We start from the raw sequence: 144179 nt of genomic DNA, 5'->3' as shown, positions 1-144179 counted from the left end.
ATTTCTTCCAGTCACTGCCTCCAACCATGCCTAATCCATTCTTCATTTCTTGTCACTTAATACCATCTGGGATAGATCCCATAAATTTCCAGTCACTTTGAGCCACTAAAACCCATTAGACTTACTTTGAAGCATTAATCTCAATTTTGATTTTAATCCTTCCCGTCCCTTGGGATCTATCTCTCTTGTGTGGTCTACATACAAGTCTCCCGGTGGCTTCTGTAGGACCCTCTACTCTGTGGCTGTCTGTCCAGGAGACCCAGCTGTTAACTATACTGCTTTTGCTTCTTTCATAATCATATTCTAGTGACACAAACCAATAGCTTTGTATTACCAGAATTTTCTGTTTGGAGCAATCATGGCCATAGGCAGGACAAAAGATCTGGATGCTGCCTTCTTTTCACCATACGGACTTGGCCTTGAGCCAGCTCCCTTGTCTTTGCCACGAGTGACAGTAGGGTTGATCTCTCTCTATCCCATTTTCCGTCATCTCCTCTCCCATCCCCATCTCTCTTTTATGGTATTGATTTCACACACCTGTAGGTAAGGGCTCTATCACTGAAATATATTCCCAGCCTTCTCTATCTATCTATCTATCTATCTATCTATCTATCTATCTATCTATCTATCTATCTATCTATATAGACAGGTGACCCTAAGCTGCCTAGGTTAGCTTGAAATGCACTGTGCACTACTCTAGGTAGACCTTGAACTTGTGACTTTCGGCCTCAGCCTCCTGAGAAGCTTGGATTACAGGCCTGTATCTCAGGTCTAGCCTTGTTGACTCTCTTTGGCTGGTTTCTCCCCAACCCAGACATAACATGTGCAAGTCAGGTAATGGGGCTTACACTGGCACCCAGGTAGGGAACCCATCTTCCTTGAGAGTAAGAGTCTGCAGGTCCCCTTCCCAGGCTCTGAGCAGTTCCTCTGCACCTTCTTGGTATTTGTCTTGGTGGAGGAGTACCTTCCTCTCTCTGAATAAAAGAAACGAATCATTTCTGATGGGAAACCTTACAGTTTTCTCAATGATAGGGAGTTCACTGAGCCTCACCCTTTCCTCTCCTCAGTACTCTTGGTTCATACAGACTAGAACACGGGGCGGCTTCAGTCCTTCAGCTTTTCTGTACATCCAGAGACTGATCTGATCCTTGACTGCTCTCTTCTAAGTGCCAGGTCTGAGAAGGCATCGCCAAATATCCTCAAGTGCTCTGCTTGAGTTTGGTGAATCAGCTGGAGGACTTCTCATTAGGAGGAACAGAGAATCCAACCAAAATGGTTCTTCCAGTGAAGAAGAATGTTGCCTTACCTACCTTACAAGGTAAGCAATAAACCTTGCTTCATGTCCCACTGTTTCCTAGCTCTCCAGACCCCGTACGTCCACTCTTCCTCTAGATGAAAAGAGAGTTGATCAGAGTCACAGGGTTTTTGTGGGAGCCCCAAAAGACTCATACCATCCAAGACAAGCTATCCTACTGTTCATATAAATATCTTGGAATTTAACCTGGCTTTTGGACATGTCCCTGAACACAGTGCTGTACTCCATAATAAATTTTGCTATTCCATAAGTGATTTGAAGTTTGGAAATAGCTTTCTTTCATTTCTCCTCTACTTCCCATGACATCCATCAAAGGAGGTCATATGTTTTGCGCATCCAGCCATGCCCAAACATATTTTACTAGATACATACAAATCTAAGTTGTGAACTTGTCGGTATCATCAAACTGCTGCTGACAGTGGGTGTTGAGCATATAGGAACAAGGAATAAGGGTAATAAGACTGAATATATAGGAATATGAGCAATTTATTCCTTGGAATAAGGTTGACCTAGATCTAAATCCTTGCTTAGAGCAACGAACCCCTGGCAAGTACTTTAGTTTCTTAGAGACTCGGTTTTCCCAGTATTCTTATGCAATGTCTAGCATAACAAGGCACTAAGTATTACCATTTCAATGGATATAAACACTCTAAATATGAAGGAAGCTCTTCTACTTCATGGAAATGGCCACTTTGATAGCGTTATCCTACACAATAAGCTTGTTTTCTTACCATTTCTTGTTTCTCTTTTTAGACAGCAAATGGAAGATAATGTAAGGGCTGGAAGGTGGAGGAGACCTAGACATATGCGTTGTCTTAAGTAATGTTATTTGTGTGTGTTCCTATGTAGATATATATTTTCATATATGACTTCTTGTCCTTCTGTGTTCATGTTGGTCATTAAGACACTCAAATTAGGACCAAGACAGTAGGTATTCATAATTTCCAAGAGCAATACGTGATGCTTTGGTGGCTCCACAATTGTGAGATGCCTATGAATTTAACACCATTTCAATACACAAAAGGAGCCACTCAGCACCCATTTGTTTTGTAAGGTAATACAGTATTTGGCCAAATTTTTTATTTTAGCAAGTTATAATATTGGTAAGAATGTCAATTCTTTTTCTAAAATGCATTTTTAAACACTTATTTTTCATTTTCTAGGTCTCATAGCAGAAGCAAGCTGGCCTGGAACTCACTATGTAGTCAAAACTGAGTTCAAATTTCTAGTTTTCCTGCCTCAGCCACTCTGCTGTTGTTATTCCAGTTATGCACCATCACGGTCTGCTTCACATTTCCTTTAAAATGAGATAATGGCATATCTAAATTTCAATTTTAGTGATCCGAAATGTTGCGTTGAAGGAGACAGTACTAGCAAAGCTAATTTTCTTAAGTAACATGTGTGAGCATTGAACACTTTGCATTACTACCTAAACACAGTAACAACACATTATTTCGGATTAGTCTTCTGAGGATAAGATACCACTAGCTCCCTCTTGTGGAGCTGACTATTTTAACTGCTGGAGAAGAAAATGTATAAAACTGTATTACAGCCATCTCTTTTCCCAGACACTTGATGGCTTTGAATTAATTGTATAGTTTTTTTCATATACACAATATAGAAAAGAGAATTAGCATAGCAGAATGAATGCATATACAGATTTGCACTCTAAGGGATTTTTTTTTTTTGGTTTTAGCTGGTATAATTCGACTGTCCTAATTTGAACTAGACCTTATTTAATTAAGTATATTTATATTTCATCACAAAATATTGACCAGATTAAGTTCATTGCAATGGCAGTGAAATGCCCTATGAATCCTGTGGTATAAATCCTATGGGGTCTTCGTCTGTTGTTCTCCTGCAGCACCTGGCCTGTCAAAGACTATTGTGGAAACCGTTTCCTAGGGGAAGGAAACGGTTCCCACCCAGGTCGGAAGGAGTTCTCAACAAACAGGCAATCCTCCAGGGATATCAGCAACCACATCTTCCTCCAGCTTCTGGGCATATAAAAAAATAGTTCTACTTGCTCAGAACTGAAAGAAATTCTCAGACTGTAGAATTGACAGGCATTCAAGAGACTTGATTGGAGAGTGGTCAGATGCTCAATCGGCACTTGGGAGAGCATATTCAAGTTCCGCCAGTTATTTGGATCCGATAATCTTCTCTGTTTCAGTTTATTCCTGCGCTCTGCTATCCAACCCAGCAAGTAGCCTCTGAGTGAGCAGATTATTTCCATTGCTGGTTTTTAGTCCTAACATGGTTAAGATGTTTCTGCACCTTTCTCTAAAATTATACTTTTAAGAAAAACCCTTGGAATCTTGAAAGGGGTAGGTCCAGTGTACACTGACAGCTGGTGGACTATGGTAGTGCTGCAAGACCCTTTCATCATGATTTTGTAAGTGGCCGTATATAATTGGGGACTATATCGTCTATTTCTAGCAGCAAGTTTTCAGGTAGGACAAAGGGTGGCAGTCAATGCGGACTGAGCAAAGGGCGATACAGAAGGCAGAAGTACCCACATCCTAGGGTATCACGAACCCCCCGGGGGCCAAGGGTTGGTGTGGCACTTGCACAAACGGACCTTTGCTCTGTGTTTTGCTAGATAAAAGGCCCTGAGTGTTTGTGTCTCCTTTCAGTTATAAAGTAAAAGTGATTACCTCACCAGGCTTTTGTGAAAATTAAATATTACTAAATATTGGCTGCACAGAGCATGGAGCCTGATTTAAAAATGACTTGTTCTCAGAAAGGGGAGGAGCAATATAAAAAGTGGGGTCATGGCAGGAAGTCCTGATGTTTAAGACGTTAATAAGCAAGGATGGCAGGTGACACACTAAATAAAAATTTCTTGGGTATGATCATACTATGTCCATTCATTTTCTCTGATAGTATATTACCTTGTGAATCAAGGAGTGATATCTCAATATTCCACATTATTTTGAAAAATTCAGATCTTGGCTTACTGTTTGGAGCATTCACTTCTCATATTTGGATTGGCTCTGTGGAAAATCCTTAACTGACCTGGAATTTAAATCTGTATAGAAGAATGATGTGCCATGTATCCCTTTCCTTTGTTCTGGGGGCAGTTTTGAACAAACTTAGCAAAACCTTTCAGGAAAACTCAGCTCCCAGTCATCATGGAGTGGGGAGGACTTTAAGTAATCTTGATAGTTAAGAGTTAACTACTAAATAGACTTATGGAGTTGGTCAGGCCTACAAATGGATGCTCACAGTTTATGCTGGAGATTCATGTATGAAGATGAAGATCTAGTAGCATTCAAAAGAGGCAGAACTAAAGTCAAATTTTGGAGGCTGGAATTTGTAATTGTTAGTTGAAGTGGCGCCATCATGTGGTGAGAGTAGAAACATCATGCCTTTGGCAAGCCAGTACTGCAAACAGCAATTTCTTTTCAGTTTTTAATATATTGCTTTCGATAACTTGGTTAATTCATAACTCAAGTAAATTAATTCTTGTTTTACTTTAAAATTTTATTTTTTTAAAAGAAAACAAACTATCTTCTTTTCATTTTACACCCAGTTCCCACTTTCTCCCCTCCTCCCATTCCCCCCGGCCCCCACCCCATCCACTTCTCAGAGGGAATAAGGCACATTGCTTTGGCGAAAGTCCAAGGACCTCCCTACTATATCTAGGCTGAGCAAGGTATCCTTCCAAAGAGAATGGTTTCCCAAAAAGCCAGTACAGCAGTAGGGATAAATCTTGGTGTCACTGCCAGTGGCCCCACAGTCTGCCCCTGCCATACAACTGTCATCCACATTCAGAGGGACTAGTCTGGACCTATGCTGGCTCCTTCCCTGTCCAGCTGGAGTTGGTGAGCTCCCATTAGCTCAGGTAAACTGTTTCAGTGGGTGTCCCCATCATGGTCTTGACCTCTTTGCTCATATTCTCACTCCTCCTGCTCTTCAACTGGACTTTGGGAGCTCAGCCCAGTGCTCCTCTGCGGGTCTCTGCCTCTGTTTCCATAGGTTGCTGGATGAAGGTTCTATGGTGACATTTAAGATATTCATCAGTCTGACTACAAGGCAAGTCTAGTTCAGGCACCCTCTCCACTATAGCTTAGGGTCTTAGCTGGGGTCATCCTTGTGGATCCCTGGGAATTCTATAGTATCAGATTTCTTGCTAGCCTCATATCAAAATATCCCTTTCGTTGTTCTCCATCTCTGTCCTTCCCACATCTCATCCATTCAGTTCTCTCTAGTTCTTCTTCTTCTTCCCCTTTCTACCCTCCTATCTGCTTCTTCTCCCGCCCAAGATGTTTCTTCTGTTGCTACCACTCTGTTAAAGGGAAGCCCTCCCTCCCCCCTGCAAAAATGCAGCGATCTCCTCTAGCTCCAGCGAAAAGTTGTTACTTTTTACTGCCTGGACTTGCTTAGCTCCCTTAAGGAGCATAGGAGCAAGGTTCTGTTCTGCTGGGCCTTGCTGAGGCCCCCTAGGGAGCATCTCAGCAAGGGTTTTCAGCTCAGTCCCTTAAGGGACATCCCAGCCAGGTTCTTCTGGTTTGCGCAGGTAGAATGAACGTCATCACCCAAGATTCTTTTGAGAAAGAAATTTGGGAAGGAGGAGTCTAAAAGAGTAGCTGCCTCTGCCAGGGAGGGAATAATGGCAGCTTCTAACTGAAGGGGCAGAAAGGCTTCTATGGGGCTCCTTAGGGGTGGAGTTTTTCCAAAGAGAAGGGGGATTGGTTAGTTTTTCCCTGCTCAGGGATTGGTCAGTTTAACTTTGGTTGGAGTTACCCCAAGATATTTTATGTTATTTGTAGCTATTGTAAAGCGTGATGTTTCTCTGATTTCTTTCTCAGCCTTTTTTATCATTTGTATATATGAGGGCTACTGATTTTTTTTTGAGTTGATGTTGTATCCTGCCACATTATGAAGGTGTATATCAACTGTAGGAGTTCTCTCTTAGAATACGGGGGGTACTTATATGTACTATCAAATCATCTGAAAATACTGAAAGTTTGACCTCCTCCTTTCCAATTTGTATCCCCTTACCTCCTTTTGTTGCCTTATTGCTCTAACTAGGTCTTCCAGTGCTGTGTTGAGTAGATAAGGAGAGAGCAGACAACCTTGTCTTGTTCCTGATTTTAGTGAGATAGCTTTGAGTTTCTCCCCATTTAATTTGATGTTGGCTGTTGGCTTGCTGTATATTGCTTTTATTATGTTTAGATACGTTTCTTGTATCCCTGATCTCTCCAAGACCTTTATCATAAAGGCATGCTGGATTTTCTTGAATGCCTTTTCAGCATCCAATAAGATGATATTATGTTTTTTTTTCTTTCAGTTTATTTATATGGTACATTACGTTGACAGGCTTTTATATGTTGAACCAACCCTGCATCTCTGGGATGAAGCCAACTTGACCATGGTGAATGATTTTTTTTTTAAATGTGTTCTTGGATTCTCTTTGCCAGTATTTTATTGAGTATTCTTGCATCAATGTTCATGAGAGAGATTAGTCTGCATTTCTCTTCTTTAGTTGAGGTTCTGTGTGATTAGGGTATCAGGGTAACTGTAGCCTCATAAAAAGAGTTTGTTTAAATTGTTTTATCTGGTCTTAATATAATTTTGATATGTGGTACCTATCCTGTGGCTTACTTAGGTGGTTGCTCTTCCTCCAGGTGTTTGCTCTTCCTCCAGGTGAAGCTCCTCTGGTGGGCAGCGCCAAGGCTCAGGTGGTTGCAGTGGGGTCCAGAAGGGACCCAGACACTCACCTCTCTAGGTGTATTCAGGACCAAGAATCTGGTGGTCACAGATGCCGTGGGGGGTGGTTGTGGTTGTGGGAAGGCTGCTCCCAGGTCTCTGGGACTTCACTGGTTTGTGGTACAGCAAAGGATATGTCTCTAGGGTCTAGGGCCTAAAGGGTAGGGCCTTCCCGCTGGGGACCCAGACACTCATCTCTCCAGTGGGTGGGACAAAGGCTCTGGTCATTGCAACTGTCTTGGATAGGGGTTGGGAGTATGGGGAGTCTACTCTCAGCTTTCTGGGGTTTCTCTGGGTGGCAGTGGGGTGCGAGATTTGCCTCCAAGGGCTAGAGTCTAGAGAGTAGGGCCCTCCAGCCAGGGACCCAGATACTCACCTTTCCATAGCAAAATCTTAGGGATGAAAATTTAAGTGCTTGAAATGAAAAATAAGCTGGATTATATCAATCATAAGTTAGGTATTAAAGAAGAAAATTTTAGTGAACTTGAAGAATAATGAATGGTGAAAGATGAAGGAAGAAAGGAAGGAAGGAAGGAGGAAAGGAAACTAGAAAACCAGTGAACAGAGTAACAGTGAGCATGGGGACAGCTTTAAGTATAAATAATATTTTTATATAATTATAATCCACACAGGAGAAGAGAAATTGTTTAAAAAAATAATAGGATGACTCAACTCTTCTAAATGTGACCAAAACTTCAAACCCACTTCTAATGAAGTCCAGTGAACCCCAGGAGTAAGAACAAAGGAAAAGCTACTCCAAAACATGATATGCCTGAGGGGAATCCTTTAGAAAAGTATCTAGGAGGGGATGAAGCATATGCAGATACATAGAGAGGATTGAAGGAAGCTTGTGAGGGAATTAATGGAAAAATCACACTGGAGCAACCTTTCTAAAGCACCTAATGTCATTAATGAGAGACTATCTAGTTGCTGGAAATGGTTTTTGTCAATTACATCAAGTAAATTGCTAATCCAGATAGTATGCCCACCGATTTTTGCTTGCTGGTTGACTAATTGTAGATCTAGCTTTCTTTCTGCTGCTGTGATGAACCATTCTGACCCAAAACTCCTTAGGGGAGAAGAGGCTTTTTTGGCTTACACTTCCAGGTTACAGTTCACTACTGAGGGACATCAGGGTGAGAACTCAAGCAGAAACCATGAAGGAATGCCACTTTTCTGGCATGTTTGTTGGCTTTCTTCAAGGCTTCTGCTTGCCTAGCTTTCTTATATAGTCCAGGACTGCCTCCCAAAGGAATGACGCCATCCACAGACCAACCTGATCTAGATAGTCCCTCTATGCACCTTCTGTGCAGCTTCTCCTCCCTGATGATTGAAGACTGTGTCAAGTTCACAGTTACAGCTAACTTAAACAATTGCAGACAGATATATGTAAAATACACAACTAGTATATTGAATTTGGCTTTGGTTTGAGGATATTGGTGTTCGTTTTATGCAATTTGAGACCATTTTAATATGGCATATACTAATTTAGCTTTGGTATACCTTCCAAAATTGAATTGACTCTCTTATTACATAATTTCGCTGTTTATTTAATATTTCTTATAATCCAATAGCTCTTATTCTTTGTGGTCACTGTCACACCAACTTTCTTGGACAGTACTTACACCATGTGCGTCTTTCTATCTTTTTATTCTCCATCTGCCTGCTGTTTCCCAAGCTTGATTTCCTTGCATCAGAACTAGAAAATATCCTCAAGAAGAAGGTTGTTTCGTGACATGTTTTTCTTCTCTAAAGGACCATAACATTTGCTCGCTGGTATATAAAGGCATTTGTTTAGTGTGTCTTTCCTGATTTTATGATCTGCGCATGTGAGAGAAAGAGAGAAAGCTTGAAACCAACTTACCCACCATGATCGGAAACTTCTCTACCTGCTGCCTACCATTCAAACTTCCCCCATGGTCTCTCCTCAAGGCCTCAATTCCCCTGGCTTCCTGCCATTTCTTTCTTTGTTTGAACTTTATGCTGTTGTTTATTTCACGATAGGTTTTCAGAAGGAGAACAGGCAAATGCCTGTGCCCAGGCCGCCATTAGATATAGAGAGTTCTGGTTCCATTAGAGACCCTAGAGTAAATTGTGCTGCAGTTCTGCATGAAATTAGACCTATGTGCCATGCTTGCCTTCTTCTCTCTTCCCAATCCTCTCTTCCATATTCTTACCAATGCTTCCTAGAAAAATTTCCTCACTAAACCACTTATACACAAGCTCCAAGTTCAGGTTATACATCTGGAAAATCAGGTTTAAGATAGTTTGGTATCCTGTATATTTGCCCATTAAGTTAAAATATGTTTCATTCTATAAGGAGTGCACTCATGCTCATTAAATTTGTTTGTATATTTGAGTAGTTTTGATATTGTAATGGTCTGTGTTTCATTTTTAAAAATTATGATACTTTGTTTCCTGTATGGGTAAAGTTTGTTATGAAGAAAGTATCTCCATGTACACTAACTATATAGTTCCAAAATTATTCTATATTTACCTTTATATTTGGACAATAAGTCGTTATGTAAGAAGTTCTGGTTAAGTTCCTCTTGCAAAGCATTTTAGTGATATTATTTCCTGTCTGCTAATGCTAAATGTTGCTGAGAAGAAATCACAAGTGAGGTCAATTTTCTTTCTTTGTATATATAGCTTCACTTATTCTTGCTGGATATTAGAAGGATGTTTATCATAAAAATTCAATACATGCCAGGCACAGTGGCTCACTCTAGGAATCCTAGCACTTGAAAGGTAGAGGCAGAGGATCTCTATGAGTTTGAGGCCAGTCTGCTGCATATAGAGAGTTTCAGGCCAGTCAGAGCTCTATAACAAAACTCTGTCTCAAAGAAAAAAATAAACACAAATATGAAAGGTTGTCATTATACATTAGAATACTTCCATATTTTATTAGAACACACAGTGTCCTTAGAATACCATATAAGTTCTTCCTTTACTTGGCAAAGTCACCTTTTATTACAACTTCCAGGGCATGTCAGGTCCCATTTACTGTTTTTCAAAGACATCGATAATCTTTATATTCTGTGATGTAAACATCTATTCTGCATTTATTATTATTTAGTATTCTTTGTTTAATCTAACCCCCCCCCATGTATCCTTCTTACTTGGAATTCAATACATAGCCACAAACAACATGGGGTTGCTTAATCTTAAATTGATTGAAAATTTAAGGCCATTAAAGTTCAACTCCTTGCCTGCATTTATGCACATTTCCACCAGGCAGTAGATGCCTGTGGCTGTGCCAAGAGCCACAGAGGTGGAACACCCCAATTATTTCACTTGTGGAGACAAAATCTAGAGCAGTGCAGATTTCACCCTACGGGGTGTCGAGGTCGAATGACCTTTTCATAGGGGTTGCTTAAGACCATTGGAAAACACAGAAGTTTATATTATAATTCATAACAATAGCAAAATTAAAGTTATGGACCAGCAATGAAATAATTTTTATGGTTGGGGATCACTACAACATGAGTAACTGTATTAAAGGGTCACAGCATTACAAAAGTTGAGAACCACTGGTCTAGAACAATAAATGACTAAAGCGATATGTCATTTGTATTTTAATAAGTAAAGTTTGCCTGAAGTTCAGAGAGTAAAACAGCTGCACTGATCAGTCTTTAAGACCAGGCAGTGGTGACACACATTCAATCCCAGTAGCCACACTAGCTTGCCTTAGAAAATGGGCGGTAGTGGTGCACACCTTTTATCCCAGCACTTGCCATCTTTTTGGGATGACTTCTGCTGCAATTCTAGCCACAGCAGGTTCACACGTTCCAGGGTAGAGGCTTGAGGATTAGAAATGTTAGGTAGGAGGAACAGAGATAAGAAAGAAACACAGAGACAAGGAATAGTAACAGGAAGGCAATTCAGGGCCTCCTGCACACTGAGTTCTGAGTGCTGAGTTCACCCATGTTTAATTTTCCATACATTTTTATACTCCAATACAGAAAAGGGGATGGCAAAAGGCTACTTTAACATTATATAAAGGACAACCAGAACAATTACTTGCCCCAGTACTTTGAGACATCAAGTCTTATTTCTTGAGAAAAGAATTCACTTGTTTAGTCAGTGAACCCATTCTAGACCAAGTATCCTGAAAGCAGCCACTCCCTAGGCCAAATCTCCTATTTCAAAAGACGGAGAAGTGCGATTGAATTCTCTGACCTTTGGTCAGGATGGAGTGGAGCTATCTCCAGGGGCCACCTTAACGTCCAAAACACCAAGCAACCACACCCTAGGTCAGGGTGTGTTTGCCTGAAGTAGTCTTCAAGGACTTTGCATAAGCTCAAACTCTCTGACCTTCAGACAAGGTGGAATAGGCTCACAGTTTTGGGCCTCCACTTACTAGAGAGGGGTATAAGACGGGAGGAGACAGCTGTTACACACAGTCTCATTCTAGATTTCTGGAAACAGGATCACTATTTCAGACTGAGCCATTAGTTGGCTGTTTTGCTTTTCTGACCTTCAGATTGAACCCCAATTTCTGTCTCTGGGTGTTTATTAATCATGCTACAGTTGACTCTGATTCTTACCGTGGTTTTCTTATTTAATGTTTGTTTCTCAAATAGTATCAGTATTTCCTTTAGAATTTCATTTCTACTTTGTGGTTCTGCATTATTCTTACCTGTAAATCTTTACATTTATGTATTCGTGTGTATGTGCGGGTGTGTGTGAGCTCACGTGAGCTGTAAGCAGTAAGTGAAGACCAGAGGACAACCTGCATTCGTCAGTTCTCTGCTTCTATGGGGTCTGCGAACCAGCGAAAGTCGTCAGGCTCAGCGATAAGAATTTTAGTCACTGAGCCATCCCATCACCGTGCTTTTGTCTTATTCCTGACGTATTCTTAACATAAGTTTGAGTTCTTGTTACACAGCAACAATGTGTACTAGTAATGGTGGAAAGTATTAAACAATTTTATTTGGACAGGGAATGCAGTTACCTCTGTATTCAAAGATCGTTAGAAACTCTAGTGAATTTAAGTCCCTCCCCCAAGAACCTCTAACTGCCAGGTTCTACCCACAAAATACTCTAACTGCAGGACCCTGACCCCACCCAAGATACTCTATCCTGGTTGCTTCTGTTTCTGTTTCTCAGCTGAGCCAAGGGAGCCACCTTCCTGTTTCTCTCCTCCCAATAAATCTGTGGGAGGTGTGTTATGCAGAGTGACTTTGGAGAGCTCCTTGGTTCTCAGCTGCCAGGATATCTCTCCATCCTCACTGTAATGCTTACAATGTCCTGTCAGACATTTCTGAGAAATCTTATTTTTGGAAAAGGAAATGCACACTTTGAAAATCCTTTCCCAAGATCAAGTTATCTTTATGAAATCTTCACAGAGCCCATTGTGAAGAACATAAATATGCCTACATTTCTAGAATCATAGAATTTAGCCTTTTAAAAAAATTTGGAAATAAAATAGAAGTGTCTTTATCTGAACTCATGTTCTTATTTTTAACTAAATGCCATTTCTATAGTACAGGGAGAAAATGGTGGTTCTAGATATTATTTATAATAAATTCTAACTTAAGCAAATAATAATCATGCTACTAAAGAGGTTTTGCTGTTTTTAATTAATTTATTATACTCCATTCTGATCACCCACTTATGCAATTAATGGGTTTTTAATTAAGATATCATCAAGTCTTTGGCATAACATGAAAATATCCTGGTGTTAGTCTTGCTTTAAATCCAGAGCTTAGAGATAGGGCTGTATGCCTTTTATTCATTTGGAAATGAAGGAAAAAATAAATACAAACTCAAAGTATAAGAGGCCAAAGAAACATGAAAAGTCATCTCACTAATAACTCAGAAATGAAACAGCAAGATTCTCAACATTAAACAGCGACAAACCAGTTTTTATTCTAGCTCTTAAAAGATTTATTTAAATTTTATTTTTCAGGCCTGTGGATTGTGGTTTTAAGCCAAACTACATCCCCAGCCCTAAGAATCTTGTAAAATAAGAGGCATCAATATGAAAACTATAGAGAAACTTAATGATTTTTAATTACATACTTCAATTTTTGGCTATTTTCATTAATGTTTTCAAAATAAATGATAGTATTTTGATGTCAGGAACACTTTAGAGTGTAATCATGGTCTCACAATCGGCTTTTATATATTTAAATGGATTAAAACTTTAACACGCTTTGTTTTTACAATTAATTTATTATGGAGCTATTTATTTTAGTCACATTCTTTAATGAAATCTTTCCCAAAGAAGGGTTTTTTGTCGTTAATATTTTATTTTTTTTTAATGTGCGTGGGTGTTTTTCCAGCATGTCTGAGCACCCCCTGTGCACCTGGAATCTTGTGAGCCAGAAGACAGCATCAGATCCCCCTGAACTAGCATTCCGGGGGGTTGAAAGCTTCCACGTGGATACTGGGAGTTAAACCTGGGTCCTCTGGAAGAGTAGCCAGTGCCTTTAACCTCTGACTCAGTTCTGAGGCTACCCGAGAAAGTTTTTAGTAAGGGTTCTTCTTGGGTAATTTTCGAGCCCCTTCCCACCAAGAATAATAGGGTCTGGCCTATATGTGTTCCAGTTCGGTAGCATAATCACATTAAACCATGATTTATTTTTTAGCCTTTTGTAGATATTGCCGTCATTGGACGCCACTCAGGATCCTTGGGTGACTGTCATAGTTTTCTTGTTTTTCCAACACGATGTGGGCATAAACCTTCAACCTTAGTGTTTCACAACTTTACCAAACTATATGTTGATGTAAACCATAAATCTTATTCTGCCTCCAGTATTTCTTTTCCTTCATCGAACTGTAAACACCCACCTTACCAACTACTTTCCTCTTGGGAATTTATTACCCAATTTTATACTACTATTGCTTGACACAGAAACATGAAATGCCCCTTCCTACCATATTTTTTTACTATTTTGGCAAGTTTATTTGGGACAAGAATCTCCTCGGTGAGACTTCTCACAGCAAGTGACTCTGACACACCCCTTTCCACTGTCATCAAGATTTTTTTCCCCTAGAATTACACTTGGAACACAGTTACCGTTTAACCTTGACGAGTGTTTAGTCTTCTCTCAGGACTGCGTGCCCAGCCAGGGCCACTGAAATCCACGTACCCCTGTGACAGCTATGGCAGAGGCTTGCGACTAGGAAGTCTGGATCGAGTCGCTGACTCAAAAACTTCTGAGCGCCCAGAACACTGAAGTGTCAGTCAGGTATGGTCCCCAGGCTGGGAGAAGAACCCGAATCCCACCCTGGATGGAGATGGAGGGTCGCAGAGGAGAAGGAATGGAGATGGAAGGCCGCAATGCGGGAATACCAGCTGACCTGCAGATAAGAGACACAAAGGCAAAGGGAACTGCAGCAGAGAACTTTTGTGAAATCAGGAAGGGGAGGGGGCGGGGCGGGGCGGGGCGGGGCGGAGTGTGCGCACGCACTGGTCCGGAGCTAGAGGAGCATCTGACTGCGCATGCGCCTTGAGTCAGCCGGCGTGCCTCTGAGGTCGTAAACCAGCTCTCTGTCATGCAGCGGGATGATTCCACGGTGCCAGGTAAGCGTTTTCTGCGTGCGAGAGCTAGTCTGGGCTCGGGGCTCCACCACAGTCCCGGCCCTGCTCGGGAGGCCCTGCCTCCCCACTCCGTCCCTGCTCCGGGCCTTGTGCCTGCAGCTCACCGAAAATCAAGTTCCGTTCCCGGACTCTGGTGTCCAGGTCCTGGCCTGCAGGACCGATTCCCTGCTGAAGGCACCTAGACTTTGTTTTCCTGTCATTCCTCATGGATTCATTTCGATAGAGAAAATTGCTTTTTTTTTTTTTAAATAAAACGCGAGGAAATGTGCGACCTACCTCTTTTGGATTGACAGGCATTGGATAATTCGCAGACTCCATAATTGCGTAGAGACTTAAGTGGTATTGAGTGACAAGTGAGCTGTTTTGCATGGTCAGGTTCCTTAGTTCCCAGGCTGACTGCACAGGTTTGGCCTAGGCAGTACCTGTTTATCCTGTAATTCAAGACCATTTGCTTTGCTGGATGCCAAGTTTTGTGTGTTGTGTAACTTAACCGAAATGTCGACCCGAATCAAAGGTCATTTGACCACCGTGAAATCAAAGCTGGACCTTTGCTGATTGAGTTATTTAGTTTACTTATGTAATTCACCCCTTGCTCCAGTGAACCTGCGTTCACTGCTTTATGATTTATGGAAGAATCAATGCTATGTCAGTTGAAGTCACACTTAACCATGTTTTCTAAGGAAAGAAACTAAGATTTAATGGTGCCACACAAGCTTGTGACAGGTTTAAAAAGTATGAAGAAATCAGAGCTGGGTTTAAAGCGTTTGCCTCGAATATGAATCTGTGGATATGTTGAAGTTTTACGAGCAGCTACATTGGGAAACTTCCCAGTGCGAGCCATTTAAAGCATCTCTTCCTGTTTCAGATTGAAGTGTTGTATTTTGCAAAAAGTGCTGAAATAACTGGAGTTCGTTCGGAGACCATTTCTGTGCCGCAGGAAATCAAAGCGTCGCAGCTGTGGAAGGAGATAGAGACTCTGCATCCTGGGTAGTTAAAGTTGTAGAATTCATAGAATGGACCCTTTGATGTTTATGAAATGTGTAAATTATGTGTGTGTATATGTGAGTGTGTGTGTTGTAACATAAGAATACTAGTTTTATTTTTCTTGAACTCTTAAAACTCCCATATTTAGAAATGTTTAACAACATTACAGGTAATTTTCTAAAATAACGACACAGTAAAGTGGATGCCCCTAGACTTGTTTATATAATTTACCACCATCTTTATAGCTTCTAGGGCAGAAAATGTAAGTTGTGCCTTTTGTAACCTAAGGTGAGAATTTTAAAGATGCTTTTAAAAGATGTTCATTGTAAGTGTTTCTGTCCTTTTCTTTAAAATATTTAAATTTTTCTGAGTTTTTTTTAAAGAAATATAACAAACACTACATGCTGCTGAGCTTGGCGTTTTATGAAATTTGAGAACTGTCTTCCTGGCATTTGAAAGTCTGAATGTAACTGCCATCATCTTCACCTCGAGCCCTTCTCTGATGAGATGTAGAGGGAATTTATTTGACAATGTCCCAGGAATGCCAGGAGTGCTGCTTCTGCTCTGTAGACAGGCTTGACCCAGAACTCAGTGCTGGGTACAGAAGACAACTGCCCTCCCTGTGTGCTCAGCAGGCAATACTTCCCCTGGAGTCTTTCAGATTGCTTTTACTTTCAGTGAAAATTTGGCCAAACCTTTGTGCTCTTTTACCTACTTTCAGGGACACAACTGTCCTCGTGGGAGACGTCTCAGCTAGACTATCGCTGTCTACACTTAGGCCTGAGAAAACACCATGTTCTGATTAGGAAGTTATTTTCTTTCTCGCTTTCTCTAAAGGTTTGAATATTGGCCTCGTCTAGTTTGGGGGTATTTGTTTATTTTCCTCCACCAAACACTTGACTTTTCAGCAAATAGTAACCTACCACATCTTTGTCATCAAATATGTTCTTCGAGGGCTATGCCCTCTACAGAATGAGAGTTAGATTAATACCTTTGTGAGCGATGAGTTCCTCAGTGCAGCCGAGGAGATGTGAGGCGGAGCTCACTTTGCCCCTTCTAACAGACTGTTTCTCTTTCAGACTGGCCGATGTTAGAAATCAGGTGATCCTTGCTGTTCGTCAAGAGTATGTCGAGCTTGGAGATCAGCAACTCCTGCTTCAGCCCGGAGATGAAATTGCCATTATCCCCCCAATTAGCGGAGGATAGGGCATTGGAGCCAGCTAGGTGTGTGGTGTCTCTTTTTCCTAGCTAGTCTTGTGCTGCAGGACCCTATGCATGATAGCTTGTATTTGGTTTGCTGTGTCCTTTACTGATGCAACATCAATGGGGCAGCTTCACTGATGGTAGGTAGGGTTGTACACTGTCTCCCATCTCCCATCACCTCAGTAGTGAGCGGTTTAATGTCAGGAGGATGCGTTCATTATATTTATTTTACATTTGCTTACTGAGATCTTACTATGCTTGTATTTTGACGTTGGGAAAACAATTTCAGAGAAGTTAAAAAAGAAACTCATCTTTGGGGGCTGGGGAGGTGACGCTGTCTGTAAAGCTCTCGTTTGAGTGATTTCTCAGCTGATTTTAGAACCTGCATGCTAACTTTGGGTAGTCTTGTACAATCAGAGGGAAGGGGACTCTGTATGGTGGGAAGCACACAGGTGACCTGTTGGGATTCTGTGTTATCAGAATCCAAAAGGGTGTAAAGTAGTGATTCTCAACCTGTGGGTCATGACCCCTTTGGGGGCCAAATGACCTTTTTACAGGGATCATGTATCAGATGCCCTGCATATCAGATGTTTGCATCACAGTTCATAACAGAAGTAAAATTGTCACCCCAGCACGGGGACGTGTAGTCAAGGGCCGCAGCATTGGAAAGGCTGTGAAGCTCTGGTGGAAAGGGGCCGGGCACCCCAGATGGCATGTAGAGAACGCAAGAAATCCCAGGAGTCAGGTGCCTTCTTTATTTTCTTAAAGTTGGGTAATAGGGAAACACCACTGGATTAAGACTTCATGAATTCTCAGTACTTCAGATACATCTTTAATGACTTCTCCGAGCCTTCTTTCACTTTTCTAATCAGTGAACTGGCACGGGACTTCCAATCACACTTCTTGTGCCTATAGGGTAAGGTCCTCATCCCTGGCCTCCTCAGGTTAGCGTCTCTCTTTGCTCCTGTGCTGCCAGGCATATCAAGCTCTTATTGTTCCAGAGTCTTGACATTTGCCACTCCCTTTAGCACCTACACCCTGTTCCCATTTCTTCACGGCGCCTGCCTCTTATCTCTCAGGTCTGAATTTGCAACATGATCTCCTTAGAGAGACCTTTGTGATCCCTGAGACCTGTTTCAGAAATCCATTTATTTCTAGTAAGTTATCAGTGTGGTAGGTTTGCATTCCTCGTGTGTGTGTGTGTGTGTGTGTGTTTCTGTGTGTCTGTGTCTATGTGTGAATGTACACATGCCACAGGGTGCATGTGGAGGTCAGAGTTCAACTTGTAGGAGTTGATTCTTTCCTTCCCTCGTGTATGTTCTGAGCTTGAAACTTGGTAGTTAGGCTTGAGGAGCTGCTGAGCCATCTTCCTGGACCCGTGCTTCTTTATTGGTTTTCTTGTTCTACTCATATATGAGCTCTCTGAGTCCAGGAGCCTGTGCTTTTGTTCCCTGCAGACCAGTGCCTAGGGTAGTCTCTGTCTTAGCATTTCTGTTCTTATGATAAAACACCATGACCAAAAGCAAGCTGGGAACAGAAAAGTTTATATCTGCTTAGAACTATCAGGTTGTACTCAGTGCTGAGAGAAGCCAGGACAGGAACTCAAGGCTGGAACTGAAACAGAAGCCATGGAGAACTGGGTTGCTCCTCATGTCTTGCTCATCATGCCTTGCTTTGTCCACTCTCTTAGACTTAGGATCACTAGCCTAAGGGTTCTGCCCCACCACAGTGAGCTGGGTCCTCTCACATCAATCATCAATCAAGAAAATGCCCCCAAGGCTTACCTACAGCCCATCTGGTATGGAAAGATTGAAGTTACCTCTTTACACATAACTCTAGTTTGTGTAAAGTTGACATAAAACTACCCAGCGTAGTATAAAATATGGCATTGCATATTACTGTTTGGTGAATAAATGAGATACCAAAAAAGACTTTATACAATATCTAGATTGTAGGTCACAGTCGTTACCTTCTTTCCTCCATGACTACTGGGCTTGAGCCAGACTGTGAAGGGCTCCTTGTTCCTATGGAATCATTGTCTCCTCTCTCTTCCCATGTCTTGCTTGAATAAACGAAAAGGACATTCTAGGTGTGGAGCTTGGGTTCACGGCGGTTAGTGTTGTTCTAGGTGGTGTGGACTTGGTCATATGGTGGTTGGTGGTGATCTAAGTGTAGGGCATGGGCACATAGTGGTTACAAGGAAGGCTGCTTGTTTGTCCCGGTCACCTAGAACTGAAATAATCACACAGAAACCATATACATTAAAACATTGTTTGGCCCATTAGCTCTAGCTTCTTATTGGCTACCTCTTATATTAATTTAACCCATTTCTATTAATTTGTATATCGCCATGTGGCAGTGGTTTACCAGCAAAGATTCTAACCTGTGTCTGTCTCAGGCGGAGGATCCATGCCGTCTCCCTGACTCTGCTTTCTTCCTCCCAGAATTCAGTTCCATCTCCCTGCCTAACTAAGTTCTGCCCTATCACCAGGCCCAAAGCAGTTTCTTTATTAACCAATGAAAGCAACACAAAGATCAAAGGACCTCCTACACCACATAGTGGTTAGTGATGTTCTAGGTGGTATGGGGCTTGGTTACTTGGTGGTTGGCGATATTCTAGTTGTGGGACTCTGTTATATAGTGGTTAGTGATGTTCTAGGTGGTGTGTGACTTGGCCACATAGTGGTTAGTGACTTTCTAAGTCATGTGGGACTTGGTCACATGGTGGTTGGTAATGTTCTAGGTGTGGGACTCTTTTACATAGTAGTTAGTGATGTTCTAGGTGTGGGGCTCATTTACATAGTGGTCTTCTAGGTGGTGTGAGGATTGGTTACTTGGTGGTTAGCGGTATTCTAGGTGTGGGACTTGGTTACATAGTGGTTAGTGATGTTTTGGTCTTGGGGCTCGCTTACATAGTAGTTAGTGATGACATACATACAGATGAAAGTGGTGATACCTCAATTGTATCGTATGAGAGAGAAGAACAATAATTACATTCTTAGTGTATATTGGCACATGATATGGACATGTCTAGATGATTAGGACCATGTAGAATTCCTGTAGACTAATGAGGGATAGTAATAGTTGTATTAATTTGATAGAACTTTGAACTTATCATTCAGATCAAATCCTCCTCTTCCTACCTGATAAAGAAGAAAATGGGACATGGAAACAACATGTAAGTCTTATGTGTTACTTCTGACACTCTCGCTGAAGGCTGTTGACATCTTATTTCTAGGAAAGATGTGGTTGAGGTTGAAGAGAAACCTAAAGACATAATACTGTTGACTGCAGAGAAGCTCTCAGTGGATGAAGTCTCTCAGTTGGTGATCTCCCCGCAGTGTGGTGCGGTGTCTCTCTTTGTAGGTGAGTTTGTGATTTCCTCTGCAACAGAGTAGGAACTAGTGACACTAACTTCTGTGTTAGTGTCAACAGTCAAAGGGCACAGGGTACTGAGTGGCAAACCAGGATTGCCCTTGGAATTGGACAGAAACTTTTTAATATGTATGTAGTGTATGTATGTATGTATGTATGTATGTATGTGTTTGGTTTTTTGAGACAGGGTTTTGCTGTAGCTTTGGAACCTGTCCTAGAACTAGCTCTTGTAGACCAGGCTGACCTTGAACTCACAGAGATCCATTTGCCTCTGTCTCCCAAGTGCTGGGATTAAAGGCATGCACCACCACCACTTGGCTCAGTTCTGGTTTTATCTTAGTTACTTTTTGATTAACAAGCTGTATTAAATTACAGGGATAATAAAGGCATGATAAAAAGTCAATGCTAAGAGAAAAACTTGCATTTTCCAAATATTGAGGTAAAAATGTATTTTTTGATAATACTGGGAACGCAGATATTTTTCTTTTAAGTATGAAACACTATTGGTAAGAAGAGGAACACAGTCTGTTTTGGAATAAATGCTTTCAGGGAGCTTGCTTAATTATTATTATTTCTTGACCATCTTGGAGATGGTTATTGTTCATTTTCCTAATCAGGTTTTTCCTGTAGAAAATTTAAAGTAGGTTTTAGACAAATGTACAATACTTGTTTGCAAGTTAGAAACAATCCTTTTTTAAAAAAAATATTCTGTAAATGAAGTATTTCTAGTATAGGAAAAATGTTATTTTCATTGTGTGGTTTTGTTTGTTTTGTTTTTTTAGGGACTACAAGAAATAACTTTGAAGGCAAAAAAGTCACTAGTTTAGAATATGAAGCTTATCTACCGATGGCAGAAAATGAAATCAGAAAAATTTGTCTTGACATCAGGCAGAAATGGCCAGTCAGACACATCGCGGTGTTCCATCGACTTGGGTAGGGTTTCCTTGCCTTTTGAATGTTGAATTTGGTTGCTTTTTGTCTGTCTGTTGATACTGACTGTCTCTTACTGAGAATGGAAGGCTTGTGTTTTTTCCCCTGGAGGACAGCGGAGAGGTCTCCCAGCATCTTCCTGGACTGCTTATTGGACGGCAGTTTGGGTGCCCTCGATCCCTCTTTTGCTCTAAGGAAGACCTTCAGGTCCAGGCCCGAGTGCCTGCGGGCATGCCTGCTTAAATCCTCAAGGACTTAGACAGTTGTTCTGGGCCCTGGGCTTGGCGTTATGTTGAAAGTTGGCTGTAGATCTGAAGCTGTTAAAAACAGTTTATTTTTCATACTACCAAGAATAATGGCCTTCCAGGATTTTAAAAGAAGCCAGCAGTTAAGACATCTGTCATTATTTTGTTATTAGCTATAATTTTATTACTAACTGCTAATGCTACTGGGTGTTGCCAGTTATGTTACTTAAGATTAATTGGTATGTATTATTTGTAATTATATGTTAAGTGTGTGTGGTCACTTTGGTCTTTAGATACCATCTTACCCTGTACCTTGTTTGAATTAGATGTCTGTTGAATTAGAGCAGTGGATCTCAACCTATGGGTCTAAATGACCCTTCCACAGGAGTTGCTGAAGACCATTGGAAAACAGATATTTACATTGCAATTCATGGCAGTAGCAAAGTTACAGTTATGAAGTAACAATGAAAATAATTTTATGGTTGGCAGTTACTGCAACATGAGGAACTGTATTAAAGGGTCACAGCCTTAGGAAGGTTGAGAATCACTGAATTAGAGAGAGGACTTTTTCTTCTTAGTCCCCATAAAGAAGTTTTATGGCTATATGCTAATTTCCACTGACTCTGACATGAGTGACCATTTTCTAATTAAACTAAATATTTAAATAAAAGAGAATTACAGTATAATTATAATTTATAAGCAGATTTTCCCACCCTTTCAGTGGTTTCTCTACTGTGTGAATTAGGAGATAATGGTAATTGTTTTCATCATCTTGTTAAAGTTTGGTTCCGGTGTCAGAAGCAAGCACAATCATTGCTGTGTCCTCGGCTCACAGAGCCGCGTCCCTGGAAGCCATGAGCTATGCCATCGATTCTTTGAAAGCCAAGGTGCCCATATGGAAAAAGGTAAGTGATAGAAATAGCTCATTTGTGAAGTAAGAGGACGTTCAGAATTTGGTTTCATATGCCTTGCATGCCTGCAGAATCTGGTTTTCCTTATCTGAAATGGTGCATTTATGATCTTTCTGTTTTCCAAGTTTAAGCATAAAAAATATATGCCCCAAGGAATGCGTGGTGTGGAAAAGGCCTCATGAGTGCTGGCAGATAGAATTTCTAGTCCACACTATTCCTGCAGTTCATATGGTAATCTCCTTTCAGTAAGGACTCTGTTCTACTAGAGGAAAGTGAGAATGATGTCGGCTACTTAGTCTTTGCCTAAAACAGAAATCCCTTAAGGCAGAAGAGCCTTTATCTAGTGGTTCTGTCTTAGGGTGGATAGTATGTCTGAGAAAATGTTACCGGGTGGATTAGAAGACTAATAGTGACCAGACATGGTATACATCTATATTTTCGGCACTGATAGGGACATCACAAGCTTTATTCTCTCCTAGGCTACCTAGACCTCATCCCCAATATATGCATATGTGTGTATGCAAAATAGAAGCAGTGATAGGACATTCTGTCATTTTTTCTGCCAATAAGTCAAGCTAAACAAGAATGAGGAATTCTCTGGTGAAATAGAGCATTCTGAAGGAACAGCCCTCACCGCCAAGCCAACTGCAGCAACATTGAACAGACAGTTCTGTACTTGTAAATCTTGGAAATATGTACTTACGCATCCGAGTCTAGAATTCCCTTAGCAGTGTGGCTGTTCCCAAAACCAAGGAACTAATGCCAGCTCAAAGGATCAGAAGAGCTGTACAGGGCCAGGACTATCCTCAAAAGAGTGGCTGGCCTCAGCCATTGGGAAAGATGATCAGGTGGGACCCTGAACCAGGGTCTGGGAAATTTAGTGAATGTATTTTCTGGGTAAAATGTGATCCTCTCTGTGGGCTAAAGAGTTTAGGAACTGCTCTGGGATTACAAGGCAGGGTATGTGTAAAGATCACGTGATTCTGAGAGAATAGGATAGGAGGCAAGCCTGTGCTTGGGAGAGGAGTGGAGAGCGTTCCAAATGAGGTTCAAGCCAGATGGCAAGGCTGCTTTCTTCACTGGAGCGGAGCAGACAGACATTCAAGACAGCTGATGGGGGCAGGGGCTAGCCCTGCAACTGAGCAAGAAGCAGCAGTGGGCAAGGCCCTTGGTTTATTCTTCAAGGAATAGTTGGACTTTCTATTTGCTGGTCTGTAGAGAAATGGGAACGTGGAGGTGCTCAGAGGCAATGAAGGGGAGCAGGGGCCGCAGACCTTATCCAGGAACGGACAAGGCATTAGTGGCTTGCCATGGCTTGCAGTGCACATCTTTCAGGCCAAGCATTTAAAATAGCTGCTGTGAGGAAACTGAGAGAACCCGGAAAAGGCAATTTAACAAGGTAGTGGAAATGGGGAGGGTGAGAGAAAGAGAGGACCAGAAGAGGGGAGGGGGAAGAGGAGACGTGAGAATAACAGAGATGAATTTCAGGGCAGTTGGAAGTTGAATCTGGAGTTCTCTCTCTGTAGAAGTGAAATTTGGCCAGTGTGGGAAGAGGCTATAACCTATCTTTTCCTGTTGGGTTGTCTGCGTTCCAGTCTGATTCTTTGCCTAGTTCACACTTGAAGATCACCTGAGACACAGGCAAGGGGGCCACAGGCAGGTAGAGAGCACTGCACAGAGGTCACAGCGGGCAGCGGCACTGGCCTGTGGAAAACACTTGCCAGCTTCCCACGTAACGTCAGAGCTGGTGGAAACCCAGCCCACCCCCAATCTTAGGAATGTCCAGGTCGGTGAGTTTGGAAAGAAAAAAGGATTTGAAGCTAAAGGCCTTCCGTTTTCTCATTCCTAATCTAACCGCTAGTAGATAAAAGGAGAGCAGGCACCTCGGTGGAGTTGCTTACTCTTTTCTCTAGTTGCATCGTGTGACAGCTTCTGCCTGTCATCTATGCTTGTGCTCGTGGAAGTGTCGCTTCGATTGTTAAAAGTGGTGGGTGGTGGAAGTAGACGTCCTGGTCTCTTGTCTGAATTGTCTGAGTGCATTTTATTCTCTCTTGTTAGTCCATATTGAAGACCTGTTGTGGTTCTGTTTTCTTAGGAAATATATGAAGAACCAGCATCATCTTGGAAAAGAAACAAAGAGTGCTTCTGGGCTGCTGGAGATTAGTCGCTGGATGTTTGGTGGTGCCCTAAATCTTAAATGTGGCAAACAATCTCTTAGGTGATACGAACGGAAAAATAGCAGAATGCGTGAGCGTGTGGGATGAGGGGCTGCAGGAACTAAAGGCTTGACTAAAATATGAGATAAGGTCTGCTGGACCATCCTGTGACTAATTCCCGGTTGTAGCCAGCTCTCAAGGACTGTGACCTTCCTTTTACGGTCATCTGTCCCAGGAAGACCTCCCTGTCCCATGGGCTATTGACAGCATCATTATCAGGCATGTTTTACAAAAGATCGGCAGGATCAGAAAGTCATTGTTAGTTTTGATATTATATATTTTTACATAACTTAAACGTAAAACCAAATAAATCATGATTTTAAATAGCCTAAAGTAGATTCTATTTGTTTATATTCAGTGATAATATCTAAGAAATTTTATATTATAGATTCCACTATGACTTCAGAATCTATAACTACACAGTAAACCTTTTTATATTTCATTAGTTACCAGGATCTTTATGACTGTAAAAATTAGCATAAAATTGTTGCAAAACTAACTAGCATTAAAATGGTTTGTGTTAAAATGGTATCTGATGTTTGAAAGTTGGCCCACAACTCCTTAGGGAAATTATGTGATTATTTATTAAAATAGTTTGGATAGTTTTCATAATGTTTATATGACATTAGCTTGTGTGAAGTTATTACTAAACAAATTAAATTTTCTGAAAGATTTTTATATCAGACATCCTGTTTTTGATTGGTCAAGCTGTCATTGCAGGCCGAGTACAAAAGTCCCATACAATTTGTTGTGAAAATCTTTTCAGCTTTATTGACCTATATTTGATAAGTAAAATGTATTTAAGTTCTATAATGTGGTGTTTAGATGCTTGTGTTGTGATCATCACGACCCAGATGAATAACACATCTGTCATTTCTGTAGCTTCAGTAGGGGGCGACTTCAGATGCCTTCTGAGCTCCTAAATAATTAAAATCCCAGCATAGTTGGTTGATAGACGTCATCATAGAATTAGCAGCATTTATAATAAAAATAAAGACTACCATTAAACACTAGATTGAAGCATTTTTCTTTGTTTCTTTTTTGGCTTGAGTAGCTTAGTAATTCTATTCATTATATCCAGGAAAACCACATTTTACCTAGTTAGCTCATATATTCAACAATGTTTTATAAAGCCGATCATATGACAGACTCCCACCCCTGTCCTGCATCTTTGTTATCATGAGAAGATTGTCTTTCTTGATGGCTGTGAGCAACACGATAGCCATGCATCCTCAGGGATTTCTTGGTTACTTGGTCTCTGTTCCTTAGTCCACCACTAATTATTGGGTCAGAAGGACACTTGGAAGAGAGAAAAATCTCCATCCTGCTGTGGGATGGTCTTTCTGTGAATATGTGTTGCTTCCTATAGCCAGAAAAAATAATACTAGGTGGGAAAGCCAGGTGGAGATACAGGCAGAAGGAGGATGAAGTAGAGAGAGACGCCAGCAGCCTCCCAAGAAACAACATGCCAGCTAACGGGCAAACGCCATGGCAACATGGCAATCATAAATTAATCAGGGCTATTTTAAATGTAAGAGCTAGTTAATAATAAGCTTGAGCCATTGGCCAAAGATTTATAACTAATGTAAGCCTCTGAGTGATTATTTGGAAGCAGCTGTGGGACTGAATGGTGTGATGTTAAGTTGGGAGCGTCACCCCAGGCCCTGGCATCCATCCCAGCCCCCTGGCCTAGGAGTTGCGTTGGTCTGGACTCCAAATCCCAGCATGCCAGGTCCTGATCCCTCCCCGAGGGAGGGTCAGGACCACTCCCACAGGGTATTTAAGTGGGAGCCCCCCCCAGGAGAAACGTGTGGTTATGGGTTTCGCATGTGCTCCCCATGCTCTCGGCCACCTGAGAGTGCTGCAATTATTAAAACATGGGAATTTTAATTTGATTTAATTTGGCTTGATTGGATTTCTGTGTGCCTGTGTAGAGGCTTTTTCTTAACAGGTGGGACAGAGAGACTCCGTTTACACCATAAACTTCCACTAGTGATTTGGGGTAGTCTGTCTATCTCAACCTTCTCTCACTTTAGAACCTTCCTTTCTTCCACAGGTTTTAGTCTGCATCTCAAGAACTTGGTGTTGGAGTCAGTTACCCTAACCCTGAAAACACATTAGGTTACTGGGCCACTGTGTATCTGCCTAGGATTTCACACTCCTGATGTTAGCATTAATGTGAAATACTTTCCATTTCTAAGGTATCTCTACTAGAGCTTAGAGTGATGGTGCACACCTTTAATTTCAGCACTAGAGAGGGGCTTGGCTATGTGAGGTTGAGACTAACCTGGTCTACATCGTGAGTTCCAGGACACCAGGCTTACACAGAAAAATTCTGTCTCTAAAAACCAAAACCAAAACCAACCAAAAACAACAAAAAAGATTTACCATTCAAATGCTCTTAAAAAGGCCCTTATTGAAGGTAATTATGTTACCTTCAATATTGAAGGTAAAGAGCATAGAGCAGACATTAAAAATGGTTTTAAAGAATCATGTCTTCATTAAGTAGGCTTGATGCTGTGTGTGACCTGGATTACTGTGCTTTTAAGTCTCCAGCATGAAAATGTAGGGCTAGATTTGGGAGGCGCTGCAAGACCCAGAATGGAGCATCCTTGAAAGTTTATAGTGCACGGCACTGGAATTCAAAGGAATCTTCCTTAGTCCCCGACTTCTCAGGAGGGGCACAGTTAATTGGTGGTTGGAGATGAAAGGCTGATGTCACCGTCGCATGTAGCCATTGCCAGCTGGCTGTTAAAGTAAAGAGTAGCCTTGAAAACAAACCGCAGCCTTAGCACATCGCGTGCCCTGGACTCTAACTGGGCCTGAGTGAGTTCCCCCAAGAAGCTCAATAATCGTGAGCTGAAAATTTCCAAACAAAACACAAAAGTAATAGCAGATGTTTAGTCACTGATGTAGCCTCTAGATTTGTATCTTTTGGATATGATCTGTAAAGTCACACTACGTCTTCAGCACGTTTCGAGGCTGGTTAAGAAGCAGTCGTTCGGATTTTGGTTTTGACTTCCTGAGTATGAACGTCTTGGCTAATAGGATTCCTGGGTGAGTTTTGAACCCAGTTTCCTTACTTCCCCTTCATGGTCCAGGCCTTGTGGACTCAACCATCACCTAACAGTGATTCTGCCTCTCTGCCGTTTCCAGCCTCACTCATCTATGTTTCTATAAGGGCCTTCATATGGGTGCTGGGACCTCCCAGACTCCTGCGTTCTCACTTCTGCTATCCAACATAGTAGCCTTCCTCCCCACCTCCCATCCTGTTCCAGCCATTGCTGTGACTAGTGTGGGCAAGCCACTCTCGCCTCTTCTAGATTGTTCTTCCTTGTGAGATTTATGTACCCTGCTTCTTGTCTTTGTTCCAGACTCTGAGTGTTATTTGCACACAGAACTTCCACAGACTACCCTGCTTAAAAGTGGACTCCTGTGCATTTCCTCAGCCTCATTTTTTGTTACAGTGTCTGATGCCACCTGAAGTATGACACCCAGCCATTTATCACCATCATTAGCTTCAACTCCGTGAGATCAAGGGCTTTCTCACCGAACTGCATGAGCTTATAGCATTCGGCTAAATGTTTGTGGTGGTGTTAAATACTGGTGCTGTTGGTTTCACATACTGTCTCTCAAATTAAACACACCTGACATGTAAGTCGTACCACATACAGATGTGAAAAAGCATCTGGTTAAACAAACCAGGAGGCAAAGATAGCTATTCTAGTCCATGGTGCGTTGTAATTAGTTGAATCATCCAGCAGAGGGCAGTAGATCCAGGCCTATAATTGCAAGTGACTTACCAAATTTAATACTGACCAGAACCAAAAGGTTTGTTTGTAGTTTTTAGTACTAATACGGAATAGTAATTATTATACAATTACCTGTACGGGACAAGATGAGGGCTTCCATACAGGTTTTAAAAAGCCATTGATAAGAAGAAAGCCCTGCTCTGACCAATAAACGATTTCCAATTATCTCCGCTGGGAAATGGAAAATTAATAGAGTGTCATTTGGTACATCAACCACACTCCAGGGCAGACCCTGTGCCCAGGAGTAGTTGGCCAACACAAAGAGAGTTCCATGCTTTTCTGTGTTTTATTTATTTATTTATTTATTTATTTATTTATTTATTTTGAGGGGGAGGAGAGAGAGAAGAGAAACAAAACCAAAGTTGGTTGAGTAGGGAGGTGGGAGAGTCTAGGAAGAGTTGAGTGTGGGGAAAGAGTGTGGTTGAAATACATTGTTGAAAAATTTTTGAATAAAGAAATAATATGGATCTTTCTGTAAAGAAAAATAAAACAAAAAATAAAAACAACAATAACAATTTTTTTCTTGCTTGTATTTTAAGCACATGTACTCATTTTTCTATAGAAAGTTATACATTTTGGGGGTGGGAATTCCCATGAAGGAAGGCCTGATACCAGAGTGGGAGGTGTTTTAGCATTGGCGTAGATGGCAGCTCGGTCACATTCTCCCTGCCGTGCACATAGTGACGGCAGTCTGCGTGCTTCGGTCTGTCGGCTTCCGTTCTTCAGTGTGTGAGACACTGTGATTTGCACATTGCGGCACATCGGTTGCTTTGATTGTCTGTCAGGCCACAAACTTAGGCTACTGACAGCCCGCGTCTCCTTAAATGGAATCTTGAATGTGTTCTGAAGCAAAAGGACTCCCTAAGACATATTGAAATGTGTAACTTTGCAATGAAAACCCAAGTAGAGGAGCTTACTTTAAAAACATTTTTAATGATATTTAACAACAGGTTATGAAAAGAATGATTTACAATTAAATAAGAACTTTCTGTCCGACTCTCATGCTTTGATATCGGGAAAGTTCTTATTTATGTCAATTACTATAATTTGATTGTTTCTAAGAAACCAGATAAATTCACCAAATTGGGGTACAAACAAACACATTCATCTTATTCACTTTTGGGGAGAGTAAAATGGCAAAGCACATTTAGTCCAAACCTGCAAACATTACATCTCAGCAAGACTACTAATCCTGTGTGGAGGAAATGAGACACTCTCCTCTTTAAAAATAGACAAATCTACTCCTTGTGCAATATATACATTTACATTTTGGCTTCATTTGCCAAAACCAAGTACATACAATACAATCTATATATTTACACATTGACTACATCTTTCTACTTGAAAATTCAAAGTAGTAAATATTTTACTCCCAAAGTTGCCCCTGTGTTTATCTTTTAACTCTGGGTGTTTATTCTTTCGTGTTAATGAAAAGGAACCTTTCCGAATGTACATAAAGGCCATAATGCTCGGGGATTGTGTATAGAATTGTGTGTGTGTGTAAAGAGAAGGGTGAGGAAGCTCTGCTAAGAATCCTGCCTTCTCTTTAATGTATCAAGATAGATGCAGCATAACACTATACTTTATAATTTAGAATTATAATCACGAGTGTGACTATCATAAATTGGCTTCAGTTTTCTTTATTCTTCACAGTTAAAGGCAAGGTTCACTGTCTTATAAAGATAACACTGCTAGCTAGAAGAACATCTGACCAGTTAGGCATTCATAGTTTGCTGTTAAAATGAGTGCTGCATAGTTTTAAATGAGCCCAGTCCCTTTATTGCACTATTTTACCTTGCTGCTCTTTATAGAGCTGTGTGCTGGGCACGCAGGAGGCAACTCAAGTGTTTAAGATCACATTTTTTTTTGTGATCCACCATTTATGAAATGGAAAATTTAACCTGACATCTTTTGAGTCCTATACTTACTATTAAAGCAAAAGATAGGGTTGAATGGACCACATAACTTCCTTCTCAACGCTGCCTACCTGCCCCCAATAATTTCTTGAGAACATTCGGCTTTGCTAAAAATTTCTTGAAAGATACAGGAGTCACTTAGTAAAGACTGGGTGTGGGGGACATGCGTTGGTGTCAGGACCCCGGGGGTGGGGGGAGAGATGCAATCTTTCCTTGAGTAGGTAGAAGCCAAGGATGCTGCTGAAAACCCTGGGAGGAGCAAGACTCCTCCCCTCATGAAACTGCCTGCTCCAGAATTACAGCATTGCTGACGTCACAACCCCTGGGCTAGCGTGAGAAATGGTTTAGAGACTGGGTCTAAGTGTGGTCGTAAGCCAGCCTTACCCCTTAAAAACTAATCAAAGCTGATGACCTAAGCCAAGGCTCGTCAAAGGTCTCAAGCTCTGTGTGTATAGTAGTAGATGACCCTGGTTTACTGCCTATAGAAGGAGAGGGAGGCAGTAAAATAAAGGAACTGTGTGATATGAGTACTCCTAAAGTGTACTAGAAAACGTGCGTGCGTGCGTGCGTGCGTGTGTGTGTGTGTGTGTGTGTGTGTGTGTGTAGTAGGTTTGTGAAGGATTCTCTGTCAACCTGGTTTCTCTACTCCAAACTAAAAATTTGGTTAGAATGCCACAGTGCCTCCACGCAGCTGTTAAAAGACTTGGACCCCGGATCACGTAACTAAGAGAGTACCAACCTGGTTTTTCTGTGCCTCCCTGACATTTGCAGCTAATATTTTTTCCCTTCTGTTTGGCTTTAGACAAGGATGAAGTAAGCCAATAACTGGTCCAATTGGCTCTGGCCCTCCACACATGGGCCTGGCCATGGGGACAGTCAGGGCCATCCATGCACACCCGGGCAAGCTGCTTTTCCTCTGACCTCCCTAGGTCCCATTCCTGGAGGTTGTATAGTAGGAAATCCTTATGTTTAACTTTTAAGATTGAGTCACTGCTGAGCCCCAACCCTGACTTCCCCTTTCGTAATGAGAACAATGGAGTCCCACGAGGTTAAGGACTGGGCCAAAGCTCTATGCATATAGTGTGTAACAGTGGCTTCTACTGTTGTTCCCTGGACCCGTCTTCCCGGTGCTCTTCTGGAGAATGTATAGGCTCCGAAATAAGGTGCCAAGGGTGGGAAAGGGTGTGCAACTCCCTGGAGCACAGTCTGTTTACATCACAACGCCTGGGTGCTTGTCAAAATTCAGGCCATTGGGTTTTCTATCAGCTCGAGCTAGTCAGAGTTTCTAGAGTAGGGGCTGAAGACTTTTGCCTGCCCGAGTCAAGCCTAGAGGGTCTGCTGCTCATCCAACCTGCGAATCCCTGAGCTGTTCCGTTTACCTTCTGGATAACTGCGACAGCTGCAGTCCAGGCGTAGTCTTCTTACTGTGTAGCAGCAAATGAAATAGCTCCCTAAAGTTGAGGGATGTATGAGTAGCCACACAGGTGTGCTAAAGGGGACTTTCTCATCCCCACACTGTGGTGGTGTGTGGGGGCAGGTTGGGACTCGTGGTGCGGGAGCTGTGGCTGGCTGGTAAAGGAGAGTGGGTAACTACTGGGGGGACAGGCATGCCGCCGGGGCCTTCTGTCGTTAAGGGCGACAGGGAAGGGGAGAGGCAGGCGAGGCAGTTAGCAAAAGAAATTGTTCATCTCTGGCAAATCCACTGGCTCCCTTCCAGCTAGCTAATCAAGTAAAAGAGAAATCTTGCTAGTCCTAAAAGGAACGCCCCTCCCCCTTTCCTTTGTCAGGATGGCCCCAGCAGACAGTTATACTATAAACTTGTTATAGTATAGGGTGTTAGTAAATTTGGGTGCCTTGGCTTTTAAACTGACCCTCCCACGGCATGATGCTTGTGATGCTTGTGGTGTTTTTTTTTTTTTGTTTTTTTTTTGTAATTGGTATATTTACCTGCAAGTATTCTATATATGTATATATACATATATATTAAATGTATTGCATGTATGTGCACATATATGTATTGTATACATATAAAATACTTTATATATATATTCTGTATTTCTCTTGGCTATTCAAGCATGTTTATAGTAAAGATAGTACTCAGAAGAGGCAGTCAGGACATGAAAGGAAGCAACAAGTTTTATGTATTTTTTAAAGAGTCTGCTAAGCAAGCACTCTGTGATTAAGCTGATCCCAGCGGCATTTCACCTTTTGCTTGTAGACAAGGTCTCCTTAAGTTGTCCAGGATAGCCTTGAACTCGCTGTACAACTCAGGGACACCCCAGACTCGGACTCCTGTCTCAGCTTCCTGAGTAGCTGAAATTACTGTCCTGCAATAGCAAGACTCTTTTTTTCTTAAAAAAAAACTAGTTATAAATAATATTATCATTTAAAAGTAACCTCTGTCGCAACCTTGGATGAACAGCATAAACTGAAAAAAAAAAACCAATCTATGCTGGTTTTCTCTCTTTTCAACAAACATTCATATATATTATATTAATATATATGTGGAAGCATTCAGTATAATATATTATTTACAATATAATTTATGTCACAGTTATATATGTAATACATACTTATATGCTATATTAATAATATAACATATATAATATGCATTATGTATTATATGCATACCAGGTACTTTTCACTTCTATTGTTACTTTTAGTAAAATTAAAAAGAGCACCCCCATGCACTTTCCCACCCCCCATCTGAAAAATGTTACAATTTTCTTGAAGGCTTGTCATGCATAGACTCATTCTGTCTTCTTGACATAATAAACATTAACATGTAAACACTAGACTAGCCAGTTTAAAAATTACTTTTTTTTTCTTTCTATATATAATGTCTTTGGTTTTTTTAGCCCTAACCTCCACCCACAATGTTTTCATTCCCAACTGACCAGCAGTTTACTCTAAAATGATCAGGCTAGTTTGCCTATTAAATTATTTAAAACTGGACTGTCACATAGTGAACCGTAGCTGGGATGTCGCCAGCCGCCATGCCGTGATGTCCGCTGGGAGTTTAGCTGTTGAGTTCTGTGGTCTCGTCCATCTCATCTGGATTTGGGCTCATTTTTTTATATTGTCTTTTGAAGAAGCCAAGCTGAAAGGTGATGATGACATAGCTGGTTACCGCCCTGTGACTACAGTTACCTTGATTTGGTCATTAGCCAACAAACACACGTATCCACACCACACCGTGCCCAGAAAATACCAACAGTGAAAAGAATGACATCACCACCCATGGCTGGCTCATGCTTTGTTGCCCAGTTCTCTCTATCCTCTCTAGACTGCCTGGACATTTGGGGGGACTGGCGCATAGACTGCAGACTGTCTTAGCATTCATATATCGAGAAACTTTAAGTTTCATTGTGTGAAACTAAATATCTGTCATATCTATTTGAGACAAAATTTTCAGGGTACTGGGTGATAGGGAGGGTAAAACCAAATTAAGTGCTTGTTAGTTTTTTAAAGACTTGTGTAAGAAAGCACAAACAACCTTGCATTTCTTTTCTCAATGGCAAGCGATACCATGCCATCCAAAACAAGGGCCTTTGGGAGTACCATTTTCTAGCCGTGAAGTTTTCTTACCTTCCACAAACCTGCAACCAGAGCCAAGAGCAAGAGGATTCCAGCAATTATGCTTCCTATTATAACCCCTGTTGGTACTTCCTCTTTCTCGGTGGGTTTCATTATCATAAGGGGAATCTGTGAATGAATACATGCTCACAATTGAGTTATCCATTTAGCAGAAAAGTAATATGGTCTAACACAGTTCAATAATTTAGAAATATGACCCACAGTTCTGGAGGGGGCTGTGACTTGCCATGGCATTCGTCCCTCAGGCATCATGAAAAACACATTGAAGAGACAATCTGAAAGCTCAGGCAATGCACAACCTTTCTACTTTTTTTCCTTCTGCTGTGTTACTGTCTTATGGCTGTGCTGAACAGATGGCATCAGTGCTTTCTTTGTTTAAAGTAGACACTCCAGCTTCTGGTGCACATTTTAGTTCTCTTTCTTTTCTTTTCCTTTCCTTTCTTTCCTTTCCTTTCCTTTCCTTTCTTTTCTTTTCTTTTCTTTCTTTTCTTTTCTTTTCTTTTCTTTTCTTTTCTTTTCTAATAAGACCAAAGCATCCTAGGAACGGGCAAGCATAGCCTCATCCAACCATCCAACCCCTCATTCAATAATTTTGTATCAGCTTTTAAAATATGATTTCAGTCTCATTCAACTTTGATACAAAACACTGGAAAAGCAGAACAGATGGGGTTTTGCCAGGGTGAGGTTGACCTCAGTGACGACACTGTCCTTGGGCATAGTCATGGCTTTATGCCCCTGTCCTATGGTGATCTTTGTGGCGTGGAGTGGAATGGCATCCTTAGGGCTTGAACAGTGACACTTCATACTCTTTTTCTTGGTTCATAAAAGGGGTCTCCACAAAAAAATATTCTTAGAGTTACACAGCAAAAGGGAACAATAATTTATTTACTTGCTACCATGTTAAACTATAGAAGAGCTGTCTTTTTTGTTTGTTTGTTTTTGTTTCTTGGGTTTTTTGTGTTTACTTTGTTTTTGGAGACAGGGTTTCTCTGTGTAACCATGGCCATCCTGGAACTCGCTCTGTTGACCAGGCTGGCCTCGAGCTTGGAACTCAGAGACTGGCCTGCTTCTGCTTCCCTAGTGTTGGAATTACGGGCATGTGCCACCGCTGCCACCTGGGTAGCTGCGTTTTATGGTGGGATAAATAGGAACCAAGCTCTGAGTCTGTTTCTCCTCGTTTGTATTGAAAAGCTAAAATGTTCTGAATGAAATTACCATGAATTCATGCGGTTCACTGCTGTGTAGTAGTGCAGTACCAAGACTGTGGTCTGGAGCCCACACATCTGACGCTTGGATCACCCTGTACCCTTGAGCACAATACTTCATTGAAGTGGGCCTTTATATCGGTGGGTTCCAAGTACTCCTTGAAAAGGTTATCCAGATTATTGTTTGGATTACAGAATAATTTCACAGACACAAGTAGAAGCCAGTCTCTGCTATTAATTAGTACTGCTCATAGAAAAAAAAAAAAACAAGAAAACTGGTGGATTCGTGAAAATGAAACTTTGAATTTTCAGTTACTATCTTCAAGGGCTGCTTTCACAAAAGACAGATTCTAGCAGCGTTTACAGACCCCCCCCCCCCCAAATGTTGCACCTTTATGGCAGGCTTTGAGAGCAGTCTATACTGCTCTCACCGTCACTAGGTTCACAGTGATTCGAGTTTGGAGCCTGCACTTCCTTCCTTTGGCTCCACTTCTGGGTTTCCATGCCCAGCCTCAGCAGAGAGGGTGTGGTGTGGGCTTTCACCGAGGTTCCCAAACCAAAGAGAGAAAAGCAGCCTCCATTGTGTGGAATGATTTTTCCGGGGACAAGAGTGGGGCAGCAGTGTTGGGAACTCAACACAGGCATTGAGAGAGGCCCAGAGTTCATGGGGCCCTTGGCTTTCTACCCGATGTGTATGTAGTCTGGAGCACTGGACAGAGGCCAACTGTCCAGCTGGCCTCGGGGGCAGAGTTGGGAATTGACTTCCAGCTCTTAGACAAAAGCTTGGGGAGGAAAATGCTCGGGGCTCTGCCAGCAGATTAGCTGGGCATGGAAATCCTGCTGTATCTAAAAATGGCACATGCTAACCAGAGGCTCACTGCTAAGGAAAGTTGCCTCTGCCAGCCCCAAGAACAGAGCTCCTTTGTCTTCTGTGAAGGGACAATTCTCAATAGTCCTCTCCCTTTTAAACGAGGGTTACATTTGTAGTTCTTTGGAATGTAGGGCCATGAATGGACATGTCACAGTGTCTGGTTATAAGAAGAACTTGTATAAAAAGTTTACTAAATGCCTTATTTACATACTCATTTATAATGCTCTCGATCTAATTCATGAAGTAAGGTAGTATATCTTAGGTCTTATGCCTCAGATCCTAACAGTTTCTCACAGCACACGAAGAGATGCTGCTGCTTGAGGCATGAACTGTCACCATGGTGCCCCAAATATCACAGAGCCCCTTTGTACATTTTTGGTGGATCGGTCACTTCTAGAAAGCACTTCGCAGCCTGGGGAGGGGGGCAGACTAAGACACTGGACTTTCTGAGTTGCAGCCATCCTGGTCACATCTGTCTAACCAAGCCCAGGCCTTCAGGTTTTCAGCTAGTCTTCTGGATGCACAGAGATGAGAACGGCCGTTTTGTGCTTTACACAGTAGAATGCCTGTCATAAGGAGACACACAGCACACTCACCGTGACGGAGTTGTCCTCAATCACGTACAGCTGCGGGTTGTGTGTATCAATCTCTGCGGCTGCTGTCAGTTGCAGAGTCTGGAAAGTCGACTGGAACACAGAATAAAAACATTTCACCCTTGCAGCAGTAAACACAGAAAAGCCAGCCTGTTTAAGGTTGTTTAGTTCCTGGTGGAAAGTCACAAGGAGAAAACCTGGTGCGGAAGATTCATCCTTTGCATGCTTGGACTTGCTGTGAGGACTAAGCCTGCCGCAAGGTTGCCGGGCAGCCTTTGAAATGTGCACTTATTGAAGCCAACTGCTGCAAATTAAACCAAAGCCCAGGGTGGCACCCAGACATGAGCCTTGGAAACACCCTCTTACATTATTCAAATTTGAAAATGATTCAAATAGAAGGCTTACAAGGCCTTTTTAAAAGGAAAAGCTTGTCACTGTGAGTTTTTTTAATTTAATGAAACTTGATATGTGAAAGAAAATTACACATAATACTCTTTTACCAATACCTGAACAAGTCTCATAATGGAGCAGGACACCAGCATTTGAGTTTCTTCTTCTATTGTATAAATTATTACTATCTGAAAGTGTACCTGAACTTGGCGATGCATGCTGACTGCTGAAACCTTGAGCCTTCTTACATGTAATATCACATTAGGAATGATTTTACATGTCCTAATCTAAGTGTCTCTATGAGATGATACTGTTTGGGATGTATGTATAAGGACATATGTGTATGATGATGCCATAAGTAAGGATATAAGTAAGCTTAGGTGTCATCAATTTGTTTATGGAAAAAGAGTCTGTTCATTGGGAACATGATGATGCCAATGTCATCAATGTTTGCTATACACTTATAATTACAGGCCTTATAATTATGTGTGAGAGAAGTAACATTCAGATTTTAGAGCTATTTTAATGGGCTCTAGCTATTAGGCCTCCCTTGTTATTGTTGCTAGGGCATATGATTGAACATCTTAATGAAGCAATTCGCTAGACCATATCCAGGAGCCAGCAAGAGAGAATATATTTCCAAAAAGTGAGCCATTTGTTTCCTTTCTGCTGGCCCAGTCTCTGGTTACTCTTAATTTTCTCAAGATGGAAGATTGCATCATATGTTAACCCTAAACACTGATCTTTTAAACATATGTTATAGATGAAGCATTGAGAGTAGTTACGTGGTGCGTGTGTGTGTGTGTGTGTGTGTGTAGAAAAGGCTCACTGGTTAAGAGCCCTCACTGCTCTTACAGAGGACTTCAGCTCAGTTCCCACCTATACCTCCCATTACAGAAGATCCAATTCCCTTTCCTGACCTCCAAGAGCCCCTGCATGCATGTGGCACACACACACACACACACACACACACACACACACACACATTCTTATGTTTTTCTAGTACTGATAGTAGAAATGTAAACAAAAAGTGGCCGTCAGTGAATATAGGCAATAGCACCTGTAGCCTGTATGATGAAATCATTGTTCTTAAAATGCTCATATACCTGCCCACAGAGCTGGCTGTTCTAACAGATGCCCATTATCCTACAGTATTAACTACACCCAGGGGAGCAGAATGGCACACTTGCTAGTGTCCACCCAGGCTTTCCTTACAAAAGGCAGCCAGTGCTATTGGGCAGCCCCAGCAATCAGTGTGTCATGAGACACTTGAGATGTTAGGCTGACATCCTTGCATCAGAAAAAGGAGTAGCAGGAGGCACCACCTAGTGAGCACCATGAAGGAAATGAGACCCGAATCTCAAACCGGAGTGTCTACTTGGCTGTTAAAGAGGATGAAAGTAAGGCAAGGGTAAATAGTTGGCCTCGTATGGAGGAGAAAGACGTACTGGGCTTGACAACCAGTAACTCTGGAGGGTGTAACCGTTGTGAAAAAGGATAAATTCTCCACTACTTAAGAACTTGGCTCCCACAAAGGAAAGGCTACCTCTGAGCCCATTGAGAGTCACTTTCATAAAGGACAATGGTAAAAATATTGTAGCTCCAAGAAAACTCAAAGACTTTTCACAGAGCTGGAGCAACATTATTTTGATGTGCAGAAGTCAGTTTTCCTTACAACTGGGCAGAGTTTGTTACAAACATGTTTGCTCTTCAGATCTAAGGAGCCAGGAACCCACTGAGTCCCAAGATTGAGTACTATGATTGAGTCCCAAGACTGAGTACCAGGTTCAGCAGCTGGGAGAACAGTGGCCCTGATGGAGGAAGGTCATTGGTTAAAAAAATAAAGAAACTGCTTGGCTGGCCCTCATAGGTTAAAACATAGGTGGGAGGAGTAAACAGAACAGAATGCTGGGAGGAAGAGGAAGTGAGCTCAGACTCCACAGCTCTCCTCTCGGGGGCAGACGCCTCAGAGAGACGCCATGCTCCCGGCTCCTGGGCAGACACACGCGATGAAGCTCTGACCCAGGATGGACGTAGGCTAGAATCTTCCCAGTAAGCGCACCTAGCTGTGCTACATAGAATATTAGAAATGGGCTAGTCCAGGTGCGAGAGTTAGCCTAGAAGAGGCTAGAAAGAAATGGGCCAAGCAGTGTTTAAATTAATACAGTTTGTGTGTTGTTATTTCGGGGCATAAGCTAGCCGGTGGCGGGAGCTGGGTGGCAGAATGCAGCCCCACAGCTCCCACTACAAAATGGCGCCCAGAAGTGTGGACAACTGAATCCTCAGAAAGCCTGACAAAGCTTGGGAAAGAGTAAAGCATGTTTTCTTGATAGCAGCGATTTCTCGGGTCTGCTCTGCTTGCTAGAGGCAAGCAAGCGCTCTCATCTAAGAGAGGCTTCCTGACTCAGCTTTAGCTGCTAAACCCTGCAGCTCATTAAGAGGTCCTGCCACGAAACACTTAAATGGTGTTGATGAAAAGCTGAACACATGCTTTTCGGTTTTCAGTCATAGCAGGAAAAAAGCTGCGCCGTTTAAAAATGCCAGCTTTCTGGGCTGTCCTGCCAGGACAAACTCTGACTCTTTTACGTAAGCCGGTGGTCCGTGCGGTTTGCAAGCACAGGCTGCTGAATCTGGCTTGCTGGCAGGGACCTTGAAATGCCATAGAGTTGTGGCAGTAAACATGGCTACAGCCAGTACCTCAGCCATGAGGCTGGAAAGCTAAGGAATGGACTGGATCTAGCTGGCAAAGCCACGGCTTTAGTCCTACTGATATCGCTTGGTAAATTAAAGACTCATGTGTTCAGAAAAAGAGAGATATACAGTAAAGAGAGATTCAAAGACAAAGAAAATTTCTAAATGGTTTACAGTGTGTTAAAAATATATGCAAGCTAAAAGTTGAAGTTCTTAAAGTAAAAAAAAAAAGGAAGAGAGTTGTTGTGTGTGGTAGTACACACCTTTAATCCCAACACTTGGAAGGCAGAGGGAGATTGACCTCTGTGACTTCAAGGTGTGGTAGCACAGGCCTTTAATCCCAGTGCCTAGAAGGCAGAGACAAACAGATCTCTGTGAGCTCAAGGTGTAGTAGTGGACGCCTTTAATCCCAATACCTGGGAGGCAGAGACAGGTGGATCTCTGAGAGTTCAAGGACAGCCTGGTATACAGAGTTATTCCAGGTCAAAGATACAGAGAACCTGTCTCATAAAGCAAAAAGTTAAAATAAACGAAATAGAGGTTAAAACAAAGCTGCACAAAGATGGAAAATAAACAGAGAATTTTGAAACTGTATGCTATTATGCTCTCTTTGAATTATTTGAATGCTGAGGAAAGAGCAACAACTGCTAAAAGATATTTGTTTATAAATGCTGCTGAACTAATCCAACATAGATATTTTGAAAATGCCTTGACTTTGAAATTTGGATCTAAGGACATGATGCTTTGGAAAGGAGTTTCTTATTTTGTTTTCACAGAGGATGAGACCCTCTATTCTTCTATTCCGATATGGTATGATGGACCACGCCCTCCTGAAGGGTTGCTGTGACCATCTTCAGAAAATTGCTTCGCTCAACTGCCAACTGAGATGAAACTAGCACACAGATTATACCATGAAAGACCTAATTAATGATGCCCCCATTCAGCAGGAAGCAGTTTGGAGAGAAATAACTGCGCCCATATTCCCAAAAATTGTTTATAAATGTTCTTTTACATTTAAAGGGGGATATGATATAGATATGAATAATTTGCATTGGTATGGATTTTACAGTCAATTTTGTTATATGTATATGTATTTCTGATCTTGATTAAGATATCGTGATTGTGTAATTCATTAAAAAATGTAATGTATAATTAAGAAATATAGGTTAATGGATAATCATCAGTAATAGTCAAGCTTGTAGTCATGTTAGTTTAGATTTTCTAGATATATATACATTTCAGTTAGATAGACATTCTTCATATCTTTCAAAGACTGCAGAATATGGCATTTAATGTTTTAATAACTTAGGACTTTTCATGACAATGAGACACTCTGCTCCTGGCAGCACCAATCTACTTCAAGAAGAAGATGGGCATCGAAGAGGATCCTTATGGAGTTTGATAGCCATTTGGGCAAGAAACTGCTCTTGCCTGGACTATTGCATAAACTGGAAACAGAGAACCCGCAGAGAGAGGACTACTGAATTTGCCTAAAGGTGAGAAGATCTTTCGGGGTTCCTGATTCATGAAGGAGTCTGTAAGACATTCTGCAGGACATAACAGATAGTGACTGAACTGACATTGAATTTTCCTGCTTCATGGAAATGTCTGCTGGACACTATGGGCCTGAAGGCTGAAGATTGATGCCCCAACGGTACAGAGGAACTTTGGGTGACTGGCCAGGCAGCGAGATGTCTCTGTGATTTCTAGAGTTTTGTATGTTGCTTATTTCTCATTTACTTAGGTCTTTGATGGAATTGAAAAATAGATATAGTTATAGTTATAGTTTTCCATTGTTATGATAAAAGACAAAGTAGATATAAATATTCTAACTGTAATTCTTGCTTAATAACTGTTTTGTTATATGTAATTTTGCTATGTTAAAGTTAAAGCCTTTCCTTTTTGTTTAAACAGAAAAAGAGGAAAGGATGGAGGAAGGTCATTGGTTAAAAAAATAAAGAAACTGCTTGGCTGGCCCTCATAGGTTAAAACATAGGTGGGAGGAGTAAACAGAACAGAATGCTGGGAGGAAGAGGAAGTGAGCTCAGACTTCACAGCTCTCCTCTCGGGGGCAGACGCCTCAGAGACATGCCATGCTCCTGGCTCCTGGGCAGACACACGCAATGAAGCTCCGACCCAGGATGGACGTAGGCTAGAATCTTCCCAGTAAGTGCACCTAGCTGTGCTACATAGAATATTAGAAATGGGCTAGTCCAGGTGCGAGAGTTAGCCTAGAAGAGGCTAGATAGAAATGGGCCAAGCAGTGTTTAAATGAATACAGTTTGTGTGTTGTTATTTCGGGCATGAGCTAGCAGGCGGCTGGGGTGTTGGGGACGCAGCCCTGCCGCTCGTACCACTACATGGCCCATCCATCAGCATGCATCACATTTTAGGACTTAGAACTGTCCCAGAGGTTGTGAAGCCAATACAGCTAACAGGCAAATGAAAGAGGACTGCATTTTCAAAAGAAATCCCAACCCCTCAGTCTTCCCACTCCCCCAGCTCTGTAATCTTTCCCTAAACTCCCACCACTATTTTCATATTACGTCTTTACACAATTTTACTGCTTATGTTTTGACTCCAGGGCCAAGGCATAAGGGTGATCTTTAATCTAACACAGAACTCCAACTCAGAGAATGGGGGTCAATGCTGGTTGTGAAATGGTGAAAATCGAAGGGCCAGAGTTCAGTGAGATCCAGAGAGAGCCATACAGATCCCCGAGAAATCCAGACGAAGGTAGTTTGTCGGCGCCCAGAGCCAGCATCAGAAAAGGGCATAGCTAGCCATTCTGGCGGTCAGGATCAAGACATTAAGGCTTGCTGTATTTCCATTGTTCTTGCCAGACTAATGTCCTGGCTACCTAATCCCTGTGGAAATAGTGCTATGATAGACTCTGGCCTGCCGTGTAGGGAAACAACACTGACTATTGTTTGGGGGGGGGGGTTTCCTTTTTCATGAAGGTGGAAGTAGCCTAAGACTTATATACTTTTCTGGGTTTACTCGTCAAACTGAAGCTAACCCAGGAAAGCAGGGCATCTGCCTCTTTATTAATCGAAGGAGATGGACCCTCACGCTGGATTCATCTTTGCATAATTAGATCAATGACACACCTGACTGGGAACTCAAGGAGAAAGATGGCATGAACATCCCGATTCAGGTGTGACTACAAAAATAGAACTATGGGCATACCATGAGGGAGACCAAGAAGACGCTGTTTCTGGCAAGGACAGCAAAGGCATCCTTGGCACTAGTCATATAGATGCTATGGGCTGGTGTGAGCTTCTAAAAGGCAGACCTCTTGATGAGTTCTCCAGACGATTCTGAGGCAAAGCCAGACAGGGTGAACACTGGAAAGGGGTGTGAACTTACTACCTTGAGTACAGTTGCTCAGGCTTGTTTGGGCATTTCTGCCTGTCGGCAGGGTGCTATTTCATCAAAAAAAAGTGGGGGGGGGGAGTATTTTTGACAATGAAGCCACATGCTTCTTTGCTCACCCTTGACGGGCCCAGTAGGTAGAGCTGAGACTTACAGCAGCAAAGGTCCTGTTCCAGACTCTGGTTGTCACATTGATAAAGTACTCCGATTTCATGTGAAGGTCTTTCAGCCAGCAGGTGATGTCACTGCAGGAGATGGTTCTGCAGTCCTTTCAGATCAGAGTCAATGAGGAGGGGAGAGAGACAGAGAAAACAGGTGTTACAAATGCTAAAACTTTAGGAAAAGATAAAGCAGTGCTAGGCAGGACACGTGGAAACAGGCACTATCAGGGGCTTTTAGTGTTTATAGTTACTATTATTTATACTAATTTATATTAGTATTTGGGTCTATTAATATTTATAGCTATATATTATTAGTATTTATACTAGTTTATATCTTCAAGGGCCTTTTAATAATGAGTTTCAGAATATAAAGAGAGTTGAGATAGGTTTTTTCCAGCCATTTCCTGTCTGTATTGATAACCTCAGAGATAAGAGAAATATGTGAAAAGAAGGGTGTTGCAGAATATTTGTTCAAGCATGCAAAGATGTGTTGCGTTTGTTTAACTATATAAAGATGTGTTGCATATATTTTATGTTGCGGAATATTTGTTTAACCATGGACTGATGCGTTGCATTTGTTTAATTATGTAAAGATGTGTTGCTCTTTTACCTTCCCTGCCTCAGGAACTCAATTTATCTAATAACAATCTTAACAACCAATAGTGAGGGAGGAGGTGTAGGCTAAACTTCTGGGCAGGGAGAGTAAGTAGGAGGAGGAATTTGGGCTCGAGAGCAAAAGAAAAAAGAGACACCAGGAAGACGCCAGGGGCCAGCTGTACAGACAAAAGGAAGCAAGAAAGTAGGACATACAGAATGAAAGAAAGGTTAAAAAGCCCTGAGGTAAAACGTAGATGAAGAGAAACAGGTTAAATTAAGTTAAAAGAACTGGTGGGACAAGCCTAAGCTAAGGTTGAGCATTCATGATTAATAATAAGTTCTCCATGTCTTTATTTGGGAGCTGGTTGGTGGCCCCCAAATTTCCAACTACAAACAGGCACAACCTGCTCTTTATTCCATTTATTTTGACTATATACAACCTGTTCAAATATACTATTTATGACCATAAAAACGCAACAGTAACTAATTCATGTTATCTGCAATGTGCTAGGCAAGTAAATTATTGAACAGAAACAACATGTCGTATAATTTAACCATTAAACTTAAGGATAATAATTAACTTCCTAGATCAGAGCTTGTCTGTAAGAGAATCTGTAGTTGTCAGGGGTTGGGGAAAGAGGGAGTTGTGCACACAGAGCACAGTAGGGCTTTAGGGTACTAAGCCACTCAATGTGCTGCCATAATTAATGGAATCAGGCAAGTACACATTTTCAACTCCATAGTGTGAATATTTGAAATCCAACCGTGAGCCCTAATGTAAACTCTGGCATCAGTGATGTGATCTGTTAGTGTAGACCTGTCACGACAAATGCAGCACTGTAATCATGGGGTTTCGATAGTGGAGGAAGCCGTGAAGATGTGAGAACAGGAGGTGTATGGGGGATTCCTCTACAGTCACACGCCTTTGTTATGAACTGCCATAGAAAGTAAAGCCCTTTCAAAACAGCTGTGAGGCCTAGAGAGATAGCACAGTGGATTAGAGTACTTGCAAGCAATAGGACCCGAGTTCAAGTCCTCAACATCCACATGAAAAGCCCGACCTGGCTGTGTGTGCCTTGCAGCCCCAGTGTTGGGGGAGGCAGTACAGACACAAGCGGATCCTGAAAGTTCTTTGGCGATCTAGCCTCGCCAAAATGGTGACCATCCAATGTAGTGAGAGACCTGTCTCAAGGTAATATGAGAGCAGTCGAGGAGTGCTCAGGCCTCATACTCCTGTGCATGTACCATACAGCCACAGAGAGACAGACAGATAAGACACACACACACACACACACACACACACACACACACACACACAACACCATGTGCATATGCACAAATACTGCACACCACACACAGGTGTACAACGCTGTACTATACATACAAACGTACACATTGTCCACATAAACTCACACCATGCTCCCCCAACATACATTGGGGGACACTCTTCCTGTCTCTCCCACGCATGCACACAGACACACAGAATCAAAAATCAACAAACAACAAGACAAAACAAAACCCTGAAAACCCAAAAGCACAGTCTATAACATCGGCTTATGTATGGCCAAAAAATACAACATGGCTTATTTGTGTAATATATGTCTACATATTAATACATATAGAAAAAAGTTCTGTTTCAGCCTTTTCTGTTTAGGCCATCCATCACAATATAAAGAAAGCCAGGACAGCTTCAGTATCTGATTGCACAGCTTGCTTGGGGTTTCTTGTTTACTTGCCCGGTGACAGTCTGTGCCAAGAGCCATGCCGTGCTAGCTGCTATACTAACCCTCTTCTTTCAAGAACAGGGCACAGTTGGGGAACAGACAGCAAGCACATGGAGTTCCTTTTTAAAAGTTAGCAGAGGAAGTGGGCTCCATGTGCCATTTTCAAACCCGATTGCCTCTGTTGACTCTCTTTCCCTACTCACCATCCCGACCCTCCACACCCTCCACCTCCAATAGCCCCCTTTTCACTTCCAGATCCCATCACACATGTCCTGTCGATGCTGCGAACTGTCAGCCTAAGCTTAAAAACATGTTTGCCATATCCTAATCCATGCTCGACATCAAAGGCAAAAGAACACTCGAGAGTGTTCGCTGCTGACATAAAACAAGAGACCTGGTTTCAGGTGGAGCAAACAGCAGATTACTTAAGGCAGGTTCAAGAGGAACATTGACCACGCCTCACCAGTTCTTTCGTATGCCGGAAGTTCTCACTCTTGACAGTGACAGGAGAGGATGCTTGTCCCAGCTTTAGTGGATTTATATCTGCTGCACAGCTGATGTCACCAGCCTACAAGGAAGAAGACCATGTCAGACTTGGAAAGCAAAATGGTGGACACCATTCCTTCCAGCCTGCCAGAAAATCCTGCCATCATGTGGCATATGGGAGGGGCCCTAGGCCCCTTTCTCAGGGGCTCAGTGGCCAAATGCTTTTGTGCTCTGGTAAAGCCTGAAGCATTTAAGTCAGCTGATGTGACCTGATGAGGCAGGCCAGCTTCTCATAGCCTGTCACGATTTCAGTGTGGTTTGTTCCTCAAAGTTCACACCTTGAAAGTGTGGTCTTCAAGTTGGCAGTGTGGAGAGAACAGGGGACTTTTAGAGTTGGGTTCCAGTAGAACAGCTACAGGCCAATGGGAAGGATGTCCTAAAAGAGGGAGTTCAGAATTGTAGGCCCCCTCTAGTTTCCTACTTGGCAATGTACTTCCATTAACCCCTTCTCTTTCTTATACCGGCTATCATGAGACCCTCACCAGAGATGAAATGATGCGGGTATCATATCACCAAATTACAAGGGCTGGGGGTTAAATAAGCCTTTTTATCTGTAAAGTTAACCTAACCTCAGGCATTTTTTTGTAGCAATGCGCGGCTTGCTATGACATGAGGTCAAGGGGCCGGTCCTACAGATCCAAAGCTGCAGGATCTCCACGACGTGGGGCAACAGCAGGATATCCGAGAGGAGTCCCAGTGAGGGCCCAGCATTGGTAGTGTAGCAGAAACCAGAGGCCTTGAACCAGACCAGTGACTGCAATGAATGCTTCCACATAAAGATATGTGGACAAAAGTGTTCACGTGTGACTCACTGTGTCACTCTACAGCTTCCATGATGAGATTTTTCCTTTTTTCATCTTATTATTATTATTTTTTTCTTTTTGGTGGGGGATTACAAGGGCAAGAGGTTGGACACAAAGGGACGGGGAAATGAAAGGGATCAAGATGCGTGCGTGATGTGAAAGACACAAAGAATAATTTTAAAAAATGGTTCTTTTGTTCTCTTAAAGAATATTGTAAAACAAATACACTGTAAGTGATTCAATTCAAGGCTTTTCCTAGGGAATATTTTAGGAGTTTAATTTCTTGAAATCTGCTATGTATATTACAGAAATATTACTGTAAGACTAGCTAAGTGCTCACTATAGGAGAGCCGAAGTTAAGACATTTGGTTATGGCAGGCACCACCTCTTGGGCCAGGCAGCATAGAAGAACACGGGTCTGCAGCTTTCAAAGGGAAATGCCAGCATTCTAGCCTTATCTTCAGATTCTGATTTCACTGCCTTGATGTTTCTCCTTAAAAGGTAACTGGGGACTAAAGTGAATAGCCAGGGCTGAGTCCTACTGGGTGAAAGTCCCAGCCAGCTGCTTGAGGACCAGCAGATCTCTAGACCTACTGTGTGCCCACAGTAGATGGAACCTCTTCCTTCCCAGTACTCTCTACTAACAGGGCTCTGACCAAGTCAACTCCTCTTCTACACAGAACAGGGATACTTAGAATAATTTCAGCCACGAGGATGCTCATTTTCTTTGGACAGTGATCTGCTTATACCCTGAAGTCTGATGCTGGTTTGTTTGGATCTGGGATGCATAGTGTTCCCTTTCGCTTTTCAGCTTTTAAGTGCAGACACAACCACCCTTTATTCATGGCTTGTTTCTGTCCGTGTGGCCAGCTGTATTCTCCTTACCTCATCTGTTTGCACTCCGGTCAGATACAGGAGCGGGTTCTTCGCCTTGGTGTACTGGGGAATGTGAATGGTGACTGAGGCCATGCTTACTGGAGAGCTTCCCGTCGTTACCTGTGTGGAGAATAACATGTGAAGCAGATGCTGCCAGGAAAACCACCCCGATGCTAGTCCAGGGGGATGCAGAGTAGCAGCGTGGCGTGGGCAAGGAACGGACCCTCTCTAAAGATAAAGTTTACCTAAAAATTAAAGAGCATCAAAATGTCAGTGACCATGTGCTCCCCTGCTATCTGTTCTCACTGATGGGGGCTATGTTGTTAGAGGTAACATGTGTTACAATGGCTGATACCTGCACTCTTAATATTGTTGTTGTTACTATGAATTGTTTAAAAATCCTATAAAGCATGTGGTTACTATCCTCATTTTCTGAAACTCAAAATCTGGATAACAAATCGAGATTCTCTTGTCATTAAAGACGCGAGACTAAACTGTAGAGCAGGGGTGTGCATGATGGACAATTGGAAATGCGTGGAGCCCGAATGGCTTTGGCTCCAGGAGGCAGGTGCATCCCTATTGACTTTCCAAAGTCTCCATGGCATTCTTTTCTAAGTTAGCTATTCTTTTATAACTTACTTTCTCTCTCTCTCTCTCTCTCTCTCTCTCTCTCTCTCTCTCTCCCTCAGTCATACTCTGGGGCCCAGCTTGGCCTTAAACTGACAGCATTCTCACCTCAGCTTCCCAGGTTTGGGATTAGAGGTGTCTTTCTTTGAATTTCTCTATATAACTGATGCCAATCTTTAGAATAATAGCTACTTATTCATAGATACTTACAGTTATATTGCACTGAATTGGATCAGAGCGTTTTAGATACTCTTAGCATTACTGTCCAAAAGCCCTGTTTGTACCACGTACAAATGATGAGCTTTTCAAACAGGACTGGTCTCCAAGCATAAAGTAGTGTAACGGACACTCACCCACAGTAATGCCATTCTAGCCATGCCTTGCTGGTTAATCCTGAATATTTGCTTTGAAAATATATTATTTCTTCTTTACCAAGGACACACACCTAAACATGAGTCCTTCTGCTTATCTGTCATCTACCACAATGTTCTCAAAGTGTGACACCCACACCAGCGGCAGCTGCAGCATTGCCTGTGGGCTTGTTGGAGCTGCACACTGCCAAGCTCACTGCAGACCTTCTGAGTCAGCAGCTTGGGGATGAAGCTTAGCTGTGTGTGCTGTAACACGCTCTCCTGTTGTTACTGCACACTCAAGATTGGCAGCCACGGGTGCATTGGAATTTTGGTTACTTCCTTTTCATTATATAGTCTTTATTTCATCCCTCCTCCTACTGGATTGTCATCTTTATGACAAGCTTACCAACCTTGAGGGAGAAGATGAATTTGGGACCAATATCTTCAACACTGTTTATGACAGAAGGAGCATTCTCATCCGAAGAGATCTCATAAAAATTTATATTGGTGGATCTGTTGGGTGACATTGGTAAAACCAATTATTTTTGTTTTGCTGTTGCTCTTGAAGCATTATATTTACTTTACTTAAGGATCTTCTACCTGGAATATCATCAAAATGGTTAACTTTTACTTACTTATTCTACGTTTTAAGCTTCCACTTTGAATTTGAGAATCTGTCTTTCTGCTTGACTGGTGTCTGGGGAGTGTAGTAATGGCAATGCTCCCTACCACTGATGTTCTTTGTATGCACATACATATGCACACATGCACACACACATGTACACGCACAGACACGTATATAAATCTTAAGACCCATAAATATTTGGACTTTTTAATTATTATAATCATAATACAAAAGTTAAAAAAGTACCACATGTGAATGAATGTTAGATTCCACAGTCCAATGTACTTTTCTGTGATGAAAACAACTCCTCTTCAAATCATACCCCTTCACTATCTTTCTGAGCAGAGCCTATGGGTTTATCAGTTGTCAAGTTTTTAACATAGGCATAAAAGTATCGCTTTAGAATTGACAGTTGCATTGGCCTCCAGACCTCTGTTACATTGGCAAGGGTGTTGGAAAGGTGGACACTCCAGCTTTGGTGGTTGGATTGGCTCGGTAAGTCAAGGTTTTTTTTCCACTTGCTGTGTGTAGTGCAATGATGGGAACCAGCTATTAGCTCCTGCAGTATTCATTAATCATGCCTCTCCAACAGGGCGTGCATTTGTTTTACTAATCTTTCTCTAGTGTTCGACCAACTCAAATAGTTGGCAGTGAATTTGGAGTGGATTTAATTTGTTTCCATCATTGCAAAACCACTCTTAAAATCCAAAGATTTAATTTGAGATCTTGGCCATAAGATTTAGGATTCATAACTAATGCCTGTAAGTATATAGTGTCCAGCCAGAGGATTCCCCAGGAAACTCTGTGGATGTGGGTGAAACTGGAGGCCTTCCATTTTTTCACTTATTCCTGGTGCCTTGAGGCTACAGTCCAACCAGGGCAGCTTCTGTTCACTGTGTGGAGTGAGAAGGACCTGAAAGCTAGGGTAGGATTCTGAGAAGTGTGACGCTTGTCTCTCTATACATACCAGGGGAGAGTTTATCCAAATTATAGGATGTTCAGTTCATTTACCACAAGAATGGACTAGACATTTTCTAAGACAGAATGTTTTCTATCCTCAGGGCACCCTGTCTCTTTCTGTCTTATCTCTTTGTACCTCTCTCTCTCCTTCTCTTCCTATCTCTCTCTCTCTTTGTCTGCCCCTGTCTCTCTCAGTCTTTTAAGAAAGTTCTTCCAAAATTTCAAAAGGAAAATCTGCTGAATATATGTGGTAGTTGTCAAGGTTTTATGTGTATGAGGGGAAACAATGGTGTGTCAGCCTTGTATGGAAAATGGGAAAACTGACTAGGAATTGAAATAGAAAACTCAGCTACGTGTGCATGAGTTATCCTCATTGCCTTCCAGATGTTTATGTAAGCCCCTAAACACAGCCAACTCCTAAATTGATTGATAGGGTCTGCTTTTTGTATTTTAACGAGATCTGTCACTTTTCTACTTTCTTACATAAGTTTCCTCTAGAGTACTTAAGGGTTACAGCAGCAGCAATCTACATCCAGGAGGATCCTGTTAAAAAATAATTCTATTTACATTTATTACACACATAGAACTTGATGGCATAGTATACAATATTAAAGTGGCTATCAAGGGACATGATGAGTAAGTGGGGACTTTTCTCAAAAGTTTACAGAATGTTAAAGCCTTTCTTCAGTATAGTTTTTGATGGTTACACAAGCAAAAATGTGAAACAACTTAGTATCTCATGACTGCTGGGATGGCTGCATGAATTATGATTCATCCAGAAACAGAATAAATTAGATATGTATATCCTACTATATAAACCACATTAATATATGAAAGAATTTTTTAGTATTTTTCCTTTAGTAGGTAAATTGTTGGTGTGTGTGTGTGTGTGTGTGTGTGTGTGTGTGTGTATGTGTGTGTGTATGTGTAACTTTGTACATAAAATAACTGTTTGGACTGAAGATATTCCAAAACAGTCTTCTTAGTCATTTGTGGGGACTGTCATCAAAGTGTTAAAGAAAGAAAATCTCACTTTTCATTTTGTGTCTTATTATGATGTTTGCATTTTCCAAATACATTCATGTAATTCTTTAAAAAAGAGAATCATGTGGGGGAACCACCTGATTGTAGGATCAGGAGTCATGTCTTTAAAATTTTTACCATATACCTTAATATTTTAAGACATAGACTCTAATACTAGAATTCATTAGAATAAAAATTACAATCACATAAAATACATGGCTAAGATGTTAGTAAAAGTAAAGTCCTGTTTTAATCCTATATTTATTCCATGTGAACATTCCAGAAAAAAAAATAGACTCTCACTAAATGGGTCTGAGAAAATGCAGACTTCTTTGCATTAGAAGAAGAACGTTCAGGTGATGTGGCAATAAACATCACCGTAGCTTTGCCACCAATTACTTATTTTATCCAAGAGAGATGTTTTTTGGAAACTCGAGCTACTGATACACTTATCAGGTTGGATAACTTGGGCTATGCATCGTTTCTGTGGGTGCCTTTGAGACTCACTGGATACACACGTGTTCTTTTTCTCTTTGCTTATGTGTCTCAAGCTTCAAACAGGGTAGCATGAGTTCCTAGTCAATTTTATTTTGTGATTTCATGAACAGCTGTGTGCTCTATACTTTCATGGACAAGGCTGGCAAGGCAGGAGTTAGAGTATGTGGTTGCCCATATACTTACTAGGAAATGTTTTCAGGGGTCTTAGTTCAGAAAGTGAGTTTATCCTATAACACCTGTAGGGTTTGTGTGTTACCCATTTCCCAAGAGACCTGACTTTTGGGACAATTCAAGCTAACTGGTGTTGGCTGGTAACATTTTAACCACTGTCCTCAGCTTGACCTGCCTTGGAAGGCAGAAAAGGAAATAGGAAAGAAAAAGGAATAAAGCCTGGCTTCATGGATGACTTCTTTTGGAAAATCCCTCATTTCCTCCTGATTGGAAGAAAACCATCAGCAGTCACGTCTGGGGTTTTCCATAAAGAAGCTAGTCTTGGTGTAGTTTCCATATCAGCTTATTGAGTACGAGACTCCATTTCTTACTTGTTGTGCCCCTTCAATGTCTAAAGCATAATGCTGGGGACTTCCATGGCCAAGAACAGGTACCTTATTGACATTCAGTACCATACAATGAAGAGAGCAGTGAGAAGTGTTGGTAACTCTCAAGGCCTCCAAGAGTCTGTTTCAGCATCTTGGAACAGATTTCAGGTACCTTCCCACCTTCCGGGCATTGACCCATGACATTGGATAGAAACATTTTTCCTCTGGTGCTGTTCTGAGTCAATAAACCTAAAAAGTTCATGTGCTCCTGGGCATCAGTTTGTCTGTATATTTCTAATCTAGTTGACAAGTAGGCACTAAATTTTTGCGCTAAGACTGAGCCAATTGTGGACTGTAGTCATGAGCTCAATGATCTATGTACCAGGGTGTAAAAAGCTACCCGCCCGTCTAGCAGACTTTACATACCGGGTTAAGTGAAGTTCGGCATCATACAGAAGAGGGATCTTGAGACTGACCAAATTGTCTGCTTCATTTGCTTCTTGGCTCTCACTATCAAAACAAGTATTAGAAATTACTTAAAAAGAAATTTTATAAAATTTCCTGGGCATAAGTTTATGATTGCCCTGTGTCTTACCTGAAGGCCTGGAAATGGATGGTTGCCTGATTCTGGAGGTTTTGAAAGTTGAAGTCGAAGTTGATGGTAAAAGTCACCTAAATATGACATTAAAATTCATCATCTGTGATGTTTTAGACCAGGACAAAAGTTCCCCAGCCAAGTGTGACTCTGAATTTCATGTGTTAAAATTTTAAGTTTGTAGACCGCTTGTGTCCCCCTTGCTCAGAGAGCAGAGGTCGACTCCTATCAGATGTTCAGGCCATCCGGCTATAGTTGTCGGATGGTCAGGCTTTGTGGTGATCTGATATTCACTTACAGCACTGCGACCAATGTTGGCCAACACAGTCACACCAAAGAGCATTGCATATTGCATGTGCGCTTGGAAGGAGGTGCATGAAGAAATGCTACTTTGGCAAATGATTTAAAGAGAATAACCCCAGTGAGGGAACCCCTTCCATATGTGGCTGGTTGCTGAGTGATGTTTGTTAAATGATGAGGCCCGGTAAAGACAGAGAGTACCCTCAGGTGTGGAGAGCCAGGGTTAGACGAGGCAAGCTGTACCTGCTCATCACTCTTTAAGGCAGGATATCCCACATCACAGGTAACAGATTTCTGCGATGAGCCCACCTGGCATGTTACTTCTGTTCCGTCGACCTGAAGAGGACCAAAGAAGTGGAAATTAACTAAGTGTGTGTGTGTGTGTGTATACCCACATTGAAAAGTAGACAAGGACATCTTAGCAGTGATATTGGTTTCTATTGGAATAGAAACCAATTGCTCTCAAAGACTTGAATATCTTGTATTAGCCAAGTGGTTAAACATGTTGTTATTATTGCCAACTCTAAAGAGACACTCAAGAAGGTAAAGGATTAGGGAAATGTGCACTAAGATGCAAATCAATGTTTGTATTTCAGAAGCATATATATCTTTAATATAACATTCAGAAACCTTATATTTAGTAATACTTTTTTCATAATGTTTTTGAAATGCATATTTTTAAAAGAAAAAAATACACATTTGTGTTTTACATAACTAGCAGATTTTGCCACTTTTCCTCAACTCATTTTGTCTTTAATGTAAGGGCTGCTGTCTGGCGCAGGACATTTAAACATGAAGTCAGCACAGGCTTGGAACTTTAAATCTATAAAGTTCACAGTAACTTGGAATATACAGAAACTTTTTCATATCCTTTAATCAAGCAACCCAGTTGAAAAATAGCTTTTCCCTTTTCTTCTTATTCTCGTGTCATGGCCGGAGAGCAGAGGAATCAGCAAGGGGCTCTCCTGGTTAAGTGTATTCCTGCTTTAGTGATCAGGTCAGCTCGATAGAATGCTTTTGCAGGAATGCACCATCCTGGCACCAGAAGTCGCAGCATTGCAAAGCCAGGACTACGCGGTGGGACTGGATGCCACTGAGCAAGTGCATCACATCTGTCCAGCACAGGACAGGCGGCCTCCTCACAGCATAGAAGGCTGGAGAAGTTGTGAGCTGCCACTGCCAAGGCCTGGGGTAAAGGAAAAAGTGACCCTCGCTGCAAACAGAGTCGCCCTAGATTCGGAGCCAGACTGCATTCTCAGGAGGCTTCACTAACTGGAAGCCACAAGGTAGGACTGAGCATGCCCAGGCCGTGTCTGAGTTTTTCAGACAGTTTGAAGGACCCAGAGGTTGGAGTATCAGAGACAGCGAGTGGCAGAGAGGAAGGGGCGAAATGCTGTGTGGGGTGGTTAGTGGGAGTGTGGGGAGGCTGGGGGGCAGCAGAGATGAGTATGTGTTTGTGTTGGGGAGGGGTGGGTTCCTTACATACCGGCATGGAAAAAGAAGCAAAAAACAAGTTCTCGGTAAACTCAGCCTTGACAGCAGTATTGTAGGCACTTTCTCCTCTGTTCCTCAGTGTCACTGAAACCGTTAACCTTTTGTTCTGGTTGCTGACAATAAAGGGTTGGTTTCTGTTCAAAAACAAAAAGAGAGACAGATAAAACCACTGAAGCTGAAACTACCCCACCGTCCAAAACCTTTCTTGATTCAAGAAATTCCTTGCATTTACTTGATGATTATTTAATAACAAAAGACTTTCTTCATAGTAAAATGATGCTGGCAAGTAAGCAAATGATGCTGGACTTCATCCTTGGTAGCTTTTAATTATTGCAGGAAAGGGAAATGCTTAAAGCCAGCAGTTGGTATTTCTCATTTCTTTACTCTTAGGAGAATGATAGAAGTTGCAATTCAGTTTTAAAATGTCTTAACTATACTCTGAAAACCTCCTCTGTAGAAAAACAAACCCCAAATTTTGTCTTTAATTAAGCACTGAAATGCGCCCTGCACACAAAGAAAGAGGGAACATACTGAGTGGTTGGCAGCTGCTGGACATCCAGGAGCAGGTCAGAGATGCAAAGTCCGTCGCTGCCACATTCTTTATAGAAAGGGATCTACAACAAACAAAGGCATCATCCTCTTTGGATACTCTTGGGTTGAAAACGAAATATAAAAGAATGTATACAATGTCATCCTGTTTGCCTAAAGGCCAAAACCATGGGAAACCAACGTTTTAGAAGCTTGTGTATAGTTAGCAAATTTTTAAAGAAACAAATAATGGCACAATACAAGATTCAAGATGATAGTTTGTCTGTTTGTATATTTGTTTTTATTTTGAGCCAGGGTTTTTCTGTGTAGCTCTGGCTATCCTGCAATGTGCTCTATGGATCAGAATGGCCTTGAACCCAGAGATCTGCCTGCCTCTGCCTCCTGAGTGCTGGGACTAAAGACCTGTGCCACCATGTGTAACTTGTAATGGCTTGTTAATGGGGAGTTAAGTTAAAATAGATATAATGGAGAGAGACAAACAACTTCACAGGCATCTGAATTTTTAAGTGAGTGTTGAGCACAAGCAGTTTGGCCCGTTTTATTCTTTATTTCTTCAAGAAGCATTTGTTGAATGCCCGTGGTGGCTTGACACCTCTTTTGGGGCCAGAAACAGAGTGTGGAAGAAGAAATCTCTACTTTGTGGAACTGAAATGCCAGAGAACTGTGGGCATTATTACATTTAGACTGCACCCTTAGCACCTTTATCCCCACAGCAACTATGGAAGCCGTTAGCCAACCTCGACTTGGGAAGGGCAAGGCACACTCACGCTGAAGACTTTGACAGTGTCAGAATAGGCTTCAAGGGCAGGGCTAGTGCCAGGGTTTTCCAAACTGATGTCGACTCGCAGATCCAAAGGGTTGACCACGTCAGAGGGCTTCTAAAGATGGGAGGAGGGCGATGATAGATTACTTAGTCAGAGGAACTTAAAAACAAAGTCTGCAAATGTGATTATAATTTAAAGTGCCATCAGTTACAGAGAAGAGGTTTGTTCTGATGACCAAGACTTCCTCTTTGGTTCCAATTCAGAAACCGAAGGTGACTCAATTACAGTAAAAACCTGAAGCAGCAGTTCTTCCTGGGATGGTAAATAATCTCATTATTCACACATGAGTAATTATAAGTATTTGGATGATACATCCTATGTCAGTGCCTAGCACTTGGGTGGTCTTGCTTCTCATTCCTAGTGTCTTCTTTCTTCTTTCCATGAACACTGTAATTACATGGGTAACTTGATCCCATATTAGACAAGGTCAGGAAAGAATGGAAGCCAAGTTTCTTCCCTGTTCCTTCTCCTCCCTCCTTCCTGTCTGGTCTCCTCACCTACCTCTCAACCTTTTGTTCTCCCCCACTCCTAGCTCCTTCTCTTCCCATGTGTGTGTGTATCCCTGTGTGTTTGTGTATACACCCATGTGCAGGTGTCTTCTTCTGTTACTTTTAAGATATTATTACAGAGTTGCTGGGGGAAATACTTCATATAGCTTATAAATACGTTTCTGGGGGCTGGAGAGATGGCTCAGTGATTAAGAGCACTGACTGCTCTTCTAGAGGACTCGGGTTCAATTCCCAGCACCCACATGGCAGCTCACAACTGTCTAAAGATCCAGTTGCAGGGGATCGGATACCTTCATGCACATAAAATAAAGTTAAATAAACCATAAAAATTAAAAAAAATAAGTTTCTGATTGGAAAGTTACTCCTAAGAAGCATGTTTCCTACAGGAAAGATTTCCCACATCAATGTGAACTCTAACAATTATGACCTAATAGAACAGGCCATCTTTACCACATACTCCACCATCATTTACCTAGTGCAGTGGTTCTTGATCCGTGGTTCATGACCCCTTTGTGGGGGGTCACTTAACAGATATTTGCATAACAATTTATGATAGTAGCAAAATTATAGTTGCAAAGTAGTCATGGAATAATTTTAGGGCTGGGGTCAGCACAGCATGAGGAACTGTATTAAAGGGTTGCAGCATTAAGAAGGTTGAGAACCACTGACCCAGGGTAAAGCTGTATTAGAAACCACTTTTGAGATTTTCAGTTTTATGAGCTTAAAATGACTACACAACTTTTACTTGATGGGTAATGGAGAGATCACCTGATTAGTCATTTAAGAAAACACTGTCTTTCAATTTTTTTTAAAAAAACATTTATTTAATGAATCTATTTATTTTCTTTATTCAATGTGTGTGTGGAGGGGTGCCATGTGCCCATGTACATGTATGTGTGGTATATCTGTATATAAGTGTGAAGGCCAGAGGATGACATCAGATCTTCTCCTTCATCATTGTCTCTAGATTACCCCAGAGTTAGGCTGGCAGCCAGCAAGCCCTGGACACTGTCTTGGCTCTGATGCTCCCAGCCCCAGGGTTACAGACACTCATAGAGCCAAACGTGGCATTTTTACATAAGTGCTGGAGTCTTTAATTCAGGTCCCGGTGCTTATGCAGCAAGTGTCCTTACCAGCTCAGCCATCTCTCTAGTCCCCAGTGCTTGCTTACCAGCTCAGCCATCTCTCTAGTCCCCAGTGCTTGCTTACCAGCTCAGCCATCTCTCTGGTCCCCAGTGCTTGCTTACCAGCTCAGCCATCTCTCTAGTCCCCAGTGCTTGCTTACCAGCTCAGCCATCTCTCTAGTCCCCAGTGCTTGCTTACCAGCTCAGCCATCTCTCTAGTCCCCAGTGCTTGCTTTCTTTAACAATCTTTTAGCCCATTTAGTTGCACACCCTAATAAAACGTAATGTCCCTAACACATATAAAGTCAGAATGTGACCATAAGTATTAGCATAACAGAAATGTGTTTCTTGTCCAAAGAGCTAGACAAGAAATGCAGCCATCTTCTAACATATAACTCCCATTTTAAACTTCCTGGATTCATGAGTTGCTTGGAAGAAAGTGGTGGAGAGAGGTAACCCTGAGGTCTCACCTGTATGCTAATGTCATATTCAGAACAGCTCTGTGTTTGGGATACAACCATATTCTTCTGCAGGAATCGTTCACTGTTTTCTCTAAATACCCCCCTGGAGGTCACTCTGGATGAATATCCGTCTGCATCAAGTGTCATGTTATACAGGATGGCTATGATAAAATCACAAAGAAATGCGGCAAGTGAGCGCTGAAGACAAAAACAGCCTTGCTTTAATGGACAAAGCCTGATATCGAAAAATTGCAGAGACGGCAAGTCATTTGTCGTCTCGTGATTCGGTCTACGTGAACACAGACCAAAAACAAAAATGAGCCGAGAAATACAGCTTGCAGCAATGGAAAACAACAACAGTTACACTTGCCTCAGGAAATCTATTGAATAAACCAGGAAAACGGATCCCTTTCCTGTGTTTTGGCTTCATCTACCATAGCATGGGGCACACACAGGGAAGAGCTGTCGTTATAGAATGCCTCCAGTTGAACACACCCTCATATGCTACCCACTCTCCAATAAACCCGGACACTGCTGCTACTGTTGAGAGAGCAAGCTCAATGAAATGAGGCAGAATAATTGGCATGGGTTCACCCAACTGAGACAAGTCAGAGCTAAGATCTGAGTAATTTTGAAATGGAAGTTCATGTTCTTCTATTCCCACGCCATTACGGGGACTAACTGTTATTATAAGAGGTAACTGTGATCAGATAAAAGAGCGGATACAGTGTCTGATGTGTTCTAGAAGCTTGCATGGAGAAAGACACGCAACATGGCTGCTCCAAGGTTTGAGCCAGATATTCTTAGGCTGATCAGTAATCCTACAGTGCATGGCCTCATTTACTTTGAGCACTTTGTCTACCCTCTTTGGTTTGCTGTTTCTCTGGCAATTAGAAATTATTAATATCAACTCAGGAAACTGGAAATGGAAAACAGCTGTGTGATGAAAAATGATGACCTTAACCAAAGTCTAAATAGTCAGACCAGAGTCCTTTAAGAAAGTCCACAGGCCACACGCCAGAATTTCAGCTGCTTACAGAAGCCGACTTATTTGGAATTACTTTATCAGACTTATTCAATATTTTAAAGTTGAGTGTACCTCCTAAGACAATATATATCTATGTTACCTTTAATATCCCCATTAAAGAACCTTGAGGAATTTTTGTGCTTCAATGACTTAAAGAGATAAATAATGATATTGAAATATGAAAGAATTGAATGGGCAGACTAAAAGTAAATGATAAAAAGTATGGAAAGGAAAACCTAATAACAGGGTCTAGGTAACTGTCAAAAGGACAAAATTAGCACACTTTGTGTACTTTTTCTTTAAAAAGTAGCTTGATAAAAATAAATATGTAGTTTCATAGGTCATGCAGTTTTAAAGATGGGATTTTGTTCTTTTGCACGGTTATTGTCAAACAACAGCCTGAAAAATTATGACCAGCTTGTCAGTGTAGACCTGAACACAGCAAGATAAAAGAGCCAAAGGTAAGAGTTCCCAATGACAAGGAAAGGCCCAAACCCTCACCAGCCAATCAGTGGGAAGGGACTTCTCTACAGGTACAGGTTTTTCAGTATGTGCCAAGAGAATGTATGAAGAACATTCAAAATGTGGAAGACGCATAAGGCATATACGTGCTTTAGGGCCAAGGTAGCTGGGCAGCCAGCCATGTGTGTCAAAGAACACATTTTCCATTTTAATCTTTTGAGCAGCCTAAAAATGTTTATATGGTGGCAGTTTTCAGCTTAACTATGATGGCTACTCAGATGGATGTGTGCTCCAAGGCAGGCCTATGAGGTATGCCATTCAAAGGTGGGTCAGTGTTTGAACACCTGAGAGTCAGGGAGTCCGGAAGCTATGCCAGTTATGAATCTTACTTTGGCTTCTCTCCTTGCTCACGTATTTCTTGATACTAATTATGACAAACTACTGACCTGACTGTTGTCAGCCTTGAAGTTAATTTACTTGTAGTTTCATTAAGTGCCACTGGGAACTAAGAGTTCCGAAATAAAGAGCCGGGGTCTGATGGAGGAGGGATTAGAATCCATAGATTAGCAAGGGAAAACAGGCAGCTTTTCATGAAGTGTTATTTTGCTTGCTGTCTCTGGAGGATGCTGAGATAACAGAGGTAGTTGTTTGGTTAGGAATGGAGTCAAAGAGGATGCAACAGCTCACCCAGGTCCTGCGAGATGACGTGTCTCTGTAGGAGAGACAGGATGAGAGTTCCTGCTGACATTTGCCCACTGTCCTGCCCGTTCTTTCTCCCTCCCAATGAGACACACTGCAGACTCATACTATGGAAACGGTAAAGCTATGGGTACAAGTTGAATATTCCTTTCTCTTTTTCCTCTTCCCAGATAAAGGGATAATACTCAGTGCTCTTACTAAACACACCTATGTAGGCAACGGCATAGGCAGTAGGTGACTCACTCATTTAGAACTTGCCATAGCTCAATGAAATTCATGTGTGCTGAAGATCTCCGGAAGGGACCCGTGTGTTGGAGAGACTCAGGCAGAGCCCATGATTATGCCATAGTGATTACAGTCTTCTGCAGCAAAATGCCATCAGCTGGAGCTGTGCAAGGATGCTCCAAACAAACTTTCCACACCTAATGAGCTACTCTTAGGTACCGAACGCATGGTAGTTTAAGCACATCCAGTAAAGATCCTAATTCCTTCTAGTCTGCAGGCCAAGACCTCTAGCTAACGATGCAGAGGCAAAGCCATCCCCATCGGGCTATTTTAGGATCACTCACCCACTCGATAGTTTTGCCCAGTAGGTTTAAACGTTGCGCTGAAGCAGAGTTTGAGGGTTATCTTAGCATCCTTGTTGAGCAAAGTGATTTTGTCCGGAGTGAATAAGGCTTCTATAGCCACATCAGCAATGCTTTGGGACCTGAAAGACATAAGTGGAAACACATGCACCTCTCTGCATACGCATGAACTTCTCATAGGGGACCGAGGTCCAGTATTGTTGAATTTTTCTCTCCACTATCTTAGACTTTGAGTAGCTTTTCCTATTTGAAAGCAGAAGATAGCAGCAGGGGTCAATGGATTTTTGTTGGTAACTGGAGCCTGCAGAACATATATTTAAATAACACTTGAACCCACCCAGAATAGAAACCAGAAACTTGTTTGCAAATGAAATGTTAAGTCAGGGCCCCTCTGTCTTCCCCCTGAGGTCGGTACCACTCTCGTTTCTTGAGATGGCAGGAGAGAGACAAGGTAGGAAGATGGAAGGGCCAGAGCTGATGAATATTGCCATGTCCTGTGCCTTGCTGCCTCTGTGGTTAACATCACCTGTCCATGATGGTGGCTACTACCACGAGGGCAGAATATGACTGACGAGTCCATCACTGATGCCAGAGTTTTCTGTCCTGATGTTCCCTTTGTATACCCGAGACAGTCTTATTTGCTCCTGCAACACTGGTGTGAAGTCGAACAAATTCTAGTTCCATTTTATTAACGAAAATGGCTGAGAAACAGATACCTGAAGGCTGACTACTTCACTGGGCACTTCTCAGTGAGGAAACGGAATCTACAGTCTGATCCCTCCCTTACTGGATTTTGAGCTTCACCATAATGATTTCTGTGTACACTTTCCACTATTTATAGGGCAGCAAGCGGTGATTAGACATATCACCCTTTGGAAAAGTACCACAAAGAGACCCAGACAACATTTGTTTTGATTTTCAGGTATCACCAGAAGACCGTTTCAAAAGTTACTATGTATCCATGATGTCTCTTAATATGCAGCCATGATGCATCTATTAAGAAAATGTAGCATGGCTAATGCTTAATTCAATTTTAGCACAGCTATTTGAGGGACCGAACATTCATCCTAATACAGATGACATTGATTTACATGTTTTTACAAATTTACTGGACATTATTCCTAGAGTTATCCAGAAAAAGCAGTTCAGCACTTCGTAGGAATGTGACCACAGAATGTTAGCTTAGCTTGACTAGTCAGCTCAGCACATTTACTTGAGTCCGTGTGTGTTGACTTTTCTGAAGAATCAGATACACCTTTTAAAACAGAAGCTTGGTTGCATCACTGACTCAACAATGCCACAGTATAAGTAGATACAAAGGCACCACATGGGAAAGCCTGCCTTGAGGCTTACACAGTGTCCCTGGCTGCCAGGTATGTGCTTTGATACATTATTTTAAATGAAGCCACATAACCTCTGTAACATTCCTAGCATGCCATTCTTTAATTATTTTAACTAACTTTATTCAGTAAATGCATTTTCTAGTTTCTCAGTCTTAAAGCTATTATTGGCTTTCCATATAACAGTTTCACTTTTCAAAAAAATAGCATTAGCCGGGCGGTGGTGGCGCACGCCTTTAATCCCAGCACTCGGGAGGCAGAGGCAGGCGGATCTCTGTGAGTTCGAGACCAGCCTGGTCTACAAGAGCTAGTTCCAGGAGAGGCTCCAAAACCACAGAGAAACCCTGTCTCGAAAAACCAAAAAAAAAAAAAAAATAGCATTTTACTCTTGAAAAGCACAATTCACAGGTCTACAGAGTAGCATCAGACTCAGAAATCATATAATGTCCATGGACTGTTTCTATTCCCAGTATGTCTGGACAGTAAAGCATATATTTTCAACAGAGAAAAATGAATGTATGAGTATTCTTGACTGAATAATCAATTTCTTTTCAATTCCACTATCTCACCAGATCATAGACCTAAGTTTTGTGTGTATGTGTCTAGTTCTCTCTCTCTCTCTCTCTCTCTCTCTCTCTCTCTCTCTCTCTCTCTCTCTGTGTGTGTGTGTGTGTGTGTGTGTGTGTGTGTGTATAGGTACATGTATGTATGGGCATGTGCATCTGGATGCCAGTGGTCAATGTTGGATGTTATTCTTCAGGTACCCTATTGATTGAGACATGGTCTCTCTGCCCCAGAACTTGACAGTTAGTCAAGGCTAGCTGGCCAGTGAGCTCCGGGCATTTTCTCTGCCTCATCATCACGCACATGACACTATGACTGCCTGTTTGTTTGTTTGTTTAGGCTTTTTGAGACAGGGTTTCTCTGTGTAGCTTTGGAGCCTGTCCTGGAACTTGCTCTGTAGACCAGGCTGGCCTTGAACTCAGAGATCCACTTGCCTCTGCCTCCCTAGTGCTGGAGTTAAAGGCGTGCGCCACCACCATGTCATTATATGGCTATGGCTGGCCTGGAACACTCTATGTAAACCAAGCTGGCCTCAAACTCACAGAGACCCACCCACATCAGCCTCCCAAGTGCTGGGATAAAAGACATGAACTACCTCACCTAGCTATGTCTGGCTTTTAGACATAGGTTCTTGGGATTGAACTCAGGTCTTCATGCTTGAATAGCAGGTTCTTCAACCAAGTGAGCCTGCCCTTCATATACCTAATTTTTAAAACCCTGAATCATATATTCTTTGAATCCTTTCTTGTTCCTTCAACTTTACACCCATGCAGGCAATGAAGACATCAGCTAAGTCAAAATAATGGATCTTGTTTATGACTAATGATTTTAAAATATGCCTTTAAGCACATAAGAATTTTCACTTTATTTGTGTCCTGTAAGATTTTTCTCATGAGGTTTCCTGATTGGAAGCTGAAAGGAGGCTGTATGTAAGAAAATAATGTTTAGAAACATGTATGACATGTATGATATCATTTCAAGGACTGTCTTTTCTTTACACTGACTCTTTTCACATAAGAAGAAAAGCATAAATCTAATGATAAAGAAACCCCTCTCTCTCTCTCTATATATATATGTATTGCACATATGCATCTATATGTGTTTATGCCAAAGATACATGCCTGTCAGCAAATTATATATATATATATAATTTATATTATATATATATAATATATATACACACATACATGTACATGCACACACACACACACTCACACGCACATATGTATTCCCCCAACTCTCAGGAAAACCATGCATATTCTTTCCTTTATGCAAACCATGATAAACACATTTCCTACAGTCTTATACAACACATTGGGCACTACACACATCATACAACACAGCAGGTCATTTTAATTAGCGAGTCTGAATCTTGCACTTAGTGACTCACCAGAGTTGCACCACTTGTCCCAAAGCACCAATGGATACATCAGTGATGGAATCTCCATTTAAATCTCCATAGCCATCCAGGGACCTTCCAAAAAACTGGAGTTGGCTCCTGAAGGCTCCATCGGATCCAAGGATTTTCTGGAAGAGCAGATTTCACTTGAAGTTGTAGTACACACAGTGGACTCAGAATGACAGCCTCTATCCTGCCCCTTACATTCTCTAGGTGGTCATTGTTCAGGTTATTCTATTGATTTCTTTCTCCATATTTAATCTGATCTCTGTCTTTTACAAGGATTCTTTTATCAAGGAAGCAGTGTGGATCTTTCATGTGTAATCACAAGGCAGTACAAAATAGCGAGAAGTCAGTGGTCTAGGAATGAGATAAGTTCAGGTCTTCATTCCTATCCTAGCAAGCTTTCCTTGGGACTTCACAAAATTGCCTGTTAGTGAGGCGTTCTTCACCATCCTTTGGTCATCGGATACCCCTCTCAATACTTGAATAATACATAACACTTGAAAATTTCCCTCTGAATTAAGTTCTATGTTTGATCCCTGGCATTTGCTATTATCTATAACATTGCAACTTCTTCTTTTACTCATATTTCTTCTTTTAGAATATAAGATCAACAAAAAGCAGAATTTTGTCTGTCTTGTTATGTACAGCATTCTCAGAACTAGAATAGTGTTCAACATACAGTAAAACTTTACTGTTTTTTCAATGGAAAGAACACAGATTTAAGGTAAGAGGCATGGACAGGATGACACTTTCTAGCGCTAGAATTTATGAACCTAGTCATCACGTTGTTCATGATTACCTGGGAATACTTGGTGCGAATTGTACCCTGGTGACCATTGTAAATGTACACCGCTCCAGAGTTCTCATTCTCTACAGGAGAACCTACGATCACATCATTAAAGCCATCCATGTTGATGTCTGAAAGGGCTGCAATCGCTGAACCGAAGCGAGCATTTCCAGTGCCTTCAGGTCCTTCAAGGAACTGGTGCTGATTCAAGATGCCCTTGCAAAGAAAGAAGGCACTGTTACACAAAACTCTCAACTGTCAGGTGGTGGTGGCATACAGCGTTAATCTCAGCCCTCGGGAGGCAGAGGCAGGTAAATTTCTGTGAGTTTGAGGCCAGTCTGGTCTACAGAGTGAGTTCCAGGACAGTCAGTCCCACAGAGAAACCCTGTCTCAAACAAACCCAAAATAATAATAATAATAATAATAATAATAATAATAATAATAATAATAGATTTAAAGCAACTATGCACAAGATTTCAAAACATAAAAATGGATCGGGTTTTAATCTTAGAATTGATGATGATTGTGTGATGAGATTTACAAATAAAATTTTAATTAAAATTAAAAAATTTAATTAAAATTAAAAAATTAATATCCAGGTCACAAGAGACCAGCCCCTAAGCCAAGATTAAAGGAGGTAATAATTCTCTTTTCTGTACCCAAAAAAACCTACATTAGATTTTTGGTCCTCTGTCTCTACTTTTTCTCATTTTTGGGACTGTCACGTCTTTCCAAATCTTTGATTTAAAAACTTCTGGTGAAAGGCTAATATCGTGAACGCAACTAAAGTAGGTACAAAGCACAAGGGAGCCCGTTAATTTAGATCTTACTCATGCTGAACAGTGACATAATTATAATTATATTATATAAATATAATTTTAATTTCCTCTTCCTAGTGGAAAATGAAGTCGCTGTCATTCCACGACAAGACAGGCAACACTAAATGATTCTGTGCAAAGGGAAAAGACATTTCTGAATAAAAGCTTTTCCTTTCGATTGTGTGCTCCACTATGGAAATATTTAATGGCTTTGCAAGGTAGCAAAGTGCCTCAACCAAGAAACTGGGTCAGTGTGATTCTCTCTAGTTTATAGTAGTTTCATAGAGACTCATTTCTCAACTGGGTTAGATAAAGCATTAAGAGATAGTGTTGCTGGGCCCAAAGGGGCGCTCAGTGATTAAGAACACTTTTTGCTCAGTGAACCAGGGTTCATTTTTCAACACTCACATTATTTCCCAGCACCCTATTATTTTCACTGTTTCTATTAAAGGGTCAGTTTTTGCATTAATGTACAGTAAGTATCAATGACTAAGCAGAGCTCTCCCTGCCCCCTATACCTATCTGGTTTCCTATGCCAACCACTGCCTTTCATTTGCTTTTCTTCCCGTCCTTGTGGAGCTCCAGATTCCTGCTGAAATGGATTTAGAGCTCTGTCTACAAGTTGGAAAAATGATGCCTTCTCTCTTTGAGTCAGCTCGGTTTTATGGCAGGGATCTGAAATTCCAAGACTTGGACGTGCACCTAAGTGTGACACTAAGCATTGGAATTTTCTGACAAGCTAATGTAGAAAGCATTCTAGGTCATCTGGAGGTTGCTGGAGTGGCTAGGACAAGTGGCTGAGATGGAGAGGTCAGCACGCCCAGTGGTTGCTATCATTTCAAAGAAATGTCACAAGATGCTTTAAAATGAATCAACATTTATAAGTATGTGTATGCCAAAAATTATTTGTACTTATAATGACTTTATGTGAATAGGAACACATACCCACAGACCTCTCATGGAAAATAGAATACACTATATATTAAACTTCATGCCTTTTAACGCATTTTAAAAAGTTGTAGTAATGATGATACCTTGAATTTGATTAAATACATGCCACACAATGCATGAAAATTAGCAATTATTTCCAAATAATAACCTTCCTTCAAATTTCAGATTAACTTATTTATCAGTGCTAGAGTCAATTAAGCTGTCTGTTTAATGCTTATTTTTACCTTTGTGATCGTGAACAGGTAGACTTTCCCCTCTTCCTTCTTGAGGTCATTCATGTACATGGGAGCACCGACCAAGAGCACGTCTGTAATGGTGTCTCTGTCCACATCAACCGAACACAGCACACTACCAAAATAGGAGCCAATCTGGAGTAGCAAAGCATATTAATCTCAGGAGTCATATAATCACATATGTATTCTAGCACATGTAACTCTGAGTATTTCTGAGGCCAGTGAGCCAGAGGCCACATTCAGAAGAGGAACCCTTAATAGCTACAGGAGCTGTGATTTAGACAAAGACAGGTGGGATAGGGCTAGCCAAGGGCCACAAATAACCATGTTCCCATGAAAAACAACACAAAGCAGAAACTGTTGTAATAAAGATACCTTATCAGAACATAGGGAGGGGGATGGAGAGGTCAGAGAGGGGAGGATCATTTGAGTAGAAACTTAAGGACAAAGGGAGTTTTCTAGATATAGGGAAACACGAACAACGTAATGCCAGTGGCACAGTCCAGCGCAGGTGATGTTCTCAGGACGGAAAGATGGGAGAAAGAGGTGGAGATGAGGTAAAATTAGAAGGGGGGCATGTGAATGCCATCCTATCCATCGATATTCAGTGAGTGCCTGTGCAAACATTTATTAAGGATTTAAAAATTAATCAGTGATTTCTTCTGCAACACTGTCACTGTTTTTTTTTTCTCCTCAAAATAGAAAGAATCTTCTTTAAACCACTAAAGAGGAAGCAAAAGCAGGATCTAGTAGCTACATTGTGACCAGTTTGCGGTTCTCTTACACCTATAAAATCAATGGCAATAGCAGGATCGGATTTAACCCAGTGAACCTTCTGTTGTTGGGACTGAGCGTAGACATGAGTAAATTCAGATGACATTCCCAGAGGAGCCACTCAGTAGGCACCAGTTTCCGCTTCACCTACTCAACTGCCCACCTGCCCCAGTTATCCATGAAATGAATTTCACTCCACTCGGTGGTGATATTTACCTGGTCCCCTCTGTGAGACTGAATCACTGTGACATTGCCATCCTTGTTAACACTGTACAGCACTATCTGGCCAGTATAATTTGCCCGCGGAGCACCAGCCACAAAGTAAACACCCTTTTCAGTAGAAATTGCAGCCACAGAGTAACCTAGGAGAGAAGGAATTCTAGGTTAAGCACCACTAATTGTGCCAGCCAGAGAGGGCTTTCAAGGAAGCAGAGATGCTCAGAAGTCTTGGTGTTAGATGTGACGTCCTGACCTTTCTTTGTAGCTCTGATTAACATAGACAGGACCTCTATGTATGAAGCTATCCCTTGATCCTGGGTTGTTCTCAACTACCTACAGTCCTGGCTAATAGCTAATATCAATTGTCAACTTGATACCATCTACTTCTACTGGAGAAGAGCTGTCTAGATTAAGTGTTCCCCTGGGCCTATCTAGGGGGAATTAGCCTGCTTCAAGTTCCTGCTGCCTTGATTTCCCCACAATGATGGACTGTACCCTGTGAGCCAAATAAATTCTTTCTTTAAATTTCCTTTGTTAATGTATCTTATCATAGCAACAAGAAACAAAGCAAAGACACTGGCCTTTAACAAATGTTCATTGAATGAATAAATGAATTTAAATGATAACGCTTCTTCGTGGGAAGAACGCAGGTCCTGGAATTACAGAGTTCTAGGTTTGAATTCTGGATTTATCATTTGCTAAGCTGTTGAAATTGATAGAAGTTATTAAGGTCACAGGCTCTCAAAGGATTTTGGAAGGATGGAATATAATACCGCACAGCAAGTACTGAACATCACTGGATGCTTATCATCTGGAAACCACAGTAGCAAACAAACAACCAAAACCCCTAAGAACTCTAACAATATACTAACTAGAAGGACACTAGTTAGTATATTGCCTCTTAGAAACAACTAAAACAGCCACGTTCCAGGAATATCTGCCTGAACAGATTTGTGTGTTTTAGAAGCAGTGGAGTTAAATAACATCATTGAACATATGAACTTAACAGACATCTACAGAGATTCGTGTGTAAAACCCAGCTTTCCTTACTTATGGGCTGAGTCCTGACTGGCAAATGAATTACAAACACATAAGTACAGGACAGTTCAGTTCTGCTGAGCTGACCTGAGAGTTTAAGGAAGAAGAACCTGAGTTGTCTGAGCCCACCGCTGTTATGTCTCACCTAAAAACGAACTGTGGTTCCGATCCTGCAGAACGTGGTCAAAGGCTTGCTTAGGGAAGATCAAGTGCTCACGAGATGTCCCCTGAACAACACTTCCACTCCAGTCAAAAGCGCCCACTGCCCCTAGCATCAAAATATCCTGAAAGAATGGAAGAAATGAAGATTGAGACAAATCGCCTTTAATGCAAAGGAATTCAGGCATAAACTATCAAAATTTAAGGAAATTTTCACAGTAAAAACTAAATATATATCTTAGAAAGGTTTTGATTGTACTGGAGAACAAGTCTACCCGTGAGTTTTGACCCCATTGGGGTGCCCTTTCATAGATATCACCTAACACTCCCCGCATGTTAGATTATGATTCATAACAATGAAAATAATTTTATGATTGGGGGGGTCATCACAGCAAGAAGAACTGTATTAAGAGTTGCAGCATTAGGAAGGTTGAGAACCACTGGGCTATGCTGTCTTGGGAGAACTTTTTATAATGCATGATGAAGAAATTGTTGCAATAGGTCATGGTCATGGTACAGGATGGATGCATAGTCTAGTCATGTTCAATTCAAAGGCACACATTTGCAAATGCTATGCCTTTCAGAACTCATGGAAAACAGATGAGAACGTCTCATCCCACACATTCACAGGAAAGGCTCATGATGAATATGAGATACACCGCAGCAGTAGAAAGTGCTAACCTCAGAGGAGCGCAGCGGGAGGGGATGCTGCTCTTCCCTAGCATGTCCTGGGAGACCCATGACCTGTTGCATTTTCAACTCTCTTCTTTGCATACTTGCGGTATGAGTTGCATGTTTGGATGGGCATGCTTGTGCACAGAGAGGCCAGAGGAGGGCATCGTTTGCATTGCGCTATTCCTCTCTGCTTCATTTCCTTGACACCGAGTCTCTCAGTGAAGCTAAAGCAAAGATAGCAGCGACCGCAGTGCTCCTCCTGGCTATGTGCCTCCCACAGGGAGGGTTACAGATGCATGGGCAACCATGGGCTCCTTCCTGAGTTGTGGGTGCTGGGATTTGTACGTGTGATCTCATGCTTGTCCAACAAGCCCTCTTCCCCGCTGAATTATTGCTCTAGCCTTCACAGTGCTTCAGTCTTCTTTTCAAATGTTCTGGCGTCTGCATCCCTACGTCCCCTGTGTTTTATCATAGCACAGCCAGAAAACTCACCTGCAGCTGTGAGAATCAACATAGCATACAGAGAGCAAAGCCTAAGTCAGGAATGGGAGGACCAAGCAGCTCAGGGGCCTCTGCATTGGCTCAAACTCAATTTAAATATTAAAGGCTACAAGTCCTTAAGAATACAGGTTTGATCAGAATAAAGGATGTCATTGTCAAGTTTTTTTTATATATAAGGAAACAAGGATATGATGATGTTGGGTCAAAAAATAACAAATATGGAAAAACATCCCATTCTGAGGAAAAATATAAGGTTTTAAGAATAAGCATAATGTAAGCACAGACTCTAAGCTGGGGGTTTCAGAACAGGCTCCAGTCAATGGGCAATAAACTCATGGAATTGTGCGGAAATACTTATGTAAAATTGTATTCATTTATCGTTTTCTATAGGAATTAATTCTTTTTTTCAACATCTCTAAGGGTTGTTGAATCAGTAACACGAGCATCTTTTATTCCAGGCAGAGGAATAAAAGCTGTTCTTGGTCCTTGGATCTGCTTATCACTCTCTGAGTTCAAATTAATTCCTACATATTTCCAAAAATTTTGTACTGCTTTGTGTTTCATTTTTCCCAAATGTTTTGGGCAGAATTCTGAGAACAAGAAATATCCCTTAGGTCTGTACCAGAAAGAACTCAAAAGCTAAGCTACCAAAACAGTGGACTTGGTTATACAAATTGCCCATTTTCAATAATTCTCTCTCTCTGTTCTTCAAAAACAATACTATGGCAATGTAAAATGTAACTGTGTCAGGGACCAAAAGGTTTGATTCCCATGAAATTCTTATAAGGATGATGCCTGGAATTAGTAGAATGTCTTTGCCATAGGGAACTCAAGGCCTTTATTATAAAAGGTATTTTCCTCTGACACAGGGAAGGAAGAATTTAACTGCTTTTTGTTTTAAAGCTTAGTAACTGGGGCCAGGAATGTGAATCACTGCTCGGGGGATGGCTGTTTGTCTTACTAGGTCTAAACTATTGTGTCTGTGTGTGTTCTGGCAAGTGGCAGTATTATAGACTTAAACTTATCTGAAAGACACACATTTTGAGGAGAGTAGTCCGCGCTGAATCCCACTTGTGACATTTCCATCTGGAAGTTGTCTCCTCCTTGAACAGTACCTGGAAAACATCATTTTTTAAAATTACATTATTGTCAGCAATTTCAAATCAAATTTCACACATGGACACACACCGGCAAGTAAGCATGCAAACATGCATACACACACACACATACACATACACACATGTTCTTATGTCAATATACAGCTATAACCTAGAGGATTCTAAAATGAGTAAATTACTAAGAAAGTATCCAAAGAAGTGTTCAAAATTGGCTTTGATCCCCATTAAGTATTAATTAACCTAGTGTATTATTTATGCCATTCCTGATATCAAACTAGATTAAAGAAAGAAAGCACATTAGTTAAGGGGAAAACTGAGATCAAGATATTCTGTGAATTTATCACTACTAGCTAAGCAACTATGCGACTTTTGCTTTTAAATATTAATGCTTCTGCTGCACAAATACTTCAGATGCATTGGAAAAACTGGTGATTAGTTTGTACCATAGACTGGACTGAGGGAGACCTGTGTCAGCTCTTGGAAACCAGGACTCAAGACTAAAGAGTTTACTAGCTGGGAAATTTGTTTTGATCACACTGAAGCATCAGTCACTGTTCAACACCGCAGAACTTTATTGGTAGGCATGTTCTTTTCAGCACAGTTGGGATGGTCGTGTTTCAATAATGCTCATGAAAGGCAAGCCAAGTTGCTCCATGGACACTTCAATAGAACAAACTGTACTACCGTGAGGGCTCCTCTTGCTTAGGAGGTATAATAATTAACGCTGAGGTCATCCTTGTGGATTCCTGGGAATTTCTCTAGTGCCAGGTTTCTTGCTAACCCCATAATGGCTCCCTCAATGAAGATATCTCTTTCCTTGCTCTCATCTCTGTCCTTCTTCCAGCTTGACTATCCCTTTCCCTCAAGTTCTCTTTGCCCCCAGCTAAGACCCTAAGCAATAGAAGAGAGGGTGCTAGAACCGGCCTTGCCCTGTAGTCAGACTGATGAATATCTTAAATATCACCATAGAACCTTCCTTCATCAAGCAACTGATGGAAACAGAGGTAGAGACCCACACTGGAGCACTGGACTGAGCCCCTAAAGTCCAGTTGAAGAGCAGAAAGAATGAGAATATGAGCAAAGAGGTCAAGTCCATGATGGGGACATCATCCACTGAAACAGTTTACTTGAGCTAATAAGAGCTCATCAACACCAGTCGGACTGGGAAGGAACAAGCATAGGTCCAAACTAGTCTCTATGAATGTGGTTAACAGTTGCATGGTTGGGGCAGACTGAGGGACCACTGCCAGTGGCACCAGGGTTTATCTCTACTGCTTGTACTGGCTTTTGGGAACCTATTCTCTTTGAATGGATACCTTGCTCAGCCTAGATATAGCAGAGAGAGCCTTGGACCTTCCCCAAAGCAATGTGTCTTACCTGCTCTGAGGAGTGGATGGGGTTGGGGTGGAGGGAATATGGAGGGAAGGGAAGGAGGGGAGGGAGTGGGAACTTTGATCGGTATGTATAATGAAAAAGGATAGTTTGTTTTCTTTTTTAAAAAATTAAAAATAATTATAATCAACACTGATTGCATAGAGACGGTTTGAGGGAGAAATAGTATTATGAGCCAGGCAGTGGTGGCACATGTCTTTAATCCCAGCACTCGGGAGGCAAAGACAAGAGGATCTCTGTGAGTTCGAGGCCAACCTGACCTACAAGAGCTAGTTCCAGTAGAGGCACCAAAGCTACAAAGAAACCCTGTCATGAAAAACAAACAAACAAACAAACAAACAAACAAACAAAAAATATGTTTTATGTTCCTCAAAGTCTTCAACAACAAAAAATGTCCAAAATTATTTTAAGTTAGCCTTAAATTACACTTCGACTACTCTTACTCATTGACTTGGAGCAAATTTGCTACTACAGATGCCTTAGTAGTTTTGTGTTATTGCAGGAGACCTTAGTTCTTGGTGGTGATTTAAATAAGTCAGAAATACCACACCTCCGCAATAAAATTTGCAGAGGGTTAGAAATTTCTGGTGCACCATCAGAAGATCAAGGTTGGATTATGACAGTGGAAACCTTTGTAATACCTTTGAAGGCAGCTTCTAAGGCTGGGCCTGACATGTAAGTATACGATGATTAGACACCGACTTTATTGCTGAGTTATCTGGGTTAAGCTCCTGGAACAAGGATTTGGGTTAGGTGAGACATTTTACCAACTGCAAGGAGTGCTCCAATTCTCCAGGTCCTGACTGTTTGCATGACTGACAATTCTGCCCTGAGGACGTCACAAGGCTATGGAAATGCATCATTAGAGCTACTATCAGGAAAGTCTTTTCCCCAACTAAACTGCTGGAAGATCACGATGCATTTTCACAATTTTAAAGGTATATATGTTTATTAGAAACAAGTTCAAGAATATGTGACATACATAACTTACAAAGAAAAAAAATCTATGGTTATAATAGATGTTGCCAGATTGTTCTCTCAAAAATTGAAAAAAAAAATTGTCATTTTATCAACCATGTGTGAGCTTTGCACCTCATAGACTTCTGGAAAATTAAACAGTATTGATGTGTTGTTTTTTAGGTAAAACACAAAAGTGTTTGGAGTCATAGTTTTGTACTGTTTGCTAATCATTTAACATTTCTCTTATAAATTGTTTATTCATGTGTTTTGTCTATCTTTCTTGCTCACATATTTGAGTTAGTTTTTATGCAGAATCTATGAGCAAGTACATTAGATGAAAATAGCAGTTTTTCCAACAAAAAGTATTTGAAGGAGACATTTGTGAAAGGCCTTTTTACCTTCAATGCTGAAAATGTGCTCTCCCAGGGTCCCGGCCTTCTCCAGCAGGGCTGCTTCATCGGCCACATTGAAAAAGTATCTCTCTGTTGGAGTACTAGCAATTGCTTTGATTTCTTTGATTAAATTCTTAGTATCAAGGGCATTTCTGTTTAAATACCCAAGAACCTTGACAAAAAGAGAGAGGGAGAGGGAGAGAGAGAGAGAGAGGACAAAGGTCACTCATTCTTCTTCTACTTCAATTTCCCTCTGTTCATTGCAGTACATTTCTGATCATCATAGGGCTTCTTGCAAACATTTCCATGGCCATTTCTTTAGCTGACAGGACAGGAAGTCAGCAGGAAGCAGAGAGACTGTACAAATCGCAAACTAGGAAAGCGATGGAGTACCACACTGCGGATTCATCAACCCTCAGACGCGTCCTAACGGAAGCCACTTACTGCTATGCCGAACCTCAGGATCTCATCGTCATTGCATTGCTGGATCACTTCTTTCAGACTCGACCCGTCATGGGATTCCCCATCAGTCACAACTACCATGACTTTGGTTGCACCAGGGCGCCCACCGGAAGCTGGTAAATAAGCCTTTTTTCTGTGAGAGATAAAATTGCCCAGTATTAACAGAAGCTAAGGTCTAGATCTCCGTTTTGAAAGAGAAACAGGAAATTAGCATCCTTAAGCACATCTGTCATGAACTACATTGTGTTTTCCATGTCCTTCTGTGCAATGCAAGCTTCGTATTTAAGGACTTTCTTCTATTTGTATCTTCTTTAGAGAAATATAAATAAAATTTATGTTCAGTAGTAATTTCAGTGTTTCATGGTGTGTGTATGTGTATGTGTGTGTTGTGTTTGTATGTCCTAATTAGTTTTTTGTTGCTGTGATAAGACACCAAAACAAAAAGAAACTTGAGAAAGGAAAGAGCTCATTTGGCTTACAGGTTATGTCTATCATTAATGGCAGCCAAGGCAGAAACAAGGCGAGAGCTTGAAGCAAATCTATGGAAGAAGAACAGCTTACCAGCTTGCTTCTCTGGCTTGCTTTGCTACTTTTATTATACAGCCCATGCCCACCTGCCTAGGAATAACACTGCGCGCAGTGGGCTGGACCCGCCTCCAAATACATACATCAAGAATATGGCATGTAGTCATGTCCATAGGATAGTCTGATGGAGGCAATTCCTCAGTTGAAGTTTACTCTTTCCAGGTCTCTCTCTCTCTCTCTCTCTCTCTCTCTCTCTCTCTCTCATTCTCTCTCTTGTGTGTGGGTGTATGTGTGTTTTATGTGGTCCATATATGTTTTCCTGTATATATGCTCAGGTACACATACATGAATGTGCATATGGGGACAGAGATCAAATATTAAGTGTCTCTTTCTCTAGCTCTCCACTTTACTTTTTAAGAAAAGGTTTCCCTGAACCTGGATTTCAACGACTCAGCTGTACTGCATCGCCAGGCAGCTCTGGAGTTCCATCTGTCTCTCTCCTCCCAAGTTCTTGGGATACAAACACATACCACAGCAAATGACTTTTAGTGGGTTCTGGGAATCCAAAGTCAGGTCCTCATACTTGTGGAGAAAGCACTTGACCCACTGGGCAATCTTTCAGTCCTACCCAAACCCTATTTTTCTATTTACAGAGTCAAGTTCCTTAATCCATTTTCTTATATTCCCATTATATTTGATATGGCACTTACAAAAAGAATGATATCTTTTTAAAAAGTCTAAAATTATTGTTAAAATCTTGTGCACATGCTTAATCTAGTAAGACTTTAATTTTTTTTTTTACATTTTGTATTTTTTTTTCTTGAGACAGGGTGTTGCCATGTAGCCCAGGCTGGGATCATAGGCATACAGCAATATGTACAGTTAGACTGAAAATTTAATTCAGTTAATATCAATTTTGATGCAAGATGCAAAGGACATTATTTAGCTTTATTTTCTTCTAGCTAGTCAGTCAAGCAAGTTATGTCTCCCTGTCTATTAGAACCTCCCATGACATTCTTCCTAGGTAATGCCAACTACTTCATAGGATAAACAATCAGCTAGCTATATAATGATCTTTGTTTCCAATTCACCTTTTCTATCTTTATATTTATGTTTTCAGTGCGGGCTAGCCCGTCTGCACATTCACCAATACTCTAAAGTCAATGTTTTTGAAGCTGATAAATTATTTTGTTACACAGAATATTTTATGTGTCCTGTATTAGGGAACAGAGAAATACATTCCATTTTTGAGCCAGACAAATTTTAATTATGGAGCTCATGTCATGTCCTGTTTTAAAAAATGAAGTTTACCCTTTGTGGGTACAGTATACATTAAGAGGGAACTGAGGCTGGAACTGCCTCATTTAGTTTGGCTTGACTGCATTGTTTAGGGTGATGTCATGTAATGGTAGGTGTTCAATGAAATAAAGTATGTGGAAATGGGGATATTTACAGAAAGAATATCAGAATTCTCTCTCTCTCTCTCTCTCTCTCTCTCTTTGTGTGTGTGTGTGTGTGTGTGTGTGTGTGTGTGTGTGTGTGTGTGTAGCTGTGTGTTCTGGAGGTATTGATTAGAATTTGGGTGGGTCCTGATTTTTATTCATTGGGAAATTGTGATGGTAGTGAGAAAATCCAGAGCCTTAAACAAGTAATAAAAGCCAGACAAGCTCCACCTCAACAAACAGTGATCATGCCCTATTTTAGAAAGAAAAGCTTGCCAAAGCCCCAGGTTCCTTCCTTGGGACAGGCTCCAGTTACATTCTCTGCTGAAGACAGAAGTCCTCCACGCTTATCGGGACAACATTCCTTTCCTTAGTCTTAGTTCCTGGACTGGAAAGGGCACTCCACTTAATGACAGGTGACTCATTTTTATGGCCTGCAGTTTATGATGGTTGAGCCCCCAAAGAGCTAGAGACAGGAAAGATGAAGCCAACCATATCTTCTCTCATGCACAGTATCTTTTGAGACATATGAAGAAAGTCACCAGTTGAAGGAAGCAGCAGCTTCAGTATACACACAGAGAAAATGAGGAGACAGATAAAACAGGGAATAAAGAGATAGGTGCACCGAATGTGATGATGACCTGGTATCTATCATAGGGGAAGTGGGAGGAGAGGGAAGGCAGCAATGAGGGTTTTGCCTGATGCTGGGGTGAACAGACACCCGCATCATGAGCAGTGAGGGAATGGAATGAGGCTGCTTTAGGACACAGTGAGTTTTCTGAGATGGTTCCCCAATAAAGATGCTCAACTTTAGTGAGATTCCTGATGACTTTGGGGAGAGGGTTAAGAGATGACACATGTGTTGGGGGAGCCCACACAGGGTTGGCCCTCCCAACAAGGGTGGGGACATTATTCCTACAAGAGAGGACTGTGGAGGAAAGAGGGCTTTGTTCGTTGAAGACCAACGAGAAGAAGGAGTCAGTGAAGAGGCCAGAGTTGGTGGGGGTCCCAGTGGTTCATGGTGTTCAGTGAAGACTGAGTTCATAGCCGCAGTGTGTGTCTGTCCTTACCACATGCACAGAGGAGCTAAGGGCAGTGGGTTTGAGGCAACCTCACTAGGTTAGCTGATGCAGAGAGCAGGCTCACTTAGTGGCAGAGCTACAGGCTTCGAGGAAGAAGTGAGAAGATTCATAGAAATTTGTTTTAATGGCTTTTGAAAGAATAAAAACAGGAGATGGAAAAGGCTAGAAGCAGGTTTAAGGGAAGGCACATCATTCTCATTACAAAAATGAAAGGCAGACATTTAATAAAGAGTCTAGTAAAGATGACAGCAGAAAAAGAGAGACTGCGGTAAGAAGGAGGTGGATGCCATGAAATTGTAAAATTCCCATTTCCTGTGTGTTGCTGCAGGAATAATAATCTCAGCATTCAAATTCTTGTGTATAATACACCATGAGCTTCATTAATGTGTACAAAATGTTCTATTAGCTTAATTTGAAGTTAATGCTAACAAACAGTGATAGACTGTCATAAACAGAGTCGCTCGTTCATTTCCCAGCTGCCCAGACCTGAATAATCACACAGAAACTATATTAATTACAACACTGTTTGACTGATAACTTAGGTGTATTTTTAGCTAGCTCTTATACCTGAATAATCACACAGATACTATATTAATTACAACGCTGTTTGATTGATGACTCTTATATCTTGAATTAACCCATTTCTATTAATCTATGTATTGCCATGGGGCTTCGGCCTACTGGTAAAGTTCCAACATGGTGTCTCCCTGACTCTGCCTACTCTCTCTCTGTCTCTTCCAGCCTGGCTATATATTCTGCCCTGACATAGGCAAGAGCAGCTTTATTCATTAACTAATAAAAGCAACACATATACAGAAGGACTTCCCACATCAGATTGTTTCATTTCACACTATCTTAATCTAAGACCTTTGCAGTTTAAGTCATTTATGAAAAATCATATAAAACAACTTCATATGTCTGGCCATGCCAGGACCATGGTGTGTAACGCCATTTCCTCTGTTTCATGTCAAGGTACACATGCCACAGAAAGGCTTGTTTCTGCCCTTGTTACTTCTTCCCTGCCTCTCCCATTCCTTCTTCTTGTCTTTAGCACTTTTATGTTGTCAAAGTGTAGACCCAATAGCATCAAAACTTACCTTGCAAATTCAATTGCTTTGAAGGTATTTGTGAGGTCCCCACCAAATTGGCGAGTTTCCGATGTGGTTTTGACCATTTCCTCTTTGGTTTTGTGACGGTTCAAGTTAAATACAACTCTTGGTTCATTGGCATATTGAATTAACGCCACCTTTCAAAGAGAAGTTTATTAATTATCATTAATTTACACATAACTTCTATTTAGCCAATATAATGAGAAAGGCGAAGTTAGATGTGAAGCCTGAAAGCTTAAAGGAACCAATTTCAGTTCTGTTCTTGAAAAGTATTCTTTCTGTGGAATCATCTCTAGGAGAGGTCTTCAGTATATAACAAGAGCGTGATTGCCAACAAGATGACCTGTTACAACACACATTTTTGGTTCAGAAATAGCTGTAAAATACCTGAAAGCAAGTCTTTAATATTTTTAATGCAAAAGAATATTAGGCTTAGCTTTTTGACACAATGATTAAAATATATACAAAAAAGTAGACTTCCTAATTATCAGTGGCTACTAGTTTGAAAACAGGTAAAAACAGTCATAGAGGGAGGATATGGCATTAGTTTGGAGGAGTTATGCAACAGAGTCAGAGTTGAAGAAAGAAGACTCACATATTTCTAAGCTATGTATTCAGTTTAATGGACAGTTAGATTTCCCCTGTTGTGGGCTTGAGCATTGTTGGAGCAAGGGTGTTAGATGTGCATGTGGTGCAGGAAACCTCTGGCCTGCAGAGAGGACACAGCATTGGAAAGAACTTTATTTGAGAGAGTAAACCAAAAGATAAACTTTTGAACAAGGTATCGGGGGACAGTGTCTAATCCTTTAGATCAAGCAACTTACATCTTTCTATCACTATGCCTATTTCCAAGCATGAAAAGAATTCTCCCAGCCCAGGAGATGGGATTGTGTGAGCAGGAAATAGGGATGAGCAGTAAGAGGCTTTTCTGAAAGACCCAAGAGTCTCTGAGGTCAGGCTATAAAGGAGGTGGAAGATCAGCCCTCGACAGCTGAGTTCATAGCTTTGCCTGGGGGGCAGTACGGCGGCCACTGGTAAGGCATGAGAAACACGGTGATCATCCTGTCCCTCTTCCTTTAATATACGATGTGCAACTGACTCAAAACTAACTGAATACGATTCCTACAAAAACAGCCATAGACTAGAGTGCAGAGAGAGTAGGGTTTAAAGGTAAGGTGTGTATTAAATACGGGCCATAAGAAGAGAGACTGAACTCAGCTTCCCCTAGAGAGGAGACAACGGATTGAGGTAGAAAGACACAGAAGAAAGTCATGAAGACTGGAAACTATTAAATCAGCTCGGACAGGGATGGTAACCGATTCAGAGACAGAAAAGAAACAGACAAATGGAAAAAGTTTCTTCTTAAGGAGGTTGAAAAGTGTTGTTCTCCAGGAACCAATGTGATATGTAGTCTTCATTAATAGAAGTTTATAGCAAAAATCCACAGTGGAATTTCCATGGTCTTGAAAGGCAGTTTGCCCACTACCCTGGTATATAAAATCAACATCAAAATTATATATATTTGGTTTTGTGAGACAGGGTTTCTCTATGTAATAGCCCTGGCTATCCTAGAACTCGCTTTATAGACTAGACTAACCTCAAACTCACAGAGATCCACTTGCCTGTGTCTCCAGAGTGCTGGGATTAAAGGCGTGGCCCACCACCGCCTGATAATTTTATAATATTTTAGAAAACTAGAAAAGTAAACTTTCAGTGAAGATAACTACAAAGAATAGGGAAAACTATTCTGACAGTTGTTCCCAGGTGTGAGGTGTTCTCTTGTCAGATGGCAGCTGGGAATCAGTGAACTACACCCTGGGGATACTGCTGCTCCAGTCAGAAGGACCTATTTGTGGTAGATCCAATCAGAAAATGGAGAAAGAAACAAGGAGCATGGTGAAAAAAACCCCCACAAAATATCCAGAAACTGACCCTTATATCTCTCTCTTGCCTACTTTCATCTTCCCTTCAGGGTCTTGCTATACTTTTCAGGCCAGACAAAGAATCCTTGTCTCCAGAGATGTTCCTGCCTTATCTACTGAGTAGCTTGGAATACATGCTACTTAGTCTTTGGGGGAATCATGAAACATGTATGCCTGTGTTTTGAGTGCCTAAATCAAAAAGATTGCATGGGACTGACTTAGACACTCTGCATATATGTTGCAGTTGTGTAGCGTGGTCCTCTTGTGGGACTCCTAACAGTGGGAGCAGGGACTGTCTTTGACTCTTTTAGAAGCTTTTGGGACCCTCCTTCTCATATTGGGTCTCCTTGCCCAGCCTTAATGCATGGGGAAGTGCTTAGTCTTATTGAAACTTGTTATGCCATGTATTGTTGCTACTCATGGGAGACCTGACCCTTCCTGAACACTAAAGAAAAAGAGTGGATGGGGGATGTGAATAGCGAGGGGCAGAGGAGGAACTGGGAGGAAAGGAAGGAGGGGAAACTGTGGCAGAGATGTAAAATTAACTAATGAAAACATAAAAACAAACAAAAAGAAGATAAAATTACTTTTGAGACTTTTGAAAATACAGAAAATGATTTCAAATTATTGATAATACTTTTTCTTATGTAAAATACAACTGAGATAATACTGGATTATATACAAAAGGCTATAGATCAGAATCATGCCTACTGAGTTATTTTTCAATTTCACAGAAATCATAATTCTTTTACAAGAAAGTATAAACAAATAGAATTGACTATTGACCATAATTGATATAGGGAAAATAGGTATCTAATTTTAAAATATATTATTTACTGCCTTTTATTTTTGAGTATATGTGCATGCTTACGTGTATTTATGTGCACTATGTGTGTACAGGTGCCTATAGAGGCCAGAGGACTTTGGGTCACCTGGGACAGGAGGTGTAGCCTGGGAGCTGAACCTGGGTCCTCTGCAAGAACAGTAGGTGTTCTTAACCACTAAGCCACATTTCTATTCCTGTAAATGTCTTATTAATAAACTCATGGGTTAAAGAATTAAAATAAGCAGCTCTTAAAAGAGTCTTAAATGCTACACACTATTCTTTTGATGTCGGTGTCAAAAATAAAACTAAAATCCACAACACTGAACAAAGCCATAAGCCAAATACTGACCTTCGAACTATATGTTTCAATTAATTTCCCAGGTCAACATTAAGTGCATTAAAAATAAATATCTGACAAATAAAACTTTTAAAGACTTCACGTCTAACACTCTTTTCCCCAAAGGAGAGCCATGGGCTCAGTTTTGATTTTTGATGTCCTTACCTGTGTCTTTTTGGGACCTATATCCAGGCCTTGTACAAATTTTTCCAAAAAATTCTTTACCGCCTCCCAGGGATAAATACTGTTTGATTCATCACACACGACTACAACATCGACGAAGGAAGGGCAAGCTACACAGCGGAAGATGAAAAAGGTAAGTCAGACTTCTCAACCATGGAAACCTCAGACTTACAGGAAGGTTGGGTTGGCCTTGGTCCCCCTCCCCCTTTAATTGTAAGGCATTGCTCAGACCTCCTTCACAATTCTATCTTACCCTGAACTGCAGGTGAAAAGCTGGTCAAGGACTGAAAGTCCGGACTGATATCAGAACAAATTCCAGTTGCATAATACTGATTTCCACACTGATGTGCCCACAGGGGACCACAGGTCTTCAAAGAAAGGAGAAAATAATATATATAATAAAATAATATACCTCTCCTTTTATAGAATGAAGACACCATATCCATTCTTTCCCAAGATACTAACACACACACACACACACACACACACACACACACACACACACACGTATACATATGAAGGCCAGAAGCTGGTGGGTTCTGGGAATTGAACCTTCCTCTGGAAGGGTAGCCAGTGATCTTAATCACTGAGCCATCTCTCCAGCACCTGATTTGCTAACTGTCAAAACTAGCAAGTCAAAAATGCTTTGGAAGGACTGGCGAGATAGTTCAGGGGTTAAGAACACTGGCTGCTTTTCCAGAGGACCCAGATTGAGCTCCCATTCTCCACATGGCAACTAACAACCTTTAATTCCCATCCCCGGATATCTAACACCTTCCTGTGGTTTCCATAGGCACTGGCTTGCACCTGGTATGCAGACATATATTCAGGCCCATAGTCATGTGGTTGAAATAAAAATAAACTCTTAAAAATCTTAAAATGCTTTGGAGTGACCATCCTCTTGGAAGGCTGTAAAGATGAGGAGAAAGCAATAGATGTTCTGTCTCATGGTGGCCTTCAGGAAAAGAGATGGGGCCCTCAGGGGTAGCTGTGAGTGATGGGGTCTCCCACCAAACTACTTCTAGAAAAGTTCCATAAGAAAACAGAATGCCAAGCTGGCTTTTTGTCTTTCAGGTATGTGGGTCTCATGTGGCTCATTTATAAAAGGAAGATAATTACGTCTCTTTCCTTGTAAAGATTGTAAAGCTTGAATATTCCATAGTCCATCAACATGGAATACTCAAAACAAAGTCATAGAAAAAGCAATTGATACATTAGCACCTTGTTGTGGTTGTTTGAGCACTGGGTCTCCTCCTGTCCCATTCATCTAGGACTTCTCTATAGGAAGCAAAACCCCAACTGCCTATGAGGACAGGCAGGGGTCCTCAAGAGTGCCTGAGCTGTGTATGGACATTATGGCAAGCAAACAAACACTTCTTCCATTCAGGGGCAGGCCACTGTGTCCCTGCTCACCTGCTATTTTAAAACCCCACTCGTTTTCTTTCTGAGACTTTGAAGGAAAATTTTGAGTTTAAAAAAAAAAACTCTCTTGTAAAGCATATGAACACACTGAACAACACAAATGAGGTGATGAACAGCTACCCTTTAACTTTGCTATAAACTATTTCTTTACTTTGAACAGCAAGGCCCCTCACTGGCTGGTGCTTATCTCCACGCTCAAAGCCCACAATCCTAACTCCTACTATTTCATAAACACAGCACCAATTCTCTCTCTCTCCTTTCCAACAGCCCTTAGGAGGATGCTGAGAACTGCGGGTTAAATCATGATTAAAGCACACAGGAGACGTTAGACTCTCTAACATTCAATTTTCTATATAAAAAGAAGAACCGTGGGGGAGAGAGGTCAAGTCTAAAGATACTAAAAATTACCTAAGGAATTCCCATTATATAAAGTCGTGACCCATGCGTAGAGCATTGAACTTATTATGGCCAGACCAATTATTAAAACTGAATAGAAAAGTGCGGACTTACAGGAAGCAACTGGAAAAACAAGGGGATTTATTTGACCCAGTTTAACTGTTAGTGGCGGAACCCTCGCAGCTGTGCTCATATTTCATGCCTAGTGAGCAAGCATGGCTTTCCTCCCATTAGACTGGAAGACTTGGCCAATTAGGAAAAAGTCATTGCACCTGGCTAGTACACACACACACACACACACACACACACACACACACACATACACACACACACACATACACACGCACATGCACACGCACACACACATGCACACACGCACACACGCACATGCACAAAGTAGATGACAATCATCCATGCCCATGTCTATATCCTCAGTCTTTTTTATCACCTTGGCAGATGATTTATGATGTATGTGAGAATAGACATTCTTTTTCATAAGCAATGGAAACAGAATTAAGAAGGTGAAGTTAGAATATGCCAGCCGTTACTGCCAAAACATTCTTGTTTTAAGCCCAGAACTTAAGAAGGTTCAGAAATATGTGATGATTGTCAGTCTTTTCCACATAATTCTTAAGAGCGGCTCAAGACTCTGACCTTTTAAATGTGTAAAGAAACTCAGGTCTCTTCCTCCTTCCAGCCCCTGTACAGTGACTATGAATTCCCTTGTAGTTTTTTAAAACTTTGTTTCATCTAGAATTAAGCATTAAAACTTTAAAAGTACACCTACAATCCATACTTCTCGAGATATTCTTCTGACTTATCCAACCATCAAAATAAACAAAAACCATGAAGTCAGCTCTATTATAAAGATCTTAGAATACAGCAAAGCACGAAGACATCTTGCAATAGCCATTTATACACTGATTTGCCAATATGATAGCCAATATTTAATTTATTTAGTGGTAATAAGCTTTTCTGAATGTAAATATTTGTTATTCTAAATGAAATGACAATATTGGCTACATTTTTTAAAACAAGATTTTTTTCATAAAACAAGATTTTAGGTGAGCATGTCAATAGCCAGACAACCTAGACTTTTGAAGACAATTTTTCAGAGCTGTCTAATTAGACTATTTTTTTTATGAGTCAGAGGAAATTTCAAATACAGTTTAATTTTTGTCTTTCAACTTTTGGGGGGTATGTGATTTTTTTCACTATTTGTATAGTCAAATATTTTCAGCAATTTCCTATATTAAATCGAAGCTCAGAAATTCCGTTTTCCTTCAGAAACCTTCCCTTCCTAGCACATTAGGAGATACATGCGAGGACAAGCAGATACACGACAGGAGAGACAGCGCCTTCCTTTTCATAGGATCGGAGTAGCCAGACCTTACGGCAGCGATTGAAGGCAATCGCACTCCTTGGCTTTGAACCCTGTCTACTGATGGAAGATGCCTGTGACTTTGATGGCATCCACACCTGCCCACACACCTCCCAGGGCAAAGGCCTTGTTCTTCACCTTCTCATGGCATTCCAAACATCCTATCATTTGCTCACTAATCAAGAAGGCTCCGCATCAACCCTGTTATGTTTCCTTGGTTAGCCAAGTAGCATAGTTGATCCAAAAGCAAACTTCGATGTTTAAATCTCCAGAATGCATTTGCTAAGAGGGAAGACAGGATGACACTGACCACACATTCTCTCCAGAGGAAGGAGGAGCTGAGAGGAGAACACTCACTAGAAAGCCACCGGTCCTCGAATTTCTGGTGAGGGTCAAACCCAGGCTCATGTTGGTTTTGATCTCCGTAACATTTGAGATGCTGGTTAAACCTTTCGGAGAGAAAGAGATGGTCTGAAGTATTAAATATATACCCTTCACGTAAGGCTGTAATAAAACAAACAGGCAGATTCATGCTTTTCCATACGTTTAAGTGTAGTATAACATATCCGGAAACAAGCATTGTATAATGAAGAGTGGGAACGTGGTGTCTTCAGCCACTCCCAGCTCTCCTGTGTGAGGGACCATTAGGCAGCTGCACAGCCAGGGCATTTAAATATGTGTTTCAGAAAGGACAATGTTCCCATCAAACAAAAAGCACAGTGAGGGCACCACCATCCATTTCTGCTTGTCACCTTGCCTTGCCTTTCTTTTCTTTTCTTCTTTTTTTAATCAGGATTGTTTAAAATACTCTTAGTGAACACCATTTGACAGATTCTGGCTTGAATCAGTAGTAGAATTTCAAAAAGAAACCATGGGGCCAGCCAGGTAAAACAAGAAATGAATCTGTCCCTCCAAGCCATGGCACCAACCACTACCTGGCTATTTCCTGAGCCTTGAAATTCCAGTTTTCAGTAATATGATTTCTTGGTGTTCTCTAGTTCCAGGCAAGCCATCGCCACTGCTGTCATTAATCCTCAGCTGGGTTCCTTCCCCCATTTCCCGGGGCGACTGCTCTAAGACTTCCCTCTTCTGAAGCCTTAAATTCCACACTCGCTCAGCCAGTCTCTCACCAAGACCACTAGAACACTGTGGTATGAATCACATGCTCCAGCGACCTTGGCTCCTCAGCACTGACGAGGGTCACCAGGAGGCCTCCTCCCTGCCTCCTTTCTTTCTGTCTTAGAGGAGGAAGAACTCTTAGACACATTCTCCCAGGCGCTGGTGACGTGTCTCTAGTTAGATAAATACTGCACTCTCGTTGGCCAATACCCACCTCATTGGTGGCACCCCTCACACTCTGGCTTTTTCTGGAAAGAGTTCTTAATCTTGTTACCCCAGAGAGCTGTCTTGCTACCACTTCCATATCGCCTAAATTCTAGAAATGGGGGATGACTATTGATCCTTGTACTTATTTCTTTATAAATTATTTTTTTCCTAACTTCACAGTCCCACTGGATTTATAACTACATTAGTTACGTATGCTTCCATAGAGTAAGAATTTCTTTGGTAGAGAAAGAAAACAATGAAACTCCTAAGCATGTGCCCTTATTTTTAAATGCATTTTATGTAAACATGTTGTTAATAAGGCAATGTGCCAGTATGTGTTAGCTTAAAATGAACTATGTGTATGTGTGTCTTCTTAACTCCTGTGTTTTGTACAAAATATTCTATGATTGTTTTGCTGAATATCCAGCTACCCATCAACACTGTTGTTTTTTCCTGGACCACCTAACTAGTATAATTGACCCAAAATGCAAACCCCGATGTTTAAATCTCTAGGTTTTATTTCAAAATAGGGATGGTGGGAAGACACTAACCACGGATTCTCTCCAGAGGCATGAGAATCTAGAAATCCTAGAAAGCCACCACCTAAATGCTCAAAAGTTAAAAAAACACAATTGAGGCAATACAGTAACATTGCTGGTGTTTGCTTTTTTTTCTTGGTGCTGTGTTTCCTGTAATATGGGGAACTGAACACAAACTCTCAGGTATTCTTGGATTCACCCTTCAGCTATACACCCCATTGTTATAGAAATTTTTTTAAATATTAATTCCATACATGGTGACTATTTAGAGCTCTATCACCCACATCCCTTTTACATAAACGAAAATGTTAACTGGGGCTTCACACTTCAACCTCTGTACCATCGCTCTGACATCACTGACCACATGGCTCACTGAAAATGTGCTCATTTAGAACCTGCTGTGGGGCGGAAATCATGTGACAAATGTGTCACCTAGAGATATGTAAGGGACACTCCTGCTCCTTTTTCTAACGTGTGTGTGTGTGTGTGTGTGTGTGTGTGTGTGTGTGTGTGTGTGTGTGCACTTGGAAGCCAGAGAACAGATGCGGACAGATCCTCAGGCATCATTTATTTTTCTTTCTAGACAGGGTCTACTACTGAATCACTTACCTAGCTGGCAATACTGACTGACCACTGAGCTTAGGAGGCCCAGCTGCCTCCAACTTCCCATTGCTATTGTCGCAAGTCTAAGTCAGCATGCCTGACTTTTTTACCCAAGTGTGTGCTGCCGAGGCTGACTGTCTTAATTTTTTTTTAACTTTTATTCTTCTCTCACAGTTACATACCAACTTTCCTCCACTCCTCCCAGTCCTTCCCCCCAGATCAACTCCTCCTGTTTCCCTTCACACATGCAAAAAAAAAAAAAAAAAAAAAAAAAGAGAGCAGGTCTCCCAGAGGTATCCATCCAAAACAGCCTAAAACGATACAATAAGACTGGGCACAGACCCTCTAATCACAGCTAGATGTGGCAACCCAGTGTTAGGAAAAGCATCCCAAGTGCAGGTAAAAGAGTCAGAGATACCCTCCCACTCCCATGCTGGGAGTCCCACAAGTACAGCATAAGGTATATGCAGAGGATAAAGCTCAGACCCATGTAGGCTCCATGATTGACACTTCAGTGTCTGTGAGCCCCTATGAGCCCTGCTTAATTGATTCTATGGACCTTGTGTTCATGGTATTCTCGACCCCTCAGACTCTTAAAATCCTTTCTCTCTCTCTTCCTCAGGGTTCCCTTGACTCTGCCAAGTGTTTGGCTGTGGGTCTCTACCATCTGCTCCCATTGGTTGCTGCTCCAACTCTCTGCTGACAACCGGGCTAGGAACTGATCTATGAATATGGCAGAACATCATTAGGGATCATTCCATTGACTTTTTCTTTTCTCCAGTCATGCTTGGTTTTATCTTGTGTCTCTGCGCTGTCCTGCATCTGGTTCCTGGTCATGCAGGCAGCACAGGGCTGAGCATTTTAATGTGACTTTTGGGAGTCGAACTCAAGTATTTGTGTTTGCAATGCAAGCACTTTACTGACTGAGCCACCTCCCCAGCCATGTTTCTAATTCTTTGCAACTGTCATTGAAATCATTCTGAGTTTTCTAACAATGCTCTTTCTCAACGCATGCCTTGGTTTTTAAGGAGGACTCGGGCTCAGCAATGTTTGTATCCTCATGGCTTTGCTGAGGTGTTAACCTAAGAGTTGAAGGTTCTTTTACTTCCTTCAGGAAATACTGTGTGGGATATTACTCATTCAGCTTTCTAGTCCCAAATCTTTATTATATATTCCTCATTGTAATAGAATACATCTGTAATGTAGGTGAATAAAACAGCAAATAATTTTAAGTTATGTATTTTAGCTAGAATGTAATTATTCAGTAAACCTGAAATACATAGCATTTCTTGGAACCTTCAATACCAAGCCCAGAACTATTGTTTTTGTACATAATGGCTTTCTCTGGAAAGAGGAGGTAGAGAAATACTGATAGTCTCAGACTTCTGGCCTTAATATAAAAGATAAAAGTGGAGAAATCAGTCCATGATCTAAGACAAATGGCCCAGGAGGCAGAACATTACCTGTGAAGATTATTAAACCAGGTCTTCAAAGCCATTTAAAAATGTGGATATGAACTTATATCCATATGAGTAAATAAAAGCATAAAGCTATCTACATTTCTTTAAGCCAAGATTGGGATCTTGTTGTCATTTTTGTCTGTGTTTCTGACAAATGAGACTTGCTATTTGTAAATAAGCGCATTGCTAAGAACAACTCACTTTGCAGGTTCAGCTTTTCACAAGCGTCCGTGGGGACATCAACAGGACACTTGTACACATCTCCCATTCTGTTCTCAGGAAAGCCACTCCATGGTGAACCAACCAGCAGCCTAGAAACACAATGCTCTCATGAGTCACAATATGGTATGGACAGTTTATTAAAGAGAAAACGGACTACAGGAAAGAAGCATCGCATTTAATTTTAATCTTATAAAAATTCATAGTTCAAACATGTTCATTTACAATTTGACTTGTCTCCTGCCCTCACAGCTCATTAGGACACTTAGTGGATGTCTGTGATATGGCTGCTTCACAAAGCACCCTGAGATGTCCCTCCCCAGCAGCTAGAGAAGCATAGTCTCTAAAATTCATTGTATAGCTCCTACTAAAAGCACATATCAAAAGCAACATTTTAAGACCACGAGACGCACATGTGACTAGATACTACAGTGTGTGCTGGCATAGAGCTGAAGAATGACGTCATATTCATTCATTCCCAAGAATGGCAACTGACATTTCTGGAGTTCTTTCTATGCCTTAAGTTCTGTCACAGGCTGGGCTATTTAGGAAACAGATGCACTATCTGGGTGGCTTTATGGCTACTGCCTTTATAAGGAGGATGCTTAGCAGAAATACTGAGCACATGTATCTCAGAGATCTCCTTAGTGACTGCAATACTGGGTGCATATTTAGAATACAGGATGAGCCTGATATTCACATCCTTCCTTTGGTTAGCTTCGTTTCCCTTCTAGAGACTATGCTTCTCCTGCCCACAGAAATACAGTAGATGTTTATGCTCACACGGTACTGGATAGAAAGAGACCATGTACTGTTTGATCATTTTTCTCCTATGCTTGTGTGTTCATATGTGTGCAGATAGATGTGTGTGTGTGTGTGTGTGTGTGTGTGTGTGTACATGTGCATGTGTATGTATGTGGGGGGGGGGCAGAAGATCACCTGAAACACTATCATCCTCCTATGAGACAGGGTCTTTCATTGGTTAGGAGCTCCTCAGTTAGGCTTCACTGGCTAGCCAGAGAGACCCCAAAGATCCACTTGTCTTTGCCTCTCTACTTATTGGTAACAAGTGAACCACCAACCCTTTACCAACTGCGCTATTGCCCAACCTGATTGGCTTAATCTTCAGAGGCCATAGCATGTTATTTATTGTGTAACATCCAGTTGCTAAGGAAGCACATTTGCTTTACTGTTAGCTGTTTTTTGAAGTTGAGAAGATTATCTATGAAAATCTTCCATTAGCATTCTTTGTTAATAATTTGTCACTATCATTTATATTTGTGCTCCATGCTAAATTGTATATAGTATACATAGAGAAATCTAAGGCAGATTCCTGCCTACTAAATCCAGCATAACCGTTTAATGTACAAAAACAATAAAAGAATTATATGAGATGAAGGATAGGAATTAAGCTCTTCTGTGAAAAAATGTTAAAATGGTCAAAGGATACAAAAAGATGAAGAGTAAAATCACCTTATTCATTGCATAAAATTATTCTCAGAGAACATCTTGAATACATTAATTAAATTAAGTTTTATTAAGGTCACAACTGAAAGATTTTTGTCCTCTCATCAACAGATAATTTAGCACTGCCTATTAAGATGTTACTTGTACTCAACACTGTAATCACATTAGACACACTGGTTAAGACTCTGGAAAAGCTAGAAATCTGAGTGATAGATATAAAGTCACCATATTCATTTTAATGGTGGGGCTGCTGGTGGCATTTGGCATGTAGGTTTGAGTAGATATGGTGTTCTTCATGCCCACTTAGAAGCAGTTAGGAATCTCATTCGTACTGTGAAAACTGTTTCAACAGTGCTCCACTTTCTTCATCTTTAGTCTTTAGTATTCACTTACAGGGGTCTACACAGTGTTCCCCTTATTTTTGCAGACAAACACATCTTAAAGAAGCAGGCAATATGCCCCTGATCTTCTAATCAGCCCTGTCGTATTCTTTGCTTATCCTGCAGTGGAAGAGTCCAGTCTTACGGGACTCAGCTCTGCAGACTAATGTTTCGTCTGCTGCCAGCCTTCATACAGGCAATGCCATCCCACACATGGCAGGTTCTACCCATCAGATTTATTTCCTCTTGGATAAAGCTCCCTCCAGAAAGCCATCTTTGAACTATGAGGACTAGATCTATGAGGTAGATATGAAAGTTGATGAGGGTCGAAGATTCTGTGCTTGCAGGTCTAAATTTTGTTGAACAAATGAATGAAAAATAAGCATTTCAATTATTGATTGGAATAACTGTCTTGGTAAAGGAAAAGTTAATTAATAATGTATAATTATCTTTTAGCCAAAGAACTTATTTTTGTCCACGTAAAGGTGAAATTGAACCAACACACACATACACAATATATATACATATACATGTATATATATATATATTAGCATTATGTATTAAAATATTACTTGTACTCAGTGTTTCAATCACATTAGACACATAGGTTAAGACACATGAAAAGTCAAAGAGAGCCAAAAGGAAGGAAAACCCTGTGGCTGTTCTGCAAGCTATTTCAGATTCAGCTTGTACATTCGACTGTGCATCAAAGTTATAGCCCTAAAAAATTTAATGTTTTAAATTTATCTCGATTTTTGCCTGGCAATCTTGTCTACTTCCCCTACCCAAGAGGATAGCTATATGTTTTTCTTTGGGTTCACCTTCTTATTTAGCTTCTTTAGGATATCCAATTATAGACTCACTGACCTTTATTTAAGGCTAGAAACCAATTATGAGTGAGTACATCCCATGTTCATCTTTTTGGGTCTGGGTTACCTCACTCAGGATAGTATTTTTTATTTCCATCCATTTGCATGCAAAATTTGAGAAGTCATTGTTTTTTTACCGCTGAGTAGTACTCTAATGTGTATATATTCCACACTTTCTTCATCCATTCTTCCATTGAAGGACATCTAGGTTGTTTCCAGGTTCTGGCTATTACAAATAATGCTGCTATGAACATAATTGAACAAATGCCCTTGTCAGATGATCGGGCATCTCTTTTGCATATCACCATAGAACCTTCATCTGGCGATGGATAGAGATAGAGACAGAGACCCACACTGGAGTACTGGACTGAGCTCCCAAAGTCCCAATGAGGAACAGAAGGAGGGAGAAGACGAGCAAGGAAGTCAGGACCAAGAGGGGTGCACCCACCCACGGAGACAGTGGGGCTGATCTATTGGGAGCTCACCAAGGCCAGCTGGACTGTGACTGAAAAAGCAGGGGATAAAACTGGACTCTCTGAATATGGCGGACAATGAGGGCTGCTGAGAAGCCAAGGACAATGGCACTGGGTTTTGATCCTACTTCATGTTCTGGCTGTGTGGGAGCCTAGCCAGATTGGATGTTCACCTTCCTAGACCAGGATGAGGGGGGGGAGGACTTTGGACTTTCCACAGGGCAAGGAACCCTGACTGCTCTTCAGACTTGAGAGGGAGGGGGAGAGGAGTGGGGCGAGAGGGAGAGGAGTGGGGGGACGGGGAGAGGAGTGGGGGGGGGGAGGAGTGGGAGGCTGGGAGGAGGCGGAAATTGTTTTTTTCTCAATAAAACAAAAAGAAAGTTTAAAAAAACAAAAAAAACAAAAAAACAAAAAAAACCAAAAATTTATCTTTGAAATTTTCATACATGTAAACGTGTCTTGATCGTAACCGCTTTCCACTCCCAAGTTAACTCCCTATTCCTCCAGTGCATCTGCTCAACCTCCTTTAAAATCTCCTACTGTGTCCGGTTAGTGCTACACATAAGCACATGGGTGTGTGACCCTTCAGTAAGGTTTTGGCTCTCTCCCAGTAGCCACTACCCTGAAGAAAACACTTTCCCTCCCTGGCAGCCATTAATTGCCCATAGCTCCTCAGCTAAAAGTGGGTTCTCATTTGCCCTTTTCTCATCCACTGTGGAATTCACTGGCTTCATCTTGTACTGATCATGCAGAGATAGCATGCAGCTGTGGGGAGCTGATGTGTGCTCAGTGACTGTGCAAACCCAGAAGCCATCATTTCCCTGCTCAACTCCCCACACACTGACTGCTACATTCTTCTGCCTCCTCCCCATTCTGCATAGTTTCTTGAGTCTTATTAAATGGTGAAGACGTGATACAGATGACCCATGGGAAACTCAGCACTTTGTGTTATTTTATACGTGGCCCCTGGACCAGTTATGAGTTTCAGTGCAGAAAGAAGCTTCGCCGGTCAAGGTTGAAAGCACGGAGGAAAGTGAAAAGGACACCATGGTCATTAATCCTCACAGTCCAATTTGACCGGATCTAGAATCTGATGGAAACACACTCCAGCTGTGTCTGTGATGTCTGTTTCCCAGAAGGCTGAATGGAGAAGGGAAGATCCACACTAAATGTGGGCAGCAGTCATCCATGGCTGGAGGCTTTGATCTAGCTGAAATCCGGCACTGATTGCCCTCTGCTTCTTGAGCAGAGACGAAATGAGACCATCCGCCTCATGCTCCTGTATTCGTGCCTTCCTCGCCATGATGGCTGTTGCCTCAAGGTGTGAGCTGAAATGAACCATAATTCCTTAAAATGCTGTTGCTGGTGTTTAGTCACAGCAACAAGAAGAGTCACCAATGAAGTGCCTAAGACAAGCAGTTACAGAAAGGGGGACTCTGGCCCTTGGTTTTCTGGGAATTCCTGTTAATGTTAGTAAATCTTACAGTATTTTGGAGTGGGTTTAAGGTTTTCCAAAACTTATCTAATTTAATCTGTAAAACGAATCTGAGATTATATTGTTAGCATTTTGCAAATGGAAGTGCTGAGACAGGTGACAAGTCACCCCTTACAAAATTGCTGGTCAGGGTCAACTGTACCCCTTTCTGAAGGACTGGATTCTAACCTCCAGGCAATTAGTTCTCTTTCCTCTTCAATGCAAGAAGCCCTAGGCCAGGCCTTGGAAGACTATCTAAATAAATGAGATGAATTCTAGAAACTGATGGAGTAGAAACTGGAAGCAGAGGTCCAGGTCACACTTCCTGGATGCAGGTGGATGGCTGTGTGGTATTGAAGGGAGCCCCTATTCAGACATGTGCCATCGTCATCCTTGCGAGAGTACATATATACCTGGCACGCTACAGGTCATGCTGTGTGCAGTGACGGGCAAGGGCAGAGCATGTTCAGGAAGCACCAGATTTGATCACTCAGGTGACTTCTTTTATACCCATTTCCACTCCTTCTCGCCAAAGCCCAGGGGAGACATACTGAGGAAAGTTAAGTGTTGCTGAACTAAAGTGCTCTGTTTCTCGGTGTCTCCAGCAGCAAGGACACAGCACCAGCTCTCTGCTAATCTCCACGGGAAGAAGCAAGAGAGGCTTGCTGCGTTCTGTCCCACTGAGCACCTTGATGGGACGCGCCCTCACCTCCTCTCACCTCATCTAAGAATTCAGCACTAGTTAACCTGGAAATTATTAGAGAGGGGTTAAGATGTCGCCATCACCTTCACTACTGGGAACTTTGTGGCTCTCCCTAAGGTAAGCATACACAACAAAGAGGAAGAAACCTGCTCCTGCTCTGTCACATGCCACCCAATAAGGAGTAAATAAAAGCACTGAAATGTGAAGGGGGGGGAACAGAAACAAAGTCATTTTCTTCATCTGCCATCTTAGATTATTAACATAAGATAGCAAAAGACAAGGTAATACCTGGCCATTTGGGGTACACCTGAAGACCGAGGGAGTCCCACTCCCTTGTTCATACATGACTCAGTATGTAAATACTATAGCCCACCTCCAGTCCAGAAATCCCAGGGAAAGTTCTAGACCACTGCCACCGTCTTTCCTGGTACCGTTTCCCTCCCCACAGCAGACACCTCATCACGCCCACAGGCTTTCATGGAATCCTGTTCCTTACAGCTCACCCTCATGATAGGGGGCTATGAAGTCACCAGAGGCCACTCCCAGGGAATTGTGACATTCTTAAATTAAGCAGACAGGAAGTGAAGGAGGCTGGTCCAGCCAACCATCAAATTTTATGGGCATATAGCTGTAACAGGGAGAAGTACAAAAGGACAAATGTCACAAAGGGAGGTGGGAAAACCATGTCGAAACATGAAAAGTGTTCTTTGCAGTTATGGATTTTATTGCCTCAACCAGAAAAGAAAAATAGAGCAATAGAGCTGTGTGAATAGTCATGAGTGCTGATTCCTCAAACTAAACCAAAGTCCACGATACAAACTGCTCCTTCCCTACGGTGAAACTGGGAATTCTTCCAAGACTATCCTAAATAACACTTACTGTTCAATTATCTTATGGGAAAATAGTGATTATGGAGACTCTAAAAAGTAGCCAATTCGCCCACCTCCAGTGGAATTCCAAGTGCTTTGTTTAGTTAGTAAACAATATTTATGGTGGTGTAAGTCAGACAATTTTAAACTCACAATCCAGGAGCTACTAAAAATATCTTCCCTTGGTCTGTGGGTCTCTAAGCTCTCCAGGCACTTCCTCAACAGTAAGGACTTTTGTAGAGATTGCCATGGAGGTGCAGTTAAAACAATACGGTATCATTGAGATGCCTTTACTGAGTGCCTATGGGATGGACATGTTGTTCAACTCCAGGAGGCACTATTCTTATGTAAATTGTGTGTCCTGGCCCTGTACAGTAGACACCTGTGAGGTGGGTGACAAGACCTACTGTCTTAGGGTGACTATGGTTGTGCTAAAAAAAACACGACCCAAAGCAAACTGATGAGGCAAGGGTTTCTTAGTACTCCTTCATTTTGCTGTTCATCACTGGAGGAAGTCAAAACAGAAAGTGGAGCAGGGTGGGAACATGGAGGCTAGAGTTCATGTGGAGGCTATGGAAGGGAGCTGCTTTTTGGCTTGTTCCCCATGGCTTGCTCAGCCTGCTTTCTTTCTTTTTTTTTTTTATTGCGAAAAGAAGAAAAAAACATAAACAAAAAACAAGTTTCCACCTCCTCCCAGCCTCCCATTTCCCTTCCCCTCCTCCCACCCTTCTCCCCCTCCTCAAACCCTTCTCCCCCTCCCCCCAATCCTCTCCCCCTCCCTCTCCAGTCCACAGAGCAGTCCGGGTTCCCTGCCCTGTGTTAAGTCCTAGGTCCTCTCCGTCCATATCTAGGAAGGTGAACATCCAAACTGGCTAGGCTCCCACAAAGCCAGCACATTAAGTAGGATCAAAACCCCCTGCCATTGTCCTTGGTGTCTCATCAGCCCTCATTGTTCGCCATGTTCAGAGAGTCCGGTTTTATCCCATGCTTTTTCGGTCACAGTCCAGCTGGCCTTGGTGAGCTCCCCGTAGATCAGCTCCTCTGTCTCAGTGGGTGGATGCACGCCTCGCACAGGAGCACTGGACTGAGCTCCCAAGGTCCCAAGGAGGAGCAGAAGGAGGGAGAACATGAGCAAAGAATTCGGGACCACGAGGCGTGCATCCACCCACTGAGTCAGCCTGCTTTCTTATAGAACCCTGGACCGCCAGCCCAGGGATGGCCCCACCCACAATGGGCTGAGCCCTCCCCATTGATCACTTGAGGCTCCCTCCTCTCTCATGACTCTGGCTTGTGTCAAGCTGACCTAAAACTAGCCAGAACACCTATCACGAACCATACTCGATTGTAGGTACTGAGGATACATTACTGAATGAGTCACTAAAAAAATTCTGGCCTCAATTTTTACATTCTAGAGTGAAGACAGATAATAAATCTTGGAAATGAACCATATGGTGGCAGGGATCAGTGCTTGGGAAGGAAGATGAGTGTGTCAGAAGCATGAGGTAGAGACTGGTATAATCTTTATTCAAATGGTTAGGGAAACCCCACTCTCCCCAAAAATCATTCAAGACTTAAGGAGACTTAAGCATTCAAGACTTAAAAGAAGACAGAAAGAGTAGCCTGGGGGTGCAGCAAGCACAAATGTCCAGTGGCCGGAGAAAATGGCAAATTGTGGGATCAGTTTGTCAAGCAGGCCAGGTCACATATAGACTAGTGTGTAATTAGCTCCTGTTTTCATCTCTAGGTAAGAAAGGCTTCAGGGGGGCTGAGTATAGAGTGATAACAATTTGACACATTTGGGGAACTGTGACAGGTGCTTCCTTAAAATGGCTGTAGTAAAGCCACCAGGAAGGCAGATGACTGGTCTTGCGGTTTCCTGCGTAAAAGGTATTAGGGGCTCGCAGAGGTTCAGAGAATTCCGGCGCTGAGCCTTGGCCTTGCTTAAAATAGTTTCTCAAAGTAGGGTCAGCAGGGTTTCTTCAAACTTAAACAGAGCCGGGAAGAAAGAGAGACAGGGGGACAGAGGGGTGGCCACAGGATCAAGGGAAATCCTAGGAGTTGGGATGTTAGGCAAACCAGCAGAGCAAGATCTTGAGATGAAGAAGCCCAATGTCTGTATGAGTGACACTGGGACACCAGGAGTTCGAGATGTCCTCTAGACCCTGAAGGGGATACCCTACTTATGACTGGAGTCTATTCTATGTAATATCTATGCCAACATTAGACATTTCAGCGCCCACAGCATATGAATAAGAATATCATCCTTTTAACATTCTAGGTTATTGACAACACAGGGCATCTGGCAAGGTATAAATAGATCCTTGCTTCTTGCTAGTTAATGGAAAAGGTGTTTTTGGATGAAGGAAGTCACCTATGAAAGGTTTTCCCTTAGGAAAAAGGGATGCAGGTAAACTTTATCTTTTAGGTCAGAGCATTGCTCTTCCAAACCCAATAGTCAAACTCTTTGGCATAAGTTAAAAGCAATGTCAGTATTTCAGTCTCATTATATGACCACAGACTCTTCAGCTTCCAGACTGTTTCCTGAAGTGGTGAGATGGCAAAGCCCTCAAGGTCTGTCAATGTCACAACGGAGTCCACCTACGTCTATCCTTAAAGCATCTTAAGGCTGCTGTGCTTTATAAAAGCCCTAGAAATTTATTTTCTTACTGGAAACAAAGGAGCCAATAAATATCAAGTATGGCTTCAAATCGCCCTCCATAAAGTTTTCCTGAAGTTAAAATCAAAAGCTGAGATACTCACTGAGAAGAATTACGGTGATGTAAGTCCCCTCACTTTTACCCATCCTAGGGAAACAAGTATGGTTTTGAAGTTACTCCATTTCAGACATCAAAGCCCATGAGACAATGCAATACCTTTCTGATAGGTGTTTCGGTAGCATTTTTTTTTAAATCAGAGATAAACACTTGAATAGCAACAGCATTGTAAAACTACATAATGGTTAATTAAGGACTCTTACAGGAATTATCTTCTTTGGTCCTTATTATTACCTATGAGGTGTAACATATTTCTGGTTTTGTATAAAGACACTGGTGGTTTGAATGAGCTACACCCAGCCCCTTCCATGACTCAGGCATTTGAACACTTGGTCCCCAGTTGGGGGTGCTGTTTGGAGAAATTTGGGAGGTGTGGTCTTGCTGGAGAAAGCATGTCACTAAGGGTAAACTTTGAGAATATACAGTTTCATCCTATTTCCATTTTTCACTCTCCTCTCTCTGACTTTGCTTGGGATATGGCCTCTTAGCTTTCTGCTCCTGATGTTTGCAGTCATGTATTCTTCCCAGAGCGGACTCATCCCTGAGGAACCATAAGGCCAAGGAAACCCTTCTTTCTTTAGGTTGTCTTGGTCATGGTGTTTTACCACAGCAACAGAACATAACCAGTACAGCATCTCAGTGGTCGCAGAATCCAGACCCACTCCCATGTCCTTTCCTTCTAAATCCACAGTTCTAACATACGGGGTTTACTTAGAATTCTTCTAGACAAGAACTCAGTACTTGCTCATCACATGGAACCTAAACACATTAACAGCCACCTCACATCTCTGCCACTTCCCACATCCATGTTCTGATGGAGAGAAATGTTTGAGATGGTTGGATGCCAGAAAGCTTTGTGTGTCCAAGCTCCTTACTCTGATCAATAAGCTTCGCTCTGGAGCAGGCACTCAATATTATCACGAGGATTATCTGATAAGATGTCTTGAGATTTTCCACAGATCACGGATATGTTCTAAGCATTCTAGAACAGCAGGTATCTTTCAAGTGTGAGTAACAAACATAGTGTGTGTGTGCGCATGTGTGTGCATTGTATGTGTGTGTGTACATGAGCACCACAAACTCAAGTCCAGAAGGGATGAAAGCAAGTTAGAACAAGGGCTATTTAACACACAGAGCCTTTGATGTCTGCTACAAAACAGAACATTTCTCTCTCCCAGGGGACTTTCTATTTAAGTTTCTCCTAGAGTCATTTGTTGGAGGACTATTCACACTCATAGTAAATAAAAACCTTTACTACGTTTTCTCTTAACCAAAAAGTTGAAACAGCAACATGTGCCCCCACACAGATGCAGTGGTTTTTTTCTTTTTGCTGCAATATTCATTCTTAGTTCTCTCTTTATAAGGAATAGAATGCACCATCCTTGACAAAACAAGTAAATACATTGCCATGACTGGAAATACCCCTCATTCTTTGTCTTCATCTCACCAGTGATTTCAGTTACAATGATTTTGAGTCATAATGAACTCAGATTTTTCGTGGGGCAAGCCTTCAGACTCCACAAACAGAAAGAGTACATATCGCCACTAGTTCCAGGAAATGATCTTAAACACGTCTCAGGCCCTTGTAGATTGTTTGTGATAAGGATTACATCATCCACACTGAACATCCGTTGTATGAAATTCAGGCTGGGGGCAGGCGGGCCCTCCTCTGCCTACGCCAAGGGAAGAGTACACCAGACTTTACTCTTAGCCAGAGGGATGCATAGCAGCTCTGCTTGGGAGGGTCAACTTGCTCTTAAAACTATGTAACTTCAGTAGCTCACTGAAGACTGTGGAAAAGGCTCACGGAGTAATGAAGAGATGTCAGCCATACTATTAAAGTGGAAGTCTAGGGTGTAATTAAAAAATCTAATAAATAAGACTACTAAATTAGCCAAGCTTGCTTGATTAAAATCTAGTAGATCTTGAAGTAAAACATGCCTATATTCTTAACATTAGATACAAGAACAATTCAAACCGCATCCTAAAACAATAGTGTGATTTAAAAACACTCTGACTAGAGAGAGCCTTGAATGAATTAGAAGAAAAAGTCTGAAAAATGGAGTCAAGGGTAAAAGAGATTATAAGAAAGTCAAAGTAAGTAGAGGGAAATGGGGGACGACCTACCTCAGAATAAGCAGTTAGACAGCAATGAACTAAAAGGTCCTGTGAGAGAGAGTGTGTGTGTGTGTGTGTGTGTGTGTGTGTGTGTATGATAAACTGACTCAAGAGAAAACACTCACAATTTATTGAAGGAATTCCTAGCAAAAGCTAACTTCATTAGTATCAGAAGGAAAGTTAATGTTTAAACAGTTTTTCCCACATCTGCTACTTCCATAATGTCTGGGCAATTGTCATAAATTAGGGGAAGGGCACAGTGCCAATTGTCAAAACAAATAGGCGATTCTGGAGCCCAGGTTTCGTGTTATTTTTCCTCCTCGCTGTGAAGGCAGCCTGTCCTGATTGAGGACTATCTAGCCTGGTAATTGTACCCAGGAAAGGCCCACTGATATAGCCGTGCTAATAACAGAGGCTCTGAGGAAATCTTGTATCTCTAGTGTCCTGGGCCTTGGAAAGAGAAAATGAGCTCTTACTGTTGAGTTCATGGAATAGGAGCATGAAAACAGGAGCATTTCCAAGGCTTGGCACCGAATTACTTCTTCCCTCTTATTCATGCATTCCTATTCTGCATATAAATCTTCCTCCTAGACTGTTCCCCACTCCGGAGGTCAAGTCCCAAGCTCTGTATTTCCCGCACCCCACATAGGCACAGTGTCCAGTTCACAGTGGATTAGGTAATTTTGTCCGTGGCTTGACCTGTTCTGTTTCTTTGCTTGGCAAGACCCAAACAGTGAGAGGCTTTGGACAGGCTTGCCCACCAGCTTTGCTCTCTTCCTTTCTGCTTTGTGCCTCCAGAGGATTCAGCCACCTAGAGGGACACGAATTGCCCCTTCTCCTCTGTGAGGTGCAGTAAGTCTCTACAGGCTGATAATTAGATCCTGGCTAATGGGTAGGAAGGCTGTGATCTAATGGGTAGGAAGGCTGTGATCCTAAGCTAAAGTTCCATCTTACCAGAAAGTTCCATACTGGCATTCAAGACACCAACACAGTCAATTATAGAGCAGGGCCTTGTTTCCAAATAGCCATTGTCATTGTTTACACAAGAATATTATGGGAAGAGAAAGGCGGGATTTAGAATTATCTGAGGTCTTGACGTCACTTGCTCAGCACCAGAATTTCAATATAATCTGCTAATACCAATGCAGTTTAATAATATCTTGAATTCTTCCACAGAGAAAAATGACAAGACCGACTCTCACTTTCCCAGGATTCTACCTGTTAAAGTCCCCATCAGCTTTTTGCCGTTTTGGTCTTACTCAGCTGTCACCTAGCCAGTGATTGAGTTCCTCGCCAATCCATGACAGACTCGTCATCTTTAATAACATCTATTACAGCTGGTAGCCTTTTCTCTTAGACTTGTTATGCCCCAGAAAAAGCTGATACTGAAAGGAAAAACAAAACAACCTCGAAACTCAATGCCAGATTGTCCTTAGTGTGGATGTGCCTAGCTTTGATCCTTTGTAAGAGCAGTATGCACTCCTAACTGTGGAGGCATCTTTCCAGCCCCAAGAAATAGTTCTGGATTTCTTGCTTAGGACCAGATCCGATCTTGGGTTCATTAGCAACTTAATGAACTAGATTCTAAGGTCCAGAACATGGCCTGCATCTGCCTTCTAGCTTGCTTTCATCTCTATAGTAATTAAAAAAAAATGATTATTGGTAGGACTGCAGCTCCCGTCGGTGCTCCCTGCGGTCCTCCCAATGATGGCAGTAGGTTCTAACCCTTGAGCGCCCAGCCTGACTGCTCTCCAGTCTCCTAGCTGATAGACTACTTTCAACAGCCATTGCTTTCTGGGTCTCCTCAGAGTAAGAAGTTCAGGTTCTTCTCCAGCCCACATGTTTTCATCATTTTAATCCTAGCTCGACATTTGCTTCTTTTAAATGCCTTCTAAGATGAACCGTGATAACTTAATTTTGTTTTCTCATGACACAGATAAGCATGCCCCAATGTGGGAACAAGCAACATGGACATAAAATAGTTTTTTTTTCTTTAATTTAGTGGATTAGAGAATCAAATGTAAGCTCGCAACATGAAGGTAATACATTGTAGTTATCACTGAAAGTGTGAAGTTCATGTTACTGTTTAAAAGCATCCAGAGGATGAAGATCAGGACCTAAAGCTGCAGGCTTAGTGGGCGGAGCTTAAGTCCCTGTGCCACAACAGAGAGGTTGTGTTCCAAGGACCTGTTCACGAATGGGCATCAAATTGGAGAGGGGAGGAACTTGTCTGCCTCAACATAAATTTTAGTGTCATCTGATTTGATTTCCTTGAGTTCTTTCTATTACTTTCACAGTAAACTTAAATTAATGTAGATATATGTTAGATTAACAAATATAGATAGATATCCATTATATATTCACTATTCACACACACACACACACACACACACACACACACACACATTTCCTCAGTTTCTCAAAAGTAGTCATTTTCCACCAGATAATAAAGCTCTGAGTTATAAATGTAATCCTATACATTAAAAGTTTTGCGTACTTCCCTGGCTGGCTAGTTTTATGTCAACTTGACACAAGTTAAAGTTATCTAAAAGGAGGAGCCCTTAATTGAGAAAATGCATTCATAAGATCTGGCTGTAGGTTTCCTACTAGATCCATAATGGCTTCCTCAATCAAGATTTGTTTCCTTGCTCTCCCTCTCTGTCCTTTCCTTGTCTCAGCCACGCGGTTCTCATGTTCTCCTCTCCCCTCTCTCTTTCTCTTCTCTTTCTCTCCTTCCATCCTCCCCTCGCACATTCCCAATTTTCTGGCACTAGAAAAATTCCCAGGAATCCACAAAGACAACCCCAGCCAAGACCGTAAGAAATTGTGGAGAGGGTACTTGAACTGGTGGTCTTTTCCTGTAATCAAATTGATGGCTACCTTAATTTTCTTATAGAACTTTTCATCCAGCAACAGATGGAAGCAGATACAGAGATCAGATCCACAGCTAAGCACTGGACCGAGCTCCCAGAGTGCAGTTGAAGAGAGAAAGGAGTAATAATATGAACAAAGGGATCAAGACTATGAGGGGGATACTCACAGAAGCTTCTGACCTGAGCTAGTTGGAGCTCACTGACTCCAGACTGACAGGGGGAACCTGCATAGGACCAAACAAGGCCCTCTGAATGTGGGTGACAGTTGTGTGATGGGAGCAGTCTATGTGGACCAGTATTTATGCCTAGTGCTTGAACTGGCTTTTTGCAACTCATTCTCCTTGAAGGGATATTTCGCTCAGCCTAAATATAGTGGGAAGGGCCTTGATCATGCCTCAAAGTGATATTCCAGACATTCCTGAACTCCCATGGAAGTCTTACCCTCTCTGAGGAGTGGATAGAAGTGGGGTTGGGGGTATGGGAGGAGGAAAGGGAGGGGGAACTGGGATTGTTACATAAAATGAGAATTTTATGTAAAACTGTTTTAAAATAAAAATATTTTTAAAAAGATCTGACTGTAGAACATTTTATTCATTACTGATTGGTGGCGGAGGACCCAGTCCTAAAGTACTAAAACAAGTACTTTAAGCTAGAAGTCAATTTGTGAGTTTTCTATGAACACATAAGAGAACTCTTGTACCAGGCTAAACCTGACTTAGAGCTGAGGGGGCAAAGCCCTGTTAAAAGAAAATATTTTGGACATTGTTCTGCCCCACCCCCAGGAGGGACACCAAAATAGTGTTAGCTGGATGATTACTTTTAAAGCTCATGGAAGATCAGTTCAAAGGTTAAGGAACCAAGGAAATACACATTTGTCTATATTTTTTCTTATCTACCACAATTATGGTCAGAACTCATATTGTCAGTAGAATTTTTACAGAAAGTTTTCTATCTGAGATTTCTCCCCACTAAAAAGTACCATTCTAGTATCCTATTGATTGTCAGTCCACAGTTATGAACTTTTGAAGAAAAGCCCTCATTTAAAAATATTGGATCAAAGAAACAAAGGAACTGGGTAGGCCTTTAATTCCCAACACACCCTGAAGACAGAGGCAAGCATTTTTTTGTATGTTCCGGGCCAGCCAGAATAACAGGGTGAGACTGTCTCGGAATGACGGTAAAGCACACACTATCCATTGACAGTATCCAAATATTACATTTATACAATTATATTCTATTGAAATAATAAAGAAGAGAATAGCCTTACCAGTTGCCCTGTGGGGTTTTGAGTTGCTGCACAGCATAACCAAACTGTTCACTTGAAGGACCAGAAAATACTTTTGCTCCTGGGAGGCCAACATTGTATGCCAGACAGCTTAAAATACCTATTAAAATTGAAAACATAGCCATAGTTACAATTTTTAATGTAAGTGCATAATATGATTGGTAAGGACCATGTTTTAAAAAACCTTGTCTGACCTGATAACTCTTCTCCTTATCAGTGTTGATAAAAAGTAACAGCTACTACATCTAAAGCATGTGTGTGGGCCCTAGCACAGGTCTAGATACTCATATGCATAATTCACTGCCTTAATATTGCCCCTCCCGGCAGCCTCAGCAGACAATGGTATCTTTGCTTCACAGAGATTTTGGAGGTTCCAGATGAGTCTCTCATGCCCAGTGATAAGGGAAGGCCAGGATTTGAACAAGAGACAGAATTAACACGCTCAGCTCTTAAACCACTGTTTTGTTATATATTGTATGATGATTTAAATTCTTTTTGTCTTCACTCACAGAGCAAGATCTTAAGCTACTCATGCACAGTGTCCCAAGGGGGCCCTGTCCTTGACACAGTCTCTGTATGAAACGTGTGTTAAAATCATAGTGCTGAGGAGAGGGGAAAGTCACAGCCCTGCAAATCAGCATCATTTGCTTTCTCAGAAAAGGATGCTTCGTAAGCTAAAGACTTAGGAAACGGTGCATTATCTTCTTATTCCAGTGGGAACTGTCAAAAGCACTTTGTCTTTTGATTTTTCTTACTTAACAATCAATAAATGGCAGTCTTGGAAAACAGAACAAAGCGAAGGAGACAATATCTAATAGAGTTTGTTTGTTTTACACTTCTGTTTCTGATCGAAAGGGAGAGAAGAGCAGAGCTAACTCTCTCTGGTGCCAAAAGCACGGATGCTGGGAGGGCTTCACACTGTAGAAGCCAGGTTTTGTGGATTTGGAAAGAGGGTGCTGCAAAACTCCACCATTAGGCCGGGCGGTGGTGGCGCACGCCTTTAATCCCAGCACTCGGGAGGCAGAGGCAGGCGGATCTCTGTGAGTTCGAGACCAGCCTGGTCTACAGAGCTTGTTCCAGGACAGGCTCCAAAGCCACAGAGAAACCCTATCTCGAAAAAAACCAAAAATAAAATAAAATAAAATAAAATAAAAAATAAAAAAAAACTCCACCATTTATCCTTACAGAGCTTAAAAAAAAAAAACCAACAAAACAGCCTGGACTCTTAAACTTAACGTCACCATTCCTGTGCCCTTTGTCTTCACAGAGGAAGGTTTCACGTTGGGAGCAGCATTAAGTCTGCATGGTGTTTTAGACGTCTGTCATTCCAGACACACAAAGCCTGGATGAACTGGCTTGCTTTACCACTGTGCTTCTGACTTATGGGAGGAGATGCTATAGACTGCTTCCAAGGAAAAATGAAGTCACGGATGACGCTTTGGGAGCTGAAATAATCAATGAAACTTTTTAAGTGCCAAAAATACTCTACTGGGCGTTGGCTCACTCAAAAAAGCCCAGCTCATTATTCTTAGAAATGTAAACTTTCCAGGAAGAAAAGGGCACATATTATTTTTGAAATCCACGGTGACATAATCTGCATGGGTCAACATTTGGACATTTGATCTGTAACATCTGTCTCTTCATAGGACCACCGCACCTTTTTACTGAAGAAGCAAAATGCAAAAGGAAATAACAGCTCAAAAAATTGAGCAGAATCCCGAAAGCAGCATTCAGAATGCTTGTGTATCTAACAAGACTTCGCCTTCACCCATTATGAGAACTTTGCAAGTACTATTGGAATGTTCATCAGGTTTTATGTATGCTAGTTAAAGCTTGAGAGGCGATGCCAAACTATTGTCATTTTAAACAATCTAACACCTGAAAGAATGTATGTGACTGGACATAAAATGATGCAGCTCCATCCCACTATTAAGTTAGGCTTTGGCAAATCATGTAATAGGAAGTGAATCAGGGTGGAGTTCGTTTTATTCTTTAATGTTAAATTTTATGATAGCTTGCATTTATAGGCATTTATTTCAACGTAATGGCAAGTGTATGCTTTAGGAAATGTGTCATTACGTGTCTCTGTTATTACGTAATCATAAAATGCACATAAACACACAAGATCACTATTACACTCTTGGGAAACAATTTTTTGAAAAAATTTATTAAAGTTTTTTCATACAATATATTTTATTTATATTCTTTCCTCTCCATCAACTCCTCCCCATCTCTTTACCCAGCCAACTTCATGTCTTTTCTCTCTCTCTCTCTCTCTCTCTCTCTCTCTCTCTCTCTCATGGGTTCACACTGCTCTCATCCATTTTTTGACTAAAATGCTGCTATACAACATATGCATGTAGCATAAGTGTATTATTATGTATGAATATATACATATATAATGATTGATTTATAAATTAGGAAATAAGAATTCATTTTAATAGTCTAATTTATAAATGTATGTATATTACTGTACATTATAAATGTATATATGGGAAACATTTTTCAAAGTGAAAGAGATCACTTCATCTTTCTGTTTAAATTACTCAAGATCTTGTTGTAGTACTGAGAAAATCCAGTTTCCTCACAGAGTTTCAAAGGTCTTTTCTTATCTGATGCTCATGTAGTTTTCTGGTTTCATCCCTCTGCTTTCCTCCTGGCTTCAATGGGTCCCAGACACAGCCCTTTTCCTTCTGTCCTTGAACACACCCAGAAAATTCCAGTCGCAGTCTTTGATACCTGTCTCACTGCTATAGCTCTCGCCAAACTCCAGATTTAAGGTTTTGGAAATCATTCATTGTATTGGTCTGTGTTTGAATAGTCTCTGTTCTAGGGACTTCCTTCATTTCTCGATTTAGCAGCAATATCGTCTTCCCGCACTGTCCCACTGGGGTGACAATTACCTGCAGTTTTCTCATGTGTCCATATTTCTTGATGTCACCTTCTGTCAACTACAATGCAAGGTCCTTGAGAGACCAGCCATGGCTTTTGTTTCCCCATTTTTTCTCAGAACTTAAGGTAATATTTGTGTCTGTGTCTGTGTGCACTCATGCATGTGGGCCCATGCACATACGGAGGCCCGAGAACGGTGTCAGGCGTCCTGTTTTGTCACACCACTGAGAAAGTCTTTTACTGAACCTAGAGCTAGACTAGCAGCTGGTAATCCCCAGGATTCTTTTGGCTCCTCTCCCGGCTTGGTGAGAGGCACTAGGGTTGCAGCTGGTTTTGCAATAGCTTTCCATGGGTCCTGGGACCTTGCACTCAGGGCCTCCCTCATGCTAGCATAGAAGTATTCCTAGCTGCTTAGCCATCTCTATGACCTCAGTAAGGAGATGTTTACTGATGAAAACAGTTTAAGTTAACAGACATACTCAGGGACCATTTTGAATATAAAAAAAAAATGAGGGAGAAATAAAACAGCCTAGAGCCCCAGTCCGCAGATACAAGTTTTTAAAAATTTTTTTTTTAAATATTTCCTTCCATTATTTTTCTCTATATAATTTAAGCTATAGTACATATCCTATTATCCACCATCCCACTGTATCCAGCACCACCACAGCCTACTGTATCTTAGTGGTCATGTGCTCATGACAATGGCAGAATTATCCTTACTTGATTGAACCCCAGGTAACTTTATGTGATGGCAAAGCCCATTACCACCAACCGACAAATAAGGAAAGTGAAACTCACGAAGATTAAATGTCCGTATTGCTTATGTCCAAGTTTTTCCTCAAGTCCTGGCATGGCTCATTTTCTCCAACATTACTGTTTAGGAGTTCTATTAATAAATGATCTACTTATGTTCTCATAAAACATGTCACTCGTCATCACCATCCCTTTATGTTACTGATCCTAAAATTCTCCTTTTCTGCTGTTTAAATCATTTCCTTTGGGCTCTGCTTCTTTTGATCAATCAAGTATTATCAAGCACACTTACTTCCATTATGCCATCAATTCACACTGAACAGAAGCTATCTTTTCAGTTTCCATAAATGCAATACTTGTATATAAAGTATCCTGTCTAACTCAATATCTGCTTCTTTCTCCTTTGTAAGCCCCCATTTGTAATGAAACTTTCCTATTATCTTTTTAGGACCACATGGTTATGAAGAACTACATTTATCTCAACTTGAACTTCCCTTTCCAGCCTCCATGTCTGTAACCACTAAGAAAGAGTTCATTCAACAAATATTTATGTAAAGCCTTTGTGTCATGAACATTTCCACATCCTGAGGATAGAGCAGCAGATGAACAAAACAAATAATACCCCTGTTTTCTCTGAGTGTCCACTCTTGCGAGTTGACAACACAAGGAAAGATTATGTAACAACACGACAGACATAGAAACAGAGCAAGGAAGGAAGGAAGGAAGGAAGGAAGGAAGGAAGGAAGGAAGAAATTGGTATCTGGTACCATTAACAAACCAAATCCATCTCATGTACATGATGAACAAATTAATCTGAATAAATTCTGAGTACCTCTCGAGTATGGTGCAAAACATCAACATGAGAGTGCAGTAGCCAAATATTTTCCTACCATAGAGAAACTCCCAGACTATAGTAATGTTGACTTGGTAATTACAGCCTAATTACCCCCACAGGCTCACCTTTAAATGCTGTCACTGAGGATTTCAATACACAGAATGTGGAGGGGCAGGCATATGCACTTTGAATGTTATGTGCTCCAATCTGGATAGGCTATGGATTCTGGATCGTCAAGGATGATGATTTTGGCTCTTTCCTCTTCTTTTCACAGTTGTTATGTAAACAAGGAAAAGACAGGCTTTGCCTTCAGCATCATAGCTGGAAATTGACTCAGCTAAAGAATCCAAGTTCAAGCTTCACAACTGTGATTTCTTCACACCGCACAGGCATAGCTAGATCTAATTTTCTGCCACAATACAAGGGAAGTGACGTTTGCTCCGGTTTCCAATAAGGATTTTTCACAGTTCCGTCTAAGCCTGGAGGCAGCTTGAACATCTGTGTTTATATTCACATTCTCCTCGAAGTACTATATAAAGAGCATCTTGCCAAATAACACAACTGTCTTAGTGAGGGTTTCTAGTATGGTGACGAAACACCATGAGCAAAAGCAACTTGCAGAGGAAAGGGTTTATTTTGCTCACAGGTCCACATCATAGCTCATATTCAGAGGCAGGGCAGGAACCTGGAGGCGGGAGCTGACGCAGAAACCATGGAGGAGTGCTGTTTAGCTCTTGCTCCTTCATCATGACTTGCTCAGCCTGCATTCTTACGTCATCCAAGACCATCAACTTAGGGATAGCACCGAGTACAATGGGCTGAGACCTACCATGTCAATAACTAATTTTAAAAAATGCCCTAGAGTCTGGCCTATAACCCAGTGTTATGTGGGCATTTTCACAATTGAGACTCCCTCCTCTCAGAAGACCCTAGCATGCACCAAATTGACATAAACCTAGCCAGTACAGTAATAGGTATATGTTCTAGGGACTAAATGGCGACTTATTTTTGATGGATCAACATTCAACTCAATTATATTGGTATGGGAAGAATGTAGAACCTTTGTTCTTTTTTTTTTTAACAGGGCTGGGCTTATGTTGGACTATATTGGTAGATAAACATATGCCCTCAGGACAAAAACCCTTGCAAACCCTTGCAGTAAAAAGTCAAGGTCACAAGTTCATTCCCTATTTCCTACAGAACGGCACAGGACACAGGCAGATGTTCACTGAGCATTCTCATACAAACACTAGGAGACTAGCTGGAGCCGAGTGGGCCAAGGGGCACTGTGTCAGCCCATTCACACTGCCTGCTAAGCTGCAAATGGGGAACATTTTTCTCTGGTTCACAAATATTTGTTTGTGTGCATCATGTGTTGGGCAATTACTCTATGTTCACATAAAGGAAACAGCGTTGCTTGGGTGATCAGACTTAAGCATCTAAATATATTATCCAGGCTCAGGGAATGCTGTGGGCTCCACTCAAAAGTCCTGTCGTGAAGCTGGAGTCCCCGATGTGAGTGCAATTAGAGACAGGGACCATCAGGGAGTGACCCAAACTGAATAAGGACATCACAGTGGAACTCTAATCCAACATGAGCAGTGTCCTCTCAAGAAGAGGAAGCTACAACAGGGCAATTTCTCTCAGCACACACACACATGCACTCACACACACGAGGAAGGACTATGCAAAGACAAGAAAAGAGATGTGCATCTGCAAGTGCCCCAATCATTTCAGTAGCTGTCCCCAAAGCGTTTAGAATGCTGGCCTCCATAACAGGAAAGAAATTTCTACTGGTTCAGGTATTTTGTCCTCAGCATTTGTCATGCAGGGCTAGCAGACTAGAGAAGGGAAATCTAATTTCATTAGAAAATTTGAATATATTGTTCCAGGTTTCAAAGATTATGTCCATATAGGCACATATATAGATACATTCCAGATGTTTCACATAATAGTCATATTTTTATGAAAAATTCAAAGTGTGTGTGTGTGTGTGTGTGTGTGTGTGTGTTTACGAGTGTTCAGGGGAGGTAGTGAGGAGCAGGGGAGGAGAAGGAAAGGGGAGAGAAACTGTATCAAGTCCTGAAGAATGGCTGCCCGCACTCAGGTCATTTCAAGGTCTTTTCCCATTTCAACCATTCGATCTTGAAAGGAAGAACCATCCCCAAAATCTCGCTCTAATTGTTTCTTGCATCCATTTACTGTGACTCGGTGCCGCCTAGCAACTCAATAGATTTTCTTCATTTCCAAAGGGTGCAGGAGGGTGAGTTGCATTTGGCAGACTCGCTGTCTCCTGACAGTGAACTGGAGACAATGAAATAATCTTACTGGCCCAAGAGTTGTTGAGAGAACTCCTTGAAATCCCTTCACTGAAGTGATGGTCTATTTCTGACTTCTTCCTAATTGCCTTCCGTGTAAGAGAGAAGCCCCTTCCTTGTCCGGTCTCCCCACTACTTCTCTCTGCCTCATGTAGTTGGCAATTCAGGGCCTGTTTCCTGACTTGCTTATTACAACGTAAGTGTCACACCTCTTCAGGAAGAATATGGGGGAAACAATCAGGATTAAATGAGCGCTGCTTGTTACATCTCGGCCCACAGGCACTTTGCTATAAAGTCTTTAAAAAAATATTTCATACGACATATTCTAATCACACCTTCCCTATCCTACACCTCCTCAGAGATCCTCCCTTCCTCCCCTCCCACCAAATTTCACACCCTTTCTTCCTCTACGGTTTTTTTCAATTTTGTTGTTTCAGATTATACTATAATTACATTTCTCTCTTCCCTTTCCTGCAAACCCTCATTTATGCCCCTCCCATTCTCCTTCAAATCTATGACCTCTATTTTCCACTAACTTTTATTGCATGCATTTGTGTGTATTTTTATGAATATATTAGGAAGATAGATAGATGGATAGATAGACAGACAGACAGACAGACAGACAGACAGATAGATAGTTGGATGGATGTACTGTTCAGTCTATATAATGTTAGTTGTGTGTTTTTAGGGCTGACTCTTTGGCACTGATAATCAGTTGATGTGTTCTTTACCGGGAAGATCACCGCTTCCTCTCCCAGCTTCCCTCAGTTGCCCATAGTTCTTTGCGTAGAGTTGAGGCCTCATGGGCTTTTCTTCTTCCACTTCCACATGCCTGTTGGTATCATCCTGGTCGAGATAGCATTTGCATGCCCTTCCTGATCATCCGAGCCTTCCTTCACACACCTCTCTAGTGTCTCCTTCATGTGTCCTCAGTCCTCTCCAGTTGTGCCCCGTGGTGAAGTAGCTTACATCCCAGCTGTCTGCTCAGTTTGTCTTTACCTCTAGATTGGCAGTTCTCAACCTGTTCAAAGCTGCCACCCTTTAACACGGTCCTCACGTTTTGGTGACCCCCAACCATAAAATCATTCCTGTGCTACTTCATAGCTGTACTTTTGCTACTGTTATGAATCGTAATGTAAATATCCGTGTTAATGGATGGTCTTAGGCTACTTCTCTGAAAGGGTCATTTGACCCCCCCCCCCCCAAGAGGTTGAAAACCACTGTTCTAGAGTCTCTTTCCCCACCTACCCAAAGCTGACTCCCCTGCACATCTGACCTCAATCTGTCCCTTCCTAGCTATGAGCTTTCTTCCAGAGGGTCGTGTAGCTACTCTCACAGTCTCCCAGCTACTCCAGTTACTCTCACAGTCTCCCAGCTACTCCAGCTACTCTCACACACCAAGCTCTCCACTCACCACTTGTGGTTAACAGATTGCAGCAGCGTCCCCTCCTCCAGTGATCCCCATCTCCTGACACGCATGCCTTTAGGAGAAAGTAGGACCCTCAACTTTATATAATGCATATGAAGATAAAAAGCAAAGACAGAAGCAAATGCAATCAATGCAAGGAAGAGAAAGGCAATCTTTTACAGGCAAAATATCAAATGAGACCTACCTTCACCCACCACTAAGACTATAGCCTTCTACAAAAGTCTGTAAGGCTCCAATGAAGCCATTCCAGACTCAGGACCCTCAGGTACTCAGAAAAGTATATATCAGTATGAGTGTGGCAATTTGTCATACTATAATAAACAGCTAATACAGAATCTATACACAACAACATATCGCTCCCGTTTCCACCCAGCATTCTTTGTCTCCAATATGTTTTTATCTATTTATTCATAATCAAATATAATTCCCATATCATATGCTTTGTCTGCCCAACACATTAAAATATATAAAGAAAAACACAGTATTTTTTGCAGGGGTTGAAGCTTCTAAAATTTGAAAAAGGGAAGTTCTTCAAAGAAATTTTGCGAGACAAATTTATAGATAAAATATTTATTTGGAATGCAGAAAGAAGCCCCAGGAACATTTTCAAACACTGACAATAAAATATTGATCCCCTAAACACATCTACAGCAATCTTTTCCCAACAGATTTTGCCTGCACATTTTTATCACCTTTTCAAATGACAGTTTTTATAAAGTAATTCTCTATGGGCAACAACATGATTAATTCCTTTCTTTTAGCATGGTGAAATTATACAAGTCAAGTATATACCCTTCCTCTGCACACTTTATTTCAATGGTATGCAAATTCCTGGGATTGTTTTCCAATCACATAGGAGTCAGGACATTACAACTCACGTTGTTTTCTTTTACAGGGATTAATCCAGAACTCTGGATTACAAAATTTAATAATTAGCTTGCAGTTGTTGTCTTTGTTATTGAAAGGTGATGGAAGAGAGACAATAATCTTAATTTTCCTTGTTTAGTAAAAATATCAGACTGTGTGAGTATATGGGGCAGGGCCTGTACAGAGATATCCCTAAAATTGAATTAATCTCTGCATGTTTTATACTTAGCATGCTTTGTCCAGAAGAGTAGGGACCATGCTTATTTTATTAGCTGCCATATGGCTCAGTACTTAGAGACTACAGTAGTACCTGCTGAAGGAACAAAAACCAATTAACCTCTAAACAATGAATTACTTATATAATAGTTGATGTGCAACAAAGATCTGCGTGATAAAGAAATGACTTTGAGTTCTGGCTGGTTCAAAGCTAGAGCTGGGATTGTAGGATGCGGATGGATGGATTAGTAGATACATTAATGCCTACGTGTTACATATTATTCTGTAAAAATAGAATTTATAAACACATGCATTAAAACTATATACTGTGAATTCATATGTTCATGCAAATATACATCGTTTTCTATGTATAATCCTGTATAGCATCTCACTTTTCTTATTATGTAGTTGTAAGAGAATCCTAAAAGGATTGTTCACATTTTATAGTGGTAGGATGGCAGAATTAAGACAAAGGTAAAAGTTTCTTATTCTTTTCAGGTTATAAAAGTCCTCTGGTGGAACAAGGGCAATAGCATACTCTGGTATCAGAGAGCTTGGCCTCTGAGGTGTGAGCAGTCCTGTGATTAAGCTTCTCAGCCTATGATAGTAAAACTGGTCAATATGTGTTCCTCCCATACATCAGACAATGCACGAGAAACTCTTAACCAAGTGCTCAACCTGTGATGGGCACATAGAAAAGCCGGTTCCTCTCATTTTCATTTTGCTTGCTTGAGACTAGCACACTTCCTGGGAACTTTCACAAACCGCACCACTTTAGAGACACACCCACTGCCACCGCAGATGAAAGAGCATTTCCTGAACAAATTTCCATTTAATTTTCTAAAACTGCTGCATCATGAGTAGTCAGATGACAGACGGCTACATTTTGCTGACACAGAAAAGGCACACCATAAAATCCAAGAAAATAGTGTCAGTCCATGGACCCTCCCAGGAAACCACACTGACTGGAAGTGACTGATGCAGACCCTACTATGGAATTAAGCTAACAGCCGTCAACTCTAAGGGCAGCTAACCATTACCCAGAATATACGTGGGTATGGGGAATGGTCATAGGTCACGTAAGATCTGCACACACCCAACTACAGGAAATCTGGTTTTGGTAGCATTGTCTTCAGTATGAAAAGGATCACAAAGCAGGTGGAAGGTAGCTTCTGTAGACAAAAATAACCAGGTTCAACAGTTGCAGTCCTTTACAAATGAGCACATGGCATGGACAGCTAAGCTCTGTAATGTTTCACCTACAGATATATATATATATATATATATATATATATATATATATATATATATATATAAATTTTTTGCATTAGACTAGTCTAATGCAAAAAAATGATACCTTCAACTTCTCAAGACTGCAGCAGCATAACCCTGCCCTCAGCTTTCATGAAGAAAAATGCATTGAGAGAATGAAAAATACAGTGACCTTAGCATTTGGGAGAGAGGCTGCTTCCAGTTCCCCAGTGTCTGACACCCAAGTGACATATGGCAGGCCTGCCATTATTTTAATGTTCCCCTAAGTAAACAAATGATAATAAAAATGAATGAGTACCAGTTTATAGATTTACAATATACAAAATGTTCTCCCCTTTATAATAATTACCCTTGATGTGAACCAACATCAAGTAGAAAATAATTGTGAACAGACAAAGCAGAAAATAATTCGCTTCTGATTTTTCTGAAGTCACCTAGGAAAGTGATGGCATGTGACCTACTCTTCCTAACTTCAGTTCTATGCGGCCATGAGCAGGAAGCGCTCTCAATAGAGGCTTGTTTTCTCCAGTGCTTTCCCCTAAGGGGCCATTTGGTAATGTCTGATATATTTTTGATTGTCACACTGTGGTGTTTTATCTAGTGGGTGGAGTACAGACAGCAATCCTGCACTGCCCGGTTCATCCTCCTCCCCCAGTCTAGAAGAATTATCAAGGCCCTGATGTCAGCAATGCTGATGTCTGAACTGTAGTCTAAACAGTGAGCGGTCTCGTAAGCAACGTTAAGTTGTTTAAGATTCCGTGGTGGAATATTTTGATACTCTTCCATCAGGAGGCAGAGTCTCATTCCCCTCCCCCTGATACAAAGCGAGATTTGCTCATTGTTGGACAAAGAGATACAATGATGTGATTTCTAAGTCAAAGACAGAGACAGCCGTGAATTTCTTCCAGCATCTCTTTAAAATTTTGATTACTTTTAATTATGTGTCTAGTGTGCCTCTGGATAGGTTTGATACAGTAGTGTAGGTGTCCTTGGAGATCAGAGGTATCAAAAGTCTCCCTGGATCAGGGGTCGTATGTGGTTGTAAGCCTGTGAGCCAGCCTACATGGTGACTGGGAGTGGAACTCAGGTCCTTGCTATGAGCAGAATGTGCTCAATAACCACCAAGCCATGTCCTTCAACTCCTTTCCCGGTAACTTTTTTAAGGTACTGCCTTTGGAGGCCAAGATACCACCAGGAAGTCAGGTTATGCAGTAGGTACCTTGCGATAGAGACTAATGGATGTGTCACAGAAAGGGGATGCCTTGCAAAGAGACTAATAGATACGCCACAAAAAGGGAAAGGAACCCCAGTCAGGACACTCCTGAAAATCCCAACATAAGAAACTCTGAGACATAATAAATGATGCTCAAGACACTGGCTTGGTTGGGGTGAATGCACAGTCATAGCCAGCCAGTGTCATCTACAGACTGTGGGTCATAGTGAAATCTATGGCAAGCACAATGTCTTCCTTCCCTGCTTAAAGTTTCCGACACATGAAAGCGCCAAGTGTCCTCTTCAAGGGAAAGCTGCCGGACTGTGTGTAACAACAACGACACAGACAAAAGCGAGGTTTTCAAGGAAATATTCAGAGTGACCCAACAGCATTTTGAAAATACATACAGAGCATGAAAGGTTGGATTTCATTTCAAATTCCAAGTGTAAAAATGAGAGAGGGGCATGCTGGACGCAATGAGCTCTTGAGATCTCTTCTGAGTCATCAGAGGACTCTAGCCCTAAGTTCTTTGACCTGAATCTATAGATATTTTCACAAACCATACATTCCAAAGTCGTAACGTGAAAGCAGTGATTCCTTGTGAATAAAGAGGACGAGTGTACCACGTCATATCCGACAGATTACACACAGTAAATGAAAAATACAATGTTAGGGAGGTTGGTAAGTTTCTACATTGTAGAACTATACTGTTGAACAAGTGGCAATGTCTGACACACACTCACATATACACATAAACACGCACACTCGCCATCTCTGGCATTGCAATCCTGCTTTGGGAAATCATCCAAAAAGGAAACAGGAGAAAAAAAATCTTCTTGTATAGATTCATTATATACAGCGGGGGATGAGGGAAATCCCACCGGATGCAACCTAAATATCCAACAATGGTACAATAGCTAACCAGGAGAAGGCAGGATACAGTGATTCATGCCTGAAGGAAGACTGCTTAACATACAGATTCTCTCCATAAGGCTGTTTCAGCTTTCTCACTTAGCAGCATTCAACAGAATCCATACTACATCTGGAGGCAGTTCTAAACAACAAAGTCAGCTAAAAGCCAAACATACATATATATATATGCACACATACCTACATAACACATTCATATACACACGCATACATAATACACACATGCATACACATACATACATACATGCATGAAAAAAATAGTGACTAGAGTGTGAATACTTGGGTATGCCAGGAAAGCTGAGACAGGAAGGCAGAACACTCTCCTGCTGGCATCATTTAGGACTATGTGTGTTGGGCAAATCCAAAGTCTTGCTGCTGTGTTCCTGACCTACCAGAAAACTCTTCTGCTATTGATTTTGGGGTTCTGAACATAGTAACACACTCTCTTACATAGTTTCTTTCAAATATCAGATTCCCACAATGAGCCATGATCCAAACAGTAAATGGAAATTTTAGAAACAAACAACTCATAAGTCTTAATGTGAACAGTAGTCTAAGTAGCCCAGTGAGATCTCCTCCTCCATGCTCCTGGAACATGAATCGTCCCTCTTCAAGTCACTTGCCTATTAGTCACCCAGTAGCCATCTCTAATCTATCATGGTCTTACAGAGATCTTGTTCCGGTAGTTCTTATATGGTCGCCTCATGCCATGCCACAATGTCTGCGTTAGTCATCTCACATCACCTTATCAATAAGGTGTTGCATCATCACAAAGGAAAAGGTGCGGTGATACTGTATATTTTTGAGGAAGGCCACATTTGCACAACTTTATTAGAGCACATTTATCATTGTTCCATTTATGATTAGGTGCTTTTATTAAATAATTAGCATTTTCTATGTCTCTTGTCTTCTTCTTTTGCAAGAAGAAAGTATGGCATAGCCCATGGTGGTCTCAATATGTCATTTAGACAAAGGAGACTCTGGACTCTCTATATTCCTGGGTGTTGGAGTTGCAGGTGTGCATGATTGTACTCAGACAATTGTGTTTAATTTATAAATAAAACTATGATGTATATGTATGTATAGGGGAAATGGTGCATAAAGCATTTTGTAATATCCATAGTTTTAGACATCCCTTAGAGATACTGAAATATAACCCCTAAGGATGACAGGTGACATGGTACACACACATTAGTGACTAGGTAAATTTGCAAATAAAAACTTGTAAGAAATAAAAATTCAATTTTATATGTAACCTAATTCTAGTAAAATGAGAAACAAAAGAAAAATGATGAGGATGAAAAAAAATATTTTAAAACATACTGGTTGAGAAATTTCATGAGGAAAATAAGGAAGAATATAGAACTAAGACCCCAAATTATTGAAATGGAGATAAATATGACATGTAAATAATAAGTGAAATTAAAAATTGCTTCTCTGATAATATTTATAAATTTCATAATCTCTTGGTGAGAATGATTGAGAATAGGAGTGACAATAAGTTGTTACTATAAACTTTACACTAATTGAAAGCTGAGGTTATTAAAAATCATTTTATGTACACCTGAAATTTTAAATGAAAAATTATAAATAATAATATGTTGTAAATTTAAGGCAAAATGTTCATCTATTTGGATTTAGCCCTACAACTTAACTCTGGGGCCTTCATGTTTCTGTGCCTGGCTTCTGCAGCTCAACTTAATCCTAATGTTTGATTCAACCCTGTGACCATGTAGCTGGATTCTACAGCAGCATCTCCAGTGTTTCTTTAAATGGGTTCGTTACCTAACCTCCCTCAGACCCTATTTGCATGTCTACTAGCCATTTGTCTCTGAAATTGCAAGACATCCTTGAATTGTGATGAAGTATTTTAGGCATATTCTGTAACTTAAATTTATACATATATAGATATAATAACTGTGTAGTATGAGATGTTATGGTGATTTGAATGAGAATACCCCCCATAGGATCATACATTTAAAAACTTGGTCCCTATTGGTGGAGTTGTTTGGGAAGGATTAGGAGGTGTGGCCTTGTTGGAGGAGGTGTGTCACTGCAGGTGGGTTTTAAGATTTCAAAGGCTCATGCCATTCCCAAAAGATGTAAGCTCTCACCTACTGCTTCTGCCCGCTGTCATGCTCCCTGCCATGATGGTAGTGAGCTCACCCTCTGAAACTATAAGCCCTCAATAAACTACTTCTTCTATAAGTTGCCTTGCTCATGATACACTGACACAGCAAATGAAAAGTAACTAAAATATTGGGGAGTTCAAGTAAATAACTGAAATTCCAAAAAATATTGGAATAATAATTTTAAAAGAAGCAAAAACCTGTGTTTGGTGATAGCCAACTATCCAGATGACTTGGCAAACTGCAGCCAACAAAACTGATAGACTTTGTAAATTTATTGTTACGTAATGAAAAGGCAAAAGTTACAGGGCAAAAAGATAATATTAAACATTCTAAAACTAATTCAAATATCTAAACAGTTGTTTAAATTTACACTGTAAAAATGTAAGGAGAATTTTCCTAGGGCTTCCTATCAAGAATATTAAAAGGGGTCCTGTGGCATGGCTCAGCTGTTAAGAATACACGCTGTTCTTCTGAAGGACTTGAGTTCAATTCCCATACTTACATAGAATGGCTCACAGTTCTAATTCCAGGGGATTGAACACTCTTTTCTGGCCCGTATGTACACACACACAAACGCACACACATGAGAGAGAGAGATAGAGAGAGAGAGAGAGAGAGAGAGAGAGAGAGAGAGAATCAAATATCTTTTAAAAATATGAGAAAAATACAAGCTAAATTCAAACAAATGTTTTCTAAACCTTGTGGAATATGTGTGCATGCCAAGTGTGTCTCCAGGCATGTGTGACACAGTGAGAACATGGCAGTCAGAGGACAACGTTCAGAGATGGCTTTCTCCTTTCTCCTGCAGACGCAGGGTCTACCTGACAATTTCTGCTGCTCTCTCTACTCCAGGCTAACTGGTCTGAAAGCTTCCAGGAAACTCTCATTTTTCACCAACCATTTCCCAACAGGAGTGCTGGAATCACAGATGTGAGCCACTAGGTCTGGTTTTCCATAGGGTCTGGAGATGGAACTTAAGACATCCTTGTGTAGCAAGTGAGGCATCTTCTGAGCTCATAAAAAATTTGTAAGAGACTCAAAAAAGAGGAAATGGTTTTGATTTTATGGTAATAGCTCAGTCTTGACATCAGAATCCAAAGGAAGAGTACATAAAAATCAAATCAAAAGCTAATCTTAATCATGAACATGAATACAGAAATGAATCCAAGAACCCATTACAAATGTTGATCAAGCTAGACACAGGACACTAATACAAGGCTTTCATATCTGAAAAGCAATATAATTTGCCATGTTAATGGATTATAGAAGAAAATTTACGTGATTCTTAAGATGTAAAAAATATTTATAAAATTAAATAAGTTGTCAATTTAAACTATATCTTGACCAAGTAACAGAGAAGAAGAAGCATATGATGAAAGAGGATCTATAAACAGCCCTCAGTAAACAGTGCACTAAACACTGAGACATAGAAATCGCAGTCCCCTCTTACCTCTTCTTTTCAAGAGTCAACAAAGCATTTGCTACTGTATTGAGGGCCCTGTTCAGCTCAGTGTGACAAGGAAGGATTAGAAAATTAAAAAAATCAAGAAACCCAGAAAACTCTTTGAGAAAGTATAATGTGTACCTGATATGGCACTGAATGAACAACTAAATAAAGGAGATTAAAAGATGTTTGAACTGATGAATAAAATAACTAATAAGTTGTGTTTGTGTGTGTGTGTGACATGAGTCCTGCCATATATTTGGAGGGTAGGAAACAGCTCTCTCAGGAGGAGGTTCTCCTACCACCCTGGTGGATCCTGGGACCGTATTCAGGTTCTCAGATCTGTCCACTATATACAATAATGATACATAAATTGCATTTCAATGTATCAAAACCTCAATTTCATTTAGAAAACCATTTTAAGAAATCATTGCTTATAATAATATCAAACAACATCACACACCTAACAAAAATCTACCATATATTGATAATTGTCTGTATAGAAAACTAGAGATCATTGCTGAAAAGGTGAAAGACCTAAGGGAATGAGGAATTCATTAGAATTGTGGCTTGGAGAACTCATTATTTGAAAATATGTCAGTTATCCAAAAATTAATTTACAGACTCACTATGGTTAAATATTCAAGACATTTTAAAAGTTAAAGAAATACATTGTTATTAAAAAGCTAATTCCAAATTTTGTATTAAAATTTTGAGCTCAAGACACTCCTGAAGAAGAAATGGGTAGGGCAAATGTTCTATGGAGCTCCTGTGCACATGCGCTAACAAGACAGAGCAATCTTGGAGCACAGTGGAGGAGCATGTGCTGGAGGAGATCATACACACTGCTTGTCTGGGATAAAGGAGGAGCTGTAGGATGAACTCTCCATTCAACAAATGCTGCTAAGATTATTGGTTGTCTGTATAAAGAAATATGAGTTTTGACTTCTACTTCTCTCATTCACAAAAATCCACTGCAGGAAAATGTAGGTCTAGATGAAAATACAAAATCAATACTGTTTTAGGGAACGTAGGGCAATATCTTTATGAGCTTGAGTTGGTGCACTTTCCTTGAAGTTATGCTTAAAATAGAATGAAAGCAACAACCACAAAACCCAAGTTCCACTACGTTCCCATTAAGAATATCACCAATACACATTAAGAGATAAAATGGAGTGGAAGGCTGTCTTTGGATCACACATAACTAGTTGCTAAAGTCCTATTAATCAACGTGAAGATGGACAACTCTACTGTGATTCTTATATCCACTTGTGTTTCCAAGCAGAATGTTACCATGGCCAGTGATGGTGCTCAGCAGGTTAAGACACTTGGTGCTAAGCGTGGCGACCTGAATTCCAGCCCCTGAAGCCACATTGTAGAAGGGGGATCTGACCCCCATAAGTTGTCCTCTGAGCTCCACATGTGTGCTGATGCATGCCCTCCTCCTCCACTAAATGAATAAATGCAAAAGTAATATTTGAAATAATTAACAAAAACATCCTTGATACAGAGGAGGAAGGAGGAGGCTTGTTTTTTCCGAGCTCACAGGTGATCAGAGCAAACAGCACTGAAACAGCAGGTGACAGCTACCAACAGGGTTCACGTGAGAAGTGCCACTAAATTGCATGAGCCATGGGTGCATCCCATCCCATTCCTGAGGCACATGCACTTCAGTGAAACAGAATTAAATGATTTGCAAAACAGGAACTCATAGATTGAGTACATCTGGACAGGAGGTCATGAACCAAAAACAGAAATTATAGAGCTATATGTTGACCAAAGGCTAATAGCATCATAGGGCCTCAACCCTCTTCCAAACAATAAGCAGAAATAATATTGCTATTACATCCTGATTATTTGGGGACAATATTAAGCATTATTGTAATGAGGGAATTTCTTAATTATTATGTGTTCATAGATCATTTTCAATTCTGTATTGTATTTTCATTAGGCCTATATATTATACTTTTACCCTAAAAGGAAAGATAAAGATTATCTAAGAGTCTTATAATTTCCAGCTTTCCTTTTGCTCCCCAGTCCCAAAGAACATTAATAAATAACCAGAAAACCAAACCAGTTAATGTAAAATATCTGCTTCAAACACCCAGCTCTCACAGTGAGATTTAGAAAGGATTATAAAATCCAAGACAGCTCTCACTCTACTGAGCATGGAAGAAGCTGTGGGCTGAAGGAACTGAATGTAACTGGGGGACAATTTGGAATAGAGCTGTTTGGCTGCTCTGGCCAGAATCCAGCTTGTATTCTGTCTGCACAGCTACATGGTATCCATGGAAATGAGCTCAGGCCTGCACAAAGACAAACAAAGACCACCTTTCGATGAGTGACAGCTGCCAGTATCCAAGGTGGCCATTGGAGCAGCGGCCTTCCTCATGCTTTTTAACAAACAATGAAATAATCTCAGACACGGCCAGCACAGTCTCTACTGTGCTTCTGTTTGCCATGCTCTGGTTCAACATCCACTTCATTTTTTATACAGAAAGCTGCTTCATAAAGACTCTCTGCGTTCGCTTTAAACTGATAAGAGCAAGAATTGCAGTTGTAGGTTTAGAGCGAAGGCAGGAGTCTTTGCCTACAGTTTTAGTTTCTTTTAACTGTTAGGCAGTTAACATAGACAAAGCTTCAAGAGAAACTACAATATATTTAAAATTATTTGCTACCACAGTAGTCTGTGAGCTGAAAAGATTGGAAAAAGTCTGCAGTTTAAGTTTATACAGCATAATGAATATAACTTTTCTGTACATGAATCAGCAGGCCTAGACTGGACAAAAAATGGAATATAGCAATTTGCAATAATTATAACTCTAATAATATTAAGACAGAGTAAAGTTCCTGTTTCATAAGCATGAAGATCTAATTTGGGGTTCCCAGCATCCATGTAAAGGGAGCTGGGCATGGAGGTGAATGTCTATAACCCCACCACATGGATGAAAGGGAGAGCCGAAACAGGTAGATCCTGGGAACATGCTTACTATCCAGCCTAGATGTAACAGCAAACTCCAGATTCAGGAGAGATCTTGTTTCAATAGATCAATCAACACACACACACACACACACACACACACACACACACACACACACAGAGAGAGAGAGAGAGAGAGAGAGACAGAAACAGAGACAGACAGAGAGAAGAGAGGAGAGAGGCGGGGAGAGGGAGAGAGAGGAGCTCAACAGCAGAAGACAAAGACACTCAACATAGACATCTGGCTTCCACACATGTACAACACATGGGCAAGCACACACATACTTGCCCATGTACACACGTACGAAAACCACATACATACAAACTAAGAAGAAATACCAGGTTTTCCCCTTTCCCTCCTTTCTCTCTTCTAAGATTCTTTCTACAGACACTAAAGCTATTCCCTATCACTCTTGGGTAGAGGGTGTCTGATGCCAATGTATGCCACAAGACAATTTTGGAAAAATTATGCATACACCATGAAGGATTATGATTAGAAAGTCTGAGATCTATCATAAGTTACGTGCAAGGGATTTCCATATTTGTTTAGACACTTAAAGCAATGTCTCCTGTCCTGTCCTTCTCTGTACTCTCTCCTCCCCATTTCTACCAAGTGCCCCTCGCTGTAGGACCTCATTTCACTTACTCGTCACTTCTGCTCATCAAGATTATGTGCTCCATTGTCTCCAGATGCAATGCCTCCCATCTCTTTCCCTAAGTCACTCACTTGACTGATAAAACATCATCTACTATCTAGAGGGTACCCCGGATGTCTCTAACTCAACCTCTCCACACTGACCATCTCTTCCCTACAACTTGCCTCTTTTAGCATTCCTTAGATCAATAAATGGCTGGACATTGTGTGTTACATTTCATGATTCTATGAATCTGCTTTATTCCCATGACAGAATTAAGTCCACTACCAAATCCTGTCTCATCTTTTTCCTTCATAGCATTTACATTTTACTTTACTCTCTTTTTCTTCTGCTATTCTCTCAGGTCTTTTTTAAATTATCATTTTCCCTCTTCTGGTGTGGCAAACTAACACTGAAACTGGTTCTCTCCCAGACATAGCTGGCATCTTCTGCCTAGTCTCTATCTCTTATCCTCCTCCTGGCTGCTAGTGTGCTCTGGCAATGAGCAAATCTGAGCATATAACTTCACTTCCTTGCTCAGGTAACTTCAAAGCTTTCTCCTACACTCCAGATGTGACTCCGGCTCCAGCATAGTTGCAGAGTCTTAGGCCAGATGACCATTGACCTCTCGCCTTTCATCTCTGTTTTATGACCTGCTTCCGTTGTGTCAAGGCTCCTCTCCGACCTAGGAACTAAACTCAGCTCCTCTTTCCAGTAATCTTGCTGTCTCTCTCATCTTTCCATCCATGGAAAGTGATGGACTGGACCTCACGACCTCGACAGTCCTCCACAGAAGAACTAAACGCTAATGACTCCTTTCTGTTCCTATGAAGGCTTCTTTGGAGCCTTGAAATTTTGGTGTCACTGTGCTATTTCTTTCTCTAAACTCAACATTTTGTTTGGTGTTGCTCATTAACTGTATAAAAACATACTTATTTTGTACCATAAAACGCCTAACAGTTGTTGGTTAGCTAAAAATATAACTAAGTTTTAAATTATATAAATTTTTGAAGAAGTTGAGTAGAATTTCCTTTTGGTGATTTAGGAACTGAAAAATAATGCCAGGCACCAACTGTCTCTCAGTCTTTGTTTGATGCTACCCCTGGTATATTTGGTTTCATCTCTCAGCTAACTGGCTTGCACCATGGTTGCAAGATGGTTGAAATGTCTCTGACCCTCACATTTGAGTCTGACAAAATCATATTGTCTGAAGAATGAAGAAGGTTCTTTTCCCAGAAGTCATCTAGTACAGTGGTTCTCAACCTGTGGGTCGTGACCCGTTTGGGTATATTTATAAGGTTTGAAATGTGTACATTAGCGGAGTGTCTGTGTGTTCTTATGTGTGGCATTGGGCATTATAGAAAAAAAAACCAGCTGGATAGGGAAACTATGGCCAAATGGTAGAGGACATTTATGAATGCCAAGACATTTGGACTTTACCCTATATCAGATGTGGTGGGAAACATCAAGTGTTTGAAGTAAGGGTGTAGATTATTAAACCCAGATAAGTGTCTCAGAAAGATAGCACTGTGACAATGAAAACAATAAACTGGGAGGAGAAGAAAAAACTGGAAAAGCCAGTTTCCAAGTTACAGATGTTCTCACACAAGAAGATGAGGGTTTGAACTAGTGGTGGCAGAAGTTACATCGATGGGAAGGAAAAAACTGGCAAAGTCTAGCTTGTGAGTGTGATTGAATGCCTTGGAAACACATTCCCAGGCCCCTTGCTGCCATGGCAGACACAGTGAACTGTGAAGGAGAGATCCTGGAAGATGGGTAGAGTGGCTTCAGCTTAGGGCATATTGAGTCTGGCATGTTAATAGGACACAGAGGTGTGGAAAATTTGGCGGTTTTGATCTCAAGGAGATGAGTATGGCAAGATAGATCCCGTGGGTCCAGAAGCACGTTTACAATGAAGACAGGGATCCCGGATGGAGCTCTGCAAACACCATCCTGCAATAGGCAGAAAGTGAGCCTCTGAAGGAGGTGAGAGGAAGCAAAAGAGAGGAGAGGAGAAAAAGAGAACAGAAGCCAGGGATGAGAGCATTTCATGAGAAAACCAAAAATTAAAAGGAAGCCCACTAAAGAATGTGTGATTTCTTCATTCATGTTAAGGTTACAATTGATTTCCTCTCTGGATGTGTACTTAATTTACAGACTGTGTGTCTTATGATCTCTCTTTTCCATCTTCAGACTGCCCATGAACAATGAAAAGTGATAAATATAGAACAAAGCCAAGCAATTTTTCCTCTTATCCCTCTGTGAGAAGGGTTATGGAAAAGAAATTTGAAGCTAAGTGTTAAAAAGAGATCGAAGATGAACTTACTTCTAATGTGGTTCGCCCATGTGCTGTAGAGGATATAAGAAGTAGAAACACACAGTCATGCATGACTTCACAGTTCTAGCTTTGTATATATTTGCATCACAATTGTGCACGCCCCTGATCTAGAAAGAATAATATATGTGTCTGTTTAGTGCTAAGTAATGTTGAAAATGTTTATATTGCTAGGGAAAAACAAAAATTTAAAGTACTGGTGGCCAGGCCTAGAGCTTTCAACTAAATATCAACCTTAGACACCCAAAACATTGAAAATCATGCTACCTGCCTAAGGATCTCAATTGCTTTCTCAAGTGGCAAAATTTTATTATGTGATTTTATTTAATTAGATGATTAAAATAGAGAGAAAATGTGTTCCTTGAGAATACAAATAAAGGAAATAAAGGAAGGAATAAATACCTGGAGTACTTTTTACAGATGTCATATAAACCCCACCTGCTTGCGGATACTGAGTCATCCTTGTTAACTAACTACAGAAGAAAACCCAGGTACCTGACTCTGTGCCTTTCGGCAACACATTCCATCAAGGTCCTTCCCAGAGCTCCTCCCAGAACAAGCCTCAACTTTTCACCAGTAGAAAACGATGCCGTGCTTCAGAGGCCTCTCTGAATAATGGTAACAATTAAAAGGGGAGATGAAAAAGCCTGGGTTTGTGTTTCTAGTACCTTTTAGAAGAGCCCCTGAGAGTGAATTTCAGGATCCAATGCAACTGTCTTAAACCCCTAGATTAGAGTTGATGCCTTCTTCAATCAATTGTGTGTCCCTAGGACAGAGCACATTGAAGCCTGGGGCACAAGGTAGCATCCCACTGTCTAATGGTGCCCTGTATGTGCTAGAGCATCAGGGCGGCTGCATAGTTCTCTCTTCTCTCTGTCACACAGGAAATGCCACAAGGCTAACCTGGACTAGTTTTCCTTCATCTTAAACAAAGATTAGCCCCAGAAAAACACAGTTTAGAGAATGTTTTCCTTTGTAATAAGTCATTGACCACTAGTGACCATTACGTTGCTCTGTTAGCTGTTTAGAGTCCACATACAATTGCTTCCTTTTCCCCTCAACTACCATAAAAGCCTTCATCCTAGACTCACCCCAGGCTGTGGTTAAAGGTGGAAAATTCTCCTGAGTTTCCCAGCAGCTCAACTGGCTCCCCAGCCCTCTTCCCTCACTTAAGGCAATGGAAGTCGGGCAAGGCAGTCTAGCCCTGGTCTCAGCTAATCTCTTTGTGGTGTCTGAGATGAAGAAAACGGATAGAACTGGTTTAAGTTTACTTTCTTTGCAGGACGACATTACAACAATAAGAGGAAGGCAGGCAGTAAGGAAGAATTCCCCTCTGCCTAGTATTTAAGAAGTGTTTGTTTGGCTTTCCTGCCCCCTGTGCAAAGAAACTCCAGTGCACCTTTCTGAAATAAGGACAGGGGGCACTGTGCGCGACTCTCGGGAAGAGTTTTCTGCAAAGCCACCATTTGGGAGCTGCAAGCTGCAGTCCATCGCTAAATCCCGGGTTCCTGATTCAGGGCTAGCTCAGCACCTGCAGAACCTATAGGAAGTTGGGAGGATGGTCGCGCGATCTGCGGGACACTACTAAGGCCTGAAACGTTTGAGTGTGAGAACATCGAAACCCAAAGCGCTTAGAAAGATGACTTTGAAGGGTGCTTGATCTGGTGAAACACGTCTTCATAGGGACGTGTGTGTGTGTGTGTGTGTGTGTGTGCGCGCGCGCGCGCGTCTGTGTGTCTGTCTGTCTATCCAAGCGGCTCCAGGTAGACAGGATCCCGAGTCCACGCGGATGCAGAGTGGACTCCGCCGCACTGGATCCTTCCCTGCTGTCCCTGGACCACTGCCGGTCTCCCCCACCTCGGAAGCGCATCAGAGTTCAGACTTACCTTGAGCAATCGCTACCAGCCGCAGCAGAAGCGCGCCCCCTGCCTGTCCCGGCTCCATTTTGGGTCTGCTGTGGGAAATCTATGGTGCTCTGGGGGTGCACACAGTACCCTCCTTGGTCGAAGGTTTCCAGAAGTTAAGACTTTCCAGAAGCTGTCCCAAGGACTTCTCTCCTGGTCTGTATGAGAGCAAGGAAAAGTTGCTTGCAGCTTCTGAGTTAGGACCCGCCCCTCCCCGCCCCTCCAGCTTGGGCAAACTCCGGATCTGCCCTGCCACGCCCCATGGAGCACTGCACCGCGGTGCCTGCAGCTCCCCCAGGGTTGACACTGCTAGCCACCATTCTGCTACACCCACGCAGCCCCCGCATCCTGTAGGCAGTGCGGATGGGACTGCCCGCCTGGTGGCCTTTCCTGCCCTGTAGCAGACTGTCCTAGCACACCCGACCCAAGAATGCAGGGTTGTACCCTCCCCCCTCCACTTGTCCACAGGAAACCCCTAGTCAGACCCCCAGTGCAGTTCTATCAGCTCAAAGCCCTCTATGGTGCTCAGCGGGGAGCCAGGAGCCCTGAACACCGCTCCTAGGCTGCTACGTGCGTGCCCTTCTCTGTTTTTCCTGAGTGGGTGGAGAAAGGGACAGAAATAAGCTCGGAATGACCAGGTTCTACACTAACTCATCAGAAAGAACTGCTCTCAAGTTATGATTATCCCCGAAGTACTATTTTTGCACCACAGTGGGGTGTGTGAGAGAGGGGAGGCGGTCGTTCTTTTCTGAGGTGATGAGGAGTTGAATCTCTGAGTCAACTTGATTTACTTCAGGACAGGTGAGAAGTTGGAAGAGCTGCTAGAGACTCACAACTTTCTCTGGATTGTGCCATCACCGTTTTCCAGTCTTTCAGACTCTGAAAGACAGTATTCTATATCTGACTCTTTCATCTCCAAATCCAAGAAAGAGAGTGTCTACTTTTAATCGCCTCTACACCCAGCGTTCCTGCAAAGGCTCAGCCACAGGTTCCTGCACACTAATGCCGTTAGACTTACTCTAGCGACTGCTTTCTGGGCAGCAATCAAAAAGTCTCATAAACTAAAGAACTGCTTATCTAATTGCTATTGCTCGCATCGTTCAGAATGTTTTGAGAATTCGCCCCTTGGCAGGAAAGGGTTCTCTGGATCCATGGAGCAAGCAAGACACTTCCAGGTAAGACAGATGTAACTACTTGGTAAAAATCAAATGATTATATGTTTATTGAACAGTGGGTCAAACTGAACACTTGAATTCTTCTTTTGTATGTATTTTTGCATGTGTGTGCAGGGTTGTGTGTGAGCTGCGTGTGTTTGTATGGGTGCATTTGTATGAAGGCCAGAGAACAAACCTGGCTGTTGCCCCTGAAGAGCCATTCACCCTTTCGTGTTGAGAATCTCTTACTGGCCTGGATCTTACCAAATAGGCTAGACTCTGTGATCTGCTAGACTCCAGACAGTACCAAGATGACACTCAGTAGATGCTAGAACTCATGACTAATACTGTAATAAATTCAGTGCTCTGGAAGCTCACAGCCCCAGGTTGCTTCCTGTTCTCTCCCCCACCTCCTTTGGTTTTACTCACAGACAGTTCTGACCTTGTGTGTTGTGCTTAGTAAGACCTGAGGCGGCTGATCGCTAACCCTGACACACAGCTGGGCAGCTCACAGGCTCCTGGTGGGAAGCCTGCCAGGTTTCAGGGAGATGACTATCTGTCTGTTTCCTTCTGACTCACTGAAATGTGAGTTCTGTTTGGAGCAAACTCTTGTTTGGGAAGCAGGACTGCTCTTTTAATAGGCTTTGTCTGAGTTGGGGAGAGGACAGTGCGTTTGGAGGGCTTGTTGCTCTTAGATGGACAAATCGGCCCTGTGCTGCTATGGGGGAAGAACAGATGCGAATATATATTCAAGTTTGTGGATTGCAATATTTAACCAGCATGAAGTGGCTAAGACAAAATTATTTCTGGAGTCTTACCTCACACACACCTTGCCTGGGTTAGTCAGTTCGGAAGCCACATTCCCTTCAGGAAATAAGGCAAGAGCTGAGCTTCCCCGCCGTAGCCTCAGGCTCCTTTTCTGCCATTCAAACTATTAAAGAACTTTTGTTTTTATTTGGTTTACCATATAAAATATTAAAGAGAGCATTTTCAGATTTGTATATTTTTAATGCCAGTAACCATTACATATTTACATAAATGTCGTGTTTAAGAAAATAGACCTCTTGGGATGTTAATCAAAAGGAGTGGCATTGCTTTACATTTTTGTTAATTATTCCTATATCTGGATTAAAAATAGACATGTTAATTCTTATATCTTGCTTGGCTTGTGATCCCGTTGCTGTATGCACTTGGAGTTAAATCATAAGGATTAACGTGATATCATACAGATGTGTAGTTTCTAAACCTGTGACAGTGTTAGACAATCTCCTAATATTGTATCACAATCCAATAAACAGTAATTTTCTTTTTTCCCCTTTTATTATCTTTTTTATTAAGTCACACAGTATTACTTGTCTCCTGGTTTGTAGGAGAATCAGCCAGAGAACCCTTGCCACACTAATGTCTGCCAACATAGACGCTTATAAAAATCAGAACACCGTATTCTTCAAAGGGTGCTCTGGATGAAGGTGACTGCATTTTCCATTTTCTTCTACTCTACAGTAATTCAGGACATCCAGTTTATCCTTCTTTGTTTTCTACTTATTCTATTGTGAGTGGTTCAAGACTTAAGAAGTCTCAACATGCTGTGAAGGGTGGATTTCTTTTGAGTGTAACCAGAGGAAATACATCCATCATCCAGCTGCTTACCAGCAAAGCACAACCTTTGATGATCAGGAAAAGTCCCTTCTTCACCCTGGATCACAGCCTTTCCATGGTCTATAGTCTCAAAGAGTTCAGCCTTGAGAGTGGGGGCATTCCCAATAAAGGGTCTTTAAGAAAATCTTCATCTTCCACGGCTGATGGAAGATTTAAAATAAAAGAAAATGAGTTTCTTAAAAGCTAGTTAAGAAATATGAAACCATATTAGGACTTTTCCTATTCTATAGTATTAATATTCATTAAAATTCATCGATTACCATCATTCAACATTTGTATTATGCAGTCAGAGAAGATAATAACACTGTGGCAAGGGCAGCTGATGCCTCAGTATTACTGTGAAAATTGTCGTGGCATCACTGAGCACTTGGAAGAGTCTTTGGACACTCCAAGACTGATCACGGGTAGAAGAGGTTCTCTTATGTTTTTCTTCTCTCAGAACTCAGCCAGAATTTTTTTTTTTTTTGGATGGTAGACGGGAGCCAGATGAGGTTCCCATGTTCCTTTCTGACCTCTTCTTGCTTCTTGTTCATCTTGCTTATTTTATTTCTATACAACCACCATTCTAGCTAGATACCTTGATTCTTCTTTTTCAGGGCTGCCACTGGGATACCTTGCCATCAAACTACCTCGGTATGCCCTGTGTCATGGCTACCTGAGCTGGCTCCTGTTGTTGCTTGTAAGATTTCTCTCCAGATGGCAGGTGTGGTGGTTTGAATGACCGTGGCCCCCACAGGCTCATATATTTGAATGCTTAGTCACCAAGGAGTAAAACTGTTTGATATTAGAAGGATTAGGGGGTGTGGCCTTGTGGAGCAGGAAGTGTGTCATTGGGGTGGGTTTTGAGGTTTCAAAGGCCCACGATAACAGGACACAGCTCTCAGCTACTTCTCCAGCACCATGTCTGTCTGTCTGCCATCATGCTCCCCACCATGTTGATAATGGATTAACCCTCTGAACTGTAGCAAGCCCCTAATTACAGTTTTTTATAAATGATCATGGCGGCTCTTCCCAGCAGCAGGACAGGACCTCAGACAAGAGTTGTCTACATGTTCTGTGTTTCCTCCACTTAAACTTGTAATTATAATTTTCTTTCTGAGATGTGAGATTGGTATTTTCAGATACTGAGCTGGGAAGATAGCTCAGTAGGCAAACACAAGGACATGAGATTGGATCCCAAACACCCACATATGAATCGAGAGTGGCAGCATGAATCTGTAAGCCCACTGTAAAAGGTAGAGAAAGGCAGATCACAAGGGCTAAGTGGCCAGTCAGATTGGTAGGCTTCAAATTCAGTGAGAAACACTTTCTCAAAATTAAAGAGGAGCATAAACAGACTCAAGTACAGAAACCACATGACTGAGCATCCCATTAGATTAAAAAAAATGCCTTAGACAAAATCCAAAATCCCTACATGATACAAGTTCAGAAGAACCTAGGAATGCAGGGGACATAGTAAAGGTAATATACAATAAACCCACAGCCCAAATCATACAAAATTAAGGGAAAACTCAAAACATTTCTACCCAAACTAGGAACATTCTCTCCACTCTTATTCAACACAGTACTTGAATTATTATCTAAAACAATCAGGAAAGAAAAAAAAAGAGATAAAGGGGATATAAATGGAAAAGGAAGATATCAAAATATCATCATTTCTACATGATATAATAAAAAGACCCTAAGGTCTTTTAGCAACTGGAATTCTCATACAGCTGATAAGCATATTCAACAAAGGAGCAGGATACAAAATCAGTAGCCTTCCTGTGCATAGTGACACTCATACCGAGAAATAGATCAGGAAAACAATTCCACTCAAATAGCCTCAGGGAAAAAACTTGGAATAAATTTAACAGAGGAAATGAAATACCTGTACAATGAAAACTGAGACTGAAGAAAGAAGCTAAAAAAGACACCAGAAGATGGCTAGATCTCCCGTGATCATGGATTGGTAGGATTGATGTTGTAACAATGGCCATCTTACCAAAAGCAATGTACAGATTCAGTGCAATCCCCATCAAAATTCCAAAGAAAATATGAGCAGAAGTTGAAAAAACATAGCCTCAAAATCCATGTAGAAATGCAAAAGATCTAGAATAGGCAAAACCAATCCTGAACAATTAAAACACTCCTTAAGGTTCCCTTATCCCCAATTGCAAGTTATACTACAGAGCTATAGTAGTAAAAACAGCATGTCCATAAATATGAACACAATGATGGATGGAATGAATTGAGAGCCCACACATAAGCCCACAATCTTATGGCCACTCAGTTTTTGACAAAGTGGCCCAAAAAACACACATTGGAGAAAAGGTAGCAATTTTCTATTTTATTTTTGAATTTCTAATTTAATTACACCATTTCCCTTCCCTTTCTTCCTCATGAATCCTTCCACACACCCTTCCCTGCTCTCCTTCAATTCATGGCCTCTTTCTTCACTAATTGTTATTGTATTCATGTATGTCTATACATATCTATTTCTAAAGGTAACCTGTGAAGTGTATAATGCTACCTCTGCGGATGTTTCCAGGACTGACTGATGCCAGACAAGCAGTTGGTGTCATCTTCCCTGAGGAAGGTCAGCTAACCTGTCCCCAGCTTTCTTTAGTTGCCTACGGTTCTTGTGTGGAGTACAGGCTTGCAAACCTTTACCACCCATCCTGGAGGGTTTATTAGTGTGTTTCTCGTTTAGCTCATGTTTGGGCAATCCCGTTGATGATATTTGATAGCTTTTGCTTCTGAATCACACAATCTCCTGGAAAACCTCCTGATTCCCTTATTCTTACAATCTTTCCACTACTTCTCCTGTAATGTTCCCTGAGCCTTAAGTCTGTGGTTATTTTATAGACATATCCATTGGGACATGGCTACACAACTGTGCATTAGGATTGGTTAGGGTTTTCTGTAGTAGTGGCAGAGGGAAATTTTCTTGCTGAGGACTGAGGAGTATACTTATCTGTAGATATGAGGACGATTGTTAATAGATCGTTGTTAGGGGTTATGCTGGCTGGACCTGACTTGAATGTTCCCTGCCTAAGGACTAATGTTCTTCCTAGCAGAAAGTGCCATGCACACTTCCAAAAGACAGAGGCAACCAGTAGTCCCACCCATTCATAACACCTATGTACTTCATCAACGGCCCGCATGACACAATAACCCTAAGGGCGCACTAGTGACACACCTCGGCGGTAACCAGCAATGGACCAATGGGACTCAAGACCTACTCTGCAAAAGAAATGCCACGCCTGGTACTGTAAAGTCAGGTAATTACTCAGTGCTAGTGAAGCCATGTTATTGAAGGAGAGGCTCCAGCCACTAATTTACCAAAAGATAACTGTAGGGGGCACAGGGTCCTGGTGCTCACAGGTACGCACTAGGGAAACCAGGAATGTTAAACACACAGAGCTGTCTAAAGAAAAAGTCGTATAGCCTACCTTCCACCTGGAAGTCTAGGAGTGGATATGATTAAGAACTAGGTGACCTGTGCTATCTGTCGGGCCAGGACATACCTGACTCCTCCAGACTCTTACGTTCTCCCAAAACCTTTATCTTAAACACTGTTTTTAATTCAGTAGAACCCATCCCTCTGGGAAATGTCCCATGTATTTTACAATGAAGCAGAAGTGGCTGATTGCCTGGCGACCTCTGCTCTATCTGTATGGCCAGGCCACACCTGGTTCCCCGAGACTTTTATGTTTTTCTCAGTCATTCTTGCTAGACCCCCCCCTTTTTTTTGGAGCATTTTTCTCAGTTAATAGAACCCATTTGTGTGGAAATGTCCATACTACTTTTTGAGGAGTTTCAGTTTAATCATGTTTTAAGTTAGGTTTTATTTTAAAAACAGGAATGAGTTAATGGTCATCAAGAAACATTTTTTATTTCAAAATCGTGCTGTGCTTAAATATACCTAAGATAAAGTGCCTGGGGTCAGACTCTAGAAGTTTAACTGAACACCAGCTATTAAGTTGTGTTGAGCTAAATTTCCTTCTTGACTCACGAGAATCAACATTCTGCTGGTCATGGTGTTTTCAGAGACTCCCTACATATAACAATTAATTTTACCTCTCCCTCTCCCCTACACAACATATTCTAATCATCTTCTTTCCCCTCCCCTATTTCCTCTCAGATCCTCTCTATCTCATTACCCACTCAACTTCAACCATTTTCTCTCCCTCCACTCCCATCTCTCTCAACAAACAAACAAATAAAAGAAACCCAAATTCAATAAGACAAAAACACTAAAGCACATACACACGCAGCAGAAAACCAAAATTACAGCATTGGAGTTCATTTCTGTTGACCAACCACTTCTGGGCATGGGGATTTCCTTAGAGCATGATTGCTGGAGACATTTGATTTAGACAAAAAAATTTTCCCCTTTCCCCGCAGGTATCAATGTCAAAGAACTCTTGGTTAGGAGAGGTACTTACACTTGCTTCCACTTCTGTGTTCTGGGATTTGTCTGGTTTGAACTTGTGCAATCAGTTTTTGTGCATGCTGTCACAATCTCTGTAAACTCTCTCCCTCTCTCTCTCTCTCTCTCTCTCTCTCTCTCTCACACACACACACACACACACACACACACACACACACACACACATTGGCCCTGCTGTGTCTGGAAGATGCTGTTTCCTCAGAATCATCCATCACCTCAGGCTTCTACTATTATTCTGACTACTCTTCTGCACGGATCTCAGATCCTTGAAGGAACATATAGTAAAGGGCTGAGCACTCCAAAGTCTCTCACTCTTTGCACTGTTTACTGTTAGGAGTCTCTGTGTTATTCACCATGTACTGCCAGAAGAGGTTCCTCTAATGAGGGCTGTAAGATGCACTTAATTATTTTAATTCTATGTTCTTTTAGCAGAATAATAGTAGTAGGTTTCCCCAAGGGCCATGGCCTATATTGTCTTGAGTTCTTGGGTACTTTAGAGTTTCCAGTATGTGCTACACCTCATAGATCAGACTTTACCAAACTGATCCACCAAAAAGTGATCAGTTACTCCCATAATATTTGTGCCACTGTGAAACCAGTTTATCTTGCATGCAGGTTGCTGTTGTAGGTTGCAAAGTTTGTCGCTGCATGACATTGGTCTTTGCATTTCTCCTCTGGTAGTGTGAACTCTGCTCAGTAGGAGTGAAGCTTCTAGTTGAGCTTTCTCCTAAGTGATATAAGTAAGTGGTATCTTCATCAGTACAGCCTTATCATCAGGTTGTGGATGATAACTATGAGCCTTGGAAGTAGCTTGTGATGTTTGTAGGGTCTATGGTCCTTTGGCTAATGACCAAGTGTTGGGGAATATTATTTTCAGGTGTGTGACTTTTGTTTACGCTGCACTTGTTTAACTCGGTGAAGCGTGTTACTGTGCGTGTCTAAAACACCTGGCGGTCCTAATAAAGAGCTGAACGGCCAATAGTGAGGCAGGAGCAAGGATAGGCGGGGCTGGCAGACAGAGAGTATTAATAGAAGGAGAACTGAGAACAAGGCGAGCAAGGGGCAGCAGCAAGAGAAGGAGAAGAGGACATCAGGGGCCAGCCACCCAGCTACACAGCAAGCCATGGAGAAAAAAGTAAAGAAAGGTATACAGAAATAGAAAAAAAAAGAGGCAAAAGGTAGTTGGGATAACATAAGATAAGAAAAACTGGCTAGAAACTAGAAGCTAAGACTGGGCATTCCTAACTAAGTATAAGCCTCCACGTGTGATTTTTTTGAGAGCTGGGTGGTAGGCCCCCCAAAAGTTCAAGGAATAAAACATCATACAATAACTCAACAAGATGTAACCCAATCTTGGGGTTTTACTTGGTGGCATAGTTGGGATACTGTCTTCCCCATTATATGGTGACTACATTTAGATTCTTTTCACATATGTATTTATTTTATAAAGCTTCTACAGTAGTAGAGTTCCATATAGCTTTTATAAAAACCTTTAGTGTCACCAAAATGGTGCTCTTCAAACTGGATAGATACTTACAGAAGAATGAAACAAGATCCTATCCTATCTATCATCCTGTACAGAGCTCAACTCGAAAGGATTTTAGCATAAGACTTGAAATCTTGAGTCTGATAGAGGAGAACCTAGGGGATGGGTTTTGACTTCTAAGCACAGGCCAAGAATTTCTGAATAAGATCTGGGTAGCAGGAGCTCTAAGGTGTGACAAATAGGACCCTGTGAAACTAATCAGCTTCTATACAGTAAAGGACACCATTTGAGAGATGAATCAACCCACATTGGGAAAAAAAATCTTCAATAGATATAAACGCTGATGGAGAGTTGGTGGCTAGAATATACAAAGAAACCAAAAGATAAATACCAATAAAATAAAAAGCCCAATTATAAACAGAGTATTCTCAGCAGGACAAATACAAATGACTGAGCAATACATATGTTTTAAAAGTTCAACATCCTTAGTCATCAGGGAAATGCAGATTAAAACCACTTTATGTTTTCATCTTACTTCAGTCAAAATGGACAAGATAAAATAACAACAAAAGCTACAAATGACAACAAACGCCTGCACAGTTTTTGCCTGTGGGAAGTCTGCTCGTACTGCTGGTGGCAGTGGAGCCTGGGGGAGCCACAATGAAAATCAGTATAGAAGCTCCTTAAAAGCTAGGACTGGATTTACCATGTGACCTATCAAAACCCCTCCTGGGCCTATTCCCCCAAATTCTACATATCACTACAGAGATACTTGATCAGTACTGTTCATTGCTGCCCTATTCCTAATAGCCATGGAATGCCAACAACCTACATATCTACTGTTTATAAATAAGTAATGAAAATGTGCTTCATTGGTGCTGGAGAGATGGCTCAGAGGTAAGAGCACTGACTGCTCTTCCAGAGGTCCTGAGTTCAATTCCCAGCAACCACATGGTGGCTCACAGCCATCTATAATGAGATCTGGTGCCCTCTTCTGGCATGCAAGCGTACATTGAAGGAATTTTTTTTGTTTGTTTGTTTGTTATTTTGTTTTTCGAGACAGGGTTTCTCTGTGGTTTTGGAGCCTGTCCTGGAACTAGCTCTTGTAGACCAGGCTGGTCTCGAATTCACAGAGATCCGCCTGCCTCTGCCTCCCAAGTGCTGGGATTAAAGGTGTGCACCACCACCGCCCGCCTGGAAGGAATGTTATATACATAATAAATAAATAAATCTTTAAAAAAAAAGAAAGAAAATGTGCTTCATCACACGATGGAATATTATTCGGCTCTCAAGAAAAAAGTAAAATTATGAAATTTACAAGTCAATAGATGGAGCTGGAAATAAGAATTTTCAGTGAGATAACCCAGACCTCAAAAAACGAATGATTTATGTTCTCTCTCATAGGTGTATGTTAGCTTTGAGTGTTTAGATGTGTGTACTTAAATTGGTGTGGCCATAGAAGGTAGGAAACTAGCAAAATGGGATGGTGACTTTAGGGAAAAGGAAAGAGAATGTAGGCGGTATTAAAAGAAAAGGAGGACTATTGGAGCTGGAAAGGTTAAACAGCATTTGGGATGGGAGAGCAGGTGGAGGAGGAGGTACTGTAGGATGAGGATAATTTATGCTAAAGACCTTTAGAAAATGATGTATGAAAACCTACTGTAAAGCTTCCTAAGATACATATACCACCAATAAAAAAAGGATTTAAATCGAATTTTCCTATAATGGGGGTATAATGCTTTCTCCAGAGTTCTTTTGCAGTGGGATGCTGTAGACACTTCCAAACATTACCAGCTATTGCTACTGTTCTTGCTTATCTTTCAGAACTTGATGATAAGAACCTACTGCTGAAAACACCACATCCCTGAGCCATAGGACATGAACAAACTGGTATCAGCTGGAAGTTTCACCCCTGCTCTCTAGCTTTCATGGTGCTAGAAGATTCCATGCAAACGATCAAGGGAGAGAATTTATTAATAGCCTTACCTCTCTGTGAATTTTGGGAGGTACTATAATGACTGGCCTGGTGAGATATACCCACTGGTGTAACTGTGGCATGAATATTATGGGAGCAACCAACCACTCTGGTTTCATTTAAAGACTGGCTCACAAGATACAACCCATATCTGGTACCTTTAACTGGAGCCATGCATAGTTAGTCCCTGGGGGATAATCTAGCATTATTTTTCAAATTGAGATGGAAATAAGCTGTCCCCCTGAGTTCTTTTCTATCACCTATAGATTTATGTATTTCTCAACCTTAATGATAGTTTTTTTTTAAAAAAAATCAAGGTATTTTAAATTTCATGTACTTATATTTACATCAGCCACCCACACTCCCTCCAAAACTTTAAAACTTCTTTCTTCTTTTTTTCTTTTTTCTTTTTTATTGAAAAAAAAAATTCCTCCTCCTCCCAGCCTCCCATTTCCCCCCTCTCCCCCCACTCCTCTCCCCCTTCCTCTCCAGTCCATAGAGCAGTCAGGGTTCCCTGCCCTGTGGAAAGTCCAAGGTCCTCCCCCCTCCATCTAGGTCTAGGAAGGTGAGCATCCAAACTGGCTAGGCTCCCACAAAGCCAGAACATGAAGTAGGATCAAAACCCAGTGCCATTGTCCTTGGCTTCTCATCAGCCCTCATTGTCTGCCATGTTCAGAGAGTCCGGTTTTATCCCATGCTTTTTCAGTCCCAGTCCAGCTGGCCTTGGTGAGCTCCCTCTTTCTTCTTTTTTTAAAAATAAATTTATTTATTTTACATCCTGGCAGCAGTTTCCCCTCCCTCCTCTTCTTTAGTCCCTCCCCCATCCTTTCTCTGTTCACATCCCCCAATCTACTTCTCCATTTCTGTTTAGGAAAGGGCAGGTCTCTCAAAAGTATCAACAAAACATTGCATATCAAGTTGCAATAAAACTAAACACTTCCCCATGTATTAAGACTGAGCAAGATGACTCAGCATGAGAAGTAGGGTCCCCAAAAAAACAGTAAAAGGGTTGGGGACAGACCCAATTTCCACTGTTAGGAGTCCCACAAGAGGATCGAGCCACACAACTGTAACATATATGCAGAGTGCCTAGGTCAGTCCTAAGGACACCTGCTCAACCATGTACATAGCAATTTTATTTGTAATATCAACAATCTGGAAACAACCTAGATGTCCCTCAGCCAAGGAACGAATAAATAAAATGTGGTATACTTACACAATGGAATATTACTCAGCTTTTAAAAGAAAGGACACCAGGAAATTTAAAGGCAAATGGATGAAACCAGAAAAAAAATAATTCTGAGGGAGATAACCCAGGCCCAGAAAGACAAATATGGTATGTACCTATTCACTCCTAAGTGGATATTAGCTGTAAAGTGAAGAACAGCCAGGCTACATTCACAGGCCCAAAAGACTAGGTAACAAGGAGGGTTCATGGGGGACACCCAGATCTCCCCGGGAAGGGGAGATAGAAGGTATTTCATCAGTGAACTAAGGGCAGGTGGGGATGGGAACATGAGTGATTAGGTGGGTGGAGTGAAGGGGGAAAGTACTTAAAGAGACGACTGGAAAGGGGGTGCATTTGGGGGTCAGGTTCAAAACCTGGTGCAAGGGAATCCTCCCAGGAATCTATAAGAAGACCCAGCTTAGACTCCTAGCAATAGTAGATGCATAGGCTGAACTGACCATCTCCTGTGACCAGTTTGGTGTCTAGCACAATTATCTTCAGATGAGGACATCCAGTAGCTGGTGGAAACAGGAAGACCCACAGCCAAACATTAGGTGGAGTTTGGGGAATCCTGCAAAAGAGGAGGAGAAAGCATTGTAGGAGCCAGAGTGGTCAAGGACACTGAAAGAAAACTCACAGAATCAACTAACCTTTGCTCCTAGCGGCTCACAGAGTCTGAACCAACAATCAAAATTTCTTTCTTGACTCTTGACTCTCCTGGGTTCTTTTGAGAGAAAGATGAGATTGAGTCTGGGTTCTCTATGTTTTCTACTTCTTTTTTTTTTTCAGCTATGGAGGAGATCGAGTTTCCCTTCTTATCTTTCAGTCCGTGAAAGGTGCCTATGCCCTCTTAAGCTTTCTCATGAACTGGTCTGAGCAGGTCTCTATTCATAGTGCTACTTTCACAGTAACACAGGTTTCTTCCTCCCGTGAGAAATCCCTAAAGATAGTGAACTTGTGTCGTTAACTTCTTTCATTCGTAGTCCTTACGACAAGGCCTGCCCCTGAAGAGATGCACAATAAATACCTGTTTTAGTAAAGAATAAATGCATTCGCTCAACTAATGACTAACTCCTCTGCTTAATAAAAAACAAAACAGAGAAGAAGCTAATGTTGTAAAGGATGAAAAGGCCCTAGAAAAGGGAAGCATTGCTCAAACACACTTGAGATGGTTTTTTTTTTTTTTTTTTTTTGACTTTCAAGACAGGGTTTCTCCGTAGCTTTTTGGTTCCTGTCCTGGAACTAACTCTTGTAGACCAGGCTGGCCTCGAACAGAGATCCGCCTGCCTCTGCCTCCCAAGTGCTGGGATTAAAGGCGTGCACCACCGCCGGCCCAAAAGATGGTTTGCTTTTTGTCAGGGCTGTCTGCCATGTGATCTAGGGAACCTGTGTCTCTCTGCTATTCTGTTGTCTCTGCAAAACTTGATATCAATGAGAGATTAGTTGTTATTCAAGAGAGGAAAAGTTCATTATACATAAAATTAGTGTTGGCCAAAGTGTAGCTAATTAATTGAAATGACATAAAGAGATTCCAGACATAAAGATGTCAATGAAAGCCTGCTTGGGATGGTAAACCCTGAGCACAACTTACTCTGCACAGCTTTTAAGAATTGTGTGAATTCTCAGCTTTGTCTCACCGTGTACTCCACTCCCTTCCCTGTAGAATGACTTCTTCCTTATTCAATTATTCTGTGTGTCTTCTAACTTTGGCTTCTAAAGAGCTTTGCTCTGCTCTGAATTAAGTAATATTCTCATTCAGTAAAGTGTCTTTTTTGGTATAGCATCCTCCTAAAAACACCAAAACACTCAAGTTTGTTTGTTTGTTTGTTTGTTTATTTACTTTTAAGTCTTATGTGGAGAATAAGCAATCCTTTGTCTACTAGGTGGCTTTAATTCCTGCCCACTAAGGCCAAAAACTCTTTCTCAGCCTTAAGTACATTTCATGAGTGATATTGACTTCTATTTTGTTTGCAGCAATTGTGATTCTGCCTTTTAGTTTGGAGTCTGTCCTTTCTGAAGGAAACACATTTCAATTGTCTAACAACTTAAAAAAATCAGAGAGTCAATAATTCCATTAGCATTTATTTGATTGACAGTCCTGTAAGATTTGTTTTCACATCAGAAGAACTCTGTGAGCCTGGGAGAATCTCCAAAGAGTCTGAACTTCTGGAAAGTCAGAAAGTCAGACTTAATCACCTTGGAAATTTTTTCTGCTTCGGAGCCCCCACATGAAAGCAGAAGCTCCTCTGTGAGCTTATGCTTTTTCTCCGGGTTTCCTCCCTGGTTTTCTTCTAGACTGTCATGACTTCCGCAAACTCAGTGTTTCTACACTGATTCTTTACGCAAGAAGTAAGGCTGTAATTGAGTGTTCATGTGTGCATTTATCTCACATCTACCATGTGCAAATGAATGGGTTAAGTACTGTGGTCAGAACCAATATTGGTTACCTTCAATAGCTGTTGTCAGTACCTTTGACTCTCATTACCAAATCCAACCTCAGGAAAACTGTTGTAGCTGGAATTACACCGCATATGAGAAAGAAAACGGAAGCTCAGTCCTTTCGTGGTATTCGGGAAAATGAAAGGACATCTCCATACAGTTTCTTTAGACTTATTATTAACCTTTATAAAGTTAATTGTACAAGAGGTGGCTCATACTATTTTGTGAATGTCTATGAAATGTGTGCATATGTAAAAGTCACAACAAAGGTCCTTTAAGGGAAATCTCCTCGTCAAGAGAACAGAAACACTGGCCTGGGTGGCCCCATTCCAGCTGGGCCAGGTCAATCAACTGGCCAAGAGAAGGACAGACTCACCTTAAGTGATATTAAAGAGATAAGTGGAATCATAATTCCTTTCATAGTATACCGTACTGCTTCTTCCCAGAATTCTTGGCCACTATAGTGAAGTCCATGCAAGCTGCCATGAGGTTCACTGGGTCTGCCCACCTGATTCAGAAAGGTGCAATTTTTTTCTTTTGTGTTTTTCTAAGCATTTCTCAGAACCTAAGTATGTTTTTTATCCCCCTAATATTTTGGGGTTCCTTATTCTTTGTCTGAAGCCCCCTTTCCTGCAATTGGCCACTTATCCACCACGTTTGACTTCCGTACCTACTTAACTCAAGTGGCATGGCTTTTTCTCCCCTCTTCTTCATTGTCTCACCCAGGCAACTGAAGTTTCCAGTGAGCCCTGGGGGTTTTCCTTGAAACTCTACTAAAATTGTCTGCAAGCTTCATTTGGGTCCATTCTTTAATTCTTTGAGACTAAACTCTAAGAAGGCGGGTCCCAATTTTCCTCACTATCACCTGAAAATCACAAAAGGGCATCCAAAACTTCTGGTAGTGTGTGTGTGTGTGTGTGTGTGTGTGTGTGTGTGTGTGTGCGCAT

General features: G+C 41.4%; 2 protein-coding genes across 4 annotated transcripts; one reads left to right on the top strand and one right to left on the bottom strand.

Annotated features, from left to right (window-relative positions):
- Positions 1-14457: 14457 nt before the first annotated feature.
- Mocs2 (molybdenum cofactor synthesis 2) lies at positions 14458-25456 on the top strand. Of its 3 annotated transcripts, none has more exons than XM_041663671.1 (6): positions 14458-14561; positions 15445-15566; positions 20005-20132; positions 20924-21074; positions 22098-22221; positions 24323-25456. In XM_041663671.1, exons 1-6 carry the CDS (start codon positions 14544-14546, stop codon positions 24389-24391), a joined length of 612 nt encoding a protein of 203 aa, XP_041519605.1. In that variant the 5' UTR covers positions 14458-14543; the 3' UTR covers positions 24392-25456. The 3 variants fall into 3 exon arrangements, with proteins under 3 accessions (XP_041519605.1, XP_041519607.1, XP_041519606.1); XM_041663672.1 differs by lacking the exon at positions 14458-14561 and adding an exon at positions 16643-16787; XM_041663673.1 differs by lacking the exons at positions 20924-21074; positions 22098-22221; positions 24323-25456 and adding an exon at positions 16643-16787.
- A 3573-nt stretch (positions 25457-29029) lies between these two features.
- Positions 29030-129047, bottom strand: Itga2 (integrin subunit alpha 2). The gene is made up of 30 exons (XM_041663744.1): positions 128839-129047; positions 104684-104801; positions 89399-89508; positions 85627-85718; positions 82324-82438; positions 82053-82180; positions 78791-78939; positions 74627-74777; positions 74189-74354; positions 71359-71435; positions 69131-69269; positions 67945-68090; positions 66946-67089; positions 64965-65168; positions 64151-64287; positions 60839-60978; positions 58091-58242; positions 55931-56041; positions 55146-55228; positions 54607-54748; positions 53364-53456; positions 52821-52897; positions 52652-52735; positions 48991-49093; positions 47610-47720; positions 45839-45943; positions 43048-43161; positions 36441-36530; positions 33760-33876; positions 29030-33271 (listed from the first exon to the last, which is right to left on the bottom strand). Exons 1-30 carry the CDS (start codon positions 128894-128896, stop codon positions 33191-33193), a joined length of 3537 nt encoding a protein of 1178 aa, XP_041519678.1. The 5' UTR covers positions 128897-129047; the 3' UTR covers positions 29030-33190.
- Between the last annotated feature and the right edge of the window lie 15132 nt (positions 129048-144179).

The sequence above is a fragment of the Microtus oregoni genome, unplaced genomic scaffold (assembly GCF_018167655.1).
Source record: "Microtus oregoni isolate MIOR12 unplaced genomic scaffold, Mior012 000014F_ref0000157, whole genome shotgun sequence".
In the NCBI taxonomy this organism is placed as follows: domain Eukaryota; kingdom Metazoa; phylum Chordata; class Mammalia; order Rodentia; family Cricetidae; genus Microtus; species Microtus oregoni.
Note: the sequence above shows the minus strand (reverse complement) of the source record. Positions and strands in the feature narration are given on the sequence as shown.

Bases quoted from the DNA above. Each gene is read 5' to 3' on its own strand.
- Itga2 (XM_041663744.1), bottom strand. From the start codon at position 128,896: ATGGAGCCGGGACAGGCAGGGGGCGCGCTTCTGCTGCGGCTGGTAGCG. The intron at 74,778-78,790 runs GTAAGTTTTGAT...TATCTCTCACAG, and splicing joins AAAGCAATTGAATTTGCAAG to AAAAAAGGCTTATTTACCAG. The intron at 74,355-74,626 runs GTAAGTGGCTTC...CTTTTTGTCAAG, and splicing joins TCCTGAGGTTCGGCATAGCA to GTTCTTGGGTATTTAAACAG.
- Mocs2 (XM_041663671.1), top strand. The intron at 20,133-20,923 runs GTGAGTTTGTGA...TTGTTTTTTTAG, and splicing joins TGCGGTGTCTCTCTTTGTAG to GGACTACAAGAAATAACTTT. The intron at 21,075-22,097 runs GTAGGGTTTCCT...ATCTTGTTAAAG, and splicing joins GCGGTGTTCCATCGACTTGG to TTTGGTTCCGGTGTCAGAAG.